General features: G+C 45.8%; 5 protein-coding genes across 8 annotated transcripts in view; 1 reads left to right on the top strand and 4 right to left on the bottom strand.

The window, feature by feature from the left end:
• Nucleotides 1-3,145: 3,145 nt before the first annotated feature.
• LOC121551257 (sarcalumenin) lies at nt 3,146-30,737 on the bottom strand. 2 transcript variants are annotated; one of them, XM_041863827.2, is made up of 7 exons: nt 30,630-30,737; nt 14,647-14,751; nt 13,127-13,222; nt 11,012-11,041; nt 6,848-6,964; nt 6,023-6,256; nt 3,146-5,514 (listed from the first exon to the last, which is right to left on the bottom strand). In XM_041863827.2, exons 1-7 carry the CDS (start codon nt 30,685-30,687, stop codon nt 4,700-4,702), a joined length of 1,455 nt encoding a protein of 484 aa, XP_041719761.2. In that variant the 5' UTR covers nt 30,688-30,737; the 3' UTR covers nt 3,146-4,699. The 2 variants fall into 2 exon arrangements, with proteins under 2 accessions (XP_041719761.2, XP_045066860.1); XM_045210925.1 differs by lacking the exon at nt 11,012-11,041.
• Nucleotides 30,738-35,329: 4,592 nt separating this feature from the next.
• On the bottom strand, nt 35,330-52,533 carry LOC121551255 (transcription factor AP-4). Of its 3 annotated transcripts, none has more exons than XM_041863823.2 (7): nt 52,114-52,533; nt 49,827-50,034; nt 48,659-48,757; nt 48,147-48,335; nt 44,198-44,296; nt 39,506-39,661; nt 35,330-39,188 (listed from the first exon to the last, which is right to left on the bottom strand). In XM_041863823.2, the coding sequence occupies exons 1-7, from the start codon at nt 52,200-52,202 to the stop codon at nt 39,036-39,038; spliced, it is 993 nt and encodes a 330-aa protein (XP_041719757.1). In that variant the 5' UTR covers nt 52,203-52,533; the 3' UTR covers nt 35,330-39,035. The 3 variants fall into 3 exon arrangements, with proteins under 3 accessions (XP_041719757.1, XP_041719758.1, XP_041719759.1); XM_041863824.2 differs by having other exon boundaries at nt 49,869-50,034; XM_041863825.2 differs by lacking the exon at nt 44,198-44,296.
• A 3,588-nt stretch (nt 52,534-56,121) lies between these two features.
• On the top strand, nt 56,122-114,939 carry LOC121551254 (zinc finger protein GLIS2). Its single transcript, XM_041863822.2, has 7 exons — nt 56,122-56,942; nt 108,031-108,244; nt 108,580-108,725; nt 110,137-110,319; nt 113,354-113,487; nt 113,765-113,883; nt 114,122-114,939. The coding sequence occupies exons 2-7, from the start codon at nt 108,055-108,057 to the stop codon at nt 114,904-114,906; spliced, it is 1,557 nt and encodes a 518-aa protein (XP_041719756.1). The 5' UTR covers nt 56,122-56,942; nt 108,031-108,054; the 3' UTR covers nt 114,907-114,939.
• A 10,554-nt stretch (nt 114,940-125,493) lies between these two features.
• LOC121551253 (mitochondrial import inner membrane translocase subunit tim16) lies at nt 125,494-129,323 on the bottom strand. Its single transcript, XM_041863821.2, has 5 exons — nt 129,186-129,323; nt 127,087-127,171; nt 126,765-126,901; nt 126,191-126,256; nt 125,494-125,665 (listed from the first exon to the last, which is right to left on the bottom strand). The coding sequence occupies exons 1-5, from the start codon at nt 129,186-129,188 to the stop codon at nt 125,561-125,563; spliced, it is 396 nt and encodes a 131-aa protein (XP_041719755.1). The 5' UTR covers nt 129,189-129,323; the 3' UTR covers nt 125,494-125,560.
• Nucleotides 129,324-131,578: 2,255 nt separating this feature from the next.
• LOC121551778 (coronin-7-like) overlaps nt 131,579-144,179 on the bottom strand; it is a 248,257-nt gene continuing 235,656 nt past the window's right edge. The window contains exons 15-27 of the mRNA XM_045210923.1: nt 143,669-143,825; nt 142,231-142,406; nt 141,644-141,839; nt 140,986-141,128; nt 140,615-140,719; nt 140,417-140,502; nt 138,699-138,840; nt 138,278-138,367; nt 137,908-138,024; nt 137,541-137,676; nt 134,963-135,054; nt 133,850-133,939; nt 131,579-133,721 (exon numbers count right to left, since the gene is read on the bottom strand). Of these exons, the coding sequence (XP_045066858.1) occupies nt 133,713-133,721; nt 133,850-133,939; nt 134,963-135,054; nt 137,541-137,676; nt 137,908-138,024; nt 138,278-138,367; nt 138,699-138,840; nt 140,417-140,502; nt 140,615-140,719; nt 140,986-141,128; nt 141,644-141,839; nt 142,231-142,406; nt 143,669-143,825 (1,539 nt within the window). The 3' untranslated portion in view covers nt 131,579-133,712. The remainder of the gene's footprint in view (nt 133,722-133,849; nt 133,940-134,962; nt 135,055-137,540; nt 137,677-137,907; nt 138,025-138,277; nt 138,368-138,698; nt 138,841-140,416; nt 140,503-140,614; nt 140,720-140,985; nt 141,129-141,643; nt 141,840-142,230; nt 142,407-143,668; nt 143,826-144,179) is intronic.

Below are 144,179 nucleotides of genomic sequence, written 5' to 3'. Positions count from 1 at the left end.
TCTGTAAAGCTCATGCGTTACAGATTTCGCAATAGAAATGTAAAGGGAATTTCCGATTGTGGGACATACGTAGCGTTTATCGTGAATGCAGTTTGCGCTAAAGCTGGAACATTTTCAATTTCAATCACGCTGTAAAGCTGAACTTCAGCGATGAGGATTAAAAAGAGCCCTTAATGATTGAAGTTACAGTATGTGACACACACACTCACCTCAAACTCCAGTAAAACCCCTGCTGAGTCAGCCCTTCACTGCAGACTGAGGACTCAAATTGTGTGCGTGTGAGTGTGTATGTGTGTTTGCAAGTGTGTGTGTGCGTTAATTCGTTTGTATGTGTGTGTGGGTGTGTGTGGGTGTGTGTCAGGTTGAGAGATCAGGCCAGCAGTGTCCCATGTGTGGTCTTTCCTGTCTGTAGCCCTGGAGGGTTGAGGATATGAGAGAGGGAGAACGTTGATTATATTAAACAGAATGGAGGAGGACACCTCTAGGGCTCACCTGAACCTGGTCAGGCTTTACTGTGGAAATGGATTAGCGAGAGTGCTGACAGACACACGTGGCTAGTGTATAATATGATGTAAAGGTGGTAGAGCGATCACACGTGGCTAGTGTATAATATGATGTAAAGGTGGTAGAGAGATCACACGTGGCTAGTGTATAATATGATGTAAAGGTGGTAGAGAGATCACACGTGGCTAGTGTATAATATGATGTAAAGGTGGTAGAGAGATCACACGTGGCTAGTGTATAATATGATGTAAAGGTGGTAGAGAGATCACACGTGGCTAGTGTATAATATGATGTAAAGGTGGTAGAGAGATCACACGTGGCTAGTGTATAATATGATGTAAAGGTGGTAGAGAGATCACACGTGGCTAGTGTATAATATGATGTAAAGGTGGTAGAGCGATCACACGTGGCTAGTGTATAATATGATGTAAAGGTGGTAGAGAGATCACACGTGGCTAGTGTATAATATGATGTAAAGGTGGTAGAGAGATCACACGTGGCTAGTGTATAATATGATGTAAAGGTGGTAGAGCGATCACACGTGGCTAGTGTATAATATGATGTAAAGGTGGTAGAGAGATCACACGTGGCTAGTGTATAATATGATGTAAAGGTGGTAGAGAGATTACACGTGGCTAGTGTATAATATGATGTAAAGGTGGTAGAGCGATCACACGTGGCTAGTGTATAATATGATGTAAAGGTGGTAGAGAGATCACACGTGGCTAGTGTATAATATGATGTAAAGGTGGTAGAGAGATCACACGTGGCTAGTGTATAATATGATGTAAAGGTGGTAGAGAGATCACACGTGGATGCAGGTATGAGTATGCACACAAACACATACACACAGTCAGGTAGACAGACACACACACAAACAGACAGACAGGCATGCAGACACACATACACCTCCCTATAATGTTTGAGTCACGACGACAGACTGTTGGTGCAGTGTAGCCCCTCCTAACAGAGTGAGAGGAAAAACCTCAGCCTATACATTTTAGTCATTTAGCAGACGCTCTTATCTAGAGCGACTTACAGTTAGTGAGTGCATACATTAATTTTTTCATACTGTGTACTGTAAACTATTGTACTGAATCATGTGTACTGTAGGCTACTGAACTGAATCATGTAGTCTACATTGTATACTGTAGGCTATTGTACCATTGTGTCTGACTGTATAGCTATTTACATATCTCTCTCTGCTGGACATGCCCTGTAACTACAGTGTTAACTACTAGGTCTACAAACGCCAAACCAAATATGTTGAGCACAGTGCATAGAAAGCAGAGCTGACAGAGAGGCACTCGCAGTATTGTACACTTCCTTTCTTTAGGTGCATCCATTTTTTATTACTGCAGTAAAATTGTCACTGATTTTTTTATTAATTTTTTCCCTTGAATGAAACATTGTAATGGCCTGGTTGATCAACAATGATTAGTGAGGGGTAGGAAGAGAGGGTGAGGATGAGTGACTAGTTTGTTAACAGAAGGGATTGGACATCTAATGTTGTTAGTAAATAATAAAATAGTATTCGTCAGACAAAGGCTGTCGCCGAAACGCCTCCTTTTGCTCTGACCTCTGCTGCTAAATAATACATTAGAACTTAAAGAATATTTCAGTGAGTGCAGGTTTTTCCTTTTGTCCAGTGTATGCCTTTTGAACCTGGCACCCAAAATACTTTTTGCTACTACAAACTTTAGAGTTGAGCATGCTAATTACTCATTCTAATGTTGTTAGTGAGCCATGCACCTCCCATGCAGCACCAGAGGCCTGTTCAAGAGGATGTAATGTTACAGAACGTTCAGATAGAAATGTTTTGAGTACAACAAATCAGATAGAAATGTTTTGAGTAGAACAAATCAGATAGAAATGTTTTGAGTAGAACATATCTGATTGTCTGTCAGATAGAACAGGGAATCATGTCAGCTCTATTCATCTATTTTGATCAACAACATTCAGAAGGTTTCACATCACTGAATAGACCTCAGTTGATCCCCACCTGGCTGTAACAGGAGAGGAGAGACCTCAGGTCTGGAGTTCAGCTCAGCAGCCTCAGCTTAGAGTAGGATGAAGTTGCACCTAGACGCTGATCTTAGGTCAGTGTTGTGTTCTTCCCCCTGATGGTTAAGGTTAGGGTTTGGTGAGGGTAAGCTGATCCTAGATCTGAGCCTTTGGGTGACTTCTACCCACAGCCCTCAACTCTCACAGAGGTCAGGAGTCAAAGGGCTGCCGATAGTCATGAATCCGTTCACTCCTCCCTTCTACTTCTCTTCTTTACCTCTCCCTAAAGAGCAGAGGAAGTCACACTGTTCTAGAGTGCATGAATGCAATAAATTAAACTTGAACTAAAGGATGCAGCATCCTCTGAGAGGGAGTTACTCAACAAATCTTTCTCAGAAAATCCAATACAACCTCTTGGCACTAGTTTCTGTGTGTTGCTATGTGCCATTATCCTGTGTAATAAATATGTAACTGTGTATAACATACTATGTTTTGTAATGATTGGCTACTCATGTAATCAATTACCTATGTTGAACTATGTACAGTGGGGCTGAAATATATATTATTATTACAAGATCTGTAAATGGCTCGCTAACCTGCAGAAGAAATATATAAAGACATACATGTCACACTCAAACACACATCATTTGGTTTATTTACTGTCACACCATGAGAAAGTTCTCCATCATTCATGTAACATGTTTCACTTTTATATCCTGTTGGTCATTCAGCTAAAAAGCTGGCAAGCTTATCATTTAAAAGGAGAAAGAAAACGTTGAAATACAATATTGAATTCCTATCAGACAATGGAAGATTCATAGCCGGGTTGCCAGACCTGTTTGTACTTTGTCATGTGATATGACAGAAGGGTTGGGCTAAAGCACAAACAGACCAGGCAACTAAGCCGGCAAATGTATACTCAAACAACAACAGCAAAGTAAGCATAGTTAAGAAGTGAATCAGAGAGTACACCCCAAACCCCACCCCTCCCTACCACCAATAGGACGTGAAGGTCATGACCCCTGACCTCTGCATTCAACACAGTGCTCATATCAAAGATGGTGGATAAATGAAGATGTCCCACTCAGGCCATTTACCATTGAAAAAAATTATCACAGTTCCGGTCTGCTTAAGGGGTGGTTCTCCCATAGACACCAATGCAATAGCAGCTGGGTCTGGTCTTCTAGTTCATTGACTGCATATGAACCAGAAAAAATAAGGGAGTAGGATGTCTCGCTTCCTCTTCCATCTCTGCTCATAACACAGGCTGTCAACAACCTGAGAGCGAGAAGAAGCATATAAAACAAAGATGGCCGACAGTGGCCCATCTTACAGCACCATACATAGGGTTTGTTGGTTCTGCACCATAAAGTTTGTCAGTTGTTTAAGGGAACATTATTGAAAGTTCAAAGTGAGAAAGGTAAATACATGCACCTATAATATCATCTGTTAATAAATAAATACCATCTGTCATCTAACATGCAGTGTTTAAAGGTATCTCGACAGTGTTATTACACCTAAAGGCTGAGCTTATAATGCCTTCATAGGAGAGAAAAAACATCAAGCTCTAATGTCTGTGGAAAGGACTGAACCCAGACAGCAGATACCTCAAAAAGAAAGACAAAGAACGTCGCACAGAATTGAGACCTGCTGAAATGCATTTTTCAAATAAGATCTTATAAAACAAATTGGCAACTCCTGTTTCCAATTTCCCATTTTATTCACATACAAGGGAGCTGGTGGTCAACTGTTTCAGTCTCACACTTTTTCATTTTTATACAATGTTATATATTTTTTCAGTTTTGTTTATTTTTCTCCACATGTATCCCCCCCTCCCCCATCACAGACAGTTCATTGCGGTTGTGCAAGGGAGAGAGGAAGGAGATTCATTTTTCTGTAATCTTCTCATCTCTCCAAGCAACTACTATTCTCAGCTGCCAAATCATACACACAAACCAACCCTCCCTCCCTCCCTTCCTCTCCCCAAACCCTCAACACACCACCACCTCTTGTTCTCCTGAGAAACAATCCTCTAAATGAACCCCCTCCCTTCTCCTCTGTCTCCTCAAACAACAACATTACAGGCTTCTGACATGACCGGGGGTCTGACAAATGTCGCCGTTCCCCTTTTTCACCTATCACTCCTTCACACCTCCTCCTTCTCTTCCCTCCCTCTCTCTCTCGTATTCTATCAGTTTTTCCGATAGCGGTTCTTTGGCTTGTCTCCGCATCCAGTGGCCTCGCAGGAGGACAGGCCGGGGGGGGCCTTGCCTGGGTTGATGCTGCTTAGAAGACCGGGCAGCTCGCTGGTGATGGCCTTCTCGATCTTGTCCAGCAGGCAGCCACCTGAGTAGGAGCACTGGGCGGACAGGGACTTGAAACTGTTGATCGGGTTCACACCGAAGAAGTCCTGGTAGGCTTCACGGTTGGGTAGGTCGAACTTGCTCACGTTGGTCTTGGCCAGGATGGACTTGAAGATGAAGAACTTGTCCGGATCGTCCACGATCTCCTTGAACACCAGGTCGGGGTCGCTGAAGTAGCTCATCTTGTCTTTGAAGGTCTGGACGTAGCGGTCCACCAGAAGAGCATGGATGCGTACCCGGATGGCATGCTGGCGGATGAAGGCGATCTTGTTCTCCATGCGGTTCTCGATCACCTGGTTTAGGTCTTCCAATAGGGAGATCTCCTCGCGCTTGAAGAGCTCGCGGCTAGTGTCGGGGGCGTAGTCGTAAGGCCAGAAAGAGCTGACGTAGACCCTTGGGGGCTCTGTGACGTTGATGAGGGGCGCCAGCGACCAGAAGAGGGCGCCATAGACGCGCATCAAGTCCTGGGTGGCCAGGTTGTCGGCCTTGTTGAGGATGATGCGGATCTGGGACTCACGGCCCTTCAGCTGGCGGAAGAGCATCTCCAGCTCCAGGCCCACGTCCAGCTTGGTGGGGTCAAATGTCACGAAGATGAGGTCGGCGCGATCGATGAACCACTGGCACACATCGTTGAAGGGATAGCCTGGAGGGAGGAGGTAGAAAAAGGGTCATTTAACATCAATGTCTTGGACAGTCAGGAGTCATGGTTGAATTCCATTTAACAAAATTGAGGCTAGATTGATTCCTAAATGTACATTTTCCATTTTCCATTTTGGGCATTTATCAGACACTCTTATCCAGTGCGACTTACATCTTAAAATGAATGTAGATTATTATTACATAACACTGATTATTATTTATTGATGTGGATAATTGTATAGGTCTAACTGTGTAACGTAAATCCTACAGGTTTTCAGGGGTCACCACAGTCTTAAAGTTCCTCAGTCTATTTGAGATAAGAGGTGATCATGTTTAATATTTCATGTTCATGTGAATTTGAACTGAAGATATTGTAGCGACGTAACTTAGGATAACAGCCAGGGCAAAGCTGTTGGACTGACAGTCGCAATGACCCGTGTTTGAGCCCCGGTCGTGCTACCGCCTGAATTTGCTACAAGATCTTCAGCGCTCCTGCTCTCCGTGTGCCTTACCTCTCTCCTGCTGCTTGCGGTTCTCAATGATTCCAGGCGTGTCCACGAAGGTGACGCGCTCCAGCAGCTTGTGGGGCATCTCAATGCCAATCAGCTTCTCAAGAAAGCTCTGCCCAAACTTCTCCAGGGGCGAGAAGGAGCGCGAGCTGTCTGCCGCCATGACGATACCCTCTATGGAGCGGGTCTTCTCACCGTGCATGATCACAGTGAACTCAGAGGTAGTGGGCTCAGCACCTGGCGGAGAGAGGGGGATGGAAAGATGTGAGAGAGGGGGATGGAAAGACAGGAGAGGGATGAGACGGGAAGAGAAAGGTGAGAGAGGGGGATAGAAAAGGGGGAACAGGAAAGAGGAGAAGATGCAGAGGGGTTGATGAAGGAGGGAACGGCAGGGGGAACAGAAGAATGAGAGAAGATTATAGAGCAGAAGAAGATGAGTAAGTAGGTAGAGTGAAGAGTTAAGTACATCAGAAACCAGTTGAAAAACCAGGTACATCAGAAACCAGGTGAAAAAACTCAATTACCTCGACTAACCTGTACCCCTGCACATTGACTCGGTACCGGTACCCCCTGTACATAGCCTCGTTATTGATATTTTATTGTGTTACTTTTTTAAAAACTTGTTGGTTAAGGGCTTGTAAGTAAGCATTTCACAGTAAGGTCTACACCTGTTGTATTCGGCGCATGTGACAAATATATTGATTTGATTTCAAAACCAGGTACATCAGAAACCAGGTGAAAAACCAGGTACATCAGAAACCAGGTGAAAAAACCGCTATATCAGAAACCAGGTATGTCAGAAACCAGGTGAGGTTTGAAGGGGCTTACCTGTGTACAGCTGGTAGGGGCTGTCCTTCAGGCCAAGCAGGTAGTTGATCATGGAGGACTTGCCTACACTCCAGGGCCCAAGGAACAGCACCATGGGCTTGGAGGTGATCTCCCCATCTGTCAGGTAGAGAGAGGAGGAGGAGGAGGTGGTGATGCTGGTTAGAGCCATAGAGGTTCACTGCACTCATGATGACATGGAAGGCCAGAGACATAGAACCGCTCAAGTCCGTCTAAAACATAATCCGATAAATCACAAAAGCCTATACACCGGGAGTGTATTCAAAATGAAAGAATTGCTGTTATATTGTTACCTACAATCACACTCAAATAAAGAGAATGAGACACTTCCCTGAAAGTAAATCGATGTTCTTAAGATGGTCAACGAAAACTTGAGTTGTTCTATGCTGGCCAGCTGACAACGTAGAAATTCCAGCATGTATTGCAAAGGTTCCAGACCTTTCTGTGTTTGAGAACATGCTTCTCAACTGTAGGGGTCAGGAACCAGTGCAATGGCCAATGGGATGCAGGCTTGATGCTTCCTCAACCACAGGCTGCATGGTGCACATGCTTGTAGGTGACAGACAATAAAGATATGACAGCAAAGCTGGACCATGTGCAACTATAGAAATTGTAGTTCTTCGCCGGAATTTCTTTCATTAGTTTGATGATGATGCTGTCAAGTAATGATCCTTTGGTGAACAAAAAAACCCCACATGAAACCATGATGAACAGCTTGCTGTTAAAACATTGGTGAATAAATCATTCCATCGGAGCTACTAGAGTATGCAGCTTTTCCTTTTTTTTTTTTCACCAACAATTTCTATACAGTATGTTACACATGTCCTGCATTGTGGCATTCCCATTTCTATGTCTGGCACAGAGCGCAGACATACACTGAGTGTACAAAACATTATGAAAACCTCATCTTTCCATGACATATACTGACCAGGTGAATCCAAATAAGGATTTTTAAGCCTTGAGACACTTCAGACATTGTGTGCCATTCAGAGGGTGAGTGGGCAAGACAAAATATTTAAGTGCCTTTGAACGGGGTATGGTAGTAGGTACCAGACACACCGATTTGAGTGTGTCAAGAACTGCAACTGCTGGGTTTTTCACGCTCAACAGTTTCCCGTGTGTATCAAGAATGGTCCCCCACCCAAAGGACATCCAGCCAACTTCACACAACTGTGGGAAGCATTGGAGTCAACATGGGCCAGCATTGCTGTGGAACACTTTTGACACCTTGTAGAGTCCATGCCCCGACGAATTAAGGCTGTTCTGAGGGCAAAAGGGAGAGGGATGCCCCACAAGCTGCTGGAGCGCGTCACTCAATATTAGGAAGGTGTTCTTAATGTTTTGGACACTCAGTGTATTGTACTTTGTCTACCGTACTGTACTTCTCTAGTCTGCTGAGAGAAGACACCTAGCTGGGCAATCAGCTGGCAATTAGCAACATACAGTGGTTCAGAACATCTGTTCATGGAGTGAGGTGAATGTTTGCATCTGTCTTTCTCTGAAATGGCTCCCTATTGCCTAATAGCGCGTAGAGCTCACATGGCTCTGGTCAAAAGTAATGCACTATATAGGGTGTAGGGCGCCATTTGGGAAGCGTCCCAAGTTATGACAGACAGAACAGGACCTTGGCAGACAGAACAGGGACATGGCAGACAGAACAGGACCATGACAGACAGAACAGGACCATGACAGACAGAACAGGACCATGACAGACAGAACAGGACCATGACAGACAGAACAGGAACATGACAGGCAGAACAGGAATATGACAGACAGAACAGGAACATGACAGACAGAACAGGACCATGACAGACAGAACAGGAACATGACAGACAGAACAGGAACATGACAGACAGAACAGGACCATGACAGACAGAACAGGAACATGACAGACAGAACAGGCATATGACAGAGAATGGGAACATGAAAGCAAAGGCTTTCATAGCAAGCTGAAGGGTGAGTGTGAGTAGACATGGTGTTTGTTGGGCTGGTCAGGGTCACTATGTACTGTCTGTGTAAATATATTTGTAATTCAGTCATAGGCAAAAAGCCTAAAAAAGTAGGGGGGATTAATTTTTTAAAAGTAAACAATAAAAATAAAACAAAAGGTAAAAGGCGAGACGTTAGGGACAAAAAGATGGAGAAAAAAGCCAGACAAAGTTTTGTTGAAAAATGAACCCACTGCCTGTCGAATGTGTTGCGAAACTATCATCTCCCTCACAGTGGATGGAATGGATTTCTCACAAACATGGGAGTGTTCCTGAATCTCCTCTACCTCAGTTTGCTCCTCAATTCATGCACCTTGGTTGGAAAGCGAGGTAGAGGCAGTGATCCCTCCCCAAAACATGGGAAAGAAGTAAAGAAATGGCCAATTTTTATTGAAGGAGAGGTACTATAAGATTATCCAGTGATGAACCAATTATACCAATGACGCCATCCAATTACAGTTTTTCTAAACTTCTTGAAAGCATTTCTTGGAATAATATTGTCCGATTGTCAAAACGGTGAACACAAGATACAGAACTGCATTTTAAATGCATTTTCAAAAATGAGTTTCCTTTACAAAACATGAATTACATTCAGAAAAACTATACGAAACATTCAAAACTGCAAATACATTCATCAAAAAAACATAATGCCTGACAAAAGATGAGCACAACCTTAATATATCTTGCACCATGCTGACAAAACTGAACGTTAGTCTGTCTTCTAAAAGATTCCATAAAATCTACATATTTCTTTGCAGTCACTTTGATAATATTGAGGCCTGATTCATTCATTGACAAGTGTATCATCGCAATCCAATTCCCTGTATTCTACTTGAGGCTGTTCTGCTGCCATAGACTGGAGAAAGTATTTTCATCTCAAAGCAGAAAAACAAGCCCCAATAGTAAAAAGGAAAGGTGAATACAGTGGAGGATATGTGGCCTATGATATGAATAGATAGGCCTTCAACCAAACCAAAGCAAGCTCTGTAATGGAAGGTTGTCGGAGATGGCGACTTGGGAGTGACCCAAAGTGACTTAGAAGCGACCAGACGTTGTTGTCTGCATCTCTGCATGTCAGAATTACAGAGGAAATCGGAAGGATCATCAGATCTTTAGTATAGAACTTTCCCTAGATTGTATATTCCTTACTTAGATGTGTGTGTATGTGGGTATATGTTGTGAAATTGTTAGATATTACTTGTTAACTATTGCTGCACTGTCGGAGCTAGAAGCACAAGCATTTCGCTACACCCAATATAACATCTGCTAAACACGTGTATGTGACCAATAAAATTAGATTAGATTTGATTTGATATGATTTAATACTGATGGAGCTTTTTAGAACTTTGTGCCCTTTGTTCATTGTCAAAAGCAGTGAACACGTTTGATTTTTTTCTCTTCTGATGGAAACAATATTTTCATGTTCTGTGAACAAAACACTTGACGGTGAGTCTTGTATCCACTGATGATATTTGTATTTAAAGTTTATTAAAATAGTGTCTAAGATATGCAATCCACGTACAAAGGCAAGAAAAGTATCTTCTTTTTTTATGTCCCTCTCTCCCACCCTTACCTATGCTTACTTTGCTTAAGCCAGTGCTGCACATGCACCCCCCAGTTGTAACAACTGCAGCCCCACCCTCCCCATACATGTACATACCGGTAGTTTACACTAAAGGCATGTTTGAATGCTGTAGGACTCTGTACATCTTTGATTCCAAAGGGGGTAGTGCCTTTAAGCATCCCAATTCTAATGGAGGACAACTCAGGGAATCCTTTCTCAATAGGAATTCATATGTAACTGCAGATTGATGATCTCCCCTTTTTATTGATTAGTATAGAATGAAGGGACTGAGTTAGAATGATATATTTACTTAGTATCAAGGGGAAATAAATCACTCAATTGTTTTGTGAACGTTTAGTCATATAATCAGATTCATAAAATGACCTCTGAAATGAGTTTAATTTTACATTACAGTCAATCATGTAAATGCAAATAATTTCTGCTCAAATTCACCGCAGTTCAAAGTGATGTGAATGAAAATGACTATGCCACAACTGATGACAATTGTGACATACAGGATAATTTGGGTGCTCCAAACAACCAAACTGGTTGCCAGTGCCATGCTTCAGGCAAAGGTCCCCCTATTATACCAACCTGTGTTCCCATCCCCCAGTGTTCGTCCAGCTGTTAGGTGAAGGGGTGGTGAGGTGGGGATGAGGAAGGGGCAGACAGTAAAAAGGGCAGAGGGAGAGTGAGAGGGAAGGAGAGATGTCGGGGCATAATCACATGTTTAACTGTCAAACATGCAGATCTATGATGGATGAAGTTGAAGGTTACTTGACCACAGTGTAGTCCTGTGCACTACACTCCATACAGTTCAATTCATTATGTGACAGTTAGTCAAATTACAGTAAAGTGGGAGACATAGCAACATCTTAGAGGAATTTCTCAGTCAAGGGAATGAACCATTGCTTCAATGACACCTGACTCACTCTAAACCTTTTTAACACAGCATCTGAATATTCTGGGCCACTCTATGGCTTAGAGCTTCATATAAAACCTTTTATTCTGACTATATAAGGATAAAGTATTTTTGTCATTATTGGGATGAGTGTGTAGGTTAACGGTCATGCCAGGCCACAAGAGGGCGAGCTTTGCTTCAAGATAGGGAAGTGTAGTTGGATCTGCACAGGTTGACCAAGGGGGGAGTGAAAGCCATCCCCCATAACATTAACACCTCCTATGAATACCCTCTTTATAATGCACTATAACACATTTTTAACATTTACGTCATTTAGCAGACGCTCTTATCCAGAGCGACTTACAGTTAGTGAGTGCATACATTATTTTTTATTATTTTTTCATACTGGCCCCCGTGGGAATCGAACCCACAACCCTGGCGTTGCAAACGCCATGCTCTACCAACTGAGCTACATCCCTGCCGGCCATTCCCTCCCCTACCCTGGATGACGCTGGGCCAATTGTGCGCCGCCCCATGGGTCTCCCGGTCGCGGCCGGCTACGACAGAGCCTGGATTCGAACCAGGATCTCTAGTGGCCTTAGACCACTGCGCCACTCGGGAGTATAACACCTTTTCTAACGGCTTATGGGCTATGCACAATGCATTATATTGCACAACATGGGTGATAATAACTGTTTATAAACATCCATAACAATACTGCAGTAAGAGTTCTATTAAAGTACTTAAAACTTAAAAATCTTTAAAAAAAAAAAAAGTTGAACATGGTGATCGTGTACTTGAAGAAGAAAACTTACAAAAAAAGGGGGGGGGAGAGAAATATCTAAATGGTAGCCTGCTGTACCTTTTCTCCAGGATCAAAGAACAGAATGCCATACATGGGTGATACATGGCACGTCTCACAGTGTTGCATTATGGGGGACTTATGAGTAGTTGAATATGTGCAAGTGTGTTTATTTTCATATGGAAGAACCACTTGTTCAGTTTTTTCAAAGGAACAATAAAAAGTATATTAGATTAAGTAATACATAATAATTGATTGTATTTATCTGGTGCTATTCCAGTAATACATAATAATTGATTGTATTTATATGGCGCTATTCCAGTAATACATAATCATTTATTGTATTTATATGGCGTTATTCCAGATGCTCAACATGGGCTTTACATAGCACATTACATACACATTTATATGACTGGATATGTGATACTGATGAGCGCTTGAGACACTCATTGTATTTAAAAAATATATAGCTGTGGGTTCTTTCATATGGATATAAAGCCTATATACAGTATATCTCTTTACCAGAGTAATGCCAGCCTAGGAGACCGATTGCGCAGATGATTCTGTACTCTATCCTATGAGGGAGGAGTGTGTTGTACGAAAACATATCAGTCAGCAGTCAGTCAGGTCCAAATGCTAACTTGATGTCCATGTACGCAACTCAAGTTTCATGCAAATCTCCCATTGACATCAATGCAGGATTTATGCAAAAGTTCAAGTTAGGTGCACAGACCACTAGCTAGGATTCAAACCCTCAGTCACCATGTCAACCCAAACAGGGAACCCAGTCCACACACACACACACAAAACACACACACACACACACACACACACACACACACACACACACACACACACACTTAGCATGATCCCAGATCTGTTTGTGCTATCATGTCAACTAATAAATTACAAGGTGACATGGTAGCACAAACAGATCTGAGATCAGGCCAACACACACTAACAACCTGAAGTGGTAGCAGGGTGCCAAGCAAAGCCCTCACTGTACCTGAGATCTCGTGTGCTCTGAGCTCGTTGTACTTATAGGCCTGTTCCATGGGCTTGATGGCTGAGTGGTAGATCTTACGTAACTTCTGAAGAGCAGCTGTACAGGGAGAGAAAGAGAGAGAATGAGAGGAGGATGGTAAGAACAGGGTTCAAAATACAGCAGGGGATAGGAGAGGCTGGGCATCCCCCATTACAATTAGGGCCACCATATGAATTTAAATATCAATGTAAGCCCCCCCATAATTGTCAAAAATATAAATGTCGGGCACCCCCAAGTGGCTTCGGGCACCCCCAAGAGTCTATATATTTTAAGTGTGGTATTGGGCACCCCCAAGAGTCGAAGAATTTGAACCCTGGTACCCATGGTAAGAAGGAATGTAGATGGAATGAGAGAGAGGGAGGGAGGTAGAGTTGGTTCATGTAAGATGAGAGGTAGAACGGTAAGAGAAGGTAAGACAAGGGTAAGACAAGGAAACATAATAAGATGATAAGGAGTGTAGATGAAAGAAAGAAGAAGAGAGGTAGTACAGGAGTTTCAGTTAAACAGGAGAGGCAGAAAGGTAGGAGGAGGTTAGATTAAATGACAAACAAGTCATTATGGAATGAGAATGTTGGGAGGTTCAGAGAGATAGAGCGAAAGAGAGAGAGAAAGAGAGGGGGGAGAGAGAGAGAGAGAGATGGGGGATAAAAGGAAAACAGATTAAAAACAGAAGATTTGGGACTCGTTAACACTAACGATGTTACCCATTAGCGCTAATGGAGAAGAGGTCCATTAAGGCTCTGGCACCACGTGTTTCTTTCTCTAACTAAAGCTATAGACTGCGTGCCAAAAGGCACCCTATTCGTTATATAGTCCACTACTTTGACCAGAGACCTATGAGCCTGGTGAAAAGTAGTGAACTATATACAGAATAAGGGTGTAATTTGGAACGCAGCCATACACAGGCAAGTACACATAGACCCATAGAGGATCACCCATCATTACTTTCTATGATGTGCTCCATTAACCCATAGATTAGCAAAATGACACATCAGAGCAATACTGGGAATATATTGAGTACATTTCTCCAAACATAAATATGACTTTTTCTATGTAATAACACTACTGGCATTTGACAGATAATTAATAGTCATAACGCAACAAATTCAGAATCAATCCAGCATCCCAAATGGCACCCTATTCCCTATTTAGTGGACTACATTTGACCAGAGCCAAATGGGCCCTGGTCAAAGGAAGTGCACTACACAGGGAATAGGGTGCTATTTGGTACATATCCCATGTCACACCAGGTGCAAACATGTCAAGTGAATATCTGCAAAACGCTCTACTGCATGTCATCTTGTATCTCATAACATCTTTGTGACAATGCTAATGCTCAACAATGAAATTTGATAACGTCAACAATGTCAAAAGTTCTACAGCCTATTAAGATGTGATCACACTTGACCATACTTGTGATCATACTTGACCTGACCAGGAACAACTCTGGGCCTCAGTAATATAATTAACGTATTATTTACCATGATAGTTTTCTGCTGCGTTCTCCTCAGAGGCCAGCCTCAGCGTCTCGTCGATGTGTGATCTGTCTCTCAGGATGTTGCTCAGGACATCCTCCACCTCCTCCTCTGTGGAGAGAAACAACAGATGTCAGTCTCTGCTAGTGAATCTTTGCACATTGGACCGGTTTAACTGGTATAGGGTATATGACCGGTTTAACTGGTATAGGGTATATGACAGTGGAGGCTGGTGGGGGGGAAACGGGAAACGGGTTTGTTTGTGCTAATTTGATCTGCAATCGCAGGCCAAAAGTGCCAGAATTTACTGGTATAACCCCCCTCTAAAATCTATGGCAGCTGCGTCCCAAATGGTCCCGTATTCCCTACATAGTGCACTACTTCCTGAGATTGTAAATCATGTTTTAGTACAAAACTTGTGTGTGTGTGACTGTTTATTGTCTATTTCACTTGCTTTGGCAATGTAAACATATGTTTCCCATGCCAATAAAGCCCTTTCAATTTAATTGACAGAGAGAGAGGTGCTGACTGTTGCGTGTCGTAAATGTTCCATTAGAGGCTTTACAGTGGCCAATTACCACCATGCTACATCAAGGGTCACATCAATCAGTAAAACTGCTGTTTCAACCTCTCTCTCTATTGCTGGGGTCTACAGGGATGGGTGTCAATATATAAATAAAATGACTAATGTATTCTAAAGCATAAGAAAATGACTAAAGCATAAGAAACAACAACTATGAAATGAACAACTATCAGTGGCACCATCCAGTATCTGAATAACAAAGCCAGGGGTGAGTATAAGTGATATGTTCTGTTGTATTAACTGAGGAAAACAACCCTTTGTGATATCAATTGTACTGCAAGCGCCTTTCCTCAAACTCAGCCACAGGTTGGGTAGCTACCATACAAGTTCTCTCACAGAAGCTGCAGGGAGGATATTCATGGAGATTCCTGTCTATCTGTCTCCCAGTCCCAGAGACATACTGTAAATGGAGAGAGGAGGGGATGTTGAATGAGAGACATTTATATCCAGCTACATGGCTGTGGGATGAACAATTCCTCCAGGGAGGTACATTTAGCAGTGTCCCCATTCATTAGCATTCTAGCATTCTATGTGTGTGTGTATGTCTCTGGGCCTGGGAGATAGATAGACAGGAACATCTATGAATATCCTGCCTTCAGCTTCTGTGAGAGCTTCTCTGTGTGTGTGTGTGCGCGTGTGCGTGCGCGTGTGTCTATGCATGTGTGTGTGTCATCTCCTAATTTGAATGCATTTACATTTGACATTTTAGTCATTTAGCAGACGCTCTTATCCAGAGCGACTTACAGTTAGTGAGTGCATACATTTTCATAACAAACTGGGATAGGAGTGTGCTCTTTCTCTCTCAAGCATGCAGGCACGCACACACACACACACAAACACATGCACACTCTCTCTCTCTCTCTCTCTCTCTCTCTCTCTCTCTCTCTCTCTCTCTCTCTCTCTCTCTCTCTCTCTCTCTCCCACTCCCACTCCCACTCCCACTCCCACTCCCACTCCCACTCCCTAACAACCCCATTGTCATAACGAGGGGAGAATACGTAAGACTTTCTCTACCATTTACATTTACATTTACGTCATTTAGCAGACGCTCTTATCCAGAGCAACTTACAAATTGGTGCATTCACCTTATAGCCAGTGGGATAACCACTTTACAATATGTTTTTTTTTCTTTCTTTTTTCTTTGGGGTGGGGTAAGGGGGGGTAGAAGGATTACTTTATCCTATCCCAGGTATTCCTTAAAGAGGTGGGGTTTCAAGTGTCTCCGGAAGGTGGTGAATGACTCCGCTGTCCTGGCGTCGTGAGGGAGATTTTTCCACCATTGGGGTGCCAGAGCAGCGAACAGTTTTGACTGGGCTGAGCGGGAACTGTGCTTCCGCAGAGGTAGGGGGGCCAGCAGGCCAGAGGTGGATGAACGCAATGCCCTCGTTTGGGTGTAGGGACTGATCAGAGCCTGAAGGTACGGAGGTGCCGTTCCCCTCACAGCTCTGTAGGCAAGCACCATGGTCTTGTAGCAGATGCGAGCTTCAACTGGAAGCCAGTGGAGTGTGTGGAGGAGCGGGGTGACGTGAGAGAACTTGGGAAGGTTGAACACCAGACGGGCCATGGCATTCTGGATGAGTTGTAGGGGTTTAATGGCACAGGCAGGGAGCCCAGCCAACAGCGAGTTGCAGTAATCCAGACGGGAGATGACAAGTACCCTTCGGCTTCACCTCCTCTACTCACTGTCTAAATTTAAACCTCTGTTGTAGACTTATCAGCCTGTTAGGACTGTCCTTGTGTGCCCACTACCCAGGAAAAGGTATCATTTTATGGCCCCTGACTGTACCATACAGAGGCCACTAGGGGCCCACAACCAGATCAGGTTACACAGCAGCACTACAGCCATAGAAATAGAACTACCAGAACAGGTATTCCCATTCAAGTCAATATTCTTTGATGGGTGGACCAGCGGCCATATTGACTGTACCCACAGGAGTAATACCATGTCAGCCATATTGAGTGTACCCATTCTGAGGTGGTCTGAGGGGCTTTGACTGTTCTAGTAATTCTAGTTCTATGACTACAGCTACAGAGCAGAGCTATATTTAGCGGCAGCTGGGATATCACCCTGATTCATACTGCTACACCCAGGGCGTCGTGGAACTCGGGTGCTGCCTCCGTGTCGGTCCTGTCACGGGAGATCGGTATGTGACTCTTAGTCGAGGTACTTCCACTTATAAAGTCAATCACAAGTTTCAGAAGTCGGAAGACACCCAGGTGATAGATGGTCATGCTGGAGTACTTATACACACATCTAGGTGGCATAGTCGAGTACCTATCCTCCCTTGGCTGCTTGACACATAGGCCTCCAGTAAAACGGTGGATATAATTGTTATGTTCTGAATTGCTCAGAGTGTCTAAGACAAAGTGTAAAGCTAATTTATACTGCAAACTACACCCTAAACTATATGGATAGAACAAACTACACCCTAAACTACAGTGGGCTCCAAAATTACTGGCACCTCTGACTGGCAATGCACAAACAATACTTTAAAAAATATAAACAAAATAATCATTTATTTATTTTTATTTTTTTATTTTTTTATTTCACCTTTATTTAACCAGGTAAGCCAGTTGAGAACATAGATCAATCATAGAGATAAACACAAAATACCAACATGTGAGAAATACTGTACTATATTAATGTTCCAATGGAACCCACCAAAATCATTTATTGATTTAATTAAAAATCAATGTCCTCCAAATCAAGATTTCACAATTAATGGCACCCTTAAAGATTATTGTAAATAACATTTACCAAAATTAAACCAGGAATTAAATTCCACTTATTTAAGTTGATCTATGTCTTAAGGAACTATATTGAGCCATTACATCACTTCCTGTTTCACTAGGGCATAAAGATGAGGTAACACGCATGCAATATCCCTTTGTCATCCAACACCATGAAGAAAACAAAAGAACTGGCAGTTCAAAAGAGACAGATGGTTGTAGACCTTCAGAAATCTGGCAATGGCTACAAGAAGATCCACAAACTATTGAATATACCACTGAGCACTGTCAGGGCAATTATTTTTAAAAACAGTTGAAAACCTCACGGGTAGAGGACGCAAATGCATTTTGCCCCCCAGGATAAGGAGGAGGATGGTGAGAGAAGCAACAAAATCCCCAAGAATCACTGTGAAAGAATTGCAGGCCTTGGTGGCGTCTTGGGGTCACCAGGTCTCAAAAAGCACCATCAGACGCCACCTCCACAACCACAGGCTCTTTGGAAGGGTTGCCAGAAGAAAGCTCTTTCTGACCCCAAGACACAGACGCAAGCGATTGGAGTTTGCCAAACGTCATTTAAATTATGACTGGAAGAAGGTGCTCTGGTCAGATGAGACCAAAATTGAACGTTGGTCAGATACAGCATCGGCATGTTTGCCGTCGAAACAGAGATGCATACAAGGAGAGGCACCTCATACCCACGGTGGAATATGGTGGTGGGTCAGTGATGTTTTGGGGCTGTTTTAATTCCAGAGGTCCAGGGGCACTGGTTAAGATTGATGGCATAATGAATTCCACCAAGTATCAGGCAATTTTGGCTGACAAACTGGTTGCCTCTGCCAGAAGGCTGGGACTTGGCCGTAGGTGGACTTTCCAACAAGACAATGACCCAAAACATACCTCAAGATCCACACAGAAATGGTTCTGTGACAACAAAATCAATGTTCTGCCATGGCCATCTCAGTCGCCGGACCTCAATCCAATCGAAAATCTGTGGGCTGAGTTGAAGAGGGCAGTTGATAAGCGCAAACCCAAGAATGTGAAGGATCGTGAAAGGATCTGCATAGAGGAATGGTCCAAAATCCCTCCAAATGTGTTCCTTAACCTTGTCAAACATTACAGGAAAAGGCTCCATGCTGTTATCCTTGCCATAGGTGGTTGCACTAAGTACTAAATGAGGAGTGCCAATAATGATGAAACCTTGATTTTGGTGACATTTATTTTGTATTAAATAATTGTATGATTTTGGTTGGTTCCATTGAAACATTAATAAAGTACAGTATTTCTCACATGTTGGTATTTTGAGTTTATCTCTATAATTATATTGTTAATATTTTTTAAAGTATTGTTTGTGCATTGCCAGTTAGGGGTGCCAGTAATTTTGGAGCCCACTGTATATGGATAGAACAAACTACACCCTAAACTATATGGATAGAACAATGGATGCAAATTCTCTACTGCATTGTTTCTCCTTCACAACTGAACAAATTGACAAACCACTTACCTAGACAGTCAACAGAGAATATATGTGTTATTGAATCATACATTATTGTATTTATAACTGAATCATCTAAATGACATCCTCTCAGCAAATTCTGCTCATTTTCACCCATCAATCTGTCATGTTTACCAAAACTGTACCTTCTAAATATGTTCTCTGAATGAACGTGAGAAAGCCAGACATCGAGATCCCTTCCCTTCAAACATGATCAGACCTCATGTATTCCTCTGTACTTCCCCCTCAGTCCAGTCCAGACACCACCAAATGTTCGCCCACAAACGTAGAGAAGAAAATGTTCCAAAGCTCTGGCCCTGGGAGGTATAATGCTGGAGATGTCTGTCCAGATCAAGCTATGCTGAACAAAGGATAAAAAGGAATAAAATGCAAAAAAAACACTACTAAGGACACCAATAAGAAGAAGAGACCTGCTTGGGCCAAGAAACACGAGCAATGGACATTAGACCGGCGGAAATTTGTCCTTTGGTCTGGAGTCCAAATTAGAGATTTTTGGTTCAAACCGCCATGTCTTTGTGAGACGCGTGTGGGTGAACGGATGATCTCCGCATGTGTAGTTCCCACCGTAAAGCATGGAGAAGGAGGTGTTATGGTGTGGGGGTGCTTTGCTGGTGACGCTGTCTGTGATTTATTTAGAATTCAAGGCACACTTATCCAGCATGGCTACCACAGCATTCTGCAGCGATACGCCATCCCATCTGGTTTGGGCTTAGTGGGACTATCATTTGTTTTTCAACAGGACAATGACCCAACACACCTCCAGGCTGTGTAAGGGCTATTCTACCAAGAAGGAGAGTGATGGAGTGCTGCATCAGATGACCTGGCCTCCACAAACCCCCGACCTCAACCCAATTGAGATGGTTTGGGATGAGTCGGACCGCAAAGTGAAGGAAAAGCAGCCAACAAGTGCTCAGCATATGTGGGAAGTCTTGAAGGAGTTCCCACATATACTGAGCACTTGTTGGCTGCTTTTCCTTCACTCTGCGGTCCGACTCATCCCAAACCATGTCAATGGAAAAGCATTCCAGGTGAAGCTGGTTGAAAGAATGCCAAGAGGGTGCAAAGCTGTCATCAAGGCAAAGGATGCCTATTTGAAGAATCTGAAATATAAAATATATCTTGATTTGTTTTGGTTACTACATGATTCCATATGTGTTATTTCATAGTTTTGATGTCTTCACTTTTATTCTACAATGTAAAAAATAGTAAAAATAAAGAAAAACCCGTGAATGAGTAGGTGTGTCCAAACTTCTGACTGGTACTGTATGTTCACCAATCCACCAGAATAATGGATCATATGGACATCATCTAATACCAGAAAACATACTATCACATTCGTGTCTTCATGTCTATGATTGAAACCATTCAATCACAAATTAGTATTTCTAACATCTAACATTTTTCTAACCCATATCACAACTCTTGAATGACAACAGATTTAAGCTATCAAGTGACTTCCACAGTCCAGTGATCTTTAACACAGAAATACTTGGAGTGAAAGTAGAACATCTAAGCCATGTACGATCCCCAGTGTCAGTCGGCCAGCTGGATCTCAGGTTTAAAGTTCTAGAAGGAACCAGCGCGGATGAGGATACGTGACCTCCTAACCTCCCCTCTCCACTTAGCTGGGGAAAATCCATCTCACCCCTATCATTCAACACTGCCCCAGGTGCTAAAGAGATCCTCTGGCTAACTGGACTATTCCTTGGCTACACCAGGGTCATGTGGCCCCATGTAGCTCAGTTAGTAGAGCATGGCGCTTGCAATGCCAGGGTTGTGGGTTCGTTTCCCACGGGGGGCCAGTATGAAAAAATTTATGCACTCACGCTCTGGATAAGAGCGTCTGCTAAATGACTAAAATGTAAATGTAATGTTCATTAGGGCATGCAGCGTTATACGCTCCAAAACGTTCTGCAACACAAAACGAAAATGAGCATTTCTTATTGCACAAGGAAGTCAATTTTCTGTCCACTTTCTTCTGTTTGGTGCCTAATGAACACATCCCCGAGTCATGACACCAACCACGGGAGGACTTAGCCTTGCCAGTGGGCCGTGATGTTGAGACCAAAGGCCTGGACCTCTGACTTTAGCTGCAAGGCTTGGACTCAATCCACAAGCTACTGCTTACTTTGTCACTTCCTTGGCCTCATTTGCATTGGCCAAGTCTCAAAAGAATGCTGCATCAAATGACCCAGAAAAATTACGTAGTGGCCACTGACCACCAGACTTATTTGTTTACTAGCTTCTGCAGTTAGCATATTTTATTGACATGAACTGTTGATGATTTTCATTTTTAAATAAAAATTAACACACTCAACAGCATCAGCTCTGATTTGGAGTCTTAGAGTACATCTGCTGTTAGACGATATGGATATGCAACTTTGTTTACACTGAGCAGACATTAAAAACCTTTTAGTGCAGTGGGCTAAATCAGGGTCACACAGAGTGTTTCTTGGCAGTCTTAAACAAATCTACTTTGAAACAAAAGTTTACACATCACACGCATGGTTATGGGCTTTAAAAAAATAAGACACCTGTACCATGTTAGATATAGAGTTGGAATGCATTCCATTTTGAGCTTGCATCCCAATATTACACTTTATATACATCACAGAAGACTGAAATATAACAAAACCGTTTGACATAGAAACACTGGATTTTCTAAGTATATATAAAAAAATACAATTGATTAATTATGAAATGATGAGGCCACTAGGTCATTTCACTTCAGGAAAGAGCTACTACCACATTATACCACATAAAACCAGAGGAACAGGACCATACGTCCCATGTTAAACATACAAACACACTCATCCTATAGACACAGGCCTTCTGCTGGTTTCACTCTGCCTGCTTACATTATTCACCAATGTTAACTGATGGATGGTAAAGACATACACTGTAGCATTGTGTCAACGCTAACCAAGGGAAGTGATTACGGGGGGCCTTGAAACTGTCTTGAGCCAGAGTAAGAAGGGAGAGAATAGTGATCATTACAACACACCAGAGCAAATAATTAACATGAGCATATTGTACTGCTCAGGCTTCAAATGAATGCTAGACAGATGCTCCTTTCAGCGCCAGGAGGCTGCGGGCGGCAGCGGCATGATAGCGATGACATACGCTGCCTGGTTAAGGCATACTTGTGCACTGCCGATGATAGTGGAGTCAACCTGCTAAAAATAAAGACTGCGCAATGTTGCTCTCAGCACGGCCCAAGAACAACCAACAACCAAAGGTTAGCAGGGTGGATAAAAGGCCAGATAGGACAAGATATTGCCTTTCAACAGCTTCAACAACAACAGTGTATTGTATAAGCATGTGATAAAGATCAACTTTGATAGCTTGATACCTGATACCTTCTGGAACCTGAATGAGGCAAGCAAAGGGTGTGCAATGTCTTAACTAAAGTACTGTGGTCTGTTAAAGTGATCTGGTACAGTGGTCTGTTAAAGTGGTCTGGTACAGAGGCCAGTTAAAGTGGTCTGGTACAGAGGCCTGTTAAAGTGGTCTGGTACAGAGGCCTGTTAAAGTGGTCTGGTACAGTGGCCTGTTAAAGTGGTCTGGTACAGAGGTCTGTTAAAGTGGTCTGGTACAGAGGCCAGTTAGAGTGAATTAAGATCAGTGAGGCCCGGGGATGTCTGTGAGTCTCCAGACCAGCTAACACTCTAGGTCTTAAAATAGAGTGGAGAATTCTCTGCCCCCCTCCTCCTTCTATCCCCTGACCCATTGTAGGGCTATTTCTGGCCACAGGGGGTACCAGCTCCAAACGCTATAGCACCTGTTGCTACCCCCCAGCAACCAGCCATGTCCTGCACAAGCCTCTGTGTGCAGCCATGCTCCCCTGACCCCTGGATGTGTCGATGTCAGCTACATGTCAGCCATTTTTGCTTTAAGCCCAGGAATTGACCACAGAAACTCTACATCAAATAAATGTTCTTCTTCTGTTTTTCCTTCTCTTCTTGGAACATGAGTCAGGCCTAACTTGATACTTTTACAGTCTATAATGATCATCCACAGAATGACTTGTCTCTTATCACATGTTATCGATGACACTAGATCAGTGTCGCATGGGTTGGACAGTCATGTGGTAAGTGTGGATCAGAGTACTCCATCCATGGAGACTAATAGTGTGGTTAATAATCAGGTGGATCTCTTGGTGATGAGACACCATTGTAGATAATGATGCTGCTCCTCTCTGATGGAAATCCCCTGGCCCGGTGTAAAGGTCGCCTGAAACTCCCCGTGGCCCAGGGTAAATCCACAGGGTTCAGAGGACGCTAAAGACCTAGCGGGCTAATCCTGTTAACGCTAATTTAATTTACCTCCACTCCCTGGTGGTGCAGCAAGCACAGCAGAACTTCATCTGGAGGTTTTACACTGATATTAGATGTGTATGAGAGCACACACACACACACACTTGCGCACACACACACACCTGCTCACATGGACAAGACACAGCAATCGAAGCAGGACATTTATGTGCGACCTTTACACACCTGAGAGTACTAGAGAATACACTGTAATGTATTGCATACTGTTGTTACACTATACAAATGTACTGTAATGTATTGCATACTGTTCTTACACTATACAAATATACTGTAATGTATGTTGCATACACTATTCAAATGACTGCCAGTGCTTTGAAGGCTAGATTCTCTTTATTCTCCGTTATCTGACTCCCAGTGACCCCTGGACCAACTAAGTTTATGAACTTCATGAACCTCCTCTACAGTACTTGTTAATGAATAAACTAGTTAGTCCTGATATGGCCCCCATAATAATGGAGCATGCAGCCATACCAGGGCATAATAAGACTAAGAACAGGTAAGTTCACAGTATTGATTGACAGAGAAATAATCTTCCACCAGTATTAGGATGATTGTAACATTTCCTTCCGTTGGGGTGCATCAGTGAGATAATGAACTGCTATAGTTGAGGCGTGACACAGAACTTCCCCCAGCCCTGGCCGCTAAAGCCTGGAGAACATCAGGGCATGTCTCACCCGTCCCCAAAAGCCCAGAGCCTACGAGCCTATACCATCATCGGCAGCTCTACCCGCAGCATTCTGACTGGATGTGCTGCCTGTTGCCGGTCAGAATGTTTCTCCAAACTGAACTACGGTTGCCTGGCAACAGGCTCAACTCGGATAGACACATGGTCCGGGTGATCATATCAGAAGGTTTGCCTGGCGCCTTCGGGGGTTAATTTAGAGAGTGCAGGAGGTTCGGGGGCTGATGCAAACTACAGTATTGACATCAGACAAGATGTCCTCTCTCTCTGATCTATATTATCCAGCTCTATGCTGGATGTAGGCTAGAGGGTGTGGATGATTAGAAAGGGAGGTGTTAAGCTCTATATTCTGGGTAGGCTAGAGAGTCCGATCTATTTTCTACAGCTCTATATTATGCTGGGCTATACACTAAGTGTACAAAACATTAGGAACACCTGCTCTTTCCATGACATAGACCAGGGGTGTCGAACCCTGTTCCTGGAGAGCTACCTTCCTGTATGTTTTCGCTCCAACTCCAGTTGTAAGTAATCTGGTTCATTTTATCAACCAGCTAATTCTTAGAATCAGGTGTGCTAGATTAGGGTTGGAGTGAAAACCTACAGGATGGTAGCTCTCCAGGAACAGGGTTGGAGAGCCCACAGACATACACTGACCAGGTGAATCCAGGTGAAAGGTATGATCCCTCATTGAGGTCACATGTTAAATCCACGTCAATCAAATCAAATAATTGTTTTTATTGTCACATGCTTCGTAAACAACAGGTGTAGACTAACAGTGAAACGCTTACAATCAGTATAGATGAAGGGAGGAGACAGGTTAAAGAAGGATTTTTAAGTGTTGAGACAATTGAGACATGGATTGTGTATATGTGCCATTCAGAGGGTGAATATGCAAGATAAAAGATTTAAGTGCCTTTTACAGGAGGTTGGTGGCACCTTAATTGGGGAGGACAGACTCGTGGTAATGGCTGGAGTGGAATAGGTGGAATGGTATCAAATACATCAAACACATGGTTTCCACTCATTGTTATGAGCTGTCCTCCCCTCAGCAGCCTCCACTGGTGCCTTTGAACAGGGTATGGTAGTAGGTGCCAGGCGCACCGGTTTGAGTGTGTCAAGAACTCCAACGCTGCTGGGTTTTTCACACTTAACAGTTTCCTGTGTGTATCAAGAATAATCCACCAGCCAAAGGACATCCAGCCAACTTGACACAACTGTGGGAAGCATTGCAGTTAACATGGGCCAGCATCCCTGTGGAATACTTTCTACACCTTGTAGAGACAATGCCCGGATGAAATTAGGCTATTCTGAGGGCAAAAGGGGGTGCAACTCAATATTAGGAAGGTGTTCCTAATGTTTCTTACACTCAGTGTATGTAGGCTTGAGGGTGAGGATCTATGTTCTACAGCTCTATTTTATGCTGGGCTATATGTAGGCTAGAGGGTGAGGATCTATTTTCTACAGCTCTATATTATAATAGGCTATATGTAGGCTAGAGGGTGAGGACGAGTAGGGAGGTGTTAACAAGTCTGAAGCAGCTTCTCAAGAGGCCGCTGACAAACCACATGACACTCAATGATGCATCCAAATAAGGAAGGGAAAGGGGATACCTAGTCAGCTGCACAACTGAAAGCATTAGGGATTCAACATTTAGGAGTTCTTGTCAAATAGAAAGGTGAGAATTAGCCCTGCTCTTTACTTTGCATTTCTATGAGCAACATTCTGAACATGGAGCGTAACCCCCTTCTAATTGTTGCAACAGAATGTAATGGTCCTTGGGGATTGTTGGTTGTAATGGTGATTTGGTGGCTGTAAAGAAGAAGACAAGTCCCATATCCTATCAGTAGCTGTAAGTGTGGTAGCCAAGCAACAAGCCAGTATCAGGTATAATTGCTCTGTTGTGAATAACCTACTCCGGTAGTTTTCACTGTGTTAGGCACATTTAAACTCCAATACACTGGGCACACAAGCTCTATCCATATGTACAAACCCATACATAGACTCCAGACTAAAGGACAAACCAATTGTCAGCTTGTGTCCAAAATGGAGACAGAGTTCATGCCATTTTACAGTTAAAGAACTTTCAAAGGACTACTGGACCGCGGCTGTTTTTAGGGTTAAATCTTAGAGGGATTTTGTGGCTTAAAGGCTCGCTGGCCAATGTCACAGGCCACAGCGTAAGCACTCTTGGTGACGTGGTTCAGGAGGCTGGCACGGGAAGGAGGGCGAGGGCCGTGAGGATCAGTCTGAGGACACAGTGGAGTGGCACGGGATCGAGGGGAAGGAGGGCGAGGACCATGAGGATCAGTCTGAGGACACAGTGGAGTGGCACGGGAAGGAGGGCGAGGATCATGAGGATCAGTCTGAGGACACAGTGGAGTGGCACGGGATGGAGGGGAAGGAGGGCGAGGACCATGAGGATCAGCCTGAGGACACAGGGAAGTGGCACGGGAAGGAGGGCGAGGACCATGAGGATCAGTCTGAGGACACAGTGGAGTGGCACGGGATGGAGGGGAAGGAGGGCGAGGTCCATGAGGATCAGTCTGAGGACACTGGGAAGTGGCACGGGATGGGAGGGAAGGGGGGCGAGGAGAGGGTTGCAAGGGCGCTTTACGCTGGGGTGTTGATCTGACACTACTCTCCCGGCACTCCTGTCACTGATCCACAGAGACTCACCAAGTGACCGACCTTGAGGGAACTGAGGGGCTTGTCCTAGAGGGGGAGCAGGGGGTTGGGTGTCCCCACTGCCAGCACTGTAGGGATGCCCCAGGCCCCCAGGCATACTGCTTGCCATCAATGGGGGACACAGAGGGAAAGAGAGTGCCTGTGTCACCCCATATCTCCTCACACTTCAGGTTGGGCTAAAGGCATTCTGTTTAGTGTTACTTCTCTGATTAGTATTATGGCTTCTAGTGTAAACACGCAGGAACACAGGACAAAACAGCAATCAAATGTTAACACTTATTTCCCACTGACTTCATTGCGTAAATCATCCAAAATCAGGATTCTGCTTTTAGTAAGAGAAGAGAAAATGCTCCAGTTAGCACAACAGGGAGACAAGACTAACCCTGGTCTGAATGAGCAGTCCACTGTCTGAGCACCACTCCTGGTTAAACAGGTGGCCTGTAGAAATAGCCATTAACAGTCAGGATAACAAGTATCCTGTCATTTATAACCATTGCAGTAATATAATTTGATGATGACATACAATAGCCTAACTGAACATGACAGTGCTTAATTTCCATCTGGATGCTCCAATCTCTTAACCAGTGTATCACTCCAACACTTCGGCTACTTCGTTGCCAATACTGTTCCCATGGGCTTTGAAGGACCTCATGCTTACAAAGAAAACAAAATTTTCTGGCAACAATTGTGTCAAATATGGACAACATCCCCACATTTCAGTTTTACAGTGTAATCTAGGCGATGCTAAAATAAGCCTAAAGTAGGCTAATGCTAACCTGGTTAGCCCAGAGGAACTTCCTGGCAGTCCTTCTCCACTCATATGAACAAGCCATCCACAGGAACAACATCATCACCCTACAGTAGCGCTCCATGGAATCAGTGTTACACACTAACAAAGTTAGCTATAGGACAGGCTCATTGTAATGGCTGGAATGGAATAAATGGAACGGTATCAAACACAAACATTCCCATTCCAGCCATTACAATGAGCCCCTCCTCCTATAGCTCCTCCCACCAGCCTACTCTGATAGCATTAGCCACCTGGCTTTGCTATTCAATGCTACATAGCTAGCCACCCATGCTGCTGGACCAGGCTAGGCCCAAGCTAAGATAGCAGGGGTTGTGACTAGAGGGAGTACAGCTACGACCGGAAATAACTTTTCGTAGCAGATTAGGAGAGCATTTTAACTAACCCTAACCCTTTTCCTAACCTTAACCTAAGTCTCCTAACCTGCTGCGTAAATTCTCCTAACCTACTCCGGTAGTTTTCACTGTGTTAGGCACATTTAAACTCCAATACACTGGGCACACAAGCTCTATCCATATGTACAAACCCATACATAGACTCCAGACTAAAGGACAAACCAATTGTCAGCGTGTGTCCAAAATGGAGACAGAGTTCATGCCATTTTACAGTTAAAGAACTTTCAAAGGACTACTGGACCGCGGCTGTTTTTAGGGTTAAATCTTAGAGGGATTTTGTGGCTTAAAGGCTCGCTGGCCAATGTCACAGGCCACAGCGTAAGCACTCTTGGTGACGTGGTTCAGGAGGCTGGCACGGGAAGGAGGGCGAGGGCCGTGAGGATCAGTCTGAGGACACAGTGGAGTGGCACGGGATCGAGGGAAAGGAGGGCGAGGACCATGAGGATCAGTCTGAGGACACAGTGGAGTGGCACGGGATGGAGGGGAAGGAGGGCGAGGTCCATGAGGAGAGGGTTAACCTGTTAGGAAAAGGTTACTTCCGGCTGTAGCTTTAGTCCCTCTAGTCAGAACCGCTAGCAGGGCCTGTGTGCTCCCGCTCTGGCTTCCTCCGGCCCCGCCTGACTCAATAATGCATGTCCCTATAAGGCCAGCTGCTGGGAATAAATTGTGATTGTGACAGTGCAGGGTGACAGCAGCTGTGGAGGCAATGTGGCTAAAGGGTAGTGCTGGGTCTGGGGAGGGGTGGAAGGAGGGTTGGCGGGGGGGGAGGGGAAGAGGGATCTATAGTGGACGGTGTCCGGTTACGGGACGCCTGCCTTTCAATCCTAGACACCTGACAGTAGGCTGGGACTGGGATAGGAAGGCCTGTTGCCCTGGGACTGAGCGGAGCCCAAGGACGGACAAGGGTAACAGGAAGAAACTGTTTTACTTTAGAGAGATCCCTCCGCCGCATTTCTGGAGAGAGGGTGATCTTGATGTAATCAAGGAGTAATCTGGGCATTTTATTTCAACACTTGTGTCATGGGCACCTATCCTACACAATCAAAGGCAGATAAAGCTATGGACAATTCATGTAATCGCTTGAAAATAAAAGTATGTAATATATATGTAATATATATGAATGAATCCAGTAAAATGTCAAGCTAATCAGTCAATAGATACAAGTATCAAAAATGTCCCTATGACATCTATGTCAGCAAGGACAGAGAGAGAGGGAGGGAGAGAAAATCAAAGAAAGGGAAAGAAAAAGGGGGAGAGAGAGAAACTGAAGAAAGGGAAATTGAAAGACAGAGAGAGAGAGAGAGAGAGAGAGAGAGGGAGAGGAATCAAAGAAAGCGAGACAGAGACAGAGGAGAGAGAGTGATACACTGAGGGTATGCAGGCTCTTCTCTCTAGTACAATCTGAGATGTTCCATCAGCTGGCGGTGACACACCGTCACCACGCCAAAAGTTTCTGGTGTATAAAAGTCACACCCACTGTGTGTGTGTGTCTAATAAACATCTCGATGAGACTTAATAAAGGAATATATGCACACACATTAAAAATAACGAGAGACTGCAAAATGTGCCAAGTTTGCACCATTTTTAAAAGGACGGAGGCCTTAAAATATTCTGTCCTGATTGAACCCAGCGTTCTACCACATTTCATTTTAAACCCTTCGATTTTGAATAGCGCTGCAGGATAGCAGAGAGAGAGGGACACGGGTGTCTATGCTCATGCCTGTGTCCGGGTGGCCACCACTGTTTGAAGGACCCCTGCAAGTCCTGGCTTAAAACTACAACACTTAAAAACGACAAAAACTCCATATCTACAGTCCCTTCTATGTCCCTATAAACCCACACAACTGACTGACAGAAGAATCCATCTGCATAGTTGCTAAAAGCCCAAAGAGTAAGACAGTTTAGTCCACTGAAAACAATGGCTGGACGTATCAGTGTAGAGATCTCAGACTTTTCCAGTCTGAATGAAAAATACAGTTTGTTGGATAAGTAAAATCGATCCAGTATATTTGTCTGTCTACAAGCCACCAAATTGACTGGACAATGAAAGCATGCTAAGACATCCAACCAACCCAACCATGCCACGTCTCATACATTTGATACATGAGCTGTACCCCAGGACATGTACAGTTCAGTACTGTAGTCTTCCAACGACCAATAGCACTAACAAGCCTATAAACACACATCCATACAAAAATCTATGTATATCGACATCCACATAAACATATAAAATGGTAGATAAAGTGTGAGGCCCCTTACCTGCTGAGGCCAGGACCAGCAGGCTGATAAAGCAGCAGATTGACACTATACCCTTCATGATGGCTGCCAGGAGAACACTGAGAGCCTCATTGACTATATATACCAAGGCAGGAAAGTCAAAGGGTATGAGATAGAAAAGGGGGTGGGTCAGAGAGAGAGAGGGCCGTTTGGTGGAGGTTATGTGGGTGTGTGTGTGTGTGTGTGTGTGTGTGTGTGTGTGTGTGTGTGTGTGTGTGTGTGTGTGTGTGGCAGGCATCACAGGCGTCAGAGATGACACACAGGGCCTTGCGCGTAGCGGCAGCTGACTGTCTCTCTTTTAGATAGACAGGCAGTTTGGGCACTGACGTCAACACATGGGGACAGAGGTTTAGCCTTTCCTTGTTAAATCATTCCTCAATTTATATTATATTATACAATGGTATATGGATTAAAATAGCATGTAATATTAGATTCTGTACAAACTGGGACCGCTGATACATTCATATGGTTGAATGGTAAAATCAATTCATTTACATTTTACACACACTGAGCAAATTATGATATTTTAGGATTTAGGGATTATTAAAATAACAATAATAATTACGATAAACCATATTCACAAATTACACCCATTATCTAATTAACATGAAAACGCCTTGTCAACAACAGAATGCAAGTAGCAAGTACTGTAGCCCTGACAGTTTTATCACTTTTACTACACAAACCATTCACAATAAATCATGTTAATTTAACAAGGTTGATTCTGGCGTTGAAATGAGCTGTCGAACTTGCTCTAGGCCTGTTAAAAATAAAGAATTATGTTCATTTGGATGCCATGTTTGGGGGTTATCAATCATAATTGTGACAGAGCTTGACTGTGTGTGTGTGTGTGTGCCCATAGGCGTGTGTGTATGGGTGTGAGTGCGTCTTTGTTAATGCCTATGTGTGTGTGTTGGCTGGCACAGCACGACCACAGTCACCCTGGCTCCCCAAAACAGTGTGATGGGGGCTTAGTACTTTATCACAGTGAACCAGACACTGTGGTGAAAATAATCTCACAACTACTCAGTCAGAATTAATGTCTCACTGCAAATGAATCCTCAAATATGCAAGGTTTACATTTTTACTTCAAAATGTATTAAAGCCAAACAGTGGTTCATGACCGATTTCATTATTGCTCTGTACTGTACAGTACAATGCCTTCTAAAACTGGAGATGGTGAGGTTGGCCATGGCAGTTTGGTGCTAGTTAGATGTAATTGTTGTATCACAGGAGGAAATGCATAAACATGTCTTACGCAGGAAAATCTCTTTCTTGAGGATTTAGAATACACATTCAACCTCACTCTGTTAAATAGAGTGCAGACTTTCACAAGTGTAAGTGCTCTACTCTGTGAGCCACCAGGCCTTGGGCAGAGATAGTAGACATCTCACATATGCCACACTACATTAATGCCATTATTTACACTACAACAAAGAGGTTGTTTCTCCCCATAAAATGAAGATAATGCCACCCACTAACACACAGCACCCATCAGATGGAACGTACCATGTGTGGTGTCAAGTGGATCTCTCCAGGTGGCTAGTTACTTACTTCACTGGTGTTGGGCTGCAGCAGGTGAGTAACATTATGAGTGTTTGGCTGGGGGTAGAGTTGGGAAGAGACAGGGGTCTAGCCATTCATGTAGGCAGGATACGTGCCTGTCATGTCCCTGCAGTGCACTACAGGGACAGTAGTTCTAAGAGGCACACTCAGGTTCCTACCTGCAGTTCCTCCATAAATATAGGATCCAGAGAGGATGACCTCCGACCCCAAAGAGAAGACTGGCTCTGGTTGCATAGATGGCCGGGACTGGAGAGGAGCGAGGCGAAGCATGGTTAATCCTGACTGAAGCTAGCTACTTAAAACTACCTCAACAAACTTGCAATTTCCCCTCCCCCCCATGTCCCTTTTGCTTTTTACATTGAATATCTTAAATCAGGGCTATCGCTATTCCAGGATACTGTCCTTCTTAACGGTGACTTTTGTTCTCACCTCTTGGAGGGTGTGATGTTCATGTTCTCAAGACTCAGATTCGTCTCGTTTACACATGGTCTGTACATTCTGTGCCTCCGCGACCATGTGCATGTGCTCCGCAACGTAATCTCGGAACCCGCTGGCCAGCTAATCAATTCATGTGATTTGTTTGTTACAAGACCAAACAACATGTCTACGGACCATTCTGGGGAAACATTTGCCAAATATCAACAACAAAAAATAAAAAAATAAAAAAATGGACAAAATAGACATCCAAATAAAAGGCAGAAAATGGGGCTGGATCGGCCACTAAGGACATCCAACTTCACCAGACCCTGGTCCCTGACAGGGAAACCATAGGACAAAAGAAACTGTGGAAGACCAAGGAACACCTAGATGGAAGAACAGAAGTATTTATGAAGAACTCAAGAAACGGGCCCAAGTAAACCGGTGGAGGTGGATGACCTATGCTCACCATGTGTAAAAGGGTTTTGTCAAGTCTGTCACAAGAGAGGAGCTCCAACTTAACTCTGTCTGGTACTATCATGTTTATTTAGGTGGTGTTCCCCTGCTCAGACGTTGCATGCATCAACCAATGGTTGCGTGCCACGTCAGACTGTGCCGCCAGCACTAGATTGCTAGAACATACAGTATGTGGTTAGCTGATACGTAAAATACCTACCCAGGCGTTGTAAGATCTGGCATGCTTCAGCAACGTCTGAGCAGAGAAATACAACCTTAGTCATTGTGAATATTATCCACCTCCTGCTGTGTTGACTTGACACAACTGTCCAATCACTGCCCCCACCAGGAGTTTCCCTGACCATGTGACCTAGCAGACCAGGTACCAGTCAGACCAGGTATATGTTGGGGTCCAGTCAGACCAGGTGCATGTTGGGGTCCAGTCAGACCAGGTGCATGTTGGGGTCCAGTCAGACCAGGTATATGTTGGGGTCCAGTCAGACCAGGTGCATGTTGGGGTCCAGTCAGACCAGGTGCATGTTGGGGTCCAGTCAGACCAGGTACATGTTGGGGTCCAGTCAGACCAGGTGCATGTTGGGGTCCAGTCAGACCAGGTATATGTTGGGGTCCAGTCAGACCAGGTATATGTTGGGGTCCAGTCAGACCAGGTACATGTTGGGGTCCAGTCAGACCAGGTACATGTTGGGGTCCAGTCAGACCAGGTATATGTTGGGGTCCAGTCAGACCAGGTATATGTTGGGGTCCAGTCAGACCAGGTACATGTTGGGGTCCAGTCAGACCAGGTGCATGTTGGGGTCCAGTCAGACCAGGTATATGTTGGGGTCCAGTCAGACCAGGTATATGTTGGGGTCCAGTCAGACCAGGTGCATGTTGGGGTCCAGTCAGACCAGGTGCATGTTGGGGTCCAGTCAGACCAGGTGCATGTTGGGGTCCAGTCAGACCAGGTATATGTTGGGGTCCAGTCAGACCAGGTATATGTTGGGGTCCAGTCAGACCAGGTATATGTTGGGGTCCAGTCAGACCAGGTGCATGTTGGGGTCCAGTCAGACCAGGTACATGTTGGGGTCCAGTCAGACCAGGTACATGTTGGGGTCCAGTCAGACCAGGTGCATGTTGGGGTCCAGTCAGGTCAAGTGATCAGAAGAACTCCTGTCCCTACGTAGAAGAGCTCTGAATAACAGAACACCAGGGTTGGGATCAATTCCATTTTAATTCCAGTAAATTCAAAACGTAAACTCAATTCCAATTCCATATTTTCCTAATTGAAAAGCATTGAGAATTGGAACTGGAACTTCAGTGTACTTCCTGAATTGACTGGAATTGAAATGGAATTGACCCCAACCCTGCAGAGCACTGAAGTCAGAAGGTGTCCCTTGGTTTGATAACTTCTAGTTTCAGATTCAGAAACTTCTAGATTCAGAAACGTCTAGAGCTTCAATTATAACTTGAGCAAATGAGAGGAAACAATGGAGTCATTGAGAATCCTTTCTTTTGACGACCAAATCTGCCATTTGTCAGCTGCTAAATTCCACCCAGACAACATGGATAGTGCCTGTCATAACATGGTGAGTGTCACTATCCCTGCAGTACCATCATGGGGGCATGATTCAGAGTGGGTCTGGGCACCAGAACAGTTATTACACAATTCCAATGGGACATTTTTGAATGACAATTACGTCTAGTGTGAACCTGTGAGCTAGACAGGCCGAGATAGTATGAGAGAGAGGAAGAGCGGGAGAGAGAGAGATTGAAAATGAACACTGCATAGACACCCTAGTACTAGAGGACAGTGACATGCCACCTACTGGAGTCACCAGTGCTGCAAGCTGTCACAGACTCCGATGGTGACGGTGGGCCATCTTTATTTAGCACCGGACCAGCCTGACTGGGGATCGGCCCAGGCGGCGGGGGGCTTCTGGCACGACAACCAATCACAAAGGGACACTTGTACATAAACCAGAGAGCTGGAGAGTGAACCAACAGGAGGGAAGGAAGGAGAGCGAGAACCTGGGCCATGTTCAATAAAACCTGTTTTATGACTACAGAACACAACCCTTTTTTAACCCTTTGCTATAACATCACCGGTATCATAGAAATTGCACTGCCTTAAACATTTCATAAGTTAAAAACAGATATTCATCTGACATAGTTAAATTGCTCTTAAATGCTAACGTGCTAGCTACACAGTGATCGTGATAACAAACAGAAACGAGACCAACTTGTAAAAAATGAAGTACAAACTTTATTATTCTGTCTTTACAAAAGGCACAAGCCTCTTCTTTATCCGCCCACAAGTTTCTTCTTCTTAAAAAAAACTCAAAATATAATAGCTTCTCAACGACCGTGTGGACTGACTGTCCAACAAAACATAATTAAGACAACAGATAAAGAGGAGCTGGGGAGGAGAGGAGGGCGAGGGAAGACAGGATGAGAGTCTTGTGTTGACTACAGACAGACAAAGAGATGAGGGACAGACAGACAGGGGTCGTATTCACTAGGGCACACCGTAGCAATGGAAAACGAAAACAACTGTTTCTTATTGGGCAAGGTCAGGTAGTACCTCCCTGTTTCAGTCCATTTTCTTCCGTTTGGTGCCTAATGAATACACCCAGGGTACATGACCGGGTCAGACACAGGAAAAGGGGGAAATACACAGCTGTGTGGTTTTAGTCTCACAACATATCAAGAGCTTCAGCCAAGGAGAGGCCCCCTTTAAGAAAAATAAGAGGAACCCTCTCCCATATATAGTACAGTAAGTGCTTTAGAATCGTAACCCCCCCATTCAATGACCCCCGCCCTCCTCACAGACAATCTGTTATGTATCTTACAGAGATATCGGATAGTCTAGAAGATACACCAAAAAAATCAATGGGACAGTGCTTGGCATCAGCAGAGGAAATGTTTGAACACAGGTACTGAAAAGGGGTACGAAAAGGTTTCTACGGACAAAATAACATTTTGTTCAGCAATCAATATTGAGGACTGCCCCCTCCAATCCAGATTATAAGGTTTATAGAGGGCACACCCCAAGAATCACTGACCATTTCCAAATAATGGAACTCAACATGGCTAAGGGAAAGTAATGGAACTCAACATGGCTAAGGGAAAGTACTGTATATGTATCGCAGTAACCATTCAGCTTGTTTTCTGCCTGGGTGAACACAGTGGTCGCGTTCCAGGTGGACTATATTGCAGTCTCACTGCACGCAGCAACCTATGGTTGCGTGCCACGTCATTGACTTTCCAGTCGGGCATCAGTTGGCTGTATCATTTTGTGGTAAGCTGATACAAAAACACCTATCCAGGCGTTGTGAGGTCTGGCAGGCGGCTGCAATGAAGTGGCCTTGAATGTGGCCAGTGTGAATCCACTGTAAATACCAAGAAGGAAGGATAAGAGGGAGATGCGTCTCATCTGTCCAGCAGTAAAGGACTCCCTCTACACTCAAAGGGAAGACATAAGGGACAATCAACATATCAATCCAATTTGCCATCAAATTATTTTGCATCAAAATCGATCCCTTTGTTTTTGGCCGTATTGTGGGCAAAAATCACCTCTGGGACAAAACAGTTGCTTTTGCTCTTGAAAAGTGCCAGTTAAAGATGCTAAATGTAATGGTAGAATCTTCTGGAATGTCTAAAAACAATGCATCCACAGCACACTAAAGCCATGTGTGTATTTATATTGAGAGGTTCTCGACAAAAAGGTTTACAGTATCAATCCTATTGAACAGTGTTCAGGCTTTCCCTATAGGTGTAGCCAGCCTCTCTCTCTTTCTCGCTCTGACTCCAGGGCTGAGTTAAGGCTGGCCTCACAGTGCCTACCATGCACATTAGAAGCTGTGTTATGGCAAGCCACTGCCCCTCTCTCTCCGCACATCCCAGGCAGTGTGTTATACTGGATGCAATCCAGATGGGCATATTCTGCACAATTTCTGCAGGTATTGCAAAGATCTGACAATCTGCATAGAATCTGGGTCTCTCGAACACACCCTTACTGTTCATCAGTCTGTCTGCACTCACCCCTCACTCCAGGGGATAGGAGAACCTCCAATATATCATGGTTCAATTCAATCAGGTCAGCCTGGGCAAACTCTGGGACCTCCCAAAAAATGCTTTGAAAAAGTGTCTGTGGTTCCTGTAAAACCACTGCCGTATTTGAGGCACAACAAAACAATCATATTAAGACAGACTTTACAGAGAGAATGATACACGCTCAAAAGCACAATATTAAAAACCGACAACAGCCAGGGATGCTAACTGGTGAGGGCCCAAAAAGGTGACAAAAAAATTTCGCACGGAAACACGCAAAAAATATGTGGAAATTACAAGAAAATGTGCCTATTTTCAGTGGAGTTGTCACAATATCAACATTTGACTAAATATGTAATACCAAGCCAAGTATCACGATGCCGAGTAGTATCGTGATACCAGTGTTTGCCCTGACCCCGCTCAGGACGCCTGTTCCTATTAGTGAATACATAGAGTGAAATGCTCAGTCAATCGATATCATTGGCCGTTCAGGATCTAAACTCACAAACATCAGAGAGATGTTTCCAAAACTCAGGGACAAATAGTGGGAGGAGCTTTATCAGATGATGGGAGGAGCTTTATAAGATGCGGGACCATTAATTGCACAGGAGGGTGTGTGTGTTCTCCTACAATATCAAACAGAGGCCTGTCCAAAATACAGGGCTTTCCTCACCCCGATCACAACCCACCTAATGACAGTGTGGAGCTGGATACACCAGCCTACCCTATGTGTATAAGAGCAAAAACACACAGAAAAGGTTTTAAAAACTCAGACGTACCCATCGATTAGCTTATTCAACAAGCTAGATGCCAAAATGTCCGAAGCAACAGACAAAAGGGTGAATCAGTGATACAGGTTCTGTGCTGTACTACTGAGGGAACGAACATACTTTTTTGTAGTTAGGGGAGAGCGTGGCCTACATAAATGTGTACTGGGAACCCAGCCCAGTAAAAAGAGAAAGAGGGAAGCGTAAGTGCACTTCTCCTCTTTCCATAGCAAGCTTAGCTTTAGCTTGGTCTCCTAACAGCACCACTGAAATGAACAGAGACTAGATAGCGACCTCTAGCTGTGTCAATATGGGGCCTTTTCTGTGTTGTCACGTTTCAGTACAATCCCTGTGATTTATCCACCAGAGAACACAAGATCAAAAGGAAAACCTCTAACGCAAACTCTTACAAATTCTTTGTGAAGTCAAACAGAAAATCGACAACATTTTCTCTTACTAAGGTGTGTTGGATCTGATTCAGAATGTGTCTTTGAATGCTCACAGTGTCTCATCGCTCAGGGGAGATCCCCTCTGGGCAGAGATATGGTGAAGGGATACAGGAAGTAGAAGATTTCTTGGAGAGATTATCTCTAGTATGGGGGGTATGGGGTCGCCTGGGATGGCTGTGCTGCTGGTTGGGGTACACCTTTCCTGTCCAGGCGCGCTCTCCTGCTCGCTGGGCATAAGTTGCTTGGTTGGTTTTGGAGAAGGTGAGAAAGAGTCTCCATTGGACGACTGAGCCAGGGGACCAGGCTGGACCTGGGTGTGAGACCTCCATACTCATGCATCCCTCTAGAGCAGCAGGTCCCAGAGAGGGAGTGGGTTGGATGGGTGCGTCGTGACCGATGGGAAGGCTGCTGGCTGCTTGAGCTATGTGGAACTGTCAGGTCAACCCATCACCTTTCTACTGACTGTTTTTGGTCCGGTTTGAGAAGAAGCAAGAAAGCAAAAAAGAAAGAGAGAGACAGAAAGAAGTGTGTATGTGTAAGTATCCGGTTACAGTAGACTATCCTAGTTCAGTGTGTGTGTGAGTCTGATCCGTCTAGCCAACCTAATAAATGTCCATATAACCAGAGTATTGTGGGTGTTGTACAGGGCCCCCTCTCGTGGCCCCTGTGTGTGATGGGAGGCCTCAGGGCAGTGAGCAGTCCTCTGGCCCCTCGCTGTCGGACGCCGTGTCGGACCCCGCTGTGTCTGTGAGGGCGCGTCCCTGGGTGACGATCACCGCCCGCCGCTGCTCCTCCTCCCCCACCTTCTCCTGGATGCTCTCAATGTGCTGGATGGCCTGGAGGTGGAGGGAAAGAGAGAGATATGGAGGGAAGCAGAAAGTGAGTGACAAACAGCAGTGGCAGACGCAGTGAATACAGCACCATCTGGTGTTCACACGTGGTAATGCACTGACAATTGCCACCTTTTAATGGACACATTCCATAGCACGACCAAATGTTTTACAAAACGACCTGACTGAAGAAAAATCTATCTGCAGCATCCCAAAGATAACAGTTGCTAAATTCCCCATAAATTCAGAGAGCGAACAGTTTTTTCCCTGCATTTGATAGAACTACAATTTCTCCCCAGGTGATGAGGTCTTCCGTGTCTCACCTGCACAATGGTGTCCAGGTTCTGGCGAGACGTGGATGCTGTGTTGATGACCGAGGCAGGGCCCATGGTTACCACGGTGACGTGATGGGGAGGCGGGGCCGGGACGATGACCGTTGCGTGGTGGGTGGGGGCGGGTGGTGACCTGGGGGCCAGCACCTGGAGGGACAGGAGGATGAAGAGGTCACAGAGATATACGTTGTGCATGTTAGAGAGTGACTACATTAGAGTCGGACTGCACAGAATCACAGATCTACAAATCACCTTCCATCCCAAATAACTACATATTCATGGGATCAAGATGAGTGATTCTGCACCTCTCCTTGCCCAAACTGATACCCTAAAACACGCTGTCTGACACTTTCACTCAGTGAAAAGCAGATATTTAGAAAGAGCAAGCCATTTGGTTCAGTCATCCTAAAACGCCACATGATGACCTACAACAGATTATATCCAAGCTTTATTATTTAGGTAATGACAAGAAAATACACTGCTCAAAAAAATAAAGGGAACACTTAAACAACACAATGTAACTAACTCCAAGTCAATCACACTTCTGTGAAATCAAACTGTCCACTTAGGAAGCAACACTGATTGACAATAAATTTCACATGCTGTTGTGCAAATGGAATAGACAACAGGTGGAAATTATAGGCAATTAGCAAGACACCCCCAATAAAGAAGTGGTTCTGCAGGTGGTGACCACAGACCACTTCTCAGTTCCTATGCTTCCTGGCTGATGTTTTGGTCACTTTTGAATGCTGGCGGTGCTTTCACTCTAGTGGTAGCATGAGACGGAGTCTACAACCCACACAAGTGGCTCAGGTAGTGCAGCTCATCCAGGATGGCACATCAATGCGAGCTGTGGCAAGAAGGTTTGCTGTGTCTGTCAGCGTAGTGTCCAGAGCATGGAGGCGCTACCAGGAGACAGGTCAGTACATCAGGAGACGTGGAGGAGGCCGTAGGAGGGCAACAACCCAGCAGCAGGACCGCTACCTCTGCCTTTGTGCAAGGAGGAGCAGGAGGAGCACTGCCAGAGCCCTGCAAAATGACCTCCAGCAGGCCACAAATGTGTATGTGTCTGCTCAAACGGTCAGAAACAGGGTGGTATGAGGGCCCGACGTCCACAGGTGGGGGTTGTGCTTACAGCCCAACACTGTGCAGGACGTTTGGCATTTGCCAGAGAACACCAAGATTGGCAAATTCGCCACTGGCGCCCTGTGCTCTTCACAGATGAAAGCAGGTTCACACTGAGCACATGTGACAGACGTGACAGAGTCTGGAGACGCCGTGGAGAACGTGCTGCTGCCTGCAACATCCTCCAGCATGACCGGTTTGGCGGTGGGTCAGTCATGGTGTGGGGTGGCATTTCTTTGGGGGGGGCGCACAGCCCTCCATGTGCTCGCCAGAGGTAGCCTGACTGCCATTAGATACCGAGATGAGATCCTCAGACCCCTTGTGAGACCATATGCTGGTGCGGTTGGCCCTGGGTTCCTCCTAATGCAAGACAATGCTAGACCTCATGTGGCTGGAGTGTGTCAGCAGTTCTTGCAAGAGGAAGGCATTGATGCTATGGACTGGCCCGCCCGTTCCCCAGACCTGAATCCAATTGAGCACATCTGATACACCATGTCTCGCTCCATCCACCAACGCCACGTTGCACCACAGACTGTCCAGGAGTTGGCGGATGCTTTAGTCCAGGTCTGGGAGGAGATCCCTCAGGAGACCATCCGCCACCTCATCAGGAGCATGCCCAGGCGTTGTAGGGAGGTCATACAGGCACATGGAGGCCACACACACTACTGAGCCTCATTTTGTTTTAAGGACATTACATCAAAGTTGGATCAGCCTGTAGTGTGGTTTTCCACTTTAATTTTGAGGGTGACTCCAAATCCAGACCTCCATGGGTTGATCCATTTGATTTCCATTGATAATTTTTGTGTGATTTTGTTGTCAGCACATTCAACTATGTAAAGAAAAAAGTTTTTAATAAGATTATTTCATTCATTCAGATCTAGGATGTGTTATTTTAGTGTTCCCTTTATTTTTTTGAGCAGTGTATATCAGCACACTCATTTTTTTAAATTTTTTTTATTTCACCTTTATTTAACCAGGTAAGCCAGTTGAGAACAGGTTCTCATTTACAACTGCGACCTGGCCAAGATAAAGCATAGTAGTGCAATAAAACAACAACACAGAGTTACATATGGGGTAAAAAACATAAAGTCAGAAATACAACAGAAAATATATATACAGTGTGTGCAAATGTAGCAAGTTATGGAGGTAAGGCAATAAATAGGCTATAGTGCAGAATAATTACAATAGTATTAACACTGGAATGCTAGATGTGCAAGAGATTATGTGCAAATAGAGATACTGGGGTGCAAATGAGCAAAATAAATAACAATATAGGGATGAGGTAGTTGGGTGGGCTAATTTCAGATGGGCTGTGTACAGGTGCAGTGATCGGTAAGGTGCTCTGACAACTGATGCTTAAAGTTATTGAGGGAGATAAGAGTCTCCAGCTTCAGAGATTTTTGCAATTCGTTCCAGTCATTGGCAGCAGAGAACTGGAAGGAATGGCGGCCAAAGGAGGTGTTGGCTTTGGGAATGACCAGTGAGATATACCTGCTGGAGCGCAGACTACGGGTGGGTGCTGCTATGGTGACCAATGAGCTAAGATAAGGCGGGGATTTGCCTAGCAGTGATTTATAGATGGCCTGGAGCCAGTGGGTTTTTATTTTTTATTTATTTCACCTTTATTTAACCAGGTAAGCCAGTTGAGAACAGGTTCTCATTTACAACTGCGACCTGGCCAAGACAAAGCAAAGTAGTGCAACAAAAACAACACAGAGTTACATATGGGGTAAAAAAAAAAAAAAACATAAAGTCAGAAATACAACAGAAAATATATATACAGTGTGTGCAAATGTAGCAAGTTATGGAGGTAAGGCAATAAATAGGCTATAGTGCAGAATAATTACAATAGTATTAACACTGGAATGCTAGATGTGCAAGAGATTATGTGCAACGACGACGAACATGTAGTGAGGACCAGCCAACAAGAGCGTACAGGTCACAGTGGTGGGTAGTGTATGGGGCTTTGGAGACAAAACGGATGGCACTGTGATAGACTACATCCAATTTGCTGAGTAGAGTGTTGGAGGCTATTTTGTAAATGACATCGCCGAAGTCAAGGATCGGTAGGATAGTCAGTTTTACGAGGGCATGTTTGGCAGCATGAGTGAAGGAGGCTTTGTTGCGAAATAGGAAGCCGATTCTAGATTTAACTTTGGATTGGAGATTCTTTATGTGAGTCTGGAAGTTGAGTTTACAGTCTAACCAGACACCTAGGTATTTGTAGTTGTCCACATACTCTAGGTCAGACCCGTCGAGAGTGGTGATTCTAGTCGGGTGGGCGGGTGCCAGCAGCGTTCGATTGAAAAGCATGCATTTAGTTTTACTAGTGTTTAAGAGCAGTTGGAGGCTACACTCATCTTCCCAACACCTCTTTCCTAGGAGCTTCTGGTGCCCTCTGGTGAACAACAATAACACTAACCATAGACCTTACTATGTTCCTCTCACTACATGTTCTGCAGCCTGTGTCCAAGTGACACTGTTTGTCATCATGTTGTTCCCTATTCAATCTGAGATGCCACTGGGAGGGAGGGAGAGGGGGAGAGAGACAGTCACCGCAGAGACTGGGATTTCTAGGGCCCTATAAAATCTGCATTGAGGAGAACGCTAACGGAATCACGGAATCCAGACATTAAAACGAAATTCTAAAATGTATTGAACTTAGCTGGAAATCAATTACATTTATTAGAAAATACATTCAGTTGCCCAAGATTATCCTGATGAACAAAATGCATCAGTGATTCATATTTTCCTTCAACTTTCTGAAGAGGCAATGGCACAGGAATGCCCCTGTCTGTGTGTGCACGTTTGTCTACCACTTCGTGTAGCCGCTAGCTAGCTAATGACAACTGTCTTCTGGTAGACGGAAAGGTTTTCCCCAAAACCTTTAAAATTACACGGTAACTAAAAATGTAGCCTACCTGGCAGAATGATATCATGATTATTTGCATCAATCGAGTGGCCATTTGTTTGGCAAACTCTGCAATCAAATGAGCGCTACAGAAACATTGCTACCCAAACAACAGTCTCTGGCTGGTGTGCAGTTCAATTTAAGGGTAACTACACACCAAAATCAACCTTTCTTTTTTCCAGACCTCAAAAGTTGTCTCATGGTGTGGTCTAAGCAATGTTGTGGACTTAGAACATCCAATTGTATTGTTTTTCTATTTAAAAAAAAAGTGTGATTTTGAGAGCGAAAACCTGGAAAAACAGAAACCTGGAAAAACAAGGAATTAACAGAATCAGGCAAAAACAAAACAATATGGGGCTCTAGAATGATTCATGGGCTCTCAAGGATGTGATCGAAACGTAAAGTGATCTGTGCACCGGTAATGGAGAGTCGACTGTAAATGTGTCAGAGCTGTTGACCACGGTAAACCTTGAGCTCAGCTATAGGTCATTCTCAGACGGGTTGTGTTGATGTGTTTCCACTGTGGCGATTTAGAGTCTTCCTGACACCAATAATGTATGTCACATCAGAACATATGTCTGTCATATCATTAATGTGTGTGTTGATATGTGAGTGTGATTGTATGTCTCTCAGTCTCTTTCTCTCACCTGTGGGCTGTGAGCTGTGGTGCTGGCTCTCTCCTGCTGCTTGGAGTGAGTTCCTACCACATGTTCAGGCTGAGTACCACCAACCACAACACAGCAGACCTGAGTGGTTAACAGAGGTAAGACTCAGACTGGAGACAATAACACAGCCATTATTGAATATGCACAGTCATATCTATTATTGCATCTCTGTGCAACATTGCTAATGAGTATGGTCATTAAAGCCTAGGATTGGACACAATAGGGTCTTTATATACTGAACATAAATATAAACGCAATATGCAACAATTTGAAAGACTTTACTGAGTATCAGGAATCAGTCAATTGAGATAAATTAATTAGGCCCTAATCTATGGATTTCACATGACTGGGAATACAGATATGCATCTGTTGGTCACAAATACCTTTAGAAAAAGGTAGGGGCGTGGATTGGAAAACCAGTCAGTATCTGGTGTGACCACCATTTGCGTCATGCAGCGCGACACATCTCCTTTTCATAGAGTTGATCAGGCTGTTGATTGTGGCCTGTGGAATGATGTCCTTCAATGGCTGTACTCCCGAGTGGCGCAGTGGTCTAAGGCACTGCATCGCAGTGCTAGCTGTGCCACTAGAGATCCTGGTTTCGAGTCCAGGCTCTGTCGCAGCCGGCCGCGACCGGGAGAACCATGGGCGCCGCACAATTGGTCCAGCGTCGTCCAAGGTAGGGGAGGGCCAGTGGGTTCGTTTCCCACGGGGGGCCAGTATGAAGAATAAAAAAAAACATGTATGCACTCACTAACTGTAAGTCGCTCTGGATAAGAGAGTCTGCTAAAATGACTAAAATGTGCTGTCATGACTTCCTCCGAAGCTGCCTCCTCTCCTTGTTCGGGCAGGCCTCTGCGTTCGTTGTCACCGGTCTTCTAGCCACTGCCGCTCCTCATCTCATCATTCCATTTGTTCTGTCTTGTTTATTACACACACCTGGTTTCAGTACCTGTATAAGTGTTCCCTCTGCCCCCTTGTCTGTGTGTGATTGTTTATTGTGGAGGGTGGAGGTTAGTTTAGCTCGGTGGAGCTCTTGTATTTTGTATCGCTGGGATATTCACCCATGTGCCTTGTTGTTTCCAGTGCGCTGTATTTTCTACACTGGAGTGTTTGACGCATTGCTGCGTACCGCTGTGTCAACGGAATAAACCTGTTATTCTGTGATTTACCCTCCTGCGCCTGAATCACATCACCACATGTGCGAAGTTGCTGGATATTGGCGGGAACTGGAACACGCTGTCGTACACGTCAATCCAGAGCATCCCAAACACGCTCAACGGGTGACACTGTCGTCTGGTGAGTATGCAGGCCATGGAAGAACTGGCACATTTTCAGCTTCCAGGAATTGTGTACAGATCCTTACGACATGGGGCCGTGCATGATCATGCTGAAACATGAGGTGATGGCAGAGGATGAATGGCACGACAATGGGCCTCAGGATCTCGTCACGATATCTCTGTGCATTCAAATTGCCATAGATAAAATGCAATTGTGTTCGTTGTCCGTAGCTTATGCCTGCCCATAGCATAACCCCACCGCCATCATGGGGCACTCTGTTCACAACGTTGACATCAGCAAACCACTCGCCCACACAACGCCATACACGTGGTCTGCGGTTGTTTGGCCAGTTGGACGTACTGCCAAATTCTCTAAAACGACGTTGGAGGTGGCTTATGGTAGGAAAATTTACATTCTATTCTCTGGCAACATCTCTGGTGGACATTTCTGCAGTCAGCATGCCAATTGCATGCTCCCTCAAACCTTGAGACATCTGTGGCATTGTGTTGTGTGACAAAACTGCACATTTTAGAGTGGCCTTTTATTGTCCACAGCACATGGTGCACCTGTGTAATGATCATGCTGTTTAATCAGCTTCTTGATATTCCACACCTGTCAGGTGGATGGATTATCTTGGCAAAGGAGAAATGCTCACTAACAGGGATTTAAACTAATTTGTGCACAACATTTGAGAGAAATAAGCTTTTTGTGCTTATGGACAATTTCTGGGATATTTTATTTCAGCGCATTAAACATGGGACCAACACTATATTTTTGTTCAGTGTAGTTAATCAGATACACAGGGTTCGTACTTACATTGGCAAGTCAAATTCAAGGACTCTTTCAAGCACATAGTACCCCTTTCCTGAAGTCAAATGATCAAATTGTCCTCTAGCGGCCTCATGGGTGGAATGTTATTTTTCCCCAGTAATATATATATATATATATATATATATAACATTAAAACAGCCAAAATCCAGTGTTTCTATGTCAAACGGCTTTGTTATATTTCAGTCTTCTCTGATGTACACTACCAGTCAACATTTTGGACACACCTACTCATTCAAGGGTTTTCTTTATTTTAACTTTAAAAAATGTTTGCATTGTAGAATAATAGTGAAGACATCAAAACTATGAAATAACACCTATGGAATCATGTAGTAACCAAAAAAGTGTTAAATAAATCAAAATATATTTTGAGATTCTTCAAATAGCCACCCTTTGCCTTGATGACAGCTTTGCACACTCTTGGCATTCTCTCAACCAGCTTCATGAGGTAGTCACCTGGAATGCATTTCAATTAACAGGTGTGCCTTGTTAAAAGTTAATTTGTGGAATTTCTTTCCCCCTTAATGCGTTTGAGCCAATCAGTTGTGTTGTGACAAGGTAGGGGTGGTATACAGACGATAGCCCTATTTGGTAAAAGACCATGTCCATATTATGGCAAGAACAGCTCAAATAAGCAAAGAGAAACAACAGTCCATCATTACTTTAAGACATGAAGGTCAGTCAATGCGGAACATTTCAAGAACTTTGAAAGTTTCTTCAATATTAAGGGAAAAACACAAATAAAACGTGAATAAACGTGAACAGTGCTCAGGTAGCGCTTGCAGTCCTTTTCAGTTTAGACTGAGTATTCATTTGATTTAGCTGTCCAGTGTGCTAGCAGTAAAATTGCCATGAGAAAAAGGTTTGTGGAAAAAGCAACTCCATCACGAGCCTCTCATCATTGAAGGGATAGTTTGCCAAAATTAGAATTCTTTTTTTCACTTGGCTATTATTAGGCTCATGTAGAAAGTTAGGAGTGTATAAATAATCCACATGATTGTCTCAGCAAGTTAAATAGATATAACAAAGCATGTCTGAGTTTTCTGTGATGCAAACTTTAGTTTTTTGGTCTATATCTACCGGTAGAGACTGATAAAACCTGTCCATGTAGGCTAGCAGTAGCATTAATCTCACCCTGTCCATGTAGGCTAGCAGTAGCATTAATCTCACCCTGTCCATGTAGGCTAGCAGTAGCATTAATCTCACCCTGTCCGTGTAGGCTAGCAGTAGCATTAATCTCACCCTGTCCATGTAGGCTAGCAGTAGCATTAATCTCACCCTGTCCGTGTAGGCTAGCAGTAGCATTAATCTCACCCTGTCCATGTAGGCTAGCAGTAACATTAATCTCACCCTGTTCATGTAGGCTAGCAGTAGCATTAATCTCACCCTCGCCATTTGAGATGTTGAAGGGTTTGTATGATGTGTTTCAAATGAGAAAGCAACCCCAAAAATCAGTTTCCTTTGTAATGGAACACTTTGTATGGAAAGCCAAGTTGTCATCCTCATAAAATGGTTTTACTGCAACAAACTAACCCAACACCTATCAATTGAAATGGTGGGAAACAAACGAAAGTGTCTAAATCTCTCACAAAAACTGAATAGAAATAAAATCAATGGATAATTATATCGGAGCAGGAGAGCTTACAATAATTTCAAGGCTTTTTCAAGGACCAAATTGAGGAAATATCTGAGTTTCAACTCAAGGTTTTCCAGTACTTGATTTTCTGAGCTCCAAATTCAAGTACTTCAATCACTCTGTGCAAACACTGAATATGGTGTGTCCTGACAATTCCTTGTTGTGGTTGTGCATCTCTGTTCCTACCTCCTCCTGTCTCAAATGCTCCTCCAGCATCATGCGGACAGAGCGCTCCTTGTCCAGCTGCTGTCTCAGCTCCATCATCTCCCTCCGCAGGTCCTCCGTCTTCTCCTCCTCCAGAATGTCTGGGGAACCGATCCCTTCATCCTTCTCCTCCGCCCCGCGCCTCCTCTTTGGGGAGGAGCCGCTGAACTCCTGTTGGAGCAAGAGAGGGAGCGAAACGAGGGAGGGAGAGTCAGAAAGTCAGTCATGGAGGACTAAGATAGGGTTGATTTGGACTACGGCGGGTGATTCCTTCCATTAACAGTGTGTTTGATGAACAGTCTATGAACTAAGGAATGGACACAGAAATGTAAACTGAATTTTAAGCGCTGAGAAGAGTAGAACATTTCTCATCTACTGAGGCCAGATTACTATTGTTAAAAAAACTAAGTAATGATTCTGAGCACAGTAGTGTGTCTAGAGATCCACGTGCTGGTAGGAACTTCTGGTGACACCAAATGATGACTGGGTCTCACCTGAATGAAGCGTTTGAGCTGGCTGTTCTGCTGCAGTAGCCGTGTCTTCTCCTGCTCCAGAGCAAAGATGTACTCTGCTGTCTGCTGCAAGATGGCCGCCTGTAGAGGAGTAAACACTGATTCAACTACGACAAAATTATACATAGCAGCAACAAGAGCCTGTACAACTTCAAAGGGAAGACTTGCTAGCAACTTATCAGTACGTGTTACATATCTAGAATCATATGTACTGGGAGTTGAACAGGCATGGCAATCTGTCCTTAAAGCTTCAAGTTTAACCTACTAACCCAATCTCCCTGTCTGTCTGACTGATCTCTTTAGACTTTAATCTACTACCCCTGTCTGTCTGATCTCTCTAGACTTTAATCTACTACCCCTGTCTGTCTGATCTCTCTAGACTTTAATCTACTACCCCTGTCTGTCTGACCTCTCTAGACTTTAATCTACTACCCCTGTCTGTCTGATCTCTCTAGACTTTAATCTACTACCCCTGTCTGTCTGATCTCTCTAGACTTTAATCTACTACCCCTGTCTGTCTGATCTCTCTAGACTTTAATCTACTACCCCTGTCTGTCTGATCTCTCTAGACCAGTACTGCCCAACCCTGTTCCTGGAGAGCTACCGTCCTGTGGGTTTTTGCTCCAACCCTAATCTAGCACACCTGATTCTAATAATTAGCAGGTTGATAAGATGAATCAGGTTAGTAACACCTGGGGTTGGAGTGAAAACCTACAGGAGGGTAGCTCTCCAGGAACAGGATTGGGCAGTCCTGCTCTAGACTAACCTACTAACCCAATCTCCCTGTCTGTCTGACCCTCTAGACTTTAACCTACTAACCCAATCTCCCCGTCTGTCTGACCTCTCTAGACTAACCTACTAACCCAATCTCCCTGTCTGTCTGACCTCTCTAGACTAACCTACTATCCCAATCTCCCCGTCTGTCTGACCTCTCTAGACTTTAACCTACTAACCCACTTTCCCTGTCTGATCTCTCCAACTCCTTCCTATCTGACCTTGCTAAATGTTCTCTCTCCTGGACCACAATGTGTGGCAGACTTTTCTGCCTTTATTGTGTCCTCTTATGATTTCATTAATGCACGTTGTCTTTTGCTATGCGTTTTTCATTTGTTATTGTCTAATAAACAAGTCAAATCAAAGTCTGACCTACCTTGCTGAGTTTCTCTCCCTTCCTTTCCTCCCTCGGACCCACCTTGCTGAGTTTCTCTCCGTCGCTGTGGGGGATGAGCGTCTTGAGCGATTGGAAGCCGGAGTTGATGCTCTGCATGCGCCGCCGCTCGTTGCTGTTGGCGATCTCCCGACGGATCCGCCGCTCCTGGTCGCGCGCAGTCTCAGGGGTCAGGGGAATGTTCGCCAGGCTGGGGGGAGGAAGAGAAGAGGTCGTAAGGTTACACACTAGGGGTCGAAGGTCTAGATATCAAGCAAGCTCTTCAAGTTGACCTCAGGTCACAAGTTGACCTTTTTGGGCCAGTTTTGAATGGAGTATATATTCAAAACATGAATGAACCTACTGTGAGCAACAGTGTAGCTAAGTATGAACTATCAAAACAGGCCAGAAAACAAAGCATTGTTGAGCTTTCAAAACAGATCCACTGTGATGGTAAATTTAAATGCTAGAAATACAGTAACAACCATGTCATGTGCCATGCTTCGTATGTACCAAGCTGACTATGCCCTGAGAAAACAGCATGAAAGTGCAGAACAGGCTTTGATGCGGTTTTCTTATAAAACCCTGGCATGGCCCACTGCACAACACAATGCTGACTTTCCTGCTAGATCCCCGGGCCAAACCCCATTGTTTCAGAACTCTGAACCCACAGAACACAGCCTCTGAGAATTCCAACCATAAAAGCATTCGTCATCCTGATTCGTTCAGCATGGCTCCCACACATATTCCATTGGGGACGGGAAATGTCTAATTGAACTTCCACTAACATCCTCTGTATCTAATGGCAGTATCACTTGGACGCTTTCTAGTAGCAAGGCTCTTATCAGTACTGACTCAGCTGCCTCAGAGCAAACACAGGGAACAATTGTGCAGACACAGATGGGGAGAGAGACCATGTCTGCTGCTTCCTTACATCCCAGAAACCAGCCAGCAAACACAGCCTCTGCCAAATCACGACTGGGTGGTAGCGACTAGCGAGCCCATTCACAAATACAACCACCATAGCTTGACAGACTAGGAACAGTATATTAGATGAGTTGCTTTCAACAGGGTCCTCAATGAAAATAAATACAATTCAAATTATTGCAACAGTAACATAATAAACATTAATGTATTATCATAAATATATATTTGTAAGTGAGAAATTATGTTTGAGAATGTATTATGGCCATAAAGACTAGAATTGAGTGTTGCTTGCACAATTGTATACAAAATCCTACATTCAGAATTGTACACAATTCGAAAATAGAACTACATTTCCCAGACCACGTGCGCAGACCACACTTTATCCCTCATCTCCGCCTCCCCTGTCTAGAAAAGGTTGCAAATGCATCGACTGGCCATCCACACCCCCTTATTAAAAAGAACACTATTACATTTCTCAATCGGTTGCGGAATGACTAGCGGGAACACAATCCATTTCAAACGTACCAATCTGTTTTAGAATGTATCGCGCCCACACACTACCGCGTTCAAAAACACACTAATCGAGCCCTCCGCCATTACAACAATGCGACTTCTTCCTCTGTCCATGCCGCAGCATGGCTGAGCTGTGGGATAAAAGACGCAGTGCATATGGCACTACTAGAGTGCACCAAAATGTGTCCAAGAATACCAGCGAAACTGTGATTTCGTTGCATAACTGCGATTACTTAAACTTTCGCCGTGAATTTCCATAAACTATCAGGAAATGTGAAGTTACTGGAAAGAAGACTACGCAAGATCCCCCAACACTTTAGCACAAGCATGGCCGCACTGCCCACAATAACTTCAGCGCGCTCCCCAACGAACTGAGCAAACAGTACCCCCTAGGACTTACGTGTGAGCTAAACTCTGGTGCGACACCTTTGTTATGCATGTGCAACCTCTCCTGCTCCTATGTAAATTAGTAAACTTATCGAAAACATAACGTAACCGTTGGGAAAATATCAAAATAGCCAGGAATTTCTCGTAGCAGCGTGGTGTGCATGTAACCACGTGGGGTATGTTTGTTAGCTACTAAAAGTCTCGATTTCGCTAAAGTAATCGTAAAATTACGTTACACAGGAATACAATGAATCGTCTTCTACCTAATATGAGTACTTAATCGATTTTCAATAAAGATCATATTTGTCTCGCTCCCTGACAGTGGGTCGTGTTCAGTACACAATAACATACAGATCATATCAAGCATGTTGCCACGCCACAGTCGCTAAGTGCGCCCCACAAGCAGAGATAAACAAATTGTTATCATATACAATAAGGCGAAATAGTAAAAGTGCATACACACCTGCAAAGACCCCCAATCACTTCTTTATCCGTTTTCCTAAAATGTTGCAAGGAGGGCACCTTCTGTGCTGGTACCATGAAATACTCCATGCTTTCCTCTCCAGTTGTGTGTCCCCCAATTCCCGGTTAAAATGAATTAGCCAACTAAATCTGTTCCAGTTTCAGGTGCAAATTCCCTTGCTCATAAATCTAGAATAATTTCATAATTCGGAAAATTCCTTATGTAGTAGCAGAGCGCTCGGAGTTGTAATGTTACTCCAGTTACTTCCAGCTGATAGGATTCCCTCGTTGTGTGGCGCTCTCAATCTCTCTCTCTTTCCTTCTGCATGTACGTGTGTATGTGTGTAGTTGCAGCTGATCGAATGTCTTTCAAGGCGGGAAACAGCTGGTAGGAATCACACTGCACTATCAAAAGCCTCCTTCCGCGGACAGAGGGACTGCATGATGTAAACAAAGGATTATTTAAATATACATTGGAGGGGGCGAGGCACGAGTCTGGTGGATTAAATGATAGCCACAAATGTATAATATCCGCATTAAGTGATTATAACGATCATTGATGGCATATCTCGAATACTAGTAGCCTAATCTACATTTCTGATGACAATATCTTTTTTATGAGGATTTTCCATGTAAATTACCATAAAAAAATAATGTTTGCATGCATCACTTTGTTATTTAAAATCTACGATGTTTTTCGAAATGTGAACGATAGAGCGGTGGAAACCAGTCTGTTGTAGGGGCGTGCACTGGTCTCCTCTCACCACTATGAAGCGAACAAGCGGGATCAGCTGACGAGTTGGCAGGGCTCACAAAAACAGCAACAGACTGTTGGGGGGGGGGGGCGAAGGGAAAAAGCGCCGAGAGAAAGAGGCTGACATTGAACAGCTGAACGTGTTCACCATTTTGGTTGTAGGAGAGGAGGAGGAGGAGAGTTACCTAATCGCCACTCCTGCCTTGTTGGTGCGTGCTGTGCGAGCAGAACAGAGCTCGAGCCACAAAATGGGAGCCGTACCCTTGCACCCGGAAATGTGTGTAGCATAAGCGTGTGTAACAGTGTTACAATGTTGGTAAATTTGAATGCTGATCGTTCGCTGCTGCAACAATTGTTACACTTGCTGCTGCTGCTGTGTACAATGTTGCATGACAGGCTATTACGGCGTTATAGTATAGCGCCATCTTTCTCCCAAAACTGCAGGCACTGCAAATTTAGCACAGGATCATTTAGCTACTTATTGACACGCCCAAGCTATTGCTTTTCCTATGCTATTAGCGATTAATAGTATTTATATGACAGCGTTCTGTGACAAAGTCTGAATAGATAGGCTGGACCTAGATTCATTGATAAAAAAAATGAAAGCCTACAGTCAGCTGATTTTGCTTCTAGGCTAAAGGAGCTCACTGGGTGGTCAGGCTAGATCCTGCTATGGAAAAGGAAGACCTGGCGCATGTCCTACAGCATGATGCAACAGTATTGCAGATGACATTGACAAGACACAACTATTTTCAGCTACTAAAGAGACATTATCTAGGAAGGCTATTTCATATTCCTGTGTAACTTTAATATTGTGCCCATTGGCTACTGAATAACATACCTGTAATAAATGGAGGGCAGGAATTATTAGAGCACTTTGCATTATTTCAGAGAACATTGTTAGTGTCATAGCCTACACACATAATTATATGCAATGTAGCCTATTACATAACTAATATGATTAACTATTAAGAGCCTAAACGCATGACTCCAGTCTCATTTCTGATCCTACCCTACACACCTGAATCTGAGCATTCCCAACAGTATTTATTCAGTAGTCTACCTAGTCATAAAGCATATGAACAAGAAAACCTCTGCAACAAATCTAACATACATTGGTAAAGGTGGTAATTAATCTGTTATTACATATCTTGCACCAGTCATCATTGTTCATAGGCCTACACTGCTCCTCCAGTTCACTGGTAACACACACACACACACAGGCCCTGGGGGACAGCAAGGGACAGGGACGCTGGCATAATACCACAAAAGGACGAAGGCAACACAGTTGAACAGGAATATAATTCATTAGTTGTGTTTATATCATGTTTATATCCTTCAGTCTAACATTAACATAATATGTGTGTGAACATGTTGCTTGGGGGGCTATTGTTATATGTTATAATGTTATCTGTTTCAAGTATTTTGCATATATTTACTTTAAAGTTTCTAATATAACAGGTTCACACAAGCTGCTTTATGCACATAGGCCTACACTTAAAGGCTATACAGTCAAGTAATGTTGTCAACCTGCCATTATGTTTAGAGTAATGTGATAACTGCCTGTCTGGAGGCTGTGGCGATACACACCGCTTACCGTTCACCTTAAGTAACCTGTTTGCATGGCTGTTTTCATCAATAATAATTATTTACACATTTATATAGGCTATGTTAAGTTGTGTACTTTAGTGTGAGGGTAATTGTTTATGAATTTAACCTTTTTGGATGTACCACTAGGTACCAGCCACTAGGTCCAAAGATGTCTGTGCAACATGAGCGTTACATAACTTCATTGTTACTTAACGTTTGCCCCCATACATATTTACCCATATTTGCCCCGAGACAGACATATTCAGCCATTTACATGATCAATTATGAAGTTATGTTGCACTTGATCATCAATCCTAGTCTTGCGAGAGCTAGACCTATGTGCAACCCAGCACTAAAACACCGGACACAACTGGGCGGCAGGTTGCCTAGCGGTTAGAGTGTTGGGCCAGTTACCGAAAGGTCGCTGGTTTGAATACCCGATCTGACAAGGTGAAAAATCTGAAATCTGTCAATATGCCCTTGAGCAAGGCAGTTAAACCTAATTTGCTCCAGGGGCGCTGTACCACTATGTCTGACCCTGTAAAACAACCCATTTCACTGCATGTGACAATAAAACATTTATTATTTTTTTAATTATTTGTTTTAATTATTATTATTATTATTATTAACTACTTATCAAGATAATATGGCGTATTAATGCTGGGCTGGAACAAAAACCTGCTCACTTTGTAGCTCAGGACCAGATTGGAGATTAACTGTTACTGACACGCCCTCTGGTGGTTGGATGAGGTAAAATAATAATAATATAATAATATGCCATTTAGCAGACGCTTTTATCCAAAGCGACTTACAGTCATGCGTGCATACATTTTTTTTGTGTATGGGTAGTCCCTGGGATCGAACCCACTACCTTGGCGTTACAAGCGCCGTGCTCTACCAGCTGAGCTACAGAGGACTATAATGTTGCTGGTAAACACTTACCTGAAACACCATAATTGCTCTGGGGTTTTTGGTACCCGGAGGCAGTGTATCGGAGTTCTCCCTAAGCAACACAAGTGGGCTATGCCTAATGGTGCACTGCAAGAATTTTACCTCATTATTAGGGCTATGGGCCTAGGTATGTGCCGCCTATTGTATTAGGGATTCATAGACTTGCTAGGTAGCCTAAGCACATTGTTTGGTCCCTGTAATTTCCTAAATTAATGTAGTAATTGAATAACAATAACATGACATTAGACAAAAAGATAGGCCTTTATATAGGTATATTTATAATAGTAGTATTTTCTCCCATCCTCTCTAATAAACTAAACGCTATTGAATAGAAAATAAGCAAATGTCACTTAAAAGACACCAAAACAATTAAGAAACACGTTTGTTGAATATAAAGAAGTTAAGGGGTTAAATATGAGCACCAAATATGTGGCAAGGAGTTTTTTTTAAAGAAGCTCAGCAATTTCCTGTTTAAACTTGGGAAAACAGAGACGTGTCCACTAACACAGATGCATAAAAACATGCAAACCAATTGTCTCCTAACACATAAATAGCCCTTATGATTGTCTGTATGGTTCATTGTAAGAGTTAAAGAGGGTTAAAGATAAAGGTATGTCCAGGGGGGAGGGAGAGAGCCTTGTTTTGAGAGGAGCTGTGGACTGACTGCCCATGGTCGATGGGCGGAGCAGCAAGCATGCGCTGAGCTGGCAGAGCCGGGGCTAGTCCGCTGCGCGCAAGGAGAGGGAGATCACGGGCTGGCTCGGGTCCTCTCAGACGGACACGGGGAGACCACCTTACCAATCACGTCTCCTTAAGGGCTGAATAGGCGAGAACAGAAAAGAGCAAGAGAGAGAGTGAGAGGCAGGGAGAAATAGAAGAATATAAAGCTATAAGGACAACACCTCCGTTTGTAACCACAGGGAGTCGGCATCTGGAAACATAACGAGCGAAGAAGACCCCCCCTCGCGACATCTCTCGGCTCTGTATCTCCCAGCGCACCCCTCCTATAGCCTACTCCCTGGAGAACGACCACCCATTGAACAGCCTAATTGACCAGCGTTGCCATTAAGCAATGCACTTTGAATCCAAGACGAAACCGAACGCGTAATTTTGATGCACATTTTACAACCAGTGATCTTCATTTTCCAAAACCGAACAGTTTAGACTATGGATACAGTTTTGGGTGTTTAGCCTAAATTTGACGGGTTTCTGGTGACGTGAAATTATCTCATCCCCGGTAACTGACATCAACACTATACTATTATCTCTTATTGTTTGTGGAGGAGTCTTATCATCTTCGTTTTATTCCATTTTCCATTTTCTTTTTCAAACCAATGGTCTGGGAACGGACCGCCTCACTCGACACATAATATTTTATTTAGACGTGTCAGCTTCGTTTAGTGTTTCGAACAAGGACAACATTACAGAATTGCAAGGGACAGGCTTTTGCACAAAAATACTGAGTGGAAAGTTTGTTGCCGGAGAGGGAATAAATCGGAGACATTTCGGCCATATCCACGGGATTTTTCCCTAAGGTAAGCCAGTTGCCTTTAGCCTACAACACCCCTATATCCTTCCCTCTATCCTTCTCTGTGTGTCGGGTTATTGTTACACTGGATGACATATAGGCGTTACATCATTTGCTCTGGCAGTTCGTTCCCGTCTGGTATATTTGATGTTTGTAAATGTGGTCTTGTGTGTCGGAGATACTCGGTGAAATGTGAAATGGGCAGAGTTTAAGGAGGACAGCGCGGACTGACCTAATTTCTAAATCCACAGCGGTGGCCAGCCCTGCGGCGTTGTCCAGAGCCGCCGCCGCTCCGCCTGGACTGCCTGTCATATCTTTATACGCTGGCCATGGCGTAGGCCTACGTGCACCGCCAGCGTCTGTAGAATTTACGCAGACACCGTGTCATTCCTCATATTCATAGGGACACGACATGTCTGCTTGACAGTCAAACCCTTCAAAAAGTAGAATTCCCCCCAGAAACACATATTTTCAGAGCGCGCAAGGCAAGCGAGGCCTGCTCTCCTTGTGGGGTTGCGTCGCCCCAAATAGTGAAGCCATATGTGCGGGGCATGTCAAGGATTTCAGTTCTACGAGATTATGGAATGGAATCAGATCCAGAACCCTATCGGTATTCTTTCTACCATCACATCAATTTACTGTGATATATTATCAATATTCAAAGCCCCAAACAGAATTGTGCTATTGCAAACCCTAAAGACACAATGTTCTCTCATAACATCAGGTGAACAAACAACACTGGGATCCAATAACGGCACTGTCATGAAATATCACCATTGTTATGTTGCCAGTTCCCAATTTAACGAAACTTAATTCAACGTTGCTCTCAAGAGCCAAGCCCCCAAACCAATAGCAGACCAGGACGGCTCCACAGTACTGAGCAAACTGGGCAGCAGATGATCTGTGTGGGCAGAAGCCTGGATAAAGAGGCTATTTTCCTCCAATTAAGCAATTGCTCTGTCCCTGCGCCTAATTGTGTGCACATTGGGAGCGAGGCGAGCGGGTTTGGGACTGAGCCTCTCCCGATTGGCTGCCTCCCGTGGGCCCTATTGTCCCAGACGACGCCAGGGAAAAAGGGCTGAGGCCTGCCAAGGCAGAATACAGTTAACAAACCCATGAGGAGGCCTGATCATTAAAAAACATGACATTATGAACCAAGGCACACTCTTATTTTCTGAGGGGGGTTGGATTGGAGGGGGTTGGTTGGGGGCTGGATGAAAGTTTGAATGTTTTCAAGGGGTTGGGGTTTTCGAACATGTTTCTTAAGTGTGTGTGTGTGTAGCCTACTGTGTGTCAAACAGACAGTGAGCATATTATATCTTTATATATATATGAGACTCACTGGAGGGAGGTCTGGCTGGGGGGCCACTGGAGGTTTTGGGGAAGAGGAACAGGAAGAGAAGGGGACTTTGACTCTTCTAGAGAGTTGCCTCCCACCCAGTCCCCCTGGCCACCATTTCATCCATAATCCTGCTGTGAACTATGAGACTATATGTGAGGGCCGTATTCCAGGTGCTCTCCACATCTACATAGACACACGCACACACATGTCTACACACACACATGCAGTCACAGAAAAACATGCACGCACACCCACGCGCGCGCGCACACAAGCACACACACACACACACACACACACACGCACACACACACACACACACAACTCTGTTTATCAAATTAGCTGATGAGTGACAGACTGAGAGATGACTGAGATCAGTTATCCTGAGGGTCAGCTGTTTTCAACTGACAGCAGCATGGTTAGGGTGAGACACTCTCTATCATGATCAGTAGAGAGGTCATTTAGGTAATGATTTTCCCACTCACTACAGTATTCACTGCTGCTCTCTGTCAGGCAGTCAGTCAGTCAGTCAGTCAGGCCAGATGTCCACTGCTGTCCAGCTGTGTATCTCTGTGGTGGTGTTCCTATTCCAAGGTCTCACACCTCAATAGTGTGTGTGTGTGTGCTCTTGTTAGTGAATATGTGCGCGTACACATTTGTCTGTGTGCTTTTGTAGGTGTGAGTGTACACACAGCATTCTGCCTAGCGCTGTGCATGGTTTTGTCCTGCCAGCATGCTTGGCCAGATGTGGATAGCTTGGACAGCTGTGTGAGGCAATTGGTGCTGTACAGCTCTTCCTGGTTTGGAACCACAGGTTTGACACTGGTATGGAACCACAGGTTTGACACTGGTACTTTAACGGTCTAGCCTTTCACTGAACTGCAGTCTTTCTCTGGTCCAGTCATCATTCGGGGGTATACAATAAGGCTCAGTCTCAATATCTACACTAACATTTTACATATAATGAGGAGTCTATTGGGAACTTTAAGTAGTATGCTTAGCTAGTACAGTATGCTAGTTGGACCATAGCCTTTATGAAGCATGCCTTGCCTGTGTCAATGAAGGTTTAGTTTGCAAGTATACACTGTACTGTACACGCTCTCTGTGGCCAGTTTATTAGGTACACCTAGTACTAGGTCAGACCCCTTTTTTTGCTTCCAGAATAGCCTGAATTCTTCAGGGCATGGTAACGTTGCTCAATTGGTATTAAGGGACCTAACATGTGCCAGGAAAACATTCCCTACACCATTACACCACCGCCACCAGCCTGTACCATTGACACCAGGCATGATGGGGCCATGGACTCATGCTGCTTATGCCAAATCCTGACTCTGCCAACCGGGATTCGTCTGACCAGGTCAAGTTTTTCCACTTCTCAATTGTCCAGTGTTGGTAATCGCGTGCCCATTGGAGCCGCTTCTTCTTGTGTTTAGCTGATAGGAGTGGAACCTGGTGTGGTCGTATGCTGCAATAGCCCATCCGTGACAAGGACTGATGAGTTGTGCGTTCCGAGGTGCCGTTCTGCACACCACTGTTGTACTGTGCTGCCCGCATGTTAGCTTGCAAGATTCTTGCCATTCTCATTCGACCTCTCATCAACAAGCTGTTTTCGCCCACAGGACTGCCACTGACTGGATGTTTTTTGTTTGTCACACCATTCTCGGTAAACCCTAGACACTGTCGTGCGTGAAAAGCCCAGGAGGCCGGCCGTTCCTGAGATGCTGGAACCGGCGGGCATGACACCGACGATCATACCACGCTCAAAGTCTCTTAGGTCACTAGTTTTGCCCATTCTAACATTCAATCGAACAGTAACTGAATGCCTCGATGCCTGTCTGCCTGCTTGATATAGCAAGCCACGGCCACTGACTCACTGTCTGTAGGAGCGAACCATTTTCGTGAATGGGGTGGTGTACCTAATAAACTGGCCACTGAGTGTATGTAACCCACTGAGTGTATGTAACCATTCTACCATTTTACTAGCTTCCAAAAGTACTCAAAACAAGTCAGTGAACAAAATATGGCGATGGAAATGGAGGGGAGTTCCAGCTGGGCCAAGGCCTGTAGTGAGTACTCCATCTGGGCATGGTGTTGTGCAATATGTGGTACCCCTCCACATCCAGAGTTTCATGCCATATGAACCCACCCTGCACAACCACCGCAGCTCTGAAGTCATGCCCCTAGGGCACCCTTCGCCCTCTGAGGGCAGACAGCTGCACTATGGGAAAAGAAGGCGGGTCCTGATGGGTGGATCATCATGCCCCTGGCCCGTATCATAGACAGCCAACCAAGAGACATATTGCTGGGTATAACCACATAGAACTATAAGGCTTTCTTTCTTTGGGCCAAGCTAAGAAATGCACACAAAAAATGAATGTAAGAGCTATATTTCCCCAAGATGATGTATGTTGGTAGGATGTAAAGCATATAAACTCCTACTAAACTGAATGGAAGAGCCATGTTTCCCCAAGATGACAGGCAAGAGGTAAAGAATATCAGGCTCATCATTCAACAATAGCCTACAGACACCAAAATATCAAAATCAATAGAAACCACATTTTTGTTGTTGAGAGTACCAACAGACGCTAGAACCTTGAGAATGGTTTAGCAAGAAAAACGTCCAAAAGTACAAATTCGAGGTAGAAAAAGGAGTTGGAGCACTCAACAAAAAAAGTCAGAGATTGATTTCTTCTTGTTCACGTTAATCCACTAGAACCTGCACCACTGAAATAAAACCAAGCAAGACAACCAAAGATAACTGTTAGCCGAGCGCTTTTAAGGCTTGCACACATCGCACCGAATGTGGATCTAGCGTTTATCTGCAGATCGTTCAGCCCGCTGTGTTTTAGGGACCACCCGCTGTAGACGTCGGACTGCCGAAATTTTTCACGCGATACTACGTGTTAAATCAGTGCGCACTCGGTTCGCAAATTACATTCAGAGGTGCTAAGTACTCTGTGCCAGCAGATGCTATTGGTGTGTCTGAGCCCAGACTCTGTGGATTGTGTTTAAACTTTAAGTGTCACAGCCACTGCTTGGAGAATGGAGAGCCCAGTTAGAGACTCTGCGACTGTGTGTGTCTGATTTAATATCTCAGTGGGATGCCAATAGCTGCCAGTGGATTACCGTCGGGCTGAAAGGCAATGGAGCAGCAGGGGGTCCTGGATTACAGCGGCCAGTGAATGGCGAGGCACACAGCAGAGACAAGTGGGGACAAGCCGAGACAACTCCCTCACACTCACACACTTATTAGCACCATGAGGGACTCCAGGAGAAGCCCCCCCCACTTATCTGGAGCTATGGATCCTCATGGCGGGAGTGTCATCCGCTCAATCACAGGGTTCAGTCAAGAGGCTGGGTTTCCCAAAGCCTTCCTAGCTAAAGTAGTAGTTTAGTTCTCTTGAAGGCTAAGGCTGGGATTTAAACAAACCGCAATGTGCAGACGTTATACTGCACTTGACATTTAAAGGCAATTTCCCTGTAATTTTCCCATGTTTCTTCTCACTTACATAAGGGTTTAACACACCGGTTCTTGGTTTAAAGCAGTGGTATTCAAACCTTTTTGTCGGGAACCCCATTCTTTTCACCAGAATTTATGATAACCCCACCTCACCCCAAACCAAATCTAATGACACAACTTAAAATCTGTAAATTCTTATTTTCACATCAACAAATAACCTTAAATTCTTTACATTTTCATGTATTGTACACTCAGTGTGCATCTATAGGTCTATCTATCTATACTTGTCAGAAAGGCAAAGTGTCTGGTGCTACTGTGACGTCTCTGATGGTGAGCTGCAGGGATTGTCCCCTCCATGGAGTAGGGAAATGGGATTGAGGGTATAAAATGATGTGTCCCTGATGGGATTTTCAGGACTCAATTAAATCCTGTTAAATTGCAGTTTATTTGTGTACGTGTCTGTTTGTTTGTGTGTCGGAGAGAGAGAGAGAGAGAGAGAGAGAGAGAACCTACTGAACTCTCAGTCAACTATGCCTGTTATGTTTGTTGGAACAACTCGGCTGCCACCTGTTTTGGAGGGAAACAGAATCACAATATCAGAGATGAGCAGCTTAATAAAACACAGCTGTTTCTACCAACTGCTGTGAGGAGTTGGAATGGAATGTTACTGCGTCAAACTGATCACAGCGGTAGAATTCTTACTAACTTTGGAATCATCTACAGGTGGAAATGATTAAGTGTTGCTGTCACAGTCTCAAAGGCACCATATGCAGGCACACACACACACACACACACACACACACACACACACACACACACACACACACACACACACACACACACACACACACACACACACACACACACACACACACACACACACACACACACACACACACACACACACACACACACACACACACACACACACACACACACACACACAATATGGTGGCTGGTCTCTCTGTGCCCAGCCACAGACTCATGGTGCAGACTGAGACTCCCTGTAGGGAGATGCAGACAGTTCACATGCATCTGAAGGAAGGGGGAATCCCAGGGCATACATGAACAGAGAGAGAGCAACCCACATAACCACACCTCATAGACAGAAGTCAGGATACAGTAAAGATGATTAAGTAGGCTACGTATAGATTCCTTTGTTGTAGCATTACAGTGATGACAAAAAGGAGGGCCTAGAAGCCTAGCACGTGAGACTACCTGTATAACTCATAGGGTTGGTTTCCCAGACACAGATTACGCCTAGTCCTGGACTAGTCCTGGACTAAAAAGCATTCTCAATGGAGAATCTCAATTAAATGTGCTTCTTTGTCCAGGCATAGGCTTAATCTGTGTCTGGGAAACTGGCCCATACTCTCTGCTGCTATGAGACTGGGAGCAGGTGACACACACATATTCTGGATAGTTTCAGCATGAGGTATCTCTGTGTGGGGTGGTGATGGCCAGCCAGACTCCTGGACCCACACAGAGAGTGAAGACAGAACTACTATAAAGACCTTAGCGAAACCTGTCTTACTTGAGCTGAGAGGCCAGGGCCCCTATTCAGTGTCTCAGAGTATAGGGGCTCTGTTTTGGGCTGGCAAACGCAATTTCGTCTTGTAAAAACTGGCGCACTGGCATTTTCCAACCCTTACGACAGCTTCGGCAATTTACCTGTCTAACATCAACTGGCTTGCGCTGAGGTGGGAGGGGTGGAAATATTTGAGGTGTGTCCTTAAAAACGTGCGCCAATATGCCAATTTCAGCGAGCGCAACTAGGGATATTTAAGGCTGACCAAAAGCTGATCTTAGTGGTAACGCAATTGGTTATGGTATTGATTTTGCCAGCGGAGGTGCATACAGTAGCCTGATGTACATCACCAACGTTTTATTAAAATATCACAAGCAGCAAAACAGTCAACAGACATTCCCCTTTTTTATTTACAGTACCAGTCAAAAGTTTGGACACACCTACTCATTCCAGAGTTTTTCTTTATTTTTACTATTTTCTACATTGTAGAATAAAAGTGAAGACATCAAAACTATGAAATAACACATATGGAATCATGTAGTAACCAAAAAAGTGTTAAACAAATATATATTATATTTGAGATTCTTCAAAGTAGCCACCCTTTGCCTTGATGACAGCTTTGCACACTCTTGGCATTCTCTCAACCAGCTTCATGAGTTAGTCACCTGGAATGCATTTCAATTAACAGGTGTGACTTGTTAAAAGTTAATTTGTGGAATTTCTTTCCTTCTTAATGCGTTTGAGCCAATCAGTTGTGTTGTGACAAGGTAGGGGTGGAATACAGAAGATAGCCCTATTTGGTAAAAGACCAAATCCATATTATGGCAAGAACAGCTCAAATAAGCGACAGTCCATCATTACTTTAAGACATGAAGGTCAGTCAATACGGAACATTTCAAGAACTTTGAAAGTTTCTTCAAGTGCAGTCGCAAAAACCATCAAGCGCTATGATGAAACTGGCTCTCATGAGGACCGCCACAGGAATGGAAGACCCAGATTTACCTCTGCTGCAGAGGATAAGTTCATTAGAGTTACCAGCCTCAGAAATTGCAGCGCAAATAAATGCTTCACAGAGTTCAAGTAACAGACACATCTCAACATCAACTGTTCAGAGGAGACTGCGTGAAGCAGGCCTTCATGGTTGAATTGCTGCAAAGAAACCACTACTAAAGGACACCAATAAGAAGAGACTTGCTTGGGCCAAGAAACACGAGCAGTGGACATTAGACAGGTGGAAATCTGTCCTTTGGTCTGATGAGTCCAAATTTGAGATTTTTGGTTGCAACCGCATGGATCTCTGCATGTGTGGTTCCCACCGTGAAGCATGGAGGAGGAGGTGTGATGGTGTGGGGGTGCTTTGCTGGTGACACTGTCTGTGATTTATTTAGAATTCAAGGCACACTTAACCAGCATGGCTACCACAGCATTCTGCAGCGATACACCATCCCATCTGATTTGCGCTTAGTGGGACTATCATTTATTTTGCAACAGGACAATGACCCAACACACCTCCAGGCTGTGTAAGGGCTATTTGACCAAGAAGGAGAGAGATGGAGTGCTGCATCAGATGACCTGGCCTCCATAATCACCCGACCTCAACCCAATTGAGATGGTTTGGGATGAGTTGGACCGCAGAGTGAAGGAAAAGCAGCCAACAAGTGCTCAGCATATGTGGGAACTCCTTCAAGACTGTTGGAAAAGCATTCCAGGTGAAGCTGGTTGAGAGAATGCCAAGAGTGTGCAAAGCTGTCATCAAGGCAAAAGGTGGCTACTTTGAAGAATCTCAAATATAAAACACGTTTTTGGTTACTACATGATTCCATATGTGTTATTTCATAGTTTTGATGTCTTCACTATTATTCTACAATGTAGAAATAGTAAAAATAAAGAAAAACCCTTGAATGAGTAGGTGTGTCCAAACTTTTGACTGCTACTGCATACTGGACATTATTTTTGTCCAGCTTCTGTGAAACGTTTGGACTCATTATGTGCGATGCCAATTGCATGAGTGTCAGTAACTGTACGAAGCCTGTTTAGGAACATCAAGTTATTTAAAAAGACTGCTTATTGTTTTTCATTTATAATTTTGTCAAAAAATGCGTCTTCCACTTTCCTCTGTTGGACCTAACTGTGAAATTGCCAGAATTACGATTGCTGTCCGTGGTGCTGAATCCGCTTGTAGGCTATATTTAAGCAATACGGCCCGAGGGGGTGTGGTAAAGTTTATATTTGCTTGTTTGTTTGTCACTACTGGCCATATCAATGGCGATGGTAGGCTATAGCTATATATATTTGGGAGCAGTAACAGTGAGTGGATATTCCCCCTTGCTCTTCACTCATGTGAAAAGTTTGGATGTGCGTAAAACCCTCTAGAGTGTACATTGTCCTAGGCCTAATATTATATGACCACGGGGAGCAATTATGGTGCCTCTAACTATATTTAGACATAGCTTATCTAAAACAAGTTGTTTCGTTTTATTAGATTTTGATTATAATTATTCACTGTCTTTTTAGGTCTTATCAATAGTGAATTTAATCTTGTTTATTGACAATGTTTGGCATGTCCATTGCTCAGACATAATGCATTTTACAGTAGGCCTATATTAGTGTGAATGCTATGTTAACAATATATTTCCATATTGAAGCCATTCAATTACCGTTCAAAACATATTCAACGTATTTAGCAAATATGGGAAAGGCCTACATTTTATTTTGTTTCTGTAGGCTATAACGGACTAACATTCTAATCGGAGTTGATGACAAAGCAATACATAAATGACCGTAAATACACAACTTGAAGAAACCACATATTTAGCCATCGAGCACATTATGATTGGCCAGTGAGGGGTCAAGCCTCAACATACCTTCAACTTTTCATCAAAACCCAGCCCTTTCACTCCACCGCCAGCTACTGCACCCTTAATTCTGGTTGTGAAAATAACAAAAATATTTCTGACACACCCCAAACCTATAGCGCTACCGCCAGTGGGCTCTTCTTCAGACTATAGCAGTGCTGATCTAGGACAAGTTTTGCCATTTAGATTATAATAAATAATATTACTTGGACAAGGGGGGTGGGATCTGATCCTAGATCAGCACTTCTACTCTGAGTTATGAATTTGGATCCAGGCCAGCAAAACCACCCATCTCTGGCTGGGCCCTGGCCCCGACCCTCCCAGCCCACAGACCATGCATACCTCTCCAGTTAAACTGTAACCACTAATCACAACGAGGCCTCACCGTTTCCTCCTTGGAACAGACCATTCATGTACTCTGGGGGTTGTTTCATCAAACTGTATTTACTGTAGTCCCCCCCAGTCCTGATCACCTGAGTGAGATGGGACGTCCCAGAAGAGAACAGTTGAAGTCAGGAACTAAGGTAGGATATGCCATGGTGAACATGAAGGCTCCCCTGTGTTATGGGTTCAGTTTACTTGCTGTTTGTCTGCAGGACTGCATTTCCATAATAAACACAGACAATTCTATGTCTCACCCCCGGGCACCACCCAGCCCTACAGTACCTCTCTCTCCCTCCCTCCTCTACCTCCAGCTGCCCTGTGTTTCTGGAGTGAGAGAACTTCCGCTCTGAGACATCTTAAAAACAATAGACAGACCAGACAACTTGATGGGGGAAAAGTCTGAGTGTGAACACAGAAGACAGGAGGAAAGCCAAAGTTCGTTTTATGAAGTTCTTTCAAGGTTTTTTCTATAGTTTGTTGGTTGACAATAACAGTAATAACAGACAATAACAGCAATGACTAGGTAATATAGGTCATACTGAACATTAAGCTCCCAAATGAGAGCTCTGCATCTAGAGCTTGCAGGAGCTCTAAAACTATCTGAGAGCTCTACTATATGAGCTCTGAGCATTAGAAAAAGTTAGTTGTATTCAATCCTTTCTAGGTTTTAATTCCTAGGTCATACTTAACATTTAGCTCCCATATGAGAGCTCTGCATCTAGAGTTTGCAGGAGCTAAAACTGCCTAAGAGCTCTACTATATGAGCTTGTATGAGCTCTGATGAGTAACATTAACATTTTTTACAAAACTATACTATGCCTACTCTACTGTAGAGCTTGCAAACACTCTAAAGCCGTATGAGAGCTCTAATATATGATCTCTAGCAGTAACATTAACATTTAGTTACCAAATGAGAGCTCTACATTTAGAGCATGCAGAAGCTTTAAAGCTGTCTGAGAGCTCTACTATAGGAGCTCTGGTCAGTAACATTAGTTACCAAATGAGAGCTCTACTATATGAGCTCTGGTTAGTAACATTAGTTACCAAAAGAGAGCTCTACTATATGAGCTCTGGTCAGTAACATTAGTTACCAAATGAGAGCTCTACAATAGGAGCTCTGGTCAGTAAATTAGTTACCAAATGAGAGCTCTGGTCAGTAACATTAGTTACCAAATGAGAGCTCTACTATATGAGCTCAGGTCAGCAACATTAGTTACCAAATGAGAGTACTATTATATGAGCTCTGGTCAGCAACATTAGTTACCTAATGAGAGCTCTACAATATGAGCTCTGGTCAGTAACATTAGTTACCTAATGAGAGCTCTACAATATGAGCTCTGGTCAGTAACATTAGTTACCAAATGAGAGCTCTACAATATGAGCTCTGGTCAGTAACATTAGTTACCTAATGAGAGCTCTACAATATGAGCTCTGGTCAGTAACATTAGTTACCAAATGAGAGCTCTACAATATGAGCTCTGGTCAGTAACATTAGTTACCTAATTAGAGTGCTACTATATGAGCTCTGGTCAGTAACATTAGTTACCTAATGAGAGCTCTACAATATGAGCTCTGGTCAGTAACATTAGTTACCTAATGAGAGCTCTACAATATGAGCTCTGGTCAGTAACATTAGTTACCAAATGAGACTACATAGAGCTTGCAGAAGCTCTAAAGCTGTCGGAAAGCTCTAAGCGGTAGGGTACAGTCATATGCTAGCCTTGCAGCAGCAGTTTAACTGGGACCACAGCTGGTTTGAATTATTATTTACTTGCGTGGCCAACACACTCACTGGATTCTCCAGTATACAGACCCACAATATTATACAACTAGTATAGTGCTGCAGCAATGCAATATGTAAATATAAGGAAGGCATGTGAATATGTACAGGTGTAGGATCTTAATTTGATCACCCTGTTGTTGCAGGAAATGCAAACATCTAATGTATTCGATGCTAAAAAGGCTTTTAAAGTTTGTAATTTCCACTCTAAAATGTCAGACTTGCTCTAACTAAAAATGTATCAACCCCTACAAAAAGTCCATGAATTACAATCCACACAATAATTCCCATTTCCTGTTGCTGCAGGATAATTGTTCTGCAGTGAGAAAATGGTCGAATTAAGATTCTACATATGTAAACGTGTGTTTGTTCTAGGGGAGAGAGAGTGGAGTGAGACAGAGGGAGAGATTCAATAAGTGGATGAGGAGAAAGAGAAAGATAGATTGAAAGAGGGAGTGATTCTGTAAGTGGATGAGAAAGGAGGGAGGGAGGGAGAACGAAAGAGTAAAGAAAAAGTGTGTGAGGCATTTGTGAGAGAGAAACAAGGCCCTCTCAAGTCTGGGCCTGGGCTTGGCTCTGTGTCTGCCTGTGCCTGGGTAAATCCCATTCCTGTCAGCAGAGAGCTCCCTCTGAGGCTCTGCCCTTGCCCCTGTACCCCGCCTCTTCACTCCTCCACCCACCTCCCACCCCTGACTCCCTTTGACTCCTTCTGTCTCTCTTTTTTTAACTCCCTCCCTTCTCTTTCACTTTCTCCTTCCCTTCATTCTTTCCCTCCCTCCTTCCCCTCCTCCCCTCCTCCCGCCCTCTGACTTCAGCTCTCTCTCTCCATCCCTCTAATTCACTCCCTCCATTTCTACCTCCTCTTTTTGTCTCCCCCACTTTCCATGAGTTCCCAGCTCTATAACTATATAACTCCTGCATTACATAAGACATTATTCATCTTATAGATGTATGCAGACGGAAAACATAGTTTGGTCTGTAACTATTTACCCTCAGTATGGCGTTAAGGGGAGGTTGCCAGCACAAATTGTATTCATATGTGTGCCAATGAGGGAACTTATATCATGTTGGAAAGAAAAATTCAGCCTCTCTTGGGCGACAATAGAAGTTGAAAAAATAAAAATAATCGTATGTTTCGGAAAAATAGCATTAATCAGAATATGCCGTGGAGATGTTGCCATAGAAATAGAATGACTAGTCCCTTTCAAGTCAATGTTCGGTGATGGGTGGACACCTACTCATCCCACTAACCAGCTGATGCTGAGCTAGTGAGGACGCTAGATACTGGATCCTGGATGCTGGCTCTATAAAGGAAGTGACAGTTCACTTCTGTCCTCCTCCCACTCATTAACACTCTCAGCTGACTCACACGCACGCTCATAACGTTGGAGATCCAAAGCTCTGTCCAGCACCCGGCCACCATGCAGTAGAAAATACTGCTCTTTTTTTCAAACACATCAATATGTCAGAGCCGGCATCTTCACGTTCTCTCTAGGGCTCCATACTGTTCCCCTTTCTTTCTTCAGTGTTTCCTTCCTGAAGCCACACACATGAAGTGTGTAAGTATTGGGCGTATAGAGCAGAGTAGAGAATGGGAGTGTTAACTTATTTTTCTATGGTGCTGGATATATCCAAAGTATGTTTAATGCAACCCAATGGAGCAGAGCAGAGATGGAAAGCGAGATTATAGCTTTTTTAATGCCCATGTTTGCAGAGATCTTTCTAGATTATCGCACAAACACACATACGGACGCACGCACACACGCACGCACACATATGCATGCACACACACACACCCCTCCCCTGCAGGCTCTCCCCTGCCTGGTTGGATTTGCAGAGGCAGACCTCCCCTGGAGGCAGCACAGCAGAAATGAGCACAAGGTCAGAGAAGGAATGTAGAGGAATGGCACCTGCCCAACCCATTAAAACACCAGGACAAACACACAGGCATGCACGCACACACACACACACACACACACACACAAAGGCATGAACACACACATACACACACGGGGACAGGGTAGTTGCTCTGGATGGATTCAGGGTTCACAGGTGGTGTTATTTAAGGCTTTAGTCACACAGTTGAAGTCAAACAGTTATCAGGTGACCCTGGCCGTGACCCCACTCTCCAAGGGTGTCTCAGGGGGAGTTGGGATATGCAACAAAAACAAAATCTAATTCACACATGCGTATTAATACATACTTGTACATGAAATAGGACAAATATAAGCACCCACCAAATGATTATATTATTAGGTGTGGTGGTGTGGGATAGATAGTATTATGTGGGGTTACCATTCAGGTTGGAGGACCTATGGCTGAACAGTAGAGGATATGACCTTCTAGCTAGGCATGTGTAGGCTAAGCTTTGGGTGAATGCTGTTGGAACTATAATAATCTATGGTTCGAGGAGATATAGGAGATAGCTATAGCATGTGAAGGGTACAGGCTTCGGGTGTGCAAATGGCCAATGACTGTGGCTGAACTCTCCATGAGATCTGTTCGTAATGTTCCCTCCCTCCCTCCCTCTGTGGTGAAATCCAGAGAGCCAGCCAGCTGTAAGCCACTGCGTAATGTTCCAAAAGTCTGCTCTCTCTCCCACACAGTTAACAGCCCACTGGCCTGGGGATGAATAGGGGTGACTAGCGTATGGAAAAAGTGGAAACTGTTCACGATAAGTAACGACACCCTCTTCCATATTTCAGCACCAGTTTGGAGGGGGACCAGGGGCGAGAAGGTCGGACCCTCGCAGTGACAGGATGAGGAATGGGGGACTGGTGGGCCGAGGCGAAGTAGAGCAGCTTTAAGGCATCCGCATGCTTCCCAGACGAAATAGTTCGGAAGAGTTTGTGCATACATTAGGACGACATTTTGTGATGTTTTTGTTCGTTTTGGACTTCGTTTTTTTTCGGCTCTTCGTACACACAATACTTTTTCTCGAGGCAAGCCGAAGTCCATAGCCGAAGTCTACGCCCCTTCGTCTGTGATTGGTCAACAGTAGAGATTCTTCATAAAGTCTTGGTTGTCATTCAATGAGAGACGACTCATTTCCATGCACATTTTTTAATTGAGAAATACTGCAAACAACTTAGATGTAAAATTATGCGACTAAGATCTCCTTGGTAAAAACGTCAAAATTAATGACAGATTTCTTGAGTTATCTTAGATTAATTCTGACTATTTTCAGGAAGTTTATACTGGCTACAGCATCTCAAAATGGACAAACAGTACTATTGCCACTTTTTTCTTGTTTTTCAAGCGAATGTCTTTTAAGGGAGTATTCAAGCACACTCGTTCGGTTCATGCTGACACCTTAAATGTGTTTTCAAGGGGGGTTTTGTATTATGGGTTAGATTAAACATATGCGTATGTACACACACACAGACAAACATACGCACACATACGTGTGCACACGTAGCATGCTTGCACACGCACACTTGCATATGAGTTGTATGTACACACGCACACACACACGCACACACACACACACAGCTCTGTGGGTATAGAGTATGCCAGCTTTTGGGAGGGGTGCGGCCCCCATATTATAGCACCACACGCCTGAGAAAGAAACAAATCCCCTTCGCCTCCTTCGTTTACACACACTCACACACACACTACACCCTACACACACTACACCCTACACACACTACACCCTACACACACTACACCCTACACACACTACACCCTACACAGACTACACCATACACACACTACACTCTTCACACACTGACCCCTTCACATTTCATCTGCTGCAACTCAATAACCCAAGGTACATTCTGCTCTCCACTCCCTGGGAAGCTGAGTTCTTCTTCAATAGCCGGGGTAACATGATAGCTACAGCTTTATGAAGCAGCTCCTCTGGGGTGCCGCTGTGGTGTTGAGGGCTTTCACTGTGGTCGGACACGTAGAATGTAAAAAAGAGGGTGTACATTTTCCAGTTCAGGATTCAGGCATTTTACCCCCCCCCACCCACCACCCATCCACATAATTCCTGGGCCGGCGCGCCCTGTCCCTGGGGGGAACCGGGTGAGGGGGACACCTGTGCACCAGCCACGCTACGTTAGTACTTAGCGTCAGCATCGAGAGGAGAGGGGGGCCGGAGCACCAGATGTGCCGCAGGAGGCAGAAGCTCTGGCCAGGATGTGTTTGTGTGTGTGTGTGTGTGTGTGTGTGTGTGTTTTCAGGCTCCCAAAAGTAAAGCATATTGAGACGGGAAGAAAACAGGAAGAAGGAGAAACGCAAAACAGCAGAGAGCAATTAGCAGACAAACTGACATGGTGTGTGTGTGTGTGTGTGTGTGTGTGTGTGTGTGTGTGTGTGTGTGTGAAAGAGAGAGAGAGAGGGCTGGGCGGTCGATGTGGAGGGGATGGTTTAGCCTCCACTGAGAGAGGGAGAGAGCCAGACTGTACTGTGGGATCATGGTAGCTAGCTAGCTAGCTGCTGCATCTTTAAGAATTGGTGTGTCCTCCTCAGTGTTGGTGTTCCCTACCTCTGTTTGTCTCCTTCTGCCTGCCTCTTGTAGCCTTTCTCTCACACACGTAGGAGCACACGCACGCAGGCAGGCAGGCAGGCGAGCACAAACACACACACGCTCTGTTCTCTTCCTTCTCTGTGGGTCTGACAACTTGACTGTAACCTGTTTTCTCCTGTCTTCTCCTCACACGGGGCGCCTGTTTTCTCTGAGCGATACCTCCCTCTTTGCCCCCCCCCACCTGCCTCCCCCAAAAGCCTGGCAGCCAGACAAGGTCAACATGACAGCTTTTTTTCTTTCTCTCTTTATCTGTCTCTCTGTTTCTGTGTCTTAGTTCAGCTGACCGACAGGCTCCTCCCTAACGCTGAGAGCCTTTCATCTTCTGGAGAGAGAGAAAGGGAGGAGAGAGAGAGAGCGAGAGAGAGAGAGAGCGAGCGAGAGAGAGAGTTAGCGGGAACGAAAGAGCGAGTGAGGGGAGCGAGAGAGAGAGAGAGAGAGAGAGAGAGAGAGAGAGAGAGAGAGAGAGAGAGAGAGAGGGGTAGCAAGAGAGAAACAGAGAGAACGAGAGAGGGGGGAGGGAGGGAAAGAGAGAGCAATAAAGAGAGAGAGTGGAAGAGGAACAAGGCTGATAGACAGATGCAGAGGGACAGATGGAGTGTCACAGTTCCCTCAGCCAGAACCCAAAAGCAGACCAGGACAAGGAGAGTTGAACGAAGGTGAGGGTTTATTAGATACGACCAAAAGGTGCAGTATAATCCAGGGACAGAGCGGGCGGCGTGGTTGAGTAGTTGGGGGTGCAGTCTGGGTCCAGTGATGGCTCGGCAGCCGCCGACCATCAGGCAGAGGTGGGGTGAAGGTTCCGGACGTGTGACTGCAGGTGGAACAAAAACGGAGGTAAGGACACAAAAACTCAACAAAGTACAAAATAACCAAAACTCACGCTAGAACGCTCAACTGATACACAGAACACCTACTGTTCATGGCTAACGATCCGGCAGGAACTGGATGTTGGGCCAGAGCCTAAGAAAGGTGCTGATTAGGCCCAGGTGTGCAGATTGCTAATAGGAAGCAGGTGCGGAAACCAGAGCGCTCCCGGAGCGTTCCCGAACCCTCGGGAAACTGGAGATTACGACCAGACCCCGACTCAGACAGCCGGGATCGTTACAGTACCCCCCTCCGACGAACGCCACCGGGCGGACTCCCGGAGCGCCAGGATGGAGGCGGTAAAAGTCCCTGATGAGATCCGCATCTAGGACCTGTCGCCGCGGAATCCAACTCCTCTCTTCAGGACCATACCCCTCCCAGTCCACGAGATACTGGAAACCCCGGCCCCGCCGTCTGGAATCCATAATGTCGACGCACCGTGTAGGCAGGACCACCTCCGATCATCCGAGGAGGAGGAGGAGGAGGCGGAGGAGGCAACAGAGGACTGAGGAAGACAGGCTTGAGGCAGGAGACATGAAAGGTGGGATGGACTCTGAGCGTCCTCGGTAGTTTGAGTCGCACTGCCACTGGATTGATCACCTTCTCCACCACAAACGGACCAATAAACTTCGGTAACAACTTCCTAGACTCAGTCCGTAACGGAAGATCCCGTGTGGCCAACCAAACCCTATCTCCGATGGTATAGGTGGGAGCGGGGATCCGGCGACGATCGCCTGGAGCTGATACCGGTCCGAACCTCTAAGGAGTGCCTTTCTGGCCCGATGCCAGGTCCGGTGGCAACGCCGAATATGGGCCTGAACAGAAGGCACTGAGAGCTCCTTCTCCTGAGAAGGGAACAGGGGAGGTTGGTAGCCATACAGGCACTGGAAGGGAGACATCCCAGTGGCAGATGTAGGGAGAGTATTGTGGGCATACTCAACCCAAGGCAACTGAGAGGCCCAGGAGGTGGGGTTGGAAGAGACCAGACAGCGTAGCGTGGATTCCATCTTCTGGTTGGCTCTCTCCGCCTGACCATTGGATTGGGGGTGAAAACCAGATGTGAGACTGACTGTAGCTCCAATGGCCAAACAGAAGGACTTCCAGACAGCAGAGGTAAACTGAGGGCCACGGTCGGAAACGATATCACTGGGCAAACCGTGGACCCTGAAAACCTCCCTAACCAGGATCTCGGACGTCTCCGAGGCAGAGGGAAGCTTGGCAATAGGCACAAAGTGGGCGAACTTGCTGAATCTGTCCACGATAGTCAGAACGACCGTGTTCCCCTCAGAAGCGGGCAACCCCGTGACGAAGTCCAGGGCCAGATGCGACCATGGACGCCGGGGAATAGGAAGGGGATGAAGTAGTCCAGAGCTGGGCCGATTGGTACTCTTATTCTGCGCACACACTGGACAGGCAGCAACAAAACCCCGAGTATCCTCGGCCATGGCAGGCCACCAAAAAGCGTCTGCGAAGAACGCCATGGTCCGAGCCACGCCCGGGGTGACAAGCCATCTTGCTGGCGTGGGACCATTTGAGGACAGCAGGACGAACCGACTCAGGCACAAACAACCGACCGGGTGGACCGTTACCGGGACCGGGCTGAGTCCGAAGGGCCGCCAGCACCTCCTCCTCAATCTTCCACATCACTGCTCCCACGACGCAGTTCCGGGGGGAGAATAGTCTCGGTCTTGGACCCACTCTCCTCCGTCTTGGAGAACATCCGGGACAAGGCGTCCGCCTTGCCGTTCTTAGATCCAGGTCGGAACGTCAGGGCAAACTTGAATCGTCCGAAAAACAACGCCCACCTGGCCTGACACGGGAGTTGAGACGTTTAGCCGATTGCACGTAAGCAAGATTCTTGTGGTCAGTCCAGACAATAAACGGTTGCTCCGCCCCTCCAACCAGTGGCGCCACTCCTCCAAGGCAAGTTTCACCGCGAGAAGCTCCCGGTTACCCACATCGTAATTCCTCTCTGCAGGCGAAAGGCGACGAGAGTAGTAGGCGCAGGGATGGAGTTTACTGTCCGTGGAGCATCGCTGCGACAGGATGGCGCCAACTCCCACATCCGACGCGTCCACTTCAACGGCGAACTGACGGGCCGTGTCCGGTTGAGAGAGAATCGGTGCGTTGGTGAATCGCCTCTTCAAATCCAGAACGCTACGATCCGCCTCCGGATTCCACTTGAAGGTCCTGATACTGGAAGTCAAGGCAGTTAATGGAGCGGCCACACGGCTGTAATCCCGGATGAATCTGCGGTAGAAATTCGCAAACCCCAAAAAATCTCTGGAGTTGCAATCTCGTACCGGGCTGGACCCATTCCAGAACCGCTCTAACCTTCTCCTGATCCATCCTAATCTCACCCCTGGAGATGATGTACCCGAGAAAGGATGTCGTGTGGGCGTGAAACTCGCACTTCTCGGCCTTCACGAACAGACGATTCTCCAACAATCGCTGCAGAACCTGCCGGACATGCTGGACGTGGTCGGAAGGTTCCTTCGAGAAGATCAGAATGTCATCCAGGTAAACAAACACGAAGAGACCGATCATATCTCTCAGGACGTCGTTCACCATACTCTGGAATACCGCTGGAGCATTGGTCAGTCCAAACGGCATCACCTGATACTCGAAGTGACCCATCGGTGTATTGAAACCCGTCAACCACTCGTCCCCCTCTCTGATCCGGACCAGGTGATACGCATTGCGTAGGTCTAGCTTGGTGAACACCGTAGCACCCTGTAAGGAGTCGAAGGCAGAACTCATCAAGGGCAGGGGATACTTGTTCTTGACCGTGATGTCATTCAACCCCCGATAATCAATACACGGTCGAAGAGAGCCATCCTTCTTTCCCACAAAGAAGAATCCTGCCCCCAGGGGGTGATGACGAGGGACGAAACGAGACCAGCAGCTAGGGACTCCTTGATGTAGGTCTCCAACGCCTCACGTTCAGGTCGGGAGATACTGTATAACCTTCCCTTGGGGTAGACAGCTCCAGGCACCAGGTTGATGGCACAATCATATGGTCGGTGGGGAGGAAGTGACAGAGCCCTCTGCTTACTGAAAACTTTCCCAAATCGTGATATGTCTCGGGAACCAGGGACAAATCTGGGGGTTTAGCCTCAATCACCTGACTGGGAACCGCATGGGGGGCAGGCAGTCTTGAGACAGTTAGCATGACAATCAAGGCTCCAACTCGTTACCTTGCCCGTCGCCCAATCGAACGTGGGATTGTGTTCCTTCAGCCAGGGGTATCCAAGGACCAGAGGAACATGGGAAGACGGCAGAATGAAAAATGAAATCATCTCCGAATGATTCCCCGACAACCGCATCTTAACCGGTTCAGTCCTCATCGTGATACGTGCCAGACTACTGCCGTTCAGAGTGGTCGCTTCAATGGCTTCCGGCAATTGCTCCTTGGAAAGCCCCAGCTGTTCCACCAACTTCGGCATCAAGAAAGCTTCCATCGGCACCTGAATCGATAAAAGCGTTAAGCGCTAAGCTCTGATTCCTGTTCACAAGGGTAGCCGGGAAGCGGGGTCTGACAGAGGTACTGAGAGGTTGAAACTGGCTCGCTAAAAGTCCTCCCAACTTTAGCGAGCCGGGCAGTTTGACGACCGCCGGGAACAAGTGGAGATGTAATGTCGAGCGACCACAGTAGAGGCAGCAGTTGGTCTTACGTCTATGTTGACGCTCCTCCTTGGTTAACCCGTGCCGCCCCCACTTGCATGGGTTCAGAATCGGGAGAGAGGTCCTCTCTACTAATCCTTAGTGGTGGAGAATGATCGACGTGTTCTGGTCCACCACCCGATCCGACTGGGAACTGAGAAGCTGATCGATTGGACGGACCCCATTGCTTCTCCCTCCTTCGCTCTCGGACTCGATTATCCACCCGAATAGACAAGGCTACCAAGCTGTCCAGGTCACTAGGCTCCGGATAGGAGATCAACTCATCCTTGAGCTGCTCCGACAGGCCCTGGTAAAAGGCCGCTTGCAAAGACTCCTCGTTCCACCCACTCTCCACAGCCAACGTCTTGAACTCGATCACGAAGTCGGCCACGCTGCGAGTTCCTTGGTGAAGAGAAAACAGACGCCTAGCTGCGTCCCTCCCTCGGACGGAATGGTCGAAGAGCTTCCTCATCTCGGCCGTGAACCCCTGGTATGAAGCCATGCAGGGATCCTGTCGTTCCCCAAACGGCTGAAGCCCACTCCAGCGCTCGACCACGCAGCAACTCAATCAAAAAGGCTATCCTAGCCTTGTCAGTGGCATAAGAGTAGGGCTGTAGATCGAACACTAATCCACACTGCATAAGGAAGGAACGGCATCTTCCCAGCTCCCCCTCATATTTATCCGGCGTCGGGACCTTGGGCTCACGGAGGGACACAACTTCAGAAGCGGCAGGCGAGATGGGTGAAACCGGTAGTGAGTCCTCCACCGGACACTGGCGTTGGTTCTGGACCTCCGTCAGGCCGGTAGAAAGGTTCCGAACTGACAACGCGATCTCCTGTAGTACCATGCTATGATGGCCCAACGTCTTCTCCTGCTGGGTAATGGCATGGCGAACAGAGTCCAGGTCCGCTGGGTTCATAATTGGCCGGATCGTTCTGTCACAGTTCCCTCAGCCAGAACCCAAAAGCAGACCAGGACAAGGAGAGTTGAACGAAGGTGAGGGTTTATTAGATACGACCAAAAGGTGCAGTATAATCCAGGGACAGAGCGGGCGGCGTGGTTGAGTAGTTGGGGGTGCAGTCTGGGTCCAGTGATGGCTCGGCAGCCGCCGACCATCAGGCAGAGGTGGGGTGAAGGTTCCGGACGTGTGACTGCAGGTGGAACAAAAACGGAGGTAAGGACACAAAAACTCAACAAAGTACAAAATAACCAAAACTCACGCTAGAACGCTCAACTGATACACAGAACACCTACTGTTCATGGCTAACGATCCGGCAGGAACTGGATGTTGGGCCAGAGCCTAAGAAAGGTGCTGATTAGGCCCAGGTGTGCAGATTGCTAATAGGAAGCAGGTGCGGAAACCAGAGCGCTCCCCGGAGCGTTCCCGAACCCTCGGGAAACTGGAGATTACGACCAGACCCCGACTCAGACAGCCGGGATCGTTACATGGAGAGAGAAAGAGATGGCAGGAAAGAGATAGAGGAGCCTAATGCTGTAAATGGGTGCACTCAACTCTGATTTAACAAGTAGGCATGAAGCTTTTGTCACAAAGATTCCAATGTAGGACCTAACTAAAAATCTTCCAGAAATGGAAGTATACTAGAACAGATTGAGAGGAAACGTCTTACGACACCTCATATGACTGCACCAGAAGGGTTGGGTTAAATGTGGAAGACACATTTTGGTTGAATGCATGAAGTTGTGCAACTGACTAGGTATCCCCCTTTCCCTTTCCTTTCATTATAAATAGCTAGCTAAATGAATGAGTCATCATAAATAGGAACAGCCATTGACATCTTTGCAAAGCATGAACCTAAGAAAGGATTTCCCTCTCGTACCTGTAGTGGGGGTCAAAGGAATAACCTGTCCAAATCTCCCTTTAGACGCTCCAAAGTAGAAGTCCACCCTAACCACAGATCTAGGAACAGATTACCCCAGAAAAATCAGACCCTTGACCAGTGGTTATCTACCCACTCCCCTTTAGACACTAGGTTGCTGTGGACCAGTGGTTATCTACCCACTCCTCTTTAGACACTAGGCTGCTGTGGACCAGTGGTTATCTACCCACTCCTCTTTAGACACTAGGTTGCTGTGGACCAGTGGTTATCTACCCACTCCCCTTTAGACACTAGGCTGCTGTGGACCAGTGGTTATCTACCCACTCCCCTTTAGACACTAGGCTGCTGTGGACCAGTGGTTATCTACCCACTCCCCTTTAGACACTAGGCTGCTGTGGGTCAATGCTGACATTCAGAATCAATGAAGGAATAGCAGAGCACCAATTGAGTGGCAGGATCATTTACTGAGACCAGTGCAAACAAGCAGCAAGGACGCTTGGGAGTGATCAGGCATGGTGACAGAGAGTGGGAGTGATCAGGCATGGTGACAGAGAGTGGGAGTGATCAGGCATGGTGACAGAGTGGGAGTGATCAGGCATGGTGACAGAGTGTGGGAGTGATTAGCCATGGTGACAGAGAGTGGGAGTGATCAGGCATGGTGACAGAGGGTGGGAGTGATCAGGCATGGTGACAGAGAGTGGGAGTGATTAGGCATGGTGACAGAGAGTGGGAGTGATTAGGCATGATGACAGAGTGTGGGAGTGATTAGGCATGGTGACAGAGAGTGGGAGAGAGTGGGAGTGATTAGGCATGGTGACAGAGAGTGGGAGTGATCAGGCATGGTGACAGAGGGTGGGAGTGATCAGGCATGGTGACAGAGAGTGGGAGTGATTAGGCATGGTGACAGAGAGTGGGAGTGATTAGGCATGATGACAGAGTGTGGGAGTGATTAGGCATGGTGACAGAGAGTGGGAGTGATTAGGTATGGTGACAGAGAGTGGGAGTGATTAGGCATGGTGACAGAGAGTGGGAGAGAGTGGGAGTGATTAGGCATGGTGACAGAGAGTGGGAGTGATCAGGCATGGTGACAGAGAGTGGGAGTGATCAGGCATGGTGACAGAGAGTGGGAGTGATTAGGTATGGTGACAGAGAGTGGGAGTGATTAGGTATGGTGACAGAGAGTGGGAGTGATTAGGCATGGTGACAGAGTGTGGGAGTGATTAGGCATGGTGACAGAGAGTGGGAGAGAGTGGGAGTGATTAGGCATGGTGACAGAGAGTGGGAGTGATCAGGCATGGTGACAGAGGGTGGGAGTGATCAGGCATAGTGACAGAGAGTGGGAGTGATTAGGTATGGTGACAGAGGGTGGGAGTGATCAGGCATGGTGACAGAGAGTGGGAGTGATTAGGCATGGTGACAGAGAGTGGGAGTGATTAGGCATGGTGACAGAGAGTGGGAGTGATTAGGCATGGTGACAGAGGGTGGGAGTGATTAGGCATGGTGACAGAGAGTGGGAGTGATCAGAGAGAGTAATGGGGTACAGATGTAGGATCTTAATTTGATCACTCTTTTGTTGCTGAGAATTTTCCTATATAGCAGGAAATGCAAATTTGTTGTGTATTTGAGTTTTAAAAAGGCTTCTAAAGTTTGTCATTTCCACTGAAATTTCAGACTTGATTTGCCCTAACGAAAAATGTATCAACCCCTACAAAAATGTCCATGAATTATAATCCACATAATAATTCACATTTCCTGTTGCTGCAGGTTTATTTTCCTGCTTTAGCAAACTGGCTCAAATTAAGATCCTATATCTGTACATAAAGATCTCGAGCCAGCTAGCTTGGCTTTGATATCTATTTGATATTATTGTATATTATGAATGTCTGTCGAGAGAGACTAGGTCCCCCATCCCACCTTTATATGACCCACACTAGACATAACTCATTCAAATTATAGTTTACTCCAATAGCATTTCATGATGGGTCTAGTATAGAGTCAAAAACAGTGAAAGTAGTTTCTTCATAAAAACACATCAGAAACATGTTTATCCCAAGTGGAAAAGATTGGGATACGACTAGATTGATGCCGTAAAAACGAAGCCATTAAGTTTTATCATGGGACTTTTTCATTTTCTCACTCTTTTCACCCTTTAGTCCTGACAGCTCCTCCTTCCCTTCCTCTTTCTTTCTTGAAGTCTTTCTCTCCCTCCCTCTCATATGTTAGCGTGGTGCGGTGGCGGTAGTGCGGTGACGCCCCAGCTTGGCGAGCACACTCCAGACCCTGTGATTGCACGCAGGAGTCGGAGGATTGCATCACTGCCTGAGTGCCTGTGGGGAGAGGCCACGGGAGCCGACTGACTGAGAGAAAGGGAAGGAGAGGAGGGAACAAGACGAAGTGGGAGACGGGAGAGAGCAAATGGGTGGAGGGACAGTGTGGGTGTGTGTGAGAGAGAGAGAGAGAGAGAGAGAGAGAGAGAGAGAGAGAGAGAGAGAGAAGGTTTGGGATGGACAGAGTGACTGGGAAAGGTATTGAGAGACAGATGAAGAGAAAAGCAGGAGGTTAAGGAGGAATAGAAAGAAAAACAGGCAATAACTGAAAGAGAGAGGAATGGCTCCCAGGGAGTGGAGAGAGAGAGAGGAATGGCTCCCAGTGAGTGGAGAGAGAGAGAGGAATGGCTCCCAGGGAGTGGAGAGAGAGAGAGGAATGGCTCCCAGGGAGTGGAGATAGTGATTGGGGAGAGAGAGAGAGAGAGAGAGAGAGAGAGAGAGAGAGAGAGAGAGAGAGAGAGAGAGAGAGAGGATTCAATTCAAAGGGCTTTTTGTTATAGGAAACATATGTTTACATTGCCAAAGCAAGTGAAATAGATAATAAACAAAAGTGAAATAAACAATAAAAAATTAACAGTGAGCATTACACTCACAAAAGTTCCAAAGAAATAGAGACATTTCAAATGTCATATTATGGCTATACAGTATACAGTTTTGTAACAATGTGCAAATAGTTAAAGTACAAAGGGGAAATAAATAACATAAATATGGGTTGTATTTACAATGCTGTTTGTTCTTCACTGGTTGCCCTTTTCTTGTGGCAACAGTTCACAAATCTTGCTGCTGTGATGGCACACTGTGGTATTTCACCCAATAGATATGGGAGTTTATCAAAATCGGGTTTGTTTTCGAATTATTTGTGGGTCTGTGTAATCTGAGGGAAATATGTGTCTCTAATATGGTCATACATTTGGTAGGAGGTTAGGGGGGGTTAGAAAGTGCAGCTCAGTTTCCACCTCATTTTGTGGGCAGTGTGCACATAGCCTGTCAGATATGTGCTGATGTGGATGCGGTGGTTGAGTAAATCGCAGGACACAGAGGATAAGTCAAGACGACTTTACTAATACTTGTAAATAGACACAAAATAAACGGCCTCAAACACTGGAGGCGAACAAAATACGCGCAGTGCGTAAACAACAACGAGAGTCGAAATACGCGTAGTGCGTAAAATACTATACAAAGCCAAGGCACCGAACCTATCAACACACGACATGTGGAACAATAACACACAACTACAAAGCATAACACAGGGAAACTTATAGGTGACATAATCATGACAGAATACAAAACAGGTGCACTAAACTAGACATGACAAAACAAACATCGAAAACATCAAACGGTGGCAGCTAGTACTCCGGGGACGACGAACGCCGAAGCCTGCCCGAACAAGGAGGAGGAGCAGCCTCGGCGGTATTCGTGACATAGCCTGTCTTCTCTTGAGAGCCAGGTCTGCCTACGGCGGCCTCTCTCAATAGCAAGGCTATGCTCACTGAGTCTGTATATAGTCAAAGCTTTCCTTGGTCTTGTGGTCAGGTATTCTGCCACTGTGGAACTCCGTCAGGAGGGAGGGATCTAAAATGTCCCTCCTAGGCACCCAGCACCGTTCCTCCGGACCGTACCCCTCCCACTCCACGAGATATTGTAGACCCCCCATCCGACGTCGCGAATCCATGATGGACCGGACTGAGTACGCCGGAGCCCCCTCCATGTCCAGTGGGGGCGGAGGAGTCTCTCTTATCTCACTGTCCTGGAGTGGGCCAGCTACCACCGGCCTGAGGAGAGACACATGGACGAGGGGTTAATGTGATAATCATTAGGCAGTTGTAACTTGTAGCATACCTCGTTCAATCTCCTCAGGACTTTAAATGGCCCCACAAACCGCCTGACCCAGCTTCCGGCAGGGCAGGCGAAGGGGCAGGTTTCGAGTCGAGAGCCAGACTCGATCTCCAGGTGCGTACACTGGACCCTCACTGCGGTGGAGATCGGCGCTCGCCTTCTGTCTACGGATAACCCGCTGCAGATGGACGTGTGCAGCGTTCCACGTCTCCTCTGAGCGCCAAAACCACTCATCCACCGCAGGAGCCTCGATCTGGCTCTGATGCCATGGTGCCAGAACCGGCTGATACCCTAACACACACTGGAAAGGGGTCAGGTTAGTAGAGGAGTGGCGAAGAGAGTTCTGGGCAATCTCTGCCCAAGGGATATACCCCGACCACTCCTCCTGCCGGTCCTGGCAATACGATCTCAGAAACCTACCCACATCCTGGTTCACTCTCTCCACCTGCCCATTACTCTCAGGGTGAAAACCCGAGGTAAGGCTAACCGAGACCCCCAAACGTTCCATGAACGCCCTCCAGACTCTAGAGGTGAATTGGGGACCTCGATCGGACACTATATCCTCTGGAACCCCGTAGTGCCGGAAGACGTGGGTAAACAAAGCCTCAGAGGTCTGTAGGGCAGTAGGGAGACCCGGCATTGGGATGAGACGACAGGCCTTAGAGAACCGATCCACAACGACCAGAATAGTGGTGTTCCCCTGGGAGGGGGGTAGGTCAGTGACAAAGTCTACCGAGAGGTGAGACCACGGCCGTTGTGGAACGGGCAGGGGCTGTAACTTCCCCCTGGGCAGGTGTCTAGGCGCCTTACACTGAGCGCACACTGAGCAGGAGGAGACATAAACCCTCACGTCCCTAGCCAATGTTGGCCACCAGTACTTAACACTAAGGCAGTGCACTGTCCGGCCAATACCTGGATGTCCAGAGGAGGGTGACGTGTGAGCCCAATATATGAGATGATCACGGATCTCGAACGGCACGTACGTCCGCCCCACTGGACACTCCGTAGGAGTAGGGTCGGTGCGTAATGCCCGCTCGATTTCCGCATCGATCTCCCACACCACCGGTGCCACCAGACAAGACTCCGGCAGTATGGGAGTGGGCTCAATGGACCTCTCCTCTGTGTCATACCGCCGGGACAGGGCGTCTGCCTTACCGTTCTGGGACCCTGGGATGTAAGTAAGCTTAAAAACAAACCGGGTCAGAAACATGTTCCACCTAGCCTGACGAGGGTTCAGTCTCCTAGCTGCACGGATGTACTCCAGGTTACGATGGTCAGTCAGAATGAGAAAAGGGTGTTGAGCCCCCTCAAGCCAATGCCTCCACACCTTTAGGGCCTGAACTACGGCTAGCAGCTCCCTGTCCCCTACGTCATAATTTCGTTCCGCCGGGCTGAGCTTTTTAGAATAAAAAGCGCAGGGCCGGAGTTTAGGAGGCGTGCCTGAGCGTTGAGACAATACTGCCCCAATACCGACCTCTGACGCGTCCACCTCCACTTGGAACGCTAAAGCGGGGTCCGGATGCGCCAGCACCGGAGCCGAGGTGAACAGGTCCTTCAGTTTATCAAACGCCCTGTCCACCTCAGCCGACCACTGCAAACGCACCGGGCCCCCCTTCAGCAAGGAAGTGATGGGAGCTGCCACCTGTCCAAAACCCCTGATAAACCTCCGGTAGTAATTGGCAAAACCCAAAAACCGTTGCACCTCTTTAACAGTGGTTGGAGTCTGCCAATTACGCACGGCTGACACACGGTCAATCTCCATCTCCACCCCTGACGCGGACAACCGATGACCCAAGAAGGAGATGGACTCCTGGAAAAACAGACATTTCTCTGCCTTGACATACAAGTCATGCTCCAACAGCCTACCCAACACTCGGCGTACCAGGGCTACATGCTCGGCTCGTGTAGAAGAGTACACTAGAATGTCGTCAATGTATACTACCACACCCTGCCCATGCATGTCCCGGAAGATCTCGTCCACAAAAGATTGGAAGACTGAAGGAGCATTCATTAACCCGTATGGCATGACGAGATACTCATAATGACCCGAGGTGGTACTAAATGCTGTCTTCCATTCATCTCCCTCCCTAATGCGCACCAAGTTGTAAGCGTTCCTGAGATCCAGTTTTGTGAAGAAACGCGCTCCGCGTAATGATTCCGTCATACTCGCAATCAGAGGAAGAGGATAACTGTATTTAACAGTGATCTGATTGAGATTACGGTAATCAATACACGGGCGCAACCCTCCATCCTTTTTCTTCACAAAAAAGAAACTTGAGGACACAGGGGAAGTGGAGGGCCGTATGTATCCCTGTCTCAGAGACTCGGCTATGTATGTCTCCATAGCCGCCGTCTCCTCTTGAGACAAGGGATACACATGGCTCCGCGGAAGTGCCGCACCTGCCAGGAGGTCTATCGCACAATCTCCCCGTCTATGAGGTGGCAATCGCGTCGGCCTAGTCTTGCTGAACACGAGTGCCAAATCCTCATTCTCGGGGGGAATGTGCATTGCGGGCACCTGGTTCGGACTCTCCACCGTGGTCGCCCCTACGGAAACACCTAAACATCGCCCGACACACTGGTCAGACCACTCCTTGAGAGCCCTCTGTTGCCACGAAATGGTGGGATCATGGGCAATTAACCAAGGAAGCCCCAGTACCACGGGATACGCAGGAGAGTCGATCAGATACAACTGAATAATCTCTTCATGACCCCCCTGCGTCCTCATCTTAAGTGGCGCTGTGACCTCCCTAATCAACCCAGATCCCAACGGACGGCTATCTAGGGCATGGATAGGAAAGGGTGCATCAACGGGCAGGAGGGGAATCCCTAACCTCACACAAAAATTACGATCAATTAAATTCCCAGCTGCGCCTGAATCGACTAGCGCCTTATGCTGGGACTGAGATGCAACCTGAGGAAATACTACAGGTATACAAAAGTGAACAACAGAGAGCTCTGGGTGAGTTGGGCGCCTACTCACCTGGAATGACTCCCCAGTGCGCGACCTGTTGCCTCGAACCCCTGGAGACCCTCCCCAGCACCTAGCCGCAGTGTGTCCTCTACGACCACAGTTGGTGCAGGGGACGGCCTCCCTCGGAATCTCTCTCCTCCTCTCTCTAGCGCCAGCACCCCCGAGCTCCATAGGGCTCGGCTCGGAGGTGCTGGGGGATGGAATGGACGGCCCCAACTCTGGACGTCCGCGGGTGGCCAGCAGGATATCCAGACAGATTGACATGTCCACCAACTGGTTGAAGGTGAGATTGGTGTCCCTGCAGGCCAACTCTCATCGAACGTCCTCACGCAGGCTGCACCGATAGTGGTCGATGAGGGCCCTCTCATTCCACCCCGCATCCGCCGCTAGAGTCCGGAAGTCCAGGGCGAACTCCTGTGCGCTCCTCTTCCCCTGTCGAAGGTGGAACAGACGCTCCCCCGCCGCTTTACCCTCAGGGGGATGATCGAAAACAGCCCTGAAGCGGCGGGAGAACTCCGCGTAGCTGATGGTGGCGGCGTCTATTCCCCTCCATTCGGCATTGGCCCACTCCAACGCCTTGCCGGAGAGACAGGAGATGAGGGCGGAAACGCTCTCGTATCCCGAGGGCGCCGGGTGTATGGTTGCCAGGTAGAGCTCCACTTGAAGGAGGAACTCCTGACACCCGGCTGCGGTGCCATCATATGCCCTCGGGAGCGAGAGCCGAATCCCACTGGACTCCGGAGCTGGTATGGTGGGGCTGGCCGATGGTGGTGGTAAGGTAGGAGGAGGTGTGGGCAAGCCTCCTCTCTCCCATCGGCGCAGGGTGTCCATTACTTCTTGCATGGCGGATCCGAGTTGCTGGATCCTGGCGTCCTGGCAGCTGACCCGATCCTCCAGCGACTCGGTTCCCGCCGCTGCTCCTGCTGACTCCATAGTGTAAAGGTGTGTTATTCTGTCAGATATGTGCTGATGTGGATGCGGTGGTTGAGTCAATCGCAGGACACAGAGGATAAGTCAAGACGACTTTACACACGACATGTGGAACAATAACACACAACTACAAAGCATAACACAGGGAAACTTATAGGTGACATAATCATGACAGAATACAAAACAGGTGCACTAAACTAGACATGACAAAACAAACATCGAAAACATCAAACGGTGGCAGCTAGTACTCCGGGGACGACGAACGCCGAAGCCTGCCCGAACAAGGAGGAGGAGCAGCCTCGGCGGTATTCATGACATAGCCTATCTTCTCTTGAGAGCCAGGTCTGCCTACGGCGGCCTCTCTCAATAGCAAGGCTATGCTCACTGAGTCTGTATATAGTCAAAGCTTTCCTTGGTCTTGTGGTCAGGTATTCTGCCACTGTGTACTCTCTGTTTCGGGCCAAATAGCATTCTAGTTTGCTCTGTTGTTTTGTTAATTCTTTCCAATGTGTCAAGTAATTATCTTTTTGTTTTCTCATGATTTGGTTTGGGAATCGTTTCATTTTAGGTGGTTGTAGAATTTAACTCTCCCTCCCCTCTCCCTGGTGGTCTCTCCTGCTGTTATTCTGCTTAGTGTGGTGCTCTGTGTGTAGTGGGGACTGGCTTGTTGTGAAATACCCCACGTTATTGTCAGATTACTCACGTCTTTTCAAAGCCTCCACTACTGTTGTACCTAAAGTGCTAGCGTTAGTGGAGGTAAGCATCTGCATATTAGTGACTTGCCTACCCAGGGGGCTAACTGTTTACTTATGAGTGTATCTATTAGGATATTTGATGACCTACAATGGTTTCGGTAGTGATACTGTGGGTGGACAGGTTGATTAAGCTTTTTGTAGTAAACATGGTTTTCTTAAGGTAGATAAGATAATACATGATATTTCAAACAGACCTGTGTACAAATACTATTTGAACTTTTACATACTTTATCTGTGCTTGGTTGAGCTTGCCTGTTGCAATGGAAAAGTCCCAAAACTACAAATCCCGCCCACCTGGCACTCCAGGCAGGCTAAAGCAAACACTCAAAGTATGTGAAAGATTTAAAATTGTATTTGAACCCAGGTCTGATCTTGGTGAAAGGGAAAAGTATGCCATTTGAGACACACACACGACAGATCTCAGTTAATAAAAGTGTATGCTGCTGCTTGGGATAATACGTTTCCTAGCCCTAAGCCAAAGGACTGAAGTCTCTCTCTCTCTCGCTCTCTCGCTCTCTCTCTCTCTCTCGCTCTCTCTACGTCTCCTTATATGCTGTAACTGTTATTATGTAACGCCCTATACGTTTCTGTGTGTATTTTTGTACAGACTGAAAGAGGAAGGGAAGTGAGAGGTATGTATTGATAGAAAGAGGAAGGGAAGTGAGAGGTATGTATTGACGGAGAGGGGAAGAGTCTTGGGTCACAAAGGACAAGGTTCACTTACAGAATTATGACATAAAGGAGAGAGAGAGAGAGAGAGAGAAAGAAAGAAAGAAAGTCAGAAAGAAAAAGAGAATAGAAAAACAGAAATAGCAAACTATCCAGGGAAGGAGGAAGGGGGAGGGTGTTGAGAAAAATAAAAGACAGGAGGAGAGAGGGAGGGGAGAGAAAATTTGAGAAAACAATTGTGAGAAAGGGAAAGGAAAGTCAGAAAGAGGGGGAAAGAGAGAGATGAGGAGAGAGAGAGACAGAGAGAGAGAGAGAGAGAGAGAGAGAGAGAGGCCCAGTGGAGGCTGAGGGGAAACAGAGGTTTCCTGTCTGAGGAGGTGGCTGGCTGAAGAAAAAAATCTCTCAGCTCAGGGTGTGTGCATGTCATTGTTGAGTGATGGGCCAGGGGAGGAGGGGTATGTTGAGGCTGTGGTTTGGGTGTGTATGTGTCAGGGGAGGAGGGGACAGTCAGAACTCCTGCCCCTAAGGAAGGATGGAGAAGAAAGGAGAGAGGTAGAGAAGGTGAGAGGGAGCGAGAGGGAGAGAGGGAGAGAGAAGTGGAAGAGTGAGACACTAAAAGAAAACAACAGAAAGGAGAAGTCTGTCGTATGGGTTCAATGGTAGAAGGCCAATTGTAGCCTGGTTACAGATCTATTTGGTCATTCTCTGTTTGGCGTGACAATAATCAAAGGAGTTGCCAAAACAGTACAAACAGATCAGATTAGTGGCCAAGATATGCATTTTTTATGTTTACTAAAGATATCCACTGCATCCTGTTCTAGGTGTATAGCCTGGCTAAACCAGACTCATCGTAGTTGAGCACAGAATTCAGTCTGGTTTAGAATTGCAAAACTCCAGTTGGAGGATTCCGGATTTTCTGCCTATTCCCTCCTGATTCCAGTAAACATCCGACCGGGATTGCTGGTAAACCTGGGAATTTTGCTTAAACTACCTGAATTAAACCCTAGTCTGGTTTCACCAGGCTTCTAGGCTTGTATCCCAGCAAACGGTATCTCTCTGGAATCCTCTTTAAATGGTTGAGGTTAAAGTTCACACCCCACCCGTATTAGCCAGTCACACCTGCGGCCTCATCTCTCCCACCTGGCCTGGCTGCAGTAACTGCAGTCCGCTGGGCTCAGAGGGCTTAGAAACCAGCAGGCCTGGACACAGCTCCACTGCAAAGTGACGTGCTTAACTGTGAACAACGGACGCCATTATGTGTCAAAGGTTCTCAGTTTCACCATTGCTAACACTAAGACCTCATGGAAACTGCACAGAGACTGGTACCAGATGAGGACATATTGTAGCTCTCCACTCAACATTTTATATCACAGGGACTGACCCATAAAAGTTATCATAACTAGTTGAAAGAGGGTAGGACTTGGTTGTGCTAGAGTGATCCCTTCCAGATAACATAATGGTGGTTGTGGTCAGAGTTTAGTGGTTGGTGCTGAGGGAAGAAGTCAACAGTGAACAGTTCAGCTGCTTCTGTGAGTGTGTGTGAGAGTCAGGACTAGGACACAGGAGGGGACCTCCCTCTGAGTTCTTGGATTGTGGGAAAGGATCCCAGCCAGGTGTGTGTGTGTGTGTGTGTGTGTGTGTGTGTGGAAGCACAAAGAGAGATCCTTCCTGCAGACCACACCCCAGGGCCACAGCAGGAGGGGGATTCAGTTACAATCAGGCTCGGTGGGGGGGGGGGGGTTATGATCTCACACACACACACACACACACAATCCATCCATGATATCATTATGGTCTTGTTATACCATAGAGTAATTTCTCTCAGAACCTACTCCAGTATCCACAGTGTCTTGCTACGCTGAAATATAACACTGAGTGTAGCTCTAATCTGATATGATAGGGTAAAGGTCAGTAGGTCAGAGCAGGGTCAGAGGTCACCACTGATCCAGCCTGGAACGGTAGAGGTGTTGAAATACATACATACCCTCCCTCTGACCTGGGTCCATTATCCACCCCATCCCACTACATCCTCCTGACCCTTCACCTAATCTAACTCCCATCCACCCATGTTACCTTCCACCTCACCCCCCATGTTACCTTCCACCTTGGTCCCCATGTCACCTTCCACCTCGGTCCCCATGTCACCTTCCACCTCACCCAACCATCCCTCTGACTTGCCCACCTAGCACACGCATTACCTCTGCCCACCCTCCACCTCACCTTTCTAAAGCGCCAAAGGGAAGTGGGTTGAGTTGGGTACTTCCTTACAGGGGAGGGCAGGAAAGGAACAAACCTGGAATAGGATGGGAAAGGGGTGTAAAACAGAGGAGAGACAGACCTCTCATTCAGACAGACCCCCCCCCACCATTGGCCTCCTAACACCCCCCCCATGCTCTCATTCAGCTGTTACAGCCTGTGTTTGCTTTGCCCTGGCAGGGGCGAGAGGGGGGCTCCGGAGGGGCACAATACCGCCTTTCAAATAGGCTAGCGACCCCACGGCTGAGTGAGGAAGTCTGCACAGGGGCCGAGCAACACCCCTTCCCCAAACTTCACAGCCTCCCGCCATCCCACCACTGCCCCCTCCTAACTCACTGACTGGGCCGTACACATACGTACACACACACGTACACACACACGGCCAGCTAGCTCCCCCTTCCTTCTGACCTCTGCTGGTTCCAGAATCCACACACTGACTCACTTCCAGCCAGCCAGGGCACTTCTCCTAAGTCATTACTGTAAAGAGAGGGTATCCTGAGGTGAATCAAAATGCAGCAGAGTCATTCATTTCCAGCACCACTGATTCACTTTTTCAACATACCCCTCTAGTACTAAATGGGGACATGAGAACAGTATGGCCAGGCGGACCTCAAGAGGGTAGTATTTTTATAGTTGCACTGAATTGGCCTAGTATTTCTAAAGGGCTGATCACATGCTATTCATCATGCTATTCTTGAGAGACGATTGCTGTCATGTACAGTTTACTGTTTTATAGATACAGCTTTAGCAGTATCCTTAGCATGTCTCCCCATCACCCCCTATTTTTTTCAGGGTATTGCAACATTCCAACCCACCCTGTATGACAGTCTGGACTGTACCACTGTTGGATTGCTCAGTTTATAGGGGGACATCACGTAAGGTTGGATGAGGTAGTATTTTGGGTGGTTCTGGCTTGCTAACTCCTATGGTCATTGTTTGGCGTAAATGGCAATACAGCACAGACAGATCTGGGAACAGGCTATGAGTTGGCAATACAGCACAGACAGATCTGGGACCAGGCTAGGAGTTGGCAAAACAGCACAGACAGATCTGGGACCAGGCAAGGAGTTGGCAAGACAGCACAAACAGATCTGGGACCAGGCAAGACAGCACAGACAGATCTGGGACCAGGCTAGGAGTTGGCAAGACAGCACAGACAGATCGGGGACCAGGCAAGACAGCACAGACAGATCTGGGACCAGACTAGGACCAGGCAAGACAGCACAGACAGATCTGGGACCAGGCTAGCGTTAGCAGGGTTGGGCTAGTTAAAAAAAGGGGAAGAGAAGATGATGAATAGCATCTGTCCTCAGGTCAGGTCTTGTAATGATTTACACGTGCAGCTACTGGGGTGTGTGGGATATAAGAGGGGCTTTTGTTTCCAGACCCCCACAGTGGATTCTGCTCCGGGCACCACGGAGAATGGAGCACACTGATAGGGCTGTCAGCCACAGGGAGCGATCTGATGGGGAGGTCAGGGACAGTTTCAAGTTTCAAGTTTGAATGTCACATGCACAAGTACAGTGAAATGCCTTTCTTGCAAGCTCTAAACCCAACAATGCTGTGATGAGGTGATGTCAAAGGAGTCAGGCGCAGGAGGGTAAATCACAGAATAACAGGCTTTATTCCGCAAATACAGAGTTACGCAGAAATGCGTCTAAAACAGGCGCACTGGAAAATACAAGGCATACGGGGAAATATCCTGGCGATATAAAATACACGGAGCTCCACCGAGCTTAGCTATCCTCCACAATAATCAATCACACACAAAGACAAGGGGGCAGAGGGAACACTTATACAGGTACTGATGAGGGGATATGAACCAGGTGTGTGTAATAAACAAGACAAAACAAATGGAATGATGAGATGAGGAGCGGCAGTGGCTAGAAGGCCGGTGACGACGAACGCAGAAGCCTGCCCGAACAAGGAGAGGTGGCAGCTTAGGAGGAAGTCGTGACTGTACCCCCACCCCAGCTCCAGCAGCGCGCTGACACCGGCCTCGGGGATGGCCAGGAGGACGTGGAGCAGGGCGAGACAGATGCGACGGTGGAAATCCCGCAATAGGGAGGGATCAAGGATATCCCTCACCGGAATCCAGCACCGCTCCTCCGGACCGTACCCCTCCCACTCCACGAGGTACTGAAGGCCCCCCACCCGACGCCCCGAATCCAGGAGGGAACGGATGGAGTACAACGGGGCTCCCTCGATGTCCAGAGGGGGCGGAGGAACCTCCAGCACCTCAGACTCCTGGAGCGGACCAGCCACCACCGGCCTGAGGAGAGACACATGGAACGAGGGGTTAATACGGTAATCTGGAGGGAGTAATAACCTATATGTAACCTCGTTTATCCTCCTCAGGACATTGAACGGCCCCATAAACCGCGGGCTCAGCTTCCGGCAGGGCGGGCGGAGGGGCAGATTCCAGGTCGAGAGCCAGACCCGATCACCCGGTACCAACACCAGGGCCTCACTGCGGTGGCGGTCAGCGTTGGCCTTCTGGCGACGTACGGTGCGCTGGAGGTGGATGTGAGCAGCGTTCCATGTCTCCTCCGCATGCCGAAACCAGTCATCCACCACAGGAGCTTCGGTTTGGCTCTGATGCCACAGTGCCAGAACCGGCTGATAACCTAAAACACATTGAAAGGGCGATAGGTTAGTGGAGGAGTGACAGAGAGAGTTCTGGGCATATTCGGCCCATGGCAAGAACACCGACCACTCCCCCGGCCGGTCCTGGCAGTAGGACCGCAGGAACCTACCCACATCCTGATTCACCCGTTCCACCTGCCCATTACTCTCGGGGTGAAACCCAGAGGTCAGGCTGACGAGACCCCCAAACGTTCCATGAACGCCTTCCAGACCCTGGATGCAAACTGGGGACCCCGGTCAGACACTATGTCCTCTGGCACCCCGTAGTGCCGGAAGATGTGAGTAAACAGGGCCTCCGCAGTCTGCAGGGCCGTGGGGAGACCGGATAGAGGAAGGAGGCGGCAGGCTTTTGAAAAGCGGTCCACAACGACCAGGATGGTGGTGTTACCCTGAGAGAGGGGAAGATCAGTGAGAAATACACAGGTGGGACCATGGCCGTTGTGGAACTGGTAAGGGATGTAACTTACCCACTGTGAGGTGCCTAGGTGCCTTACTCTGGGCGCACACCGAGCAGGAGGAGACATTTACCCTCACGTCCTTAGCCAAGGTAGGCCACCAGTACTTTCCGGTCAGGCAGCGCACTGTTAGACCGATACCTGGGTGACCAGAAGAGGGGGACGTGTGTGCCCAATAGATCAGACGGTCACGGACAAGAGACGGCACGTACTGCAGCCCAGCTGGACACTGAGGTGGAGATGGCTCTGTGCGTAATGCCCGCTCTATGTTCACGTCCATCGCCCATACTACCGGCGCCACAATATAGAAGGACAGGAGTATGGGGGTGTTGTCTATGGGCCTCTCCTCTGTGTCGTACAGCCGTGACAGTGCGTCTGCCTTCACGTTCTTCATACCCGGGATGTATGATAGTGTAAAATCAAACCGGGTGAAGAATAGGGCCCACCTGGCCTGGCGAGGGTTCAGCCTCCTCGCTGCCCGGATGTACTCCAGGTTACGGTGGTCCGTCCAGACGAGGAAAGGGTGTTTCGCCCCTTTGAGCCAGTGCCTCCACACGGTCAGGGCTCGGACAACAGCCAACAGCTCCCGATCACCAATGTCGTAGTTCTGCCCTGCCGGGCTGAGCTTCTTGGAGAAGAAGGCACAGGGGTGGAGCTTGGGTGGCGTGCCCGAGCGTTGAGATAGGACAGCGCCTATCCCTACCTCGGGCGCATCCACCTCCACTACAAATTGTAGTGATGGATCTGGATGGGCCAGTACCGGGGCTGAGGTGAACAGAACCCTCAGGTTACTGAAGGCCCTGTCAGCCTCAGCAGACCAGCGGAGCTGGGACGGCCCACCCTTCAACAGAGATGTGATGGGAGCTGCGACCTTGCCAAAGCCCCGGTGAAACCTCCGATAGTAGTTGGCAAAGCCAATAAAGTGCTGTACCTCCTTAACCGTGGTTGGAGTCGGCAAATTACGCACGGCTGAAATGCGATCTCCCTCCATCTCCACACCTGCGGTATCCGAGGAAGGAGACGGACTGTTGGAAAAACAAACACTTTTCTGCCTTGGCATAAAGGTCATGTCCAACAGTCGGGCCAGAACTTTGCGAACCAGTGACACATGCTCGGCGCGCGTAGTGGAATACACCAGAATGTAATCGATGTAGACCACTACACCGCGACCAAGCATGTCCCGAAACACCTTGTTCACAAAGGACTGGAAGACAGATGGAGCATTCATCAAACCGTACGGCATCACCAGGTATTCGTAATGCCCCGTGGTTGTGCTGAATGCTGTCTTCCACTCGTCCCCCTCTCGGACACGCACCAGGTTGTACGGACTCCGGAGATCTAATTTTGTGAAGAAGTGCGCCCCATCCATTGACTCGATCACAGATGGAATGAGGGGTAGCGGATAACTATAACGTATTGTCCGCTTGTTCAGTGCTCGGTAATCAATGCAAGGCGCAGACCTCCGTCTTTCTTCTTCACATAAAAGAAACTCGAGGAGTGGAGGGACATATGAACCCCTGGCGCAGGGACTCGGAGACGTATGTCTCCAACGCCTCCGTTTCAGCCTGCAACAGGGGATACACATGACTCCTGGGAGGCACAGTGTCTACCCGTAGGTTTATCGCGCAATCCCCCGCCCAATGAGGTGGTAATTTGGTCGCCTGCGTTCTGGAAAAGGTAAATTGAGATCCATCGCTTCTCCAACGCTGGCTAGCATCGTCGAATGCTCCCGGACCCGTGCCACGACTCCAGGCATGCGCTCCTCTCCTGCTGACTCCATGTCTGGTGTGTGATTCTGTGATGAGGTGATGTCGAAGGAGTCAGGCGCAGGAGGGTAAATCACAGAATAACAGGCTTTATTCCGTAAATACAGAGTTACGCAGAAATGCGTCAAACACTCTAGCGCGCAAAACAGGCGCACTGGAAAATACAAGGTACACAGGGAAATATCCCGGCGATACAAAATACAAGGAGCTCCACCGAGCTTAGCTATCCTCCACAATAAACAATCACACACAAAGACAAGGGGGCAGAGGGAACACTTATACAGGTACTGATGAGAGGATATAAACCAGGTGTGTGTAATAAACAAGACAAAACAAATGGAATGAGATGAGGAGCGGCAGTGGCTAGAAGGCCGGTGACGATGAACGCAGAGGCCTGCACGAACAAGGAGAGGTGGCAGCTTAGGAGGAAGTCATGACAAATGCATTAATCAATATCAATTAGTACTACAAATAAAAAGGTAGAACAAAAACACACGAGAAATAAAAATACGAATAACAGGAGAAAGTAAGAAGCTATATACAGGGTCAGTTCCAATACCGTATTTACAATGTGCAGGGATACTGGAGTGATAGAGGTAGATATGTACAGTGAAGGAAAAAAGTATTTGATCCCCTGCTGATTTTGTACGTTTGCCCACTGACAAAGACATGATCAGTCTATAATTTTAATGGTAGGTTTATTTGAACAGTGAGAGACAGAATAACAACAAAACAATCCAGAAAAACGCATGTCAAAAATGTTATAAATTGATTTGCATTTTAATGAGGGAAATAAGTATTTGACACCCTCTCAATCAAAAAGATTTCTGGCTCCCAGGTGTCTTTTATACAGGTAATGAGCTGAGATTAGGAGCACACTCTTAAAGGGAGTGCTCCTAATCTCAGTTTGTTACCTGTATAAAAGACACCTGTCCACAGAAGCAATCAATCAGATTCCAAACTCTCCACCATGGCCAAGACCAAAGAGCTCTCCAAGGATGTCACTATATAGGAATAAGGTGACTAGGCATCACAGGGAGGGATTTGACAGTTTAAAGGGGATGACGGGTGATTTTCTGCTACATTAGACAAACAAACAAAAAACTAAAACACGTTGGCAGTGCGTGATGTGAGTTACACAACTTAAGAGGGAGATCTACTCTGCTGGCAGAGGCTTGATGAAGTTATGACATGTACCCAGACTCTCAGGAGGTGACTAGAGAAGCAGAAAGAGGGAGAAGGGGAGAGAGATGGAGCGAAGGCATTTGTGGCCCACTTTCTGTGAGTGTGATAAGCTCAATCAAGCACTGCTAAGGTTTAAAGTAATAGTATTTCAATTCAGGTCTGGTATCCACTATCCATTCTTATTTGTTATCTACCTCATTGGTCAGGTTACAACACACTCTTATTCAAACATCATGTGATTGTGTGTGTGTTTATCAATCTGTAATTGGTTTGTGTGTGTGTCTCTCTGTGTGTGTGTGTGTGTGTGTGTTCATCAGTCTGTGGCTGGAGTGTGTATGAAGCAGGTGATTGGCTTGTAGTGTTGACATATGTGGGGTTAGACAGATATAAGCTGTTGGAATCTGTCAGGACAGAGAACACACACGTACACACGTACGCACACACAGACACGTACGCACACACAAAGGTGGGAGACACAGGTCACTGTAGGACATTACTCTGAATTAGATATCAAACACATGACAATGATTAACTAAGTTCTTATCAAGGCTATACCTATCTCCTACTACTACTCTACCTCTGGGAACATCAATACATTATACAGGTGGGTCAGTGTTAAAACCAATCCTTGGGAAGGACTCAACTGACCAAAGGACCAATCAGAGGGGTGGTAGGCGTGGTTTAGCCCCACAGAAGTTAATTGGGTTATGATTAAGGGCCGGGCTAGTTTCCTTTGAAAGCACAGGTTCCAGTCCCCACCAGTGTGACCTGATTGCTCTGAAAGCGAGGCCAGACAGCAAGAGTCAGGAGATAAAACAGATTGTATATTAACTTCTCTTACTGACCTAATACCAACCTGACCATGGGCAGAATGTCATTAGACAACAGCACTGGTACAGTAACATGATCATTCTGTTGATCAGTTGCCTGTGTACACTTTTTGGTTATACGTTGTCTGTACGTTGTATGGGTATTTTGTGATTAGACCATTGCTAATGAACTTGGCAGTTGGCGTCACCCTGCGAGAGAGTATTTCATATTACCAATGCACCTTTCTGCAGCAAGGCATTATGAAAAAGTAAAATTTTTATGGCCAGATCTGTACCTCCAACACGTATGGTTTGTATTGCTGTGCCTTGAAAAATAACTGTTTAGCGTCAACAACCTCTCTGCAATGATTGTCTTGAATTGGGGTTTCCCTGTCCTGTCTTGTTTGTATGAAGGACTCCCCTCCACTTACCTCTGACTAGGTTATGTTACTGTGCTCTACTAGGTTATGTTACAGTGCTCCACTAGGTTACGTTACAGGTCTCCACTAGGTTACGTTACAGGTCTCCACTAGGTTACGTTACAGGTCTCCACTAGGTTACGTTACAGGTCTCCACTAGGTTACGTTACAGGTCTCCACTAGGTTACGTTACAGGTCTCCACTAGGTTACGTTACAAGTCTCGACTAGGTTACGTTACAAGTCTCCACTAGGTTACGTTACAGGTCTCCACTAGGTTACGTTACAGGTCTCCACTAGGTTACGTTACAGGTCTCCACTAGGTTACGTTACAGGTCTCCACTAGGTTACGTTACAGTGCTCCACTAGGTTACGTTACAGTGCTCCACTAGGTTATGTTACAGGTCTCCACTAGATTACGTTACAGTGCTCCACTAGGTTATGTTACAGGTCTCCACTAGATTATGTTACAGTGCTCCACTAGGTTATTTTACAGTGCTCTGGACATCAGTTCTTTGTGTCTTTAGATTAGAGCACAGGTCATGTGGTATTCTCTGCAGACTGTGTGTGTTTAGATATTAGTTGAGTGCTCTTTGTGTGTGTGTCCCGCTCTCTGTGTGTGTGTGTTTTCCCTCCCGTGTGTGTGTGCATGTGTGTGTCCCGCTCTGTGTGTGTGTTTTCCCTCCCGTGTGTGTGTGTGTATGTGTCCCGCTCTGTGAGTGTGTGTTTTCCCTCCTGTATGTGTGTGTGTGTGTATGTATGTGTGTGTCCCGCTCTGTGTGTGTGTGTTTTCCCTCCCGTGTGTGTGTCATCCCCTGCTATCTCCTGCTGATCAGGCCTGCTATCCCCCGGGGCTGGGTTGTGGCAGGGGTGGCTGAACTTGGTGACCCCTTCCCCTCCCAGACACAGCTTCTCCTCATGTGGCCCCTGGCCAAACTTGCTCTCAAAGACCACCATTCAGTTCTGCACCGCCGTAGCGCAGCTCTGTGTTTGTGTAAGTATGTGTATGAGTGAGTGAGTGTGGGGGGGGGGGGTGTGTGTGACAGAGAGAGAGAGGGATATATATATATATAGAGAGAGAGAGAGAGGGAGACGAGAGAGAGATAGAGAGTGAAGGAGAGGGCGAGAGAGAGAGAGATGGAGATATGGAGAGAGAGAGAAAGAGAGTGTGTGTGTGTGTATTTTAGAGAGAGAAAGGAGAGGGGAGGGAGAGAGAAGCCTGGGCAGGATTTGTGGAAATTACAGTAGAATTAATTGCTTGTGTGTGTGTGTGTGTGTGTGTGTTTGTATTCATGTGTCAGCTGGGGGTGGGAGTAGATCACTGTGTGTATTAGAGCTGTGTGGCTGAAATATAGACATTACTGTGACAGAGAGAGAGAGAGAGAGAGAGAGAGAGAGAGAGAGAGAGAGAGAGAGAGAGAGAGAGAGAGAGAGAGAGAGAGAGAGAGAGAGAGAGAGAGAGAGAGAGAGAGAGAGAGAGAGAGAGAGAGAGAGAGAGAGAGAGAGAGAGAGAGAGAGAGAGAGACAGAGAGAGACAGAGAGAGAGAGAGAACAAGCGAGCAATTGAGAGAGAGAGAGAGTTGCCCTCTATGGTTGTGAGGTCTGGGGTCCACTCACCAACCAATAATTCACAAAATGGGACAAACACCCAATTGAGACTCTGCATGCAGAATTCTGCAAAAATATACTTTGTGTCCAATGCAAAACCCCAAACAATGCATGCAGAGCAGAATTAGGACTACACCTGCTAGTTATCAAAATCCAGAAAAGAGCTGTTAAATTCTACAACCACCTAAAAGGAAGCAATGCCCACACATTCCACCACAAAGCCCTCACTTACAGAGAGATTAACCTAGAGAAGAGTCCCCTCAGCCAGCTGGTTCTGGGCCTCTGTTCACAAACACAAACTGACCTTACAGAGCCCCAGGACAGAAAAACATTTAAACCCAACCAAATTATGAGAAAGCAAAAAGTTAACAATTTGACACACTGGAAAGAATCAACCGAAAAACAGAGCAAATTGGAATGCTTTCTGGCCCTAAACAGAGAGTACACAGTGGCAGAATACCTGACCACTGTGACTGACCCAAAATTAAGAAAATCCTTGACTATGTACAGTCGTGGTCAAAAGTTTTGAGAATGACACAAGTATTGGTCTTCACAAAGTTTGCTGCTTCAGTGTTTTTAGATATTTTTGTCAGATGTTACTATGGTATACTGAAGTATAATTACAATCATTCCATAAGTGTCAAAGGCTTTTATTGACAATTACATTAAGTTTATGCAAAGAGTCAATATTTGCAGTGTTGACCCTTCTTTTTCAAGACCTCTGCAATCCGCCCTGTCATGCTGTCAATTAACTTCTGGGCCACATCCTGACTGATGGCAGCCCATTCTTGCATAATCAATGCTTGGAGTTTGTTAATACAACCTATACAACCTATATTTATCGGTTTATTTATTTTCCCTTTCATACTTCAACTACTTGCACATTGTTACAACACTGTACATAGCCAATAATATAACATTTGAAATGTCTATATTCTTTAAAACATTTTGTGAGTCTAATGTTCACTAATGTTTCCCTTGTTTATTTCCCTTTTGTTTGTCTATTCCATTTGAGAAAATTGAGCTGTGTCTCCAGTGAACCCAGTGAGAGAGTGTCACGACATCCTCCGAAGCTGCCTCCTCTCCTTGTTCGGGCAGGCTTCTGCGTTCGTCGTCACCGGCCTTCTAGCCACTGTCTCTCATCATTCCATTTGTTTTGTCTTTTTTTTTTTTTTTCATATCCCCTCATCAGTCCCTGTATAAGTATTCCCTCTGCCCCCCATGTCTTTGTGTGTGATTGTTTCCATGTGGAGGTGTCGATAGCTCGGTTGAGCATTATGTGCTTTATCGCCAGGATATTCACCCGTGTGTTTTGTTTTCCCCAGTGCGCCGTTAAGACGCACTGTAGTTGTTTTACGTATTGCTGCGAACCGCTGTATTGGCCGAATAAACCATTATTCTGTGATTTACACCTCCTGTGCCTGACTCCGTCCGAATCACCCGCTACAGAATCACAAACCCAACAGCATGGAGTCAGCAGGAGTGGGGAATATGCCTGGAGTCATTGAGCGGGTCCGGGAGCATTCCAATATGTTAGCCAGCTTGGGCGAAGCGATGGATCGGGTTCTCCAGGCCGTCCAGCGCCTGGAGAGGAGAGGAACCGACCCTGCGGAACCAGCTGAGCGACAGTATCCAGCCACCCACACACCAGCACCCGGAGGTATTCACCTGTCTCGACCGAAGGAATACGACGGGACAGCTGCCCGCTGCCAGGGTTTCCTCCTGCAGCTGGACCTCTATTTCAACACCATCAACCCTGCTCCATCGGATCAGGAGAAGGTGTCTGTCCTTGTCTCCTGCCTCTTGGGGAAAGCCCTGGAGTGGGCCAACGCGGTCTGGAGTGAAGGAGGAGACACGTTGGACAACTACGGAGAATTCGGTCGCCTATTCCGTGCAGTCTTCGATCATCCCCCCGAAGGAAGAGAGAGACGGGCGAACGTCTGGTCCATCTGAGGCAGGGGACGAGGACCGCGCAAGACTTTGCCCTGGAGTTTAGAACTCTAGCGGCTGGGTCTGGGTGGAACGAGCGAGCCCTCATCAACCACTTCCGATGCAGCCTGCGTGAGGACGTCCGAAGGGAGATAGCCTGCTGGGATACCACACTGACCTTTACCCAACTGGTGGACATGGCCATCCGGTTGGACAACCTGCTGGCTTCGAGAGGACGTCCTGGAAGGAGCCTGCCCATTTCACCCCCCTTCAACTCGGATCACATTCCTATGGAGCTGGGTGGTGCAGCGTTCTGGGAGAACGGAGGACGACAGATCCAGTGTCACTCTTGTGGCAAGAGAGGACATTCTGCTGCACAATGTCGTCAGAGTTCTTCTGGTTCTGGAGGCGGCAGGCAGGGCACACTCGAATCACCCCAGGTAGCGCAAACCCACACTCGTTCAGAGCCCTCTGCTGCGCATTTCACCATCCACGTCAACTTCCCTGATTACACGGTAGTTCCCCAGTGGAAGGCGCTGGTAGATTTACCAAAACGCAGGCGACCAAATGACCACCCCATTGGGCGATAAACCTCCGGTTAGACGCTGTGCCGCCCAGGAGTGGCGCCGGAGAAGATGGCTGCCGTTTTACAGCCCTCTAACCAATTGTACTATTATTAATATATAATTTATTCTGTACATAATGTTTCTGCCACCGTCTCTTATGACCAAAAAGAGCTTCTGGATATCAGGACAGCGATTACTCACCTCGTATTGGACGAAGATTTTTTCTTCAACGAGTCGGACGCAAAGAATATCCTACAGACACCCGACAAGGCCCAAATCCCCGTCATTCGCATGAGAAAGAGACAGAGATATCGTGGACATAGGTCGGGGTGCCTTGTAAGGATCCGACGGCGAGCGAGTAAACTGCCTCTTCCATCAATCCTATTAGCCATTGTTCAATCATTTGAGAACAAATTGGACAACCTAAGATTACGGTTATCCTACCAACGGGACATTAAAAACTGTAATATCTTATGTTTCACCGAGTCGTGGCTGAACGACGACATGGACAACATAGAGCTGACGGGATATACGCTACATCGGCAGGATAGAACGGCTGACTCCGGTAAGACAAGGGGTGGCGGTCTGTGTATATTTGTAAACAACAGCTGGTGCACAAAATCTAAAACTAAGGAAGTCTCGAGGTTTTGCTCGCCTGAGGGAGAGTATCTCATGATAAGCTGTAGACCACACTATTTACCAAGAGACTTTTCATCTATATTTTTCGTAGCTGTCTATCTACCACCACAAACCGATGCTGGCATTAAGATTGCACTCAATGAGCTGTATAAGGCCATAAGTCAACAGGAAAACGCTCATCCAGAGGCAGCGCTCCTAGTGGCCGGGGACTTTAATGCAGGGAAACTGTTAGATTAATTTGTATTTTAAGAATAATGACTAAAGGATTTCACCCGAAATACAGTATAAATGTGTGAACTGTGTTAGAATTATAATGTATTGTCAACCTACTAACAGAGGGGGGCGGGACTAAACATTCCAGGGTGAAGGGGACTGAGAAAACGGGTTACAGGGGGCCTCCTAGAGGTGGGCGGAGCAGGGTGCCTTTGTGTGTCGAGGTATAAAACAGGAGTGTATGGGTTTTGGCGCCAGAGCTCTCCATGAATAAAAATACAGATAATCCTTGTTGGTTTTGGACCTTGAATCATTTATGATTAAAACCAGAGCCTTACAACCTCTGGTAATGATTCAAGCTTAGGTTGAATTAGAGATAAACTTAAATCCGTTCTACCTCATTTCTACCAGCATGTTAAATGTGCAACCAGAGGAAAAAAAAACTCTAGACCACCTTTACTCCACACACAGAGACGCATACAAAGCTCACCCTCCATTTGGCAAATCTGACCATAACTCTATCCTCCTGATTCCTGCTTATAAGCAAAAACTAAAGCAGGAAGCACCAGTGACTCGGTTAATAAAAAAGTGGTCAGATGATGCAGATGCTAAGCTACAGGACTGTTTTGCTAGCACAGACTGGAATATGTTCCGGGATTCTTCAGATAGCATTGAGGAGTACACCACATCAGTCACTGGCTTCATCAATAAGTGCATCGATGACGTCGTCCCCACAGTGACCGTACGTACATACCCCAACCAGAAGCCATGGATTACAGGCAACATCCGCACTGAGCTAAAGGGTAGAGCTGCCGCTTTCAAGGAGCGGGACTCTAACCCGGACGCTTATAAGAAATCCCGCTATGCCCTCCGACGAACCCTCAAACAGGCAAAGAGTCAATACCGGACTAAGATTGAATCGTACTACATCGGCTCTGACACTCGTCGGATGTGGCAGGGCTTGAAAACGATTACAGACTACAAAAGGAAGCACAGCCGCAAGCTGCCCAGTGACACAAGCCTACCAGACGAGCTAAATCACTTCTATGCTCGCTTCGAGGCAAGCAACACTTAAGCATTCATGAGAGCTCCAGCTGTTCCCGGATGACTATGTGATCACGCTCTCCGTAGCCGATGTGAGTAAGACTTTTAAGCAGGTCAACATTCACTAGGCCGCAGGGCCAGACGGATTACCAGGACGTGTACTCCGAGCATGTGCTGACCAACTGTCTTCACTGACATTTTCAACATGTCCCTGACTGAGTCTGTAATACCAACATGTTTCAATTAGACCACCATAGTCCCTGTGACCAAGGACACTAAGATAACCTGCCTAAATGACTACCGACCCGTAGCACTCACGTCTGTAGCCATGAAGTGCTTTGAAAGGCTGGTCATAGCTCACATCAACACCATTATCCCAGAAACCCTAGACCCACTACAATTTGCATACCGCCCCAACAGATCCACAGATGATGCAATCTCTATTGCACTCCACACTGCCCTTTCCCACCTGGACAAGAGGAACACCTACGTGAGAATGCTGTTCATTGACTACAGCTCAGCGTTCAACAACATAGTGCCCGCAAAGCTCATCACTAAGCTAAGGATCCTGGGACTAAACACCTCCCTCTGCAACTGGATCCTGGACTTCCTGACGTACCGCCCCCAGGTGGTAAGGGTTGGTAACAACACATCTGCCACGCTGATCCTCAACACGGGGGCCCCTCAGGGGTGCGTGCTCAGTCCCCTCCTGTACTCCCTGTTCACCCATGACTGCATGGCCAGGCACGACTCCAACACCATCATTAAGTTTGCTGACGACACAACAGTGTTAGGCCTGATCACCGACAACGATGAGACAGCCTATAGGGAGGAGGTCCGAGACCTGGCCATGTGGTGCCAGGATAACAACCTCTCCCTCAACGTGATCAAGACAAAGGAGATGATTGTGGACTACAGGAAAAAAAAGAGGACTGAGCACGCCCCCATTCTCATCGACGGGGCTGTAGTGTAACAGGTTGAGAGCTTCAAGTTCCTTGGTGTGCACATCACCAACGAACTATCATGGTCCAAACACACCAAGACAGTCGTGAAGAGGGCACGACAAAGCCTATTTCCCCTCAGGAGACTGAAAAGATTTGTTAGTATGTGGGTAGGTTCCTGCGGTCCTACTGCCAGGACCGGTCGGGGGAGTGGTCAGTGTTCTTGCCATGGGCGGAATATGCCCAGAACTCTCTCCACCACTCCTCCACTAACCTGTCACCATTTCAATGTGTTTTAGGGTATCAGCCGGTCCTGGCACTGTGGCATCAGACCCAGACCAAAGCTCCTGCGGGAGGTCCCTCCGCCCCCTCTGGACATCGAGGGGGCCCCGGCGTACTCCGTCCGTTCCATCCCGGATTTGAGGCATCGGGTGTGGGGCCTTCAGTACCTCGTGGAGTGGGAGGGGTACGGTCCGGAGGAGCAGTACTTGGTCCCGGTGAAGGATGTCCTCGATCCCTCCCTGTTGCGGGATTTCCACCGTCGCCATCCGGATCGCCCTGCTCCGCGTTCTCCTGGCCATCCCCGAGGCCGGTGTCGACGCTCTGCTGGAGCTCCGACTGTACTACTGTGTTCTTTAGATACTGAGAGGAGAATAGTGGTGGTGCATTGTTAGATATTCTATATTACCTTGGACATTTAGCAGACGCTTTTATCCAAAACTATTTAAAGTTACTCCCGAGTGGCGCAGTGGTCTAAGGCACTACATCTCAGTGCTTGAGGCGTCAATTCCAGGCTGTATCACAACCGGCCGTGATTTGGAGTCCCATAGGGCGGCGCACAATTGGCCCAGCGTTGTCCGGGTTTGGCCGGTGTAGGCCGTCATTGTAAATAAGAATTTGTTCTTAACTGACTTGCCTAGTTAAATAAAGGTCTATCAAACCTACAACTCACTGGTGTGTCTATCAAACCTACAAGTCACTAGTGTGTCTATCAAACCTACAAGTCACTGGTGTGTCTATCAAACCTACAAGTCACTGGTGTGTCTATCAAACCTACAAGTCACTGGTGTGTCTATCAAACCTACAAGTCACTGGTGTGTCTATCAAACCTACAACTCACTGGTGTGTCTATCAAACCTACAACTCACTGGTGTGTCTATCAAACCTACAAGTCACTGGTGTGTCTATCAAACCTACAAGTCACTGGTGTGTCTATCAAACCTACAAGTCACTAGTGTGTCTATCAAACCTACAAGTCACTAGTGTGTCTATCAAACCTACAAGTCACTGGTGTGTCTATCAAACCTACAAGTCACTGGTGTGTCTATCAAACCTACAAGTCACTGGTGTGTCTATCAAACCTACAAGTCACTGGTGTGTCTATCAAACCTACAAGTTACTGGTGTGTCTATCAAACCTACAAGTCACTGGTGTGTCTATCAAACCTACAACTCACTGGTGTGTCAGTAGTGTTTTTAACTGGACCACATGGGTCAGTTGATGTGTTTTAGTATTAAGGGGCACTTGTTTTTGATCATTTTAGTGATATGAACCCTGTATATTCTTGAAGAATATCACTTCATGCCTCATGAGCTTGGGAGTCTGAGGTGTTAAGTTGCTGATTGGATGATAGTTGTGGGAAGGATGCCATGGCTGGAGCTACAGTCGCCACTAGTTAGTGGAGTTACATGGGGCAGGAGAGGGGTTCCCCAGAGGTGAGTTGACCAGACCCTGGAGGTGGGAGCAGGGTTCAGTGTGTTTAGTGGGACTGAGGGGTATGGGGGCTGTCGGTGTCAGGCTGTTTGTGTGTGTGTGTGTGTGTGTGTTAAGTGGAACTGAGTGGGGGCTGTTGGGCTGAGAGGGGGGTCATGCGGTGGGGCTGCAATGTCCATAGCGATTGGGAGGTGCTGACCAGGGGGACTAGAGGGCAGTGGCCGGAAGGAGGTGGGGGGTGGAGAGGTCAGAGTGAGCATCTGGATTGGATTGTAGACATTCCTGTGGAAGAGTGTGTGAGCAAAGGTCAAAGGAGGGAGGGGACACTGGGAGAAGTGTGTGTGGGGGGAGGGTGGACAGTGTGTGTTCGTTTGTGTGTGCATATGTGCATTGCTAGGAGGCAGGGTAAGGCAGTGTGGTTATGCAACATTCATGTGGTTGGATATTATAGGACAATTCAGAGAGTATGCCATATGTACTCCTCTAACCCGTCCCTGTATTAAACAGAGCCATTGCCTTGCCTAACCAAACCTTCACTGACTCGCTCTGTTCATTGGTCAATCACATTATTACAAGTTGTTAAAAACACTGAATTACTTTGCTTTTACAATATAAATAATTGGCATTGACTATACCGATCACATAGCGGTAATATTATATGAAATAAGTGTATTTGATATTAAAACCCACGTTCACTATCTCTGTGTGCAGGTCGGAAGTCTGTGGGAATAGAGCCATTGCACTCTCTCCAAGTATGATTGGCTGAATACTAGGGCTGGGAATTTCCAGGGACCTCAGGATACAATATTATCATGATACTTTGGTGTCGATACAATATGTATTGCGATTCGGTACTGGAATTTTATTGTGATTCGATGTTCCATATTGCTCACTATGTCTGCTGCAGAGAGACAAGAGGCATCAGTCAGGGAAATAAAAGTGCTGAAAACCAATTGGCTCCCTATTTAAAAAGAAGACGGAGAACAAGCTATGAAGGAGTTTTGATGCAGGCAGGTACAGCCACCTAGCGCAAAAATAATGTTGCGATATTGTCAAAACAATACGATATGATACATTATCAAAAATAATATCCCAATATGGAACTCTATAGATTTTTTCCACCATCACTATTGAATACCTAACCATGTCCTTCTCTGATTGGTTGTCTGTGCAGGTGGGAGGTCCGTGGGCTGCAGCCATGCTGTCCCTGGACGAGCCATTGGACCTAATGCTCCCCCGAGGGTGTGTCAACGGGCGGGACAGGGGTGCACGGTCGCCCCCCACCCTCACCCTCTCTCCGATACCCTCCAAGCGCGCCCGGCAGCTCCGCATGGCTGATGATGGCACAGCCGTCATAGTGCCCGCCTCCCCGGCCTCGCCGCACACAGGTGGGTGACAACACACCCACCCCCACACACACACACACACACACAGGTGGGTGACACTGCGCACACACACAGAGGTGGGTAACACTGGGGCTCAACAGCAGTACAAATTCCCATATTCTGTTCATCGCTGACATGGCATTAGATAGGACAAACTAACAACACAAAAGCTGACCTCATACTTGAACAAGTTGTTATGAACACAAAGAGAAGAGTGGGTGAACCCATAGCTGTAACAGACTGCCAATCAATCCCTCTAACCAGATCACACACCCACAGGTGTTAGGTACTCTGACCGACCGATCTGACAGAGTCTGACCCCCCTCCCACTTCCACAGGTGTGCCGGTGGTCTCCCAAGAGAAGCCAGAGACACCCCCCACCCCCCCGGCCGTGGACCTCAGTACGTCCCCCTCCTCCCGCCACACCTCCAGCTCCCCAGAGATGACCAACGGAAACGGGGTCTCCCACCGCATCATTGCAGGGGTGAGTAGAAACCATCTGACAGTACGGACACTTCTGAATTGTCCCGTTCCAGTGTGAGAGAGGGGGGGGGGTGGACACAGGAGGATAGAGAGGAGGAGGAGGAAGAGGAAGAAGCAGAGAGAGAGAGAGATGCTTCCCCGCCAATCCCAGCTGTATCTGTTAGAACTAATACCCTGTCACACTGTCCTCTCCCCAGTAGATTAGCTTTCATGAGAAAAGGCGAGGAGGCACGACACCAATGAGTCAGGAACACAGCGAGAACAAGAGGGCTCACACACACTATAAACTACATCTCAGAAGAGAGAGAGAGAGAGAGAGAGAGAGAGAGAGAGAGAGAGAGAGAGAGAGAGAGAGAGAGAGAGAACTGCAACTGGACCACAGGCTCCAGCTATGTCAAAAATGTGTATGTGACAAATCTTATAAAATGACACCAATTCCCGGCACTCAGCTATGCTTCTGCATTCATCAGTGTGTATGTGTGCGTGCGCTTGTGTCTATGTTTTGGCAGTTGTATGTGTCTATGTTTTGGCAGTTGTGTGTGTGTGTGTGTGTGTGTGTGTGTGTGTGTGTGTGCATGCATTTATGTATATGTGTGTGCACGGTTGTATGAGTGTGTGTGTGCCCATGTTTGTGGGAGTGCTTGTCTGGGACTTACAGGGAGGCAGAATGGCCACAGCCAGCAGCTCTCAATACAATTGGGAGCGAATTGAATTAGGCGGCGTGAGGTCTGCATGGCTGTACCTCGCTGTAAATCTGATTATACACACACACACACACACACACACACACACACACACACACACACACACACACAATGCCTGAGGCCACTGAGTGCAAGTAACACACAGAGAGAGAGAGAGAGAGAGAGACAGAGCGACAGCTTGTTATACAGAACACAGGACACATGTGTTTGATAAAAAGTGCCCCCCCTTAAAAAGTGTCACACTTCCCTTATGTGAAGTGTGACAGGGGTGTTAGGAGCTGCTCTGTGCCCCTAATGTTGCCTGTGTGCTGCTGGCACTAACCAGGCTGAGTCAGAGGACACGGCCCGGGATAGAAGGCTCTCATTACAGACCAAGGGTCCATCCAGTCACAGCACCACTGTTGGATTTTATAATGACTTAAGCCAAATATGAATGTTCTCACCACAGAGTGGAAGGAGAGGGACAGGAGAAGGAGATGGAGAGGGACAGGAGAAGGAGAGGGACAGGAAAAGGAGAGGGACAGGAGATGGAGAGGGACAGGGACAGGAGATGGAGAGGGAAAGAGAGAAAATGGTGAAAAGAATGGGAGCAGAAAAGAATGGGAGCAGATGTTGTTCTGTGGGGCTGCTGACTGAGTGTAGTAGAGGGAACAGACAGACATTCTAACCTCTAATCCTCCTCTTCCTCCTCTTCCTCCTCTCTCTCAGGACTCAGCTCACATCCGTTACGTGGAGAGCAGAGCCTCCTCGCAGGCCTTCCAGTTCTTCGTGCCGATTGGTGCTGGGTCCGGACTCCACCTGCCGTCATCCATGTTCATTGGCCAGCCCAACGACAAGCGGGCCTCTCCCGATCTCTCAGCAGACGAACAGCTGGCCTGTCGCTGGAGGAAGGTGAGACACAGGAGTGATGCAACAGGGGAAACATTTTAGCCTGGGCCCAGATCGGTTTGTGTTGTCTTGCCAACTGCTATGTAATCGTCATTGTTGAGTTGGCAAGCCAGCACAAACAGATCTGGGACCAGGCTAGAACCAGTTTTGCTCTGTAGCCAGGTGTTACCATGACTAGACACTACAAAGTTAATTGTTTTAACATTTGGCAATGACAGTGGTGGATGTTAAACCTTCTCTTTATTTAACCAGGTAAGCCAGTTGAGAACAAGTTCTCATTTACAACTGCGACCTGGCCAAGATAAAGCAAAGCAGTGAGATAAAACAACACAGAGTTACATATGGAATAAACAAAACGTACAGTCAATAACACAATAGAAAATATACACTGCTCAAAAAAATAAAGGGAACACTTAAACAACACATCCTAGATCTGAATGAATGAAATAATCTTATTAAATACTTTTTTCTTTACATAGTTGAATGTGCTGACAACAAAATCACACAAAAATTATCAATGGAAATCAAATGTATCAACCCATAGAGGTCTGGATTTGGAGTCACCCTCAAACTTAAAGTGGAAAACCACACTACAGGCTGATCCAACTTTGATGTAATGTCCTTAAAACAAGTCAAAATGAGGCTCAGTAGTGTGTGTGGCCTCCACGTGCCTGTATGACCTCCCTACAACGCCTGGGCATGCTCCTGATGAGGTGGCGGATGGTCTCCTGAGGGATCTCCTCCCAGACCTGGACTAAAGCATCCGCCAACTCCTGGACAATCTGTGGTGCAACGTGGCGTTGGTGGATGGAGCGAGACATGATGTCCCAGATGTGCTCAATTGGATTCAGGTCTGGGGAACGGGCGGGCCAGTCCATAGCATCAATGCCTTCCTCTTGCAGGAACTGCTGACACACTCCAGCCACATGAGGTCTAGCATTGTCTTGCATTAGGAGGAACCCAGGGCCAACCGCACCAGCATATGGTCTCACAAGGGGTCTGAGGATCTCATCTCGGTAGCTAATGGCAGTCAGGCTACCTCTGGCGAGCACATGGAGGGCTGTGCGGCCCCCAAAGAAATGCCACCCCACACCATGACTGACCCACCGCCAAACCGGTCATGCTGGAGGATGTTGCAGGCAGCAGAACGTTCTCCACGGCGTCTCCAGACTCTGTCACGTCTGTCACATGTGCTCAGTGTGAACCTGCTTTCATCTGTGAAGAGCACAGGGCGCAAGTGGCGAATTTGCCAATCTTGGTGTTCTCTGGCAAATGCCAAACGTCCTGCACGGTGTTGGGCCGTAAGCACAACCCCCACCTGTGGACGTCGGGCCCTCATACAACCCTCATGGAGTCTGTTTCTGACCGTTTGAGCAGACACATGCACATTTGTGGCCTGCTGGAGGTCATTTTGCAGGGCTCTGGCAGTGCTCCTCCTGCTCCTCCTTGCACAAAGGCGGAGGTAGCGGTCCTGCTGCTGGGTTGTTGCCCTCCTACGGCCTCCTCCACATCTCCTGATGTACTGGCCTGTCTCCTGGTAGCGCCTCCATGCTCTGGACACTACGCTGACAGACACAGCAAACCTTCTTGCCACAGCTCGCATTGATGTGCCATCCTGGATGAGCTGCACTACCTGAGCCACTTGTGTGGGTTGTAGACTCCGTCTCATGCTACCACTAGAGTGAAAGCACCGCCAGCATTCAAAAGTGACCAAAACATCAGCCAGGAAGCATAGGAACTGAGAAGTGGTCTGTGGTCACCACCTGCAGAACCACTTCTTTATTGGGGGTGTCTTGCTAATTGCCTATAATTTCCACCTTTTGTCTATTCCATTTGCACAACAGCATGTGAAATGTATTGTCAGTCAGTGTTGCTTCCTAAGTGGACAGTTTGATTTCACAGAAGTGTGATTGACTTGGAGTTACATTGTGTTGTTTAAGTGTTCCCTTTATTTTTTTGAGCAGTGTATATACAGTGTGTGCAAATGGGGATGAGGTAGTTGGGTGGGCTAATTACAGATGGGCTGTGTACAGGTACAGTGATCGGTAAGCTGCTCTGACAACTGATGCTTAAAGTTAATGAGGGAGATAAGTGTCTCCAGCTTCAGAGATTTTTGTAGTTCGTTCCAGTCATTTGCAGCAGAGAACTGGAAGGAATGGCGGCCAATGGAGGTGTTGCCTTTGGGGATGAACAGTGAGATATACCTGCTGGAGCGCATACTACGGGTGGGTGTTGCTATGGTGACAAGTGAGCTAAGATAAGACGGGGATTTGCCTAGAAGTGATTTATAGATGACCTGGAGCCAGTGGGTTTGGCGACGAATATGTAGTGAGGGCCAGCCAATGAGAGCGTACAGGTCACAATGGTGGGTAGTATATGGGGCTTTGGTGACAAAACGGATGGCACTGTGATAGACTACATCCAATTTGCTGAGTTGAGTGTTGGAAGCTATTTTGTAAATGACATCGCCGAAGTCAAGGATCGGTAGGATAGTCAGTTTTATGAGGGCATGTTTAGCAGCATGAGTGAAGGAGGCTTTGTTGCGAAACAGGAAGCCGATTCTAGATTTAACTTTGGATTGGAGATGCTTAATGTGAGTCTGGAAGGAGAGTTTACGGTCTAACCAGACACCTAGGTATTTGTAGTTGTCCACATACTCTAGGTCAGACCCGTCGAGAGTAGTGATTCTAGTCGGGCGGGCGGGTGTAAGCAGCGTTCGATTGAAGAGCATGCATTTAGTTTTACTAGTGTTTAAGAGCAGTTGGAGGCCACGGAAGGAGTGTTGTATGACATTGAAGCTCATTTGGAGGTTTGTTAACACAGTGTCCAATGAAGGGCCAGATGTATACAAAATGGTGTCGTCTGCGTAGAGGTGGATCTGAGAGTCACCAGCAGCAAGAGCGACATCATTGATATACACAGAGAATAGAGTCGGCCCGAGAATTGAACCCTGTGGCACCCCCATAGAGACTGCCAGAGGTCCAGACAACAGGCCCTCCGATTTGACACATTGAACTCTGTCTTCCACCATCCCCAGTGCCATCTTCTCTTTGACTCCCTGCAAGACCTCGTGGACCATGTCAACGACTTCCATGTCAAACCTGAAAAGGATTCTGGCTACTGCTGCCACTGGGATGGCTGCGCTCGCAAAGGGCGGGGCTTCAACGCTAGGTGAGCTTTAACTCAGATCATGACTAAGATGATTGTGTGAGATGATTAGCTAACCACTTGAATGGGTCGAACATAAGGCATTTATAACTCCTTCATGAAACCGGTCATAACACCTCTATGAGTGTGCCATATCATTCAAAACTACCTTCGTAACTGTTCATAAAAATGTTATGAATGCCTTGTACCCATTCAAGTACATTGTTACATATGGGTATGCGTGTGTATCTGTTATTATACTCAAGTGTGTGTGTGTGTGTGTGTGTGTGTGTGTGTGCAGGTACAAGATGCTTATCCATATCCGTACCCACACCAATGAGAAGCCTCACCGTTGCCCCACCTGCAACAAGAGCTTCTCTCGCCTGGAGAACCTCAAGATACACAACCGCTCACACACAGGTTGGTCAGACACTCAGACAGACAGACAGACACACAGACAGACAAGACAGAGAGACACAGACAGACAGACACACATAGACAGATCAGTACAAAATATTGAAAAGATGCACTCACTGTAAAGTCACACATTCTCTTGTCTGCTGTATACACTTGAAAGCATTCATGCAATCTCTAACGCTAAAATAACGAATAAAGTTTATTGAATTGAATAACTTACCTGTATGTCTTTTCTCCTCAGGTGAGAAGCCCTACATCTGTCCATACGAGGGCTGCAGCAAGCGCTACTCCAACTCCAGCGACCGCTTCAAGCACACACGCACCCACTACGTGGACAAGCCCTACTACTGCAAGATGGCCGGCTGCCTGAAGCGCTACACAGACCCCAGCTCCCTCCGTAAGCACATCAAGGCCCACGGCCACTCTGTAGCCCAGGAGCAAGGCTCTCCGGGCGGGCTGGGCTCCCTGCTCAAGGGGGGTCCCCTGGGGGTGGGGATGGGTGGAGGAGGGGGGAAGCTGGGGGAGTCGGAGCTGAGCTACATCAGTGGGGCCCATATCATCATCCCCAGCGCCGCTGCCGCTCTCCTGGGGGGCCACGCTCTGCAGGGCCTGGGGGGCTCCATCCCTCTATCCCCCCTCGGCCCCCGGCCCCTGGACCTGAGCATGCTGGGGGGGTGCCCCAGCTCCCCTTGCACCACCTCCATCCTGTCCTTCAATGGTTCTCCTCTGAGCTTGGCCACCAAGTCATCCCTGGGGCTCTCCCCGGCCTTCCCCTCCTCGGCCCTTGGGCTGGGGCCCACCATGGTCCCCGTGTCCCTAGGAGGATCTATGGGGTCGTCCACCTCGGAGCGCAGGGCCCACCACCACGGGCGTCACTGCAAGGGAAAAATTGGGGGGGAGGAGGGGGAGGACGAGCTTCACCGTGGGGGGGTGCTGAACCTCTCCACGGGGGCCTCCCACGACCCCCTGTCCTGGGTGGTCATCCCCTCTGGCACGGTTGTGCTCAAGCCAGCTGTGGTCAACTAACACACACATTCCAGAGGAGCTCAGGGGGTGGGGGGGGTAGAAATAAAATTGACAGGTGAAAAGAAAGAAAGGCAACTTAAACTAAACAACAAAATCCACACCTCAGTTTGTGAATTGGCTCTGACAAACAAATATAATTCATAAGAGAAACGTAAACTGAGGTATCTGGCAGGCTATCTTTGCATTTGTCTAGCATATTTTGGGACCAACAACAACTCAGAAATATATTTCAATCGTGTAATTTTGTATTATTTCACAAGGCTTGAAAAAAAATGCAACAGCGGCCTCCTCACCTCTTCACCTCATTCTCTGTCTCTTGTCTTATGTCTCTCACTTACTTACATTTCCTTTGTTTATGGACAGGCTCCATTGAAACGACAGTCTTCTAATGCTCTGTGTCCTTGCTCAAGCTCCACCTCATGTGTATGTATTTATAATGTTCATGTTGACAGTGTGAACCGCGGCCTAGCAGTGAGGTAGACACACAAATGAAACAGTAGGACGCGCTCGCTGCTAGGCTAGCAACACACAGTACGTCCCCATTCTGCTGCTTTAAAGGCTACATAAACTACTTCGTACAAAGTGCTGTGAACACAATTGGACAAACTTCCTGTTTTATCGGAAGTGAAGTCAAACTGATTTAGAAGGGGATTACGGATTAATTGAATGCGGGTCATTGACTGCACCTCCCTACTTTAAACAATAGGGCGGTGCTATTGGATATAGTGTATGGCAATCAGAATGCCATCCACAGGAGCACACGCATTATTGGATGATGTGTATGTCAATCAGAATGACACAACCCCCTTTGAGTCAGTACATAAACCCACAGCACTGATGGTGTCACCAGCTATAGTGTTGTAACCTCACAACTGCTGCTAACCTCTCAACAACTCTCCTCAAACGTAACCGAAACTAAACGTGAGCACTTTGATGACTATTTTTGACAATCTTTTCCCAATTCGGGGAGGGTGACCATCGTGGACAAGCCCTTTCCACAATGATATGTGACGGGCTTGTCGTTGCAGACTAAGGGTTTGTGTAAGGACACAGAGCAACTAAGGTCTTAGAAGGCAGACAACGGTGTTATATCACCCAGCAAATGACCAATATTCTTCTTCTTCTTCACGGTGACGTCTATGGCATAGGTGTTGTTTTGTACCCCCTAGTGGAAAGGTGAATCACTACGGCCAGTCAGCCTCCCAGTCTCATTCTACCAGTCCAATGTATTATTGTCCACAACACCTCTACTTCTAACTGACAAAGTGAGTTAAGTACTGAGTATGAAAGGCCCACTGTTTAAGTAACACACTGTGTTGTGGTACAGTATTTGAAGTGACCTGTCATAAAAACCAGCTGTGTAAAACAGGTGGTTGTCCAGTGAAGAGAACATTCAAAGCCTGACTTGGAGTCCTGAGTCCTTGTGGAGTTGGTTGTTGGTTGCTGTGTCCCGAGTTCAACAGTCCCACATTGTGCCAAAAAATATCCAGCCTTGAGGGCAGACTGGGTGCTGTGTATCCTGAACCACAGGGTGTGTGACACATTAATGCCTGATTTATACTATAGGGCTGACTCAAACCATACCATGATGGCTCGGATTTTCTTTTCACATTGTTCTGTTTAGCATGGTTCCAACATCATGGCGTAACCAGGCCAGCCAGCTACAGTTAGGCATGGTTTGGCCCTATAGTGTGAATCAGGCTTTACTGCTACATACAGCTGGACTGGTCAGAGAACCACAGCCACACTAGAAACTGCCTCACTTCACTTTTCCAAAGAAGTGGGGTTAATTCACTGACTTTTAGAACAACTTACTTATGTAAAAATCTGTATGGTTCGATTGATGCATTCAACATGCACCTATACCATACACACCAATGTATTTTTTACGTTTTACAAAACATGTTACTGCCAACTTGTACTTGTGACTCTCTGGAAACATTTTGTCTTTCTCTTTCCATCTTCACTAACTTGGTTTTCCCTTCATTTACACTCAGGCTTGAAAGGGCCACCTTTCTCTGTGGACTCTGGGGTCCTTCCACAAGCTTGCGTCGCAGAGATATGATGTATGTAGAATGTTGAGTGAACCCCGTTATGGGGGTATAGGAGGGGAGGTGAGAGGAAGAGAGGAGAGGAGGACAGGTGAGAGGAGCATCTTAACACAAGGAACATTCCCCTGAAGAGACAAATACCCCTCCACCTCTACTCACTCTCTCTCCATCTTTCTTTAAAGGTCTTACATTTCCATTTTCCATGTCCATAGTTTATTTTCCATGATGGTATGTCCATTGTTTTGAGAATAATCACAGTTATGGTTGTTTTTGTTAGTCATTTGTTTGTTCTTTTGTCATTGATGTTCAGACGAGACATTTTCTGATGTTGAAGTTGCTTTGTTTCATGTTTCTTGCGATGGCTGCTCTGTAACTCAGCTTTCTCCCTGGGCTGGCCTGGGCTGTGGAGGGGTGTGGATGGAGGGGCAGAAGGGAGGATGGTCCTTCCTGTCCTGAACAGGGTTGTGTTCATTAGGACATGCAACAGAAAACATTTTTTTTAAACGTTTTGCAATGGAAAAGTAGCGTTTCTGAGCATTGGACAAATCCAGATAGTCCCTTCCTTTTTCAGTGCGTTTGGTGCCTAATGAACACGACCCAGGTGAGTGGGGTCAGGGGATGTCCAATTTATTATAATAATAAGACATCATAATCCTCACTGACAATCACACAGTTATAGAAGAGGCCCTGTACAGATCCTCACTCTGTAGAGAGAGTACTCACTCCCTGAGTCCATCTATTGACAGGGTTTACCTCCAGACCCATACACTCCCTGAGTCCATCTATTGACAGGGTTTACCTCCAGACCCATACACTCCCTGAGTCCATCTATTGACAGGGTTTACCTCCAGACCCATACACTCTCTGAGTCCATCTATTGACAGGGTTTACCTCCAGACCCATACACTCTCTGAGTCCATCTATTGACAGGGTTTACCTCCAGACCCTTACAGTATGTTTATGGTCCTGTCAGAGTGACCATGTGGTCCAGTGGATGGAGATCTGTGGTCGTGGTGGTCTACAGGCCCATAGCTACACAGACTGGACACATTAATCAGTGTCCAATTTACACAGCGCCATCCAGAGGAGAGGATGAGTTCTGAACTTCTGATTGCAAACAGAGGGCATCTGTTAGGGATTGGGTTTAACAGACCTAGGGCTAGACTAGATTAAGGGTTTAACAGACCTAGGGCTAGACTAGATGAAGGGTTTAACAGACCTAGGGCTAGACTAGATGAAGGGTTTAACAGACCTAGGGCTAGACTAGATGAAGGGTTTAACAGACCTTGGGCTAGACCAGATGAAGGGTTTAACAGACCTTGGGCTAGACAAAGGGTTTAACAGACCTAGGTCTAGACTAGATGAAGGGTTTAACAGACCTTGGGCTAGACTAGACGAAGGGTTTAACAGACCTTGGGCTAGACTAGACGAAGGGTTTAACAGACCTAGGTCTAGACTAGATGAAGAGATTCCCATGACAAAATTAACTGAGCAAACTGCAATCTGAACATCTAAAATGGTGGGTGGCCTGGAGAGAATGAGGGGGGGGTTGAGAGAGCGAGCGGGTGGGAGTTAATGGAGAAATGAATGAACAGGGTAGAGTGAGCGAGAGAGATGAAGGGAGAGGCACTTTGCCAGCGAACGAGGGCAGCCAGGTCTGTAGAGTGAGTGCCCCTCCATCTGCCCATCCCACCCTCACCAGGGCCTCTCGTCTCTGAAATCAGTGCCCGCCCCGTTCCTCTCGCTCTCTGCTCCCTGCCTGATGCTGCCAGCCAGCAGGGAAACTAGGTCACTGAACTCTGTCTGCCCTCTGTTTTTTTATATAAATTAAAGCCAAAAGGCTGAACTCTCTCACTCCCTCTATAGCCGGTCAGCGGTCACCACAAAGCTTTTCACCAGAGGAGGGTTAGAGTAAAAAAACACAAACAGGCAGGCACACACACAAACAGGCACGCACGCAGACAGACAGACAGACAAAAACAATAAAGTATGCACACACAGTAAACAAACCCAAATATCCAGTATAATCCTTTCTGGCTAAATATGTTTGGGGTTTTTAAGGAGCGGGTCAAAATAAATAATGTTGTGCCGGAGGCTGCAGTGCTATCTCTGACAAGCCAAGGGAGGATTTGTGCTGGGCAGATTCACTGCATATTTCTATTTCTGCCTCGGCCACTCTTAATCACTGCGATCACACACACGTGGAGAGTGCTGCACACATGGACACACACGCTATACCCTCCTCTTTGGTGGCCAGTATCGCCATCTCCCTCCAGGCAGGCATGGTAGAAGCCAACCACCTCTGTATCAGTGGACCAACCTCCAGTGTGATTTCAGAGTCAGATGATGTCATGAGTAACATGTGTTAAGTAGGCTAGGTTTCCCTGGCAACAGTGGAATCCTCAGACATGACTGTTCTCCCCAGCCCAATCCCCTCTGTCCTTTCATCCCTTCGTCTCTCTCTCCTCCTCTGTCTCTCTTGCTCATTGAAGCCAGAGAGAGAGAGAGAGTTGTGTTCTGGTAGCCTGGTCCCAGATCTGTTTGTTCAGTCTGGCCAATTCTTAATAATGACCATAGGAGTTGGCAAGACAGCACAAACAGATCTGGGACAAGGCTAGGGTTCTAGTCTGCTGGGTGGAGAAAGCTGAAATTGACACGGATCCTATTCTAGGTTCCACATATTTCAATATAAAAATAAGCTGTTTGAATCATTAACCCTTTGGGCACGTTCTGTCATGTAATGTTCTGCATTTTTTTGCCTCCCCAGGAGTGTTTATATTATAGGGGATATGCCAATTGCCAACAGTTGAACATGCAAAATGTATAAGACAATTCATTCTCAGTGGGTTGATACGGTTCTGTAATTTGCTTGTTTTGAGGACCAAGAGCACTAGCAATAACTTTAATGTTGGATTGAGGTTCTCTTTTTTAGAATGAACCCCTATCTGTCACAGTTGAAAAGAAGCGGTACTTTTTTCTTAAAGGGTTAAAAACAAAAAGCTAATTGACGCCAATGAATAATTAAGCTATAACGAGAGTCACAGTATGTGCTTAACACAGCAAAATTTGGGGCACTGAATTGTGATAGCTAGCAATATTAGTGCCACATACAAGGGAAGCCATTCATTGACTGAAGTGCCACAGCAGTGCACAAAGGGTTAATGTAAGACTAAGGCCACGAGAGGCCTGTATCCAATTTATTTTTTGCACATTTTTTGAGATATTTTAAATGTCAGTATTTTAAAACAATTTCCAAGTGCCTTTTATTATAGGTGAAAATATAGAAGATATAAAAGTATATGAAAAATGAAATATATATATGAATATATATTTTTTCCTGGCATCGTGTTCTCGAGGTTCTTGAACATGCTTAATTTTAGAGTTGTAAAAGTCTCTAATTGGTACAACATAGCTGTGTGCTTCTGTTTTAGAGGAATTTTATTATGATAATGTCAATGGAGAAAAAAAATGGAAAAAAAAGTTTAATAAAGTCACATTTGATACAATTTATTTGTCCTTTTTCGGTTACTACATCCGCAGTGCTGCATCACACACACCACATATTATTTTTTAACACATCTAAATTGTATTGTAAGTGTTAAAAATGATTCCATAACAAGTAAAGTTTATAAGTGGCTTTTTAAAAGTGACTAGCTGTTGCCTCTGATGACACGCCCTCCAATGCTGAAGAGGTGCTCCACAACTGGAAAGGATGCTTCAACATGTAGGTACTCGGCAGCAATTCTGCTCAGTATTAGACAGGAACTGTTGTGTGTTTTCCGGAATTGCAGAGGATCAGCCACTGGGATCAGCAGTACCTGTGGGGTGAGGTACTCCAATCCCTGGCCTTGTGGCAAGTGTGCCCTCTATCCATCTCTATGGGTACTCCAAAATCGCTTTGTCGATTGGCTAACGGGCAAAGATGGTGGATAAGGCCGTTTACCTTTTTTTTATGGTCAGTTCCGGTAGACTTAATTGGGTGTGTCTCCCATAGAAACCAATGTAAGAGCAGCTGGGTCTGGTCAACAAGAGTTTCCCCAAACTCGGTCCTGGGGACCCCAAGGGGTGCGCGTTTTGGTTTTTGCTCTAGCACTACACAGCTGATTCAAATAATCAAAGCTTGATGATTCTTTGAATCAGCCATGTAGTGACATCCACGATGACATCCACGACATCAGCAAGGACACACTTGTTATGGATTCTTTCCCAGACAAGCAAGGGTCAAAACTAGCGTTGAATGGCGGGAACCCGGTTACCGAGATTTACCGGCCAAAACCACTCCTTTTTCCCGGGATAAATAACTGTGAGAAACCGGTAAATTATTTATATGAACAGCATGACGTGAAATGGAACTGTTAAATTATATGCGATGTCTAAATCTGGCATCTCTAAGGTCTTCTCGCTACTCTCTGCATGATCAGTCATCAACGCTCAGGGTGGGGACAGACAGCAAATCTCAGTATGGAGCGCAGTTCACAATGCATGTAGACCTATAATCTCATCATGGTAACTTTTTTTCTTGTGACAGGTAGGCCCTACATTTGCTGCACCATAGCCTATGCTACAGTAATATAAGGACCGAATGCGCGTCGAATTTACACATCTCCATCTGGCTTTCGGGGTCACCTTATTTTTTAATTGTAAAGATATATATTTATTAATTGCAGCTGCACAGTTTTAACACCGCCTATCACTCGAATATCGTTGCTTTAAATCAGTGCACGCGTAAGCAATCTCTCGCAGTCTTTCTCAATTCCATTCAAATTGCATCCAAAATAGATAATCCTGTTCAAGATTGATATAGGCATATATATAGATGTCCTAGCTTACCTCTTTCTGGTAGTACATTCAATTCAGTACTAGCCTTATATTTAGGTATTGAATGATGGGTTATGCATAATACGTTTCAAATTTATAGTCTCTGTCACTTGCGCAATACGCACGCACCTGTGCTCCGCTGGCCTCTCTCCTTTTAAAAAACGCTCCTTAGCTCTTGGAGTCTCATGTAGGAAAAGCTAGAGTAGAATAGCTTGATGGACTTTGTTGTTGTTGCATTTCTTATACCAATAGACTATTCAAAGAGGGACGCAAGCTCTTGTTTACTGAATGTTAAATACAGCAGCCAATATAACTCACGGGTAGTTTGAAAGAAGAGCGAACTCGCGATGGCGGTAGGCTATAGCAGTTATTTATTCAGACCCATAACCATTCAATCTTCGTGAACAGAAGTGAAAGCCGTCTGTATCTAATTCTAGTCCTATATTATGCAAGCATGTCATTAGAATGATGACGATATGGACAACGAAACTTATTTCATTTAACTGTTGAAAGCGAGGAAGGAATGAAGCAACAATTGAGAGAGAAATTGGAGGTAGGCAATAACATTAGGGAAATATTATAATAGGTATATACAGTGGGGGGAAAAAGTATTTAGTCAGCCACCAATTGTGCAAGTTCTCCCACTTAAAAAGATGAGAGAGGCCTGTAATTTTCATCATAGGTACACCTCAACTATGACAGACAAATTGAGAAGAAAAAAAATCCAGAAAATCACATTGTAGGATTTTTAATGAATTTATTTGCAAATTATGGTGGAAAATAAGTATTTGGTCAATAACAAAAGTTACTCAATACTTTGTTATATACCCTTTGTTGGCAATGACACAGGTCAAACGTTTTCTGTAAGTCTTCACAAGGTTTTCACACACTGTTGATGGTATTTTGGCCCATTCCTCCATGCAGATCTCCTCTAGAGCAGTGATGTTTTGGGGCTGTCGCTGGGCAACACTGACTTTCAACTCCCTCCAAAGATTTTCTATGGGGTTGAGATCTGGAGACTGGCTAGGCCACTCCAGGACCTTGAAATGCTTCTTACGAAGCCACTCCTTCGTTGCCCGGGCGGTGTGTTTGGAATCATTGTCATGCTGAAAGACCCAGCCACGTTTCATCTTCAATGCCCTTGCTGATGGAAGGAGGTTTTCACTCAAAATCTCACGATACATGGCCCCATTCATTCTTTCCTTTACACGGATCAGTCGTCCTGGTCCCTTTGCAGAAAAACAGCCCCAAAGCATGATGTTTCCACCCCCATGCTTCACAGTAGGTATGGTGTTCTTTGGATGCAACTCAGCATTCTTTGTCCTCCAAACACGACGAGTTGAGTTTTTACCAAAAAGTTCTTTTGGTTTCATCTGACCATATGACATTCTCCCAATCCTCTTCTGGATCATCCAAATGCACTCTAGCAATCTTCAGACGGGCCTGGACATGTACTGGCTTAAGCAGGAGACACGTCTGGCACTGCAGGATTTGAGTCCCTGGCGGCGTAGTGTGTTACTGATGGTAGGCTTTGTTACTTTGGTCCCAGCTCTCTACAGGTCATTCACTAGGTCCCCCGTGTGGTTCTGGGATTTTTGCTCACCGTTCTTGTGATCATTTTGACCCCACGGGTGAGATCTTGTGTGGAGCCCCAGATCGAGGGAGATTATCAGTGGTCTTGTATGTCTTCCATTTCCTAATAATTGCTCCCACAGTTGATTTCTTCAAACCAAGCTGCTTACCTATTGCAGATTCAGTCTTCCCAGCCTGGTGCAGGTCTACAATTTTGTTTCTGGTGTCCTTTGACAGCTCTTTGGTCTTGGCCATAGTGGAGTTTGGAGTGTGACTGTTTGAGGTTGTGGACAGGTGTCTTTTATACTGATAACAAGTTCAAACAGGTGCCATTAATACAGGTAACGAGTGGAGGACAGAGGAGCCTCTTAAAGAAGAAGTTACAGGTCTGTGAGAGCCAGAAATCTTGCTTGTTTGTAGGTGACCAAATACTTATTTTCCACCATAATTTGCAAATAAATTCATTAAAAATCCTACAATGTGATTTTCAGGATTTTTTTTTCTCAATTTGTCTGTCATAGTTGACGTGTACCTATGATGAAAATTACAGGCCTCTCTCATCTTTTTAAGTGGGAGATCTTGCACAATTGGTGGCTGACTAAATACTTTTTTCCCCTACTGTATGAGTCAGCCTACTAATTATAGAAATAAGCACTATTATATTTCAAAATGTTAATCAAATTCGCTAGCCTATACTTGTAATTTTGTAGGCCGCATGTGCTGCACCAGAATTGCATGTTCTCTCCCAACTTTATCATGATTTGAAGGAGGTGCATAATTTCAGTCCATATAATACAGTACAGTAATACAGTTCACACTCAAAAAGATTAGCCTACTGGAGCTTGTTTGATTTATTTACCCAAGAGAGCATAAAGCTAGCTAAATCTATGGGCTTTCGTGCATAATGTGCAATAGCCTATCATACAGTCTATGTATTGGATAACGACACAATCATTTGGGCTTTTTTGGGCTTGGGCTCATAAAATGTCTAATGTAGGGCTCATAAAATGTATTTAATGTATGATTCATCAGTCTCAGGTAGCATCAGGCTTGAATTTTCGATCAAATCACTAATCAAATCCAGATATAGGCCTATTTATATGCTTTATATGCTTTTGAATTACACTTCCGGTTTTGGAGGGAAATACCGCATTACCCGGGAGAAACGTGATTTATTCTCGGGATGGAACGTTTGTAAAATACTGGGAAAATATTAAACCCTAGTCAAAACACAAGTACTAGTACATACATATACATTCTTCCAATATCAATTAGGAACACACCATTGAAATTAGCTTAAGCAGGGGTGTACTCACAAGGAATGAAACGGGGAGGGACAAACTGCATTTGTCCAATAGAAATTCTTGTTTTCGTTGCATAACGTTTTCCGTTTGGAGTAACCGGTTTCTGTTGTAAAACGTTTTGGACTAATGATCACACCCCAGGTATTTTATATAGCTGATCAATCAGGTTGCTTGATTGAGGACAGGTGAGGTCAATCATCTCATTAAGCAGTGACTCCTTCTCTACTGGAATGTGATTGGAGCCATCACAAAAACACATACCAGCCAACCTCCTAATAATGGGCGGCTAAATGTTAACCTAATTCGGTTAACAAGCTTCCTGAATGAATCAATGGCTGGGTATTTTTGGGGTGTATCTCAACTCTAAAGTGGCTAATGGCTACCCCTACTTTCCTCCCTCAACCCATGTAGCAACAGTAGCTAATAGAACAATTTATTATAATTATTGTGTTACAGAAGTTTATTTTGCTTTATAGTTGGAGTTAACCGTTTTTTGGTTACACAGGATGGCTCTCGACTCCAAGTAACAAGATCTGCTCAATTCTTCCATTCTGGAGACTTACACTACTGTGACAAACCACACGGTGGCATCATTGTGATGTAGATGTGACATCATGAATGAGCATTTGTTGCATTTTCAAATACGAATGTATATGACCCAGGTCTGATCTAGGTAATTCACAGGTTCTGTTCATTAGAGCACACTGCGGAAAATGAAAATTAGTGTTTCTTATTGGCCAATTCCAGGTATAGACCTCTCCGATTCAATCCAGTTTCTTCCGTTTGGTGCCTAATGAACACGACCCTGATCTCGTACAGAGTCATACACACAGAGACATGGGTTGAGAAAAGGATAAGGCTTTTATTGAGGGTATAATTTACAGTGGGTGGGGTAGGGAGGGGGACGGTTCATGTTTCTGGAGTCTGTTGCTTCTGCTCTGGTGGGGGCTTGGGTTTACTGTCCTGTGTCTGAATAGAGAGCTCCTCATCTAGACGCTCCTTTGCTCGCACCACCTTTAAATACACACAGGGACAGACATGGACACACACACAAGCAGACAGACAGGACACACACAATTACTTGAGCAAAATCCTTAGCAGTGCACCTCAATATATGGCAAATCATATTGATCTACTATCCTGTTATCATAATGATGCATTGACATTGTAAATATGAATTTAGGCTCGCACTGGATCTTGCATGTGGTATCCTAATATAAGCAATAAGGCATGATCATGATTATTATGACAGGGCACATTCTCAGACCTGTAGTGGCTATCCAATATTATTAGCCTAATTTCAGTTATCAGGACAGCCCTGTGCAAGGCTCTGTGCAAGCCTTAATAGCACCGAAGAGGTATGAAACCCAAGACTCAACTTGCCATTACTTCCTGTAAATACCTCAAGGAGGTGGTCTGAGTCTTCATAGCAGTTGTTACAGGAAGGAAGCAATTGATTGTTGAGTCTCTTGGTTTCAAACCTCTCTGGCACTAGTAAGCACTGGCTCGCGATACTGGAAATGAAACAATGAACCTCACCTTGGACTGTAGATAGAAGGAGCCGCCCACTGCCTTGTCGTTGACTTTAAAAAGGTGTTCATAGTTCTGTTGACAAAGTAAAGCAGGTCAGTCATGAACAGGTTGGCCCCACCAATGGCGTAATAAGTAAATACATTTATAATCAAATACACACTTCAAAAATTCAAGAAATTGTGCCAATTGAGTTTAGTCCAAAGGGGTTTTAAGGGAGGACAAAACTTGTCCGTCTTGCATGTAGGCCACATGAAGGAACTTCCTGTCTTCTAAGGAGGACATTTGAGAGTGTGGCCCTGTCCAGAAAAAACCCTAGCCCGGGCCCTACCCCATAGACACTTGTGTAAATATCACTGGATCGGGATGAACAATATGCAACATCTCCTCCTAGCCTATTAGGGGACAAGATGGAGGTACCGGTACATTGTTTATACCCATCCAATCATCTATGCGTCGTGAAGTTCCTAGGGGAAGGGGCTAGGGCAGGGACTGTGTTCTCTGGGTGTCGTCTTCAATGTACTTTTAAGTGTGTGCATGTGTGTATGAGTGTGTGTGTGTGTGTGTGTGTGTGTGTAAACACCTTATGGAGCTCCTCAGGGGTGAGCGTGGAGATATTGAGGATCTGTTGGGCCTCCTGTAACGTCATCCCAGTGATACTAGAGGCTGCTGCAGACTGCTGGCCGGCACGCCCCCTGGCCTCCGCTGCAGCTTGACTTGCTGCAGACAGAGACAGAAGAGACAGGGTTGGTCGCCTTCTCAGCTAACGAAAATAGCCAACTTATGCAGAGTCTGTTTCTCTCTCAGAGAGAGAAAGAGACTTAATTGCCCTAAATGAGACATGTTTTCACAGTCCATTTTACATTGAAATACCATACAAAAGCATTGTTGAGTGAGGAACATACCTGCATATTCTTGCCGTAACGCACGCGCAAACGCCCGTCCTACCACCTGCGCCCCCATGACAATGATCTGTGCAAGATATCTGGCCTACGCAGAGACAAGAGATTGTTAGCTACACTTTATGTCAACAGAACGCAACAGTCTGGTTTGGCTCAAGAAGGCCTAGTCTTGCGACAGATTACAGCTCATAATGAATGAATGGCAACAGCAATGCAAACAAAACCCACATCTCCCCCTTGGCTCACATTAGACCTGGTTAGTTTCAAACAACATTGTGAACCTGCCATAGCCATACTGTTAGGACAGTATTTCAGAGCGCAGGCAAAGGTAGAGTGGGTTTGATGCACGCTCAGTGACTGTGCAGTAGGCGCAGTGCGGATGAGCACGTCATTAACTACACTGAACAAAAATATAAACGCAACATGCAATAATTTCAAAGATTTTACTGAGTTACATTTCATATAAGGAAATCAGTCAATTGAATATAATTCATTAGGCCCTAATCTATGGATTTCACATGACTGTTGGTCACAGATACCTTTAAAAAAAGTAGGGGCGTGGATCAGAAAACCACAGTCAGTATCTGGTGTGACCACCATTTGCCTCATGCAACGCTTGTTGTCCCACTCCTAGTCAATGACTGTGCAAAGTTGCTGGATATTGGCGGGAACTGGAACACGCTGTCGTACACGTCGATCCAGAGCATGCTCAATGGGTGGTGACATGTCTGGTGAGTATGCAGGCCATGGAAGAACTGGGACATTTTCAGCTTCCAGGAATTGTGTACAGATCCTTGCAACCGTGCATTGTCATTCTAAAACATGAGGTGATGGCGGCAGATGAATGGCACGACAATGTACCTCAGGATCTCGTCACGTTATCTCTGTGCATTTAAATTGCCATCGATAAAATGCAATTGTGTTCATTGTCCGTAGCTTATGCATGCCCATACCATAACCCTACCACCACGGGGCACTCTGTTCACAACGTTGACATCAGCAAACCGCTCGCCCACACGACGCCATATACATGAGGGGTTGGACATACTGTGAGGCCGGTTGGACATTGTTAGATTAATTTGTATTTTAAGAATAATGACTAAAGGATTTCACCCCAAATACAGTATAAATGTGTAAACTGTGTTAGAATTATCAACCCACTAACAGAGGGGGGCGGGACTAAACATTCCAGGGTGAAGGAGAAAGGTGGAAACTGTTTAAGAAAGCCTCCTAAAGGTGGGCGGAGCAAAGTGCCTTTGTGTGTCAAGAGGTATAAAACAGGAGGGTATGGGTTTTGGCGCCAGAGCTCTCCATGAATAAAAATACAGATCATTCTTGCTGGTTGTGGACCTTGAATCATTTTTGATTAAAACCAGAGCCTTACAACCTCTGGTAATGATTCAAGCTTAGGTTGAATTAGAGATAGAAATTATCTTAACAGACACACTGCCAAATTCTCTATAACGACATTGGAGCCAATTTACGGTAGCGAAATGAACATTCAATTCTCTGGCAACAGCTCTGGTGGACATTCCTGCAGTCAGCATGCCAATTGCACGCTCCCTCAAAACTTGAGACATCTGTGGTATTGTGTTGTGTGACAAAACTGCACATTTTAGAGTGGCCTTCTACTGTCCCAACACAAAGTGCACCTGTGTAATGATCATGCTGTTTAATCAGCTTCTTGATAAGCCACACTGGTCAGGTGGATGGATTATCTTGGCGAAGGAAAAATGCTCACTAACAGGGATGTAAACAAATGTATGCACAACATTTTAGAGAAACAACATTTTAGTGCGTATGGAACATTTCTGGGATCTTTTATTTCAGCTCATGAAACATGGGACCAACACTTTATGTTGAGTTTATATTTTTGTTCAGTGTAGTAAGCTCGCTTAATAAAGCAACAATATGAGCTACCGTCCTAGCTAAAGATAGAAGACATATCAAGGAGTCATTACGGTTACATAAGCTAAATTAGACAGCCAAGCTTGGCAAGGTGTGCGGGCTATGGCAAGAGAAGCATGCAGCGTTTCTCCTTCACAGCTTCCCTAAACATGACACAGCAATCCATATGGTTTCAAAAGACAAAAATATCTCACCATTGCTTTTCTCCGACTATTTACAGTACAGTACAAGATAAGACGCTGGAGAAGCACGGCGTTTTCACATGTACCACCATCAAGGTCGCAGTTGATTCAAAGTTCAAGGGCCAAACTCGGAAGAAAGATATTCGAGCTTGATGAAGATCCACATGTCGGCGCTTTCACTGTATGAAAATACTGCTCTCTAGTGGATGGATGTTTAAACTGCACCCATTTTCATTGTGCAGCCTTCATCATCATTTTACATTTACGTCATTTAGCAGACGCTCTTATCCAGAGCGACTTACAAATTGGTGCATTCAACTTATGATAGCCAGTGGGACAACCACTTTTTTTTTAAATGGGGGGATGGGTATAAGGAATACTTTTATACTATTCCAGGTATTCCTTAAAGAGGTAGGGTTTCAAGTGTCTCCGGAAGGTGGTCAGTGACTCCGCTGTCCTGGCGTCGTGGGGGAGCTTGTTCCACCATTGGGGTGCCAGAGCAGCGAATAGTTTTGACTGGGCTGAGCGGGAACTGTGCTTCGGTAGAGGTAGGGGGGCTTGCAGGCCAGAGGTGGATGAACGTAGTGCCCTCGTTTGGGTGTAGGATCAGAGCCTGAAGTTAAGGAGGTGCCGTTCCCCTCACAGCTCCGTAGGCAATCACCATGGTTTTGTAGCAGATACGAGCTTCAACTGGAAGCCAGTGGAGTGTGCGGAGGAGCGGGGTGACATGAGAGAACTTGGGAAGGTTGAACACCAGACAGGCTGCAGTGTTCATAATGTCTTTACATTTACATTTAAGTCATTGTTACACCGGGAAGATTTTCCGGAAAGCTGCCCTTTTCGTCCTCATGCTAGGTAGAAAGTGTGTTGAACAACAAAGGATAGTCAGCCAATCAGGCTCAGTGCGGGCTACGTCGTTGCGCTGTGGAAATGTCAGTGACAAATTCATAACATTGCCTGTTTTTGCAGTAAGCAGGTCTCCTGTACCTGTGCCCATGAGTGGAGTAGGTTAAGTCAAGGTGCCGGGGGTGAGCTTTGCTGAGGGCCCTAAAGTGATTAGAAGTGATTTTAGTTGAGATTTCCTATTTAAATACGCCATACCTCGTATCCTCCAAGGAGATGTTTTATTTTCTCATGTGCAAGAGATTATTACTATGTTACTTTGTTTCAAAAAGTACCTGGTATCCTCCAAGGAGATGTTTGATTTAAACCATTAGCTTCTGAGTTAAACAATAAGCTTTTGAGTACTCAGATGGCAGTAATGTGTCACTAATCACAGTGGGTGCAGTCCACCGTACTATGCCATCAACCTACATACCACCAGGCTTGCCATCCGCCATGCAGTCATTCATCAGTCCTGTTTGGCAATAGGTGAACATAATGTAATTCACGTTATTGTTCCTTTCCCATTGTTTTCATTCAAGTGAAATAATTGCTTCTATTATCTTTCTCCAGATACCCCTATTACAAGTGTTGACGTTATATTCTAAAATGGTACTAATCGCCAGTGGAACATCTATTATTGCTCTGTACATGATTTTCATGAATTAAGCCTATACTTGAAAGTGTGTTTCTCTTGTCTCTGTGAAAGCAGTAGGATTAATAATTGCTATATTAGCTTACATTAGAATTCACTCTGTAACTAGTGGGTGGGAATTGTAACGCCACTGAATAATTTTGAATGAATAGGGGGCCTTTGTTGAGGATAGGGCCCTCAGCAAAGCTCATCCCCGGCACCTTGACTTGAACTACTCCCCTCATGGGTGCAGGTACAGGGGACCTGCTTACTGCCCAAACAGGATTCAATCTGGTCTTCATACTGTACTGTATAGCAATGTTATGAATTTGTCATTGTGAATTAATTTGCTATTGTATGAACTGTTTTTGTCCCTAGAAATGCCTTTTAAACATGAATTTCGATATTGATTGTGATTCAACATATTTGCTAAGACAATGTTCAGCAGTTATGTTTTTGAAGCTCAAACAAATAAATAAACTATTCAAAGACAACAACGTTGTAGTGTGTGGCTGTTTATTGCCTTTGTTAATGCACCCTTGACAACAATGACATGCATTACCAATTAATGATTGTACATCAGACGAGCATCCATAGATTAGGGAGAGTTTGACATATACTAAGCCATTCCCCACACATTACTTTTATTTGGCCATTTCCACAGCGTAGTCCGCACACAGCCTGTTCAACACAGGTTCTAGTGCCATGCTGTCAGACCCCAGTGGAGCTCAGTGTAAACAAGCGTAATAGTAGGGTCGGAATCTTCTGGCAACATCATGACAAGTAGATTTACTAATTTAGCACTTTTTATTTGAGATTAGCATATGTTTTCCCCTTTAAACATACTTTTGTTTTAAGCAACAAATTGAATGACAAAGAATGGCATGTGTACAAGGTTGAAAAAGTTGTTTATTGCAAGGCAACATGAACATTCCCACAAAACCATTATTCATAAGATGGACAGAGAAATAATGCATTATTCAAAGTATTTAAAAAAAAGAACAGATTTTTCTTTTTGTTAATATCCCAAAGAACAATGTAAGACATTTGAGAGATTGCAGGCACAAAACACATGACACACACAGTCACTGACACCAACAATATCTAGGCCCTACAGTCAATGCAGTGTTCACTTTTCAAGTACTACACAATGGCTGCGTTTACACAGGCAGCCCAATTCTGATATTTTGCCCAAGTATTGGCAAAAAGCTCTGATCTGATTGGTTTAAAGACCAATTAGTGGCAAAATAATCAGAATTGGACTGCCTGTGTAAACTCAGTGAGTCTGACTACCATTCAAGGTTGGTTGGTTGGTTCCAGTCTTTCTGTCATTGTGAACAACATGATTGGTTCGATCAGACTTGGATTAGCCTATTAAAAGTATTGCCTTGTGCTGTACTAGCCTTGATCATGGCTGCTGTGATTGCATCATATAGTATTAATACTGTACGTTTTCAAGAAAAATAAACAGAATGATTGTTTACTACAGTATAATAAAAGAATGAGCTCCTTTAGTGAGGAATACTTCAATAACAGTCTTAAGACCAAGTGTTAACATATGAGGTACAGGAATTCCAGTTATACAGTCTATCGATCTAGAAAGAAACGTACAGATACATACTGCTCTCCACCATATTACAACCTCAGAGATGCACAGACACACTCCTGTAGAACTCCCACAGAAGGTGTTTTGGCTTTTCAATACATGACACCCACATGTAAGAACGTCACATATATTTAAGAGTCCCCCAAAACAGAGCACAGCCCCAATGCTATACACTATCTCCCAAGATCAGCTGGCGGAACTAAGATATGCACCTGGGTCGCATTCATTAGGGCACGCAATGGAAAACGTTTTGAAACGCTTTGCAACTGAAAACAAAAATAAGTGTTTCTTATTGGACAAGTCCAAGTAATCCGTCCCTGTTTGAGGTTGTTTTCTTCCGTTTGGTGACTAATGAACACGACGCTGGAGTGGTACTGGACTGCTAGTAGTTCTTTATCACTGGCCAGAGAATGAAGCTACCTAAACAACAAAATAATATTATATTTCTATCAATAGAAATCAAAGTCATGCTTTAACCTGAAGGCTATTTACCCTGTTGTACCCTGTCTGTGTTTCTTTGCTGTGTGCTTGTTGAGACCGTATGGGGATATCACTGACCATCTAACATCCACGGACTACAGGAGCTGGAGGTGCAGATGGGATATCCAGGTGCAGAGGTGGAGAGTGAGTGAGTGAGTGAGTGAGTGTGAGTCTATGTGTGTGTGTGTGTGTGTGTTTGTGTCTGTCAATATATAGTGATGCATAGGAGGTGGTAAATCTGGAAGACCATAGATACTGTATTCAAGAGCATGCGTTTTAGTTTTTCTATAGTTACTGTGTTTCAAAGATTATGGAGTTCGGTTCATATTGGCCCATAAAAAAGCAAGCAGTGGTCTAGTCATTATTATTATGACACAGGTGTAAGGTTAGGAGTGGTAACATACAGACAGACACACAGGTGTCCATCCAGTGTGGAGGTAAGGGCTGGGTTGTAAGGAAGTGTTGGGAGTCATGTAACTATCTAGCCTAGTAGGAATGTTAGCTATTTACAGTACAAGGCAGCTGCAAGTCAAAGGTCGAATTGAGGTAAGGTTGCCTTTAACCACAGATCTAGGATCAGATTCCCAACCTCCAATCCTAACTTTAACCATTATGGGGAGGAAAACATATCTGATCCTAGATCAGCCAATGGTTAAAGGCAACGTCTACTTATTCAGAGTATTAGAGGATGATATGGGGATATGGGCGGTAGGGTTGCACAAGTCCAGGAATTCTCCAACTGGGATTTCTGGAAAACCTAGGAATTTGGGGAAAGTTTATGGAATTTTGCAACCCTAATGGGAGGTTTAATGTTAGGTGTTTGGGAGATGTTTTTTTGACATAGGATGCATCAGTGGCACGCAGGAATGGCAAGTTTAAGTCCAGCAGGCCCCTTAGTTACTGCTGGCACCCTGACTGGTCCGCAAGGCAACACACACTAGTCACCCTGAAAGACACAAGAGCATGGGTAAATGTGTGTGTGTGTGTGTACATCTGTGAGTGTGTACATCTGTGTTTGTGTGTACATCTGTGTTTGTGTGTGTGTGTGTGTGTGTGTGTGTGTTTGTCACTCACCCACTCATCGTCTTCTACTCCCTGGAAGGACTCCTGTGGTAGAGGGTTGTCATCCATGTTCCCCAGCTTGCCTATCATGGCACTCAACAGCTGTAGCACAGGCATATGATTAACACACTATAGTCACACTACTAACTAGTGGTGTTTCTATACTATCTTAATCATGTTTACATATCTTGCATTACCCATCTCATATGTATATACTGTATTCTATACTATCTATTGCATCTTAGCCTATGCTGCTATGACAATGACATTGCTCATCCATATATTTATATATTCTTATTCCATTCCTTTACTTAGATTTACTTAGTGTGTATTAGGTATTTGTTGTGGAACTGTTAGATATTACTTGCTAGCTATTGCTGCACTGTCGGAACTAGAAGCACAAGCATTTTGCTACACTCGCAATAACATCTTCTAACCATGTGTATGTGACCAATACATTTTGATTTGGTGGGTACCAATATCCATCATTTAACATGATTTCGATATCGTTTGATATTGATATGAGCAAGACATATTGTGATATCGGTTTATCATTGCTATTAACCTACACTATTAGGTAAAAGAGCATTCATGAGTCTTGCAGGCACAAAACCCTCTCACAGGCTCTTAATTTAGCATAGTTAACTGCCTGCTGATGGGCCATCAACTGGCTTCCCATTGTATTCAAACTGGTTAGGTAGGTAGGCCTATATGCTACCAGAATATTCACGTCTGGCCCAATAGAAAATCCACAAGCAGTTGTCTGGACTTCACAAAGCCGTGGAAATGAACAGAAAATGAAACATTCATACATGATGTTGGTTAAAACGGATATCAAAATAGATTTTTCCATCCCTACTAATAACTATTCATACTATTACTGTGACAAAACATGACAAATAATAAAACAGTCACCAAGCTTCCATATAGCTAGCTGCACTCAAAGAGAAATACTCACTAAGATAAGATGCTTTACATTCAGATAGTAGCAACACACACATACACATACGCACACAGACACACACAAACAGGTGCACACACACAGACAGACAGACACACAGGTGCACACAGACAGACAGACAGACAGACAGACAGACAGACAGACAGACAGACAGACAGACAGACCTCATCTTTCTTCTGCTCGTCAGTCTTCTCCTCCAGGTAGTGAGAGGATGGCAGGTACTTTCTCACTTGGACCTCCTTGGGTGCCTCACTCACTGAGAGGACAGACAGACAGACAGACAGACAGACAGACAGACAGAAACAGTGAAAGTGAGACAAGAGAGTTGGGAGGGGTTTGTATCAGAATGGAGGTGGACCACTGTATATATACTGTGTGTTCTAAAGACAGCAGCCCTAACCTAACCGCTAGACCACAGCAGGCCACATGCAGAGACACTGAGCAAGTCTTCTCTGGCTTGATTAGTCTCAATCAGTCAGGTCTGGAAGGACATGGATCTTCACACATGCTAATCAAAATCAAATCAAATCACATTTTATTGTTCACATACATGTGTTTAGCAGATGTTATTGCGGGTGTAGTGAAATGCTTGTGCTTCTAGCTCCGACAGTGCAGTAATATCTAACAAGTAATATCTAACAATTTCACAACATATACCCAATACACACAAATCTAAGTAAGGAATGAATTAAGAATATATACATATATGGACGAGCGATGTCAGACCGGCATGGTCTAAAATACAGTAGAATAGTATAGAATACAGTATATACCATGCTGTGTTGTCATGTGTTGCTGCCATGCTATGTTGTTGTCTTAGGTATCTCTTTATGTAGTGTTGTGTTGTCTCTCTTGATGTGTGTTTTGTCCTATATTTGTATTTTATTATAATTTTTATCCCAGCCCCCATCCCCGCAGGAGGCCTTTTGCCTTTTGGTAGGCCGTCATTGTAAATAAGAATTTCTTCTTAACTGACATGCATAGTTAAATAAAGGTTAAATAAATAAATACAAATAAATGTATACTTGGGATACCAGGTCCTGTGTTGCCCAGTTGGTAGAGCATGGCGCTTGCAACACCATGGTTGTGGGTTCGATTCCCACGGGGGACCAGTACGAAAAAAAGGATGAAAATGTATGAACTCACTACTGTAAGTCACTCTGGATCAGAGCGTCTGCTAAAATGATATCGCTTTTCAACTGAAAAAGTAAAAAAATAGCTGGAGGGGGTCTTTAAGGATTCTGATGCGTTTAACCACCACACTGACTATCTCTTCAGATGCACAGCAAACAAGTGTTGGACTGAAAGAGAGAGGCATCGGTCGCCGGACACCCCAGACAGAGCAAAGGAACAGGACATTAAAAAAGCGAATGCGGCGTCGCCTAAGACAGGTTTATAAATGTGAAACGATATACATTTTACATACAGTACTGAGTTTTGAAAAGATGAGACTTGTTCCATGGATTTTTATGTGTGTTGTTTTACTTAGAAATTCCAGTGTTCAAGACCTTTCGTTTATTGGGCAGAATAACTTATTGTCTCCTGTAATTTCACAGGCTGAAAGAACTCACTGATGAAGAGAGGCAGTGTTTTGAGGGGGTGACTGAAGACATGATGTCTGATCATAGGAGGTTGGTGGCACCTTCATTGGGGAGAACAGGCTTGTGTTAATGGCTGGAGTGGAATAAGTGAATGGTATCAAGAACATGAAACACATGGTTTCCATGGTTTCCATGTGTTTGATGCCATTCCATCTGCTCCGTTCCAGCCATTATTATGAGCCATCCTCCCCTCAGAAGCCTCCACTGTGTCTGATGTGGCGACGGACCCAGAAGACCCCAACGCATTTATAGCGACTTCCCCACGCAGGCGCTCCCAAGAGTTTGAGTACTTGATTGCGTCAGCGGATGAAAGAAGAAGGGCCAAGCGAACTTATGGGGAGAAAAAGCGCCGGCACAGCGAAAACCGGAGCAACCGGCCACTTCCACCGCAGCCCTACCCTGAACAGTCGGTGCAAAGGGAGTGTTGTGTACACAGACAATCAATAGACAGTCACAGACAATCAATACAGTGCTTTTTTAATCTAATTTAATCAAATTTTGCTATTTCATTACATTGATTTAGTATTCACTTATTTTTATTATAATTTCTTATTTTTCGGAAGGTTTAGTTCTTATGTTTCTTATTTTTTTATTTTAGGAGAATTTCTTTAGCTTTTTTGTGTAGTTTTTCTTACACAACACATTTCCTATACATTATAATAACATTTTTTTTTTTGAAGGGGATTATGGGATTATTTCTTACGTATGTTTTATGTTATCTTGGGGAGCGGTGCTTTAACAATAGAGAGGTCTCTCTCTTCAACGTTTGCACTTCTTAGCATGTAGGGGGTATGTCTCAGACTGGACACACTGGGAGTCCAGATCTTTAGTCACCACTGAGTGTTAACATTATTAAACAGTCACCAGATAACGCTGCTTTGGAGTCAACACAGATAAAATATCTTAGATCCTCTGTGTGGCACCTCTTCAGAGGTGTATGAATAACTAGGAGTATAAATGTAGGGCATTTGGTGCAGTGAGAGCATTTCAGGGAATTCTGCTATAGGTTGGTCCTTATAAACTGTACATGCTTTGCTTCTCATCTGAAATTCTAAATGCTGATCTAACAGTAATGCTGTTGACTTCAGCCCACTGTCTGTACTATATGTACTATATGAGCAGAGCTGAGGTTAGCCCCTACCTGGGGTCATGTCTTTGGGCTTGAGGCTGATGGAGCGATGCTTCCCATCACAACCAGCCAGCCAGGCTGAGGCTGTCAGAGAGGACTCCCACCACACTGCTGTGTCTGGGTACACATCATCCTGGAAGAACTCTTTCTGTGGACGGACAGAGAGAAGGAGGGAGGGAGACGAGACATGACGGGGTTAGTTCAGAACTCACAACTCAAACTCAAAGTCCATAGACTAAGAACAAACAGGGGTTCACATACCAAACCCTTTTTACTGGTAGTCCTTTGAGGCCATGGTCTGAAAAGTCATCAAATAACTGCAGGTTTTTCCTATTTCCCCCAAATATACACTAGATGGAGGTGTTCAGCCATGACTCACTCTGACGCGGGGGACTCTGAAGGCCACTGGCTCTATGGAGGTCTTACTGAGCCTCAGACCCCTGGCCACCTCCACATCTTGCACCACACACTCAGTCTTCGGCAGGAAGGTCAAGCCCTAAACACAGGAAACAGGAAGTTCACGCAGAGAGATTCTACAGGTCTACAGGAGCCAGCGTAATTGATTGACTGATCGTCAATTAGTCAGTCAGTCAATCAATTCACAGACATTTTATACAAGTCACAAATTCAGGGAAATGTTTTCATCCATTGACTACAAAACACGTAATAAAAAGGAGAGGGATATATGAAAATGAGAAAAGAAAGAGTGAAAAGGAGGAATGTAAATGCAGTAAACATAAAGACTATACCTTGTGGGGCTCTGAGGAGTTGAAGCTGGCACATTCCAGGAAATAGGGAGCCTCTGGCACTATCTCAAATATGTACACTCGCGTGTCACCCTGGTAAACAACAACAACAACAAACAATGGCTGTATAGGTTTACTCGTGTCAAAGTCGGGGTATGGGGAGTCAGTATGAGAATCTACCAATCCACCAATGGCCGACATTAGCCAGGTCCCAGATAGTTTTTTGTTGTCTACTACTGAAATGCCATAGGAGTTGGCAAGACAGCACAAACAGATCTGGAACCAGGCTAGGCAGACATTATTATCATTAAGCACAAGAGTCTGTAACAGACTTTCAACACAACATCAAGTCAATATGGCTCCTATTTTCATCCATTCAAAAGAAATGCTCTGTTTGTTTATTCGTTTGTTTGCTGTTGTTTACCTTTCCGGTGAGGATGACGACGCTGGTGTCAGGGTCGTAGAAGGGAATGAGGGTGGAGGGCGAGACATCAGTGGGGGCGCTGGCGATGGCCCCGGAGGACAGGGACTCAGCGGAGTGCAGGTACAGGGTTCTCTCACTGCGACTGCAGAAGGGGAAAACACATCAGGGGTCAAAGGTGAGGTGAACTGTGGTGACCATCAATGAGATCTAGGGTCAGAAGCTAAGGATCCTCATCACTAAGCTAAGGATCCTGGGACTAAACACCTCCCTCTGCAACTGGATCCTGGACTTCCTGACGGGCCGCCCCCAGGTGGTAAGGGTAGGTAACAACACATCTGCCACACTGATCCTCAACACGGGGGCCCCTCAGGGGTGCGTGCTCAGTCCCCTCCTGTACTCTCTGTTCACCCATGACTGCATGGCCAGGCACGACTCCAACACCATCATTAAGTTTGCCGACGACACAACAGTGGTAGGCCTGATCACCGACAACGATGAGACAGCCTATAGGGAGGAGGTCAGAGACCTGGCCGTGTGGTGCCAGGACAACAACCTCTCCCTCAACGTGACCAAGACAAAGGAGATGATTGTGGACTACAGGAAAAAAAAGAGGACTGAGCACGCCCCCATTCTCATCGACGGGGCTGTAGTGGAACAGGTTGAGAGCTTCAAGTTCCTTGGTGTCCACATCACCAACGAACTATCATGGTCCAAACACACCAAGACAGTCGTGAAGAGGGCACGACAAAGCCTATTCCCCCCCAGGAGACTGAAAAGATTTGGCATGGGTCCTCAGATCCTCAAAAAATTCTACAGCTGCACCATCGAGAGCATCCTGACTGGTTGCATCACCGCCTGGTATGGCAACTGCTTGGCCTCCGACCGCAAGGCACTACAGAGGGTAGTGCGTACGGCCCAGTACATCACTGGGGCCAAGCTTCCTGCCATCCAGGACCTCTATACCAGGCGGTGTCAGAGGAAGGCCCTCAAAATTGTCAAAGACTCCAGCCACCCTAGTCATAGACTGTTCTCTCTGCTACCGCACGGCAAGCGGTACCGAGTGCCAAGTCTAGGTCCAAAAGACTTCTCAACAGCTTCTACCCCCAAGCCATAAGACTCCTGAACAGCTAATCATGGCTACCCGGACTATTTGCACTGCCCCCCACCCCATCCTTTTTACGCTGCTGCTACTCTGTTAATTATTTATGCATAGGCACTTTAACTCTACCCACATGTACATATTACCTCAACTACCTCAACTAGCCGGTGCCCCCGCACATTGACTCTGCAACGGTACCCTCCTGTATATATAGCCTCCCTACTGTTATTTTATTTTACTTCTGCTCTTTTTTTTCTCAACACTTTTTTTGTTGTTGTTTTATTTTTACTTTTTTTGTTAAAAATAAATGCACAGTTGGTTAAGGGCTGTAAGTAAGCATTTCACTGTGATGTCTGCACCTGTTGTATTCGGCGCATGTGACCAATAAAATTTGATTTGATTTGATAGGTTGTTTTCCTCTTCACTAGGACCATAAAGCCATTGGTCTCCAACAAAGTTGAACTGTTTTTTTTTATGTGAACCAAGATTATGGGTGAACTACATGTCAGACTGTCTGAATGGTCATAGACAGACAATGAACTGAATGAATGAAATTAAATGGATTGTTATGCACAAATTGAAGCTCAACTACCAAACAGAAATACAGAGAAATATTCACCTGTCAAATCCTGACACCATCAGGTATTTGCCGTCACACACCCACACCACACGAGCCCCCCTGTGGCCCTCAGGACCTGCACCCTCCTGCAGAGAGAGAGAGAGAGAGAGAAGGAGAATGAGAGAAAGAGAGAGATATGTAAATACTCTGTTTCCACACAAAAAGGTTCAAAACTCCTCATGTCTCCCGTACACACACCTGTACTGGGTCAGCAGACTTGCGAGGGTCGTAGATGCGCAATTTCCCATCCTTACACACCGTGGCCAGGAGTTTACCATCCGGACTCCATGCCATCCCAAATATCTACATGCACACCAGGAAGGAGAGAGGGAACAGAGAAAGGAAAAAGTTGAAATGAAGCGAATGAGACAAGCAAAATGCACATTCCTTGTACATACTGTAGGTAGTCTCAATCAATCAATATCCATCCATCCATCTATTATTATTATTATTATTATTATTATCCCAGATCAATTCTACCACGCCCTATTCTCTAACAAAACCAGTGGTTCCGCCCTCTGCCAATGCCACATTCCTTATGTCCCGCCCCTTTCCCTCCTCCCCGTCACCTGATCCTGGTGTCCCCGGAGCACTTTGACCTCGTCCCCAGACTCCAGGTCCCACAAGCGCACAGTCTGGTCGTAGGAGGAGGATGCCAGCAGGCCCAACGCCAGGGGGTGGAACTTGACTGAGTAGATCTTCTCAGTGTGGCCTGTGATTGTTCAAAACCCCTGTCACTCACTCACATTCTATCAATCGATCAAGATATTATTTATTTATATTGATAGATTGATCATGTTATGATCTACTCAGTAAATCACACAGTATAAGGCTATATAAGGATAATATGAGACACTGTAGCAAATTGCATACCGGTATCCTGTACATTTAGTTTCTGTCACTCATTGAATGAAGGATAGTGCACTGATATGTGGCTACATTCACTCACACATCTAAATGTTCACATATTTCACATTGGACCCATCTAAATGTTCACATATTTCACATTGGACCCATCTAAATGTTCACATATTTCACATTGGACCCATCTAAATGTTCACATATTTCACATTGGACCCATCTAAATGTTCACATATTTCACATCTAAATGTTCACATATTTCACATTGGACCCCAAAAGCCCCTGCTCTGAGTCCAATTTAATTCAATTTAATTCAACTTTAACTGAACTTAATTGGGCTCAAGTTCCCTGCGGAGTGTGTCTTACCCTGCAGGATGGCCTCTGGCTCGGTCAGGGTCTCTGTCAGACCCCCCTCAGGCACCTGCCACACACGGATCTTAGCATCGTCGCCCGCCACCACCAGCCTGTGACTGTTGAAGGGGTCCCAGGAGAAGTCAGCCACGTTGACAGAGTTCTGGATGGTGGGCAGGCCTGTGTCCGCTAGCTTCCCAGCCTGAGATAACTGAGGAGGGGAGCAGGGGGGCAATGAAATACATCCCTCTTTCTTCAGTGTGTGAACCAATAAAGCCACATCTTTGTTCTTATATGGTGGCACCTGCAGAGATCCTATTAAATAACTATTTATACTATTAACTACTATTAATTATTACATTCTACAGTATATGTAATTCTGTAGCGGCCGCTTATTTCATGTTGGTTGAAGCGCTGTCTACTCCCCTCCAACTAATAAGATGACACAGCCATAAAACACCCTCACTTTAGCAGAATTCTGCTTTCTTGGCCAGGGCTCACTTAAAAAAGATAAATATAAGGACAAATTAAAATAACTAAAAGAATACTACAACATTTCGAATAAAGAAATATTATCTTCCATTTCCTTAGTACGGAAGTACCTCAAAGATGGCGATCTGACCCCCGGCGGTGGCGAGGGGCACGGCCACGCGATGGAGGTTGGCACAGAAGCCATCACACTCCCCGGGCGTGGTGAGGTTGAGCCCCTTCAGGTTGGTGAAGTGGGTGTCTCTGTGGAGCACCACACCCTGCAGGTGACGGAACTTACTGCTGGGACCTGGGGGAGGAAGTGAGGGAGGAGGAGAGGGAGGGAGGGAGGGAGGGGGAGGAGAGGGAGGGAGGAGCAGAGCGAGGGAGGGAGGGAGGAGGAGGAGAGGGAGGGGGGAGGGAGGAGGAGGAGAGGGAGGGGGAGGGAGGGAGGGAGGAGGAGGGAGGGAGGGAGGAGGAGAGGGAGGGAGGAGGGAGGGAGGAGGAGGAGAGGGAGGGGGAGGGAGGGAGGAGGGGAGGGAGGGAGGGAGGGAGGATTGGATCATCAAACAGATTCAGATTAAAAAACAAGGTTCTCTCCAGTCTAGTGCAAACCACCAACTCTCTCTCTCTCACAGTTCAGTTCTAAATACAGCTCAAACCAATAGTCAGCATGACATTATAATAAGATATTGACAAGATAAGGTAATGAGAGGAGAGGAGAGGAGATGAGAGAGAGAGAGAGAGAGCTCTCAAGAGAAGACAGGCTATGTGCACACTGCCCACAAAATGAGGTGGAAACTGAGCTGCACTTCCTAACCTCCTGCCAAATGTATGACCATATTAGAGACACATATTTCCCTCAGATTACAGCGATCCACAAAGAATTAGAAAACAAACCCAATTTTGATAAACTCCCTTATCTACTGGGTGAAAAACCACAGTGTGCCATCACAGCTGCAAGATTTGTGACCTGTTGCCACAAGAAAAGGGCAACCAGTGAAGAACAAACACCATTGTAAATACAACCCATATTTATGTTTATTTATTTTCCCATTTGTACTTTAAACTATTTGCACATTGTTACAACACTGTATATATACATAATATGACATTTTAAATGTCTTTATTCTTTTGGAACTTCTGAGTGTAATGTTTACTATTAATATTTATTGTTTATTTCACTTTTGTGTACTATCTACTTCACTTGCTTTGGCAATGTTAACATACGTTTCCCATGCCAATAAAGCCCTTAAATTGAAATTGAATTGAATTGAGAGCCTTACCTAGCATTGAGACTGATACTGTCAAATCTTACATAACACACTTCCTAATGACATAACCGGATATGTAACACAGAGCATTATGGGTAATGTAGTACCACTACAGTTTCCCAAAACTGCCTTACCCAGCATGTTGCTGATGGGTAAGGATATGTGTGTGTGTTGTGTGTGTGTTGTGTGTCTGTGTGTGTGTGTGTGTGTGTGTGTGTGTGTGTGTGTGTGTGTGTGTGTGTGTGTGAGAGAGAGAGAGAGAGATGTAGTACTGCTACAGTTTCCAAAACAGCCTTACCCAACATACTGCTGATGGCTTTGGCACTCTGGCTGGGGCTGGGGAGGAATCCTGAGGAGAGGCCAGAGGTGGAGGAGGGGGAGCGGGACGGGGCAGCACTGCTGCTGGGGGAGCTCAGGGGACTGCTGGAGGTAGAGCAGCCTCGCACTGGAGCCTCCTGGAGAGGAAGAACAATAGAGTAATACATAAATTTACATTTTTACATTTTAGTCATTTAGCAGACGCTCTTATCCAGAGCGACTTACAGTTAGTTAGTGCATAAATTATTTTAAATGTTTTCATACTGGCTCCCCGTGGGAATCGAACCCACAACCCTGGCATTGCAAACGCCATGCTCTATCAACTGAGATGCGCTGCGATGCAGTGCCTTAGACCACTGCGCCACTCGGGAGACTAATATACCTAACATATACAATATATAATCATATAATTAAACAATAAGGCAGAGGGGGTGTGGTATATGGCCAATATACCACTGCTAAGGGCTGTTCTTAAGCACGACGCAACACGG

Source organism: Coregonus clupeaformis, chromosome 35 (assembly GCF_020615455.1).
Source record: "Coregonus clupeaformis isolate EN_2021a chromosome 35, ASM2061545v1, whole genome shotgun sequence".
Taxonomy (NCBI): Eukaryota; Metazoa; Chordata; class Actinopteri; order Salmoniformes; family Salmonidae; genus Coregonus; species Coregonus clupeaformis.
The sequence above is the reverse complement of the archived record's forward strand: the minus strand, read 5'-3'. Positions and strand labels throughout refer to the sequence as shown.

Coding starts and splice junctions, on each gene's coding strand:
- LOC121551253 (XM_041863821.2), bottom strand. Junction 126,902..127,086: donor GTTACGGCAAGAATATGCAG/GTATGTTCCTCA, acceptor CTCTGTCTGCAG/CAAGTCAAGCTGCAGCGGAG. Junction 125,666..126,190: donor CCTTCTATCTACAGTCCAAG/GTGAGGTTCATT, acceptor GTGTATTTAAAG/GTGGTGCGAGCAAAGGAGCG.
- LOC121551257 (XM_041863827.2), bottom strand. CDS start 30,687: ATGAAGGGTATAGTGTCAATCTGCTGCTTTATCAGCCTGCTGGTCCTG. Junction 14,752..30,629: donor GCTGGTCCTGGCCTCAGCAG/GTAAGGGGCCTC, acceptor TTCTCTCCACAG/AGGAGGAGGTGGAGGATGTC. Junction 11,042..13,126: donor CAGAGCACACGAGATCTCAG/GTACAGTGAGGG, acceptor TTCACCTAACAG/CTGGACGAACACTGGGGGAT.
- LOC121551255 (XM_041863823.2), bottom strand. CDS start 52,202: ATGGAGTATTTCATGGTACCAGCACAGAAGGTGCCCTCCTTGCAACAT. Junction 50,035..52,113: donor GTGATTGGGGGTCTTTGCAG/GTGTGTATGCAC, acceptor TCCTCCCCCCAG/CCTGGCGAACATTCCCCTGA. Junction 39,189..39,505: donor ACCTGGACACCATTGTGCAG/GTGAGACACGGA, acceptor CTCCACCTCCAG/GCCATCCAGCACATTGAGAG.
- LOC121551254 (XM_041863822.2), top strand. CDS start 108,055: ATGCTGTCCCTGGACGAGCCATTGGACCTAATGCTCCCCCGAGGGTGT. Junction 108,726..110,136: donor CCCACCGCATCATTGCAGGG/GTGAGTAGAAAC, acceptor CCTCTCTCTCAG/GACTCAGCTCACATCCGTTA. Junction 110,320..113,353: donor TGGCCTGTCGCTGGAGGAAG/GTGAGACACAGG, acceptor CACCATCCCCAG/TGCCATCTTCTCTTTGACTC.